Source organism: Beta vulgaris, chromosome 6 (assembly GCF_026745355.1).
Source record: "Beta vulgaris subsp. vulgaris cultivar EL10 chromosome 6, EL10.2, whole genome shotgun sequence".
NCBI classification, from domain to species: domain Eukaryota; kingdom Viridiplantae; phylum Streptophyta; class Magnoliopsida; order Caryophyllales; family Amaranthaceae; genus Beta; species Beta vulgaris.
The window spans coordinates 30,321,108-30,465,286 of NC_079207.1; the positions used below are offsets into that span (position 1 = coordinate 30,321,108).

The 144,179-nt window shown below is 37.4% G+C and overlaps 10 protein-coding genes across 10 annotated transcripts; 3 read left to right on the forward strand and 7 right to left on the reverse strand.

Moving 5' to 3' along the window:
- Positions 1-22,012: 22,012 nt before the first annotated feature.
- LOC104896682 (uncharacterized) lies at positions 22,013-23,404 on the reverse strand. The gene is made up of 2 exons (XM_057395727.1): positions 23,127-23,404; positions 22,013-23,021 (listed from the first exon to the last, which is right to left on the reverse strand). Exons 1-2 carry the CDS (start codon positions 23,402-23,404, stop codon positions 22,013-22,015), a joined length of 1,287 nt encoding a protein of 428 aa, XP_057251710.1.
- An 18,056-nt stretch (positions 23,405-41,460) lies between these two features.
- Positions 41,461-42,324, reverse strand: LOC125498751 (uncharacterized). Its single transcript, XM_048647019.1, has one exon. The coding sequence runs from the start codon at positions 42,322-42,324 to the stop codon at positions 41,461-41,463; it is 864 nt and encodes a 287-aa protein (XP_048502976.1).
- A 6,414-nt stretch (positions 42,325-48,738) lies between these two features.
- Positions 48,739-49,368, forward strand: LOC104896532 (peptidyl-prolyl cis-trans isomerase CYP59-like). Its single transcript, XM_010683289.2, has one exon. The coding sequence runs from the start codon at positions 48,739-48,741 to the stop codon at positions 49,366-49,368; it is 630 nt and encodes a 209-aa protein (XP_010681591.2).
- Positions 49,369-53,530: 4,162 nt separating this feature from the next.
- Positions 53,531-55,334, reverse strand: LOC125498750 (uncharacterized). Its single transcript, XM_048647018.2, has 2 exons — positions 54,552-55,334; positions 53,531-53,620 (listed from the first exon to the last, which is right to left on the reverse strand). The coding sequence occupies exons 1-2, from the start codon at positions 55,332-55,334 to the stop codon at positions 53,531-53,533; spliced, it is 873 nt and encodes a 290-aa protein (XP_048502975.2).
- Positions 55,335-58,439: 3,105 nt separating this feature from the next.
- Positions 58,440-66,177, reverse strand: LOC104896495 (protein FLX-like 3). The gene is made up of 4 exons (XM_010683242.4): positions 65,870-66,177; positions 61,273-61,800; positions 60,248-60,393; positions 58,440-58,869 (listed from the first exon to the last, which is right to left on the reverse strand). The coding sequence occupies exons 2-4, from the start codon at positions 61,797-61,799 to the stop codon at positions 58,748-58,750; spliced, it is 795 nt and encodes a 264-aa protein (XP_010681544.2). The 5' UTR covers position 61,800; positions 65,870-66,177; the 3' UTR covers positions 58,440-58,747.
- Positions 66,178-66,378: 201 nt separating this feature from the next.
- On the forward strand, positions 66,379-67,772 carry LOC130592024 (uncharacterized). The gene is made up of 5 exons (XM_057396060.1): positions 66,379-66,613; positions 66,695-66,815; positions 66,943-67,122; positions 67,268-67,330; positions 67,442-67,772. Exons 1-4 carry the CDS (start codon positions 66,462-66,464, stop codon positions 67,325-67,327), a joined length of 513 nt encoding a protein of 170 aa, XP_057252043.1. The 5' UTR covers positions 66,379-66,461; the 3' UTR covers positions 67,328-67,330; positions 67,442-67,772.
- An 8,389-nt stretch (positions 67,773-76,161) lies between these two features.
- LOC125498748 (uncharacterized) lies at positions 76,162-77,719 on the forward strand. Its single transcript, XM_048647016.2, has 3 exons — positions 76,162-76,620; positions 76,684-76,927; positions 77,094-77,719. The coding sequence occupies exons 1-3, from the start codon at positions 76,162-76,164 to the stop codon at positions 77,672-77,674; spliced, it is 1,284 nt and encodes a 427-aa protein (XP_048502973.2). The 3' UTR covers positions 77,675-77,719.
- A 2,645-nt stretch (positions 77,720-80,364) lies between these two features.
- On the reverse strand, positions 80,365-80,973 carry LOC125498747 (uncharacterized). The gene has a single exon (XM_048647015.1). It carries the CDS (start codon positions 80,971-80,973, stop codon positions 80,365-80,367), a length of 609 nt encoding a protein of 202 aa, XP_048502972.1.
- A 35,694-nt stretch (positions 80,974-116,667) lies between these two features.
- Positions 116,668-118,933, reverse strand: LOC104884672 (zinc finger protein CONSTANS-LIKE 16). The gene is made up of 2 exons (XM_010669358.4): positions 117,717-118,933; positions 116,668-117,089 (listed from the first exon to the last, which is right to left on the reverse strand). Exons 1-2 carry the CDS (start codon positions 118,746-118,748, stop codon positions 116,832-116,834), a joined length of 1,290 nt encoding a protein of 429 aa, XP_010667660.2. The 5' UTR covers positions 118,749-118,933; the 3' UTR covers positions 116,668-116,831.
- Positions 118,934-134,718: 15,785 nt separating this feature from the next.
- LOC125498745 (uncharacterized) lies at positions 134,719-135,147 on the reverse strand. Its single transcript, XM_048647013.1, has one exon. The coding sequence runs from the start codon at positions 135,145-135,147 to the stop codon at positions 134,719-134,721; it is 429 nt and encodes a 142-aa protein (XP_048502970.1).
- Between the last annotated feature and the right edge of the window lie 9,032 nt (positions 135,148-144,179).

Sequence of the window (144,179 nt, forward strand, 5' to 3'; positions counted from 1 at the left end):
TGCTTCAACGTCATGATGACTACTTATCCACTCTCCATCCGGCCATTGTAACATGTGAATGACGTTATGTTGATTCCTTGGCCGAGGTCGACGGAACAGTAACTTTGACGGCAAATCCGCACTTTGAAGATAGTGAGTTTTGTATCTTTGACACCAATAAGCATATGCAATAGAAGTCTCCTCACGCAAAGGACGATGTTGCTGCGTGAAAATAATACCATCCTGCAGCGTGATAATGTTACTAGCATAATTTGAAGTCTGTCGAGCAACTTTTTCCAATTTATTCCCCAAAATAATTTCCGGTCAAGGCACCAAGCCTTAAGACGATTCCGAAGCAACGCTAACCGCCTAGTCAAAACATATGCCGATGATCTAACAATAGTTAGACCCCAAATGCTATTCACCATACTTCAGACTTCCTGAAAACCTAAGCTCCAAGATTCAACTTGATACGGTCTTTTAGCCAAAGGCCTGTTAGTCGAAGTTTGAAGAAGAACCGGAGCATGGTCGGAGATGGTGATCGGCATGTTTTTGACAATATTGTGCGGATGGTCAGAAAGCCAATCCTGGGAGGCATAAGCTCTATCCAGACATTCCATAATCAGCTGATCATTATCTCTGTTGTTTATCCAAGTGAAACGGGGACCTGTGAAGGGAATGTCGAGCAGCTGCAAATTGATTTTCCATTGTACTATCTCTTCCCAACCTCGAATGAGGTCACTACCTCCTAGCTTATCAGAGTAAAGATCCGGTTGGTTGAGGTCCCCAATTATCAATAAATTTGTATAAGGTTGAAGCAGATTATATAACTCCCGCCATTATTGATTTGCACGTTGGTGATACTGAGAAGCTCCATACAAAAACAAATAGTGCCACTGCTTGCCATTCATAGCAGATATCTTACAAAGCAAAAAACTATCCGACTGTTCCACTATATCAACATCAAAAGGACCCCAACAAAAAAGAACCAAACCCCCCCGTGTTTCCCTAGCATATACCCCATAATAAGAAGTCGGATTAGTATGCCTAAACATCTTATGTACAAGAGAAACGCTACATTTTGTTTCTTGCAAAAATAAAAACGCAGGTTTAAACTGCGCTAACATCCAATGGATGTAGGGAATTGTCGGATCATCACCTGCATTTAATCCACGACAATCCCTGTTATATTGGTCAACTATTAGACTATAAATAGTGATTACATGGACACATAATTCTAACTATCCCTCATTTCATAAAAGATCTTTTGATTAGTTCAATTGCTTTCTAATACAAAAACTACTATAGGTTTTGTATGATATATTCTCTACTAGTAATTTGGGTAAACAAACCTAAAACTCACATTTTATGATAATGAATAATAAATTTGTTAAATCAATTAACTTAATTTTAGCAAAAATGGATCACTTTTAAGTTTAAATGAATCATTTTACAAGTGATAAGAGATAAATTTTATTAAAGTGTAACTTTCAATCTTAAATAGGTTACTTCTAGATTAATAAAATTTTTGTGTTTAACCCAATTGTATATGTTGGAGATATTTTTAAAAACCCTCTAGTGGCGTACGTTACGAGTGAATGTTATCGTGCACCCTTCCGGTAATATGGGACGGAAAAAGAAGACGACGACTTCGGTAACTGGTTCATTGGGACCAAGATCGTGTACTAGACCTCAATCATCTGTAAGAGTTGAGAATATTGAAGTTCTTGAAGTTTATACCAATGGAACAGTAAAAATTTCGATTCAAACAGAGAAGTTGCCTGAGTTAGAGAAAGAGGGAAGATCAAATCATATAGAAGATGCTCAGAAGAAATGGCAAGGTTTCACTGGACACAATTGTATCTCTGATAAAGGTATCAGGTTAATGTTTGTTGCCCCTACTATTATTGATGGACCTTTGACTGCAAACCTATACAAAAATGAAGTTGAAAATTGAATGAAACTTGGAAAGATGTTATAATCATGTATGTAGTGGGTCAAAATCCTACCATAATGGCCATATATATTTAGATTAAAGCTCAATGGGGTCTCATGAATGAAACATCATTGTTTAAGCATGATGAAGGTTATTTTGTTATTCAAATGAAGTGTAGAGAATATAGGGATTCAGTTTTATACTCTGGTCCTCATTTATTCTATGGCAATATCAAACAGTAGACTCCTAAGTTTGATTTTCATAAAGAAGTCCTTAAGGTTGTTCCTATTTGGGTGAAATTATCTAATCTACCTCTTAATTGTTGGAGTGATAACTCTCTAAGTAGAATTTATAGTGTGTTGTGAATACTGATCTATGCAAATGAGTGTACAACTAAGGTCATAAGAGTGTCTTTTGCCTGGATTCTTATTGAGATGGATGCATAGGCTATCCATCAGTAAATCCAAGTTGAAGACCTTAGTGGTAGAAAATTTGCTCAAAAAGTGGTATATGTCTGACTCCCACCATTTTGTAAATCCTGTCAAATGGTTGAGCATAATTGTGATGTTAAAAGGAAGGCTCTAGTTAAGGTTACTCATAAATTGGTTCCTAAGGTGACAGGGCCCTCAAATCAAGGGAAAAAGAATGATGCAGCAGTTGAATCTTTGGAATTAAAAATTGATAATGATGCCAAGGATCAAAAGGATGAGGCTAATATTATATCTGATGATGGTGTTCCTTCTAAGCTCTATTTGTGATCCTCCCTTGGTTAACACTTGTTAGCAAGCCTATACAACAAATTGCAAAGATTGAAGAAGCTTGGAAAATTTGTGACTAGGAAGTCTAAAGCAAAATAAGTTGCCTTCCAGGCGACTACGGTGGTCAATTATAACACTGGGTATGACTAAAGGAGACTTAGGAGTACTAGGGGACCAACTTCTTATTTATCATGATGAAACTTGTGTCTTGGAATGTTAGGGGTATTAATGACCCTATTAAAATAAAGGAAGCAGAGGATTTTCTACTGAAGCATAATACTTTTTGTTTTACTTTGTTTGAAACCAGAGTGAGAAGGACTAAAGCGAAAAAAATTTCGAAAAAATTTGGTGATCACTGGAGTTGGAGTAGTGACTATTACTTCTCTCGAAGAAAGAGAATTTGGTTTGGATGGTGGCTTGGAGAGGTTTAAACTATACTGTTGAGGACCACAGAGCAATACATGTTACAGTGGGGAACTATTTGCTCATTGGAGTTGCAGTTTATGGCCTACATACTATAGGTGACAGAAGAGAATTATTGAGTGATCAATTATTATTTTGGTCCTATAAACATCTTAGGTGATTTCAATGCAGTTAGTAGTTCTGCAGATAGAATAATTAGAGTCAATGTAAGTGAAGTAGAACCTCAGGATTTTGCTAACTTTCTGCTGGAGTCTCAGCTTATTGAAGCGGCAAGTAGTGGATTGTATTACTCTTAAAACAATAAAGGGTCTGGTAACAGGAGGATTTTAAGTAGGATTGACAAGGGGTTTATTAGTGAGGATATGCTACAACTTCACCCTTACATCATGATTAATTACCTTCTTGGAGGTAATTCTGATCACACACCACTTGTGGTAAGAATCTGCTAGCAGGAGCAACCTAAAATTAGGCCATTCAAGTTCCTTAATATCATTATTGCTGATGAAAGATTCATCCCAACAGTTCACGAAGCTTGGAGGTCTTGTAATGGGGGGGGGGGGATAGGATGAAGCAAGTGTGGGAGAATTTGAAGCAAGTTAAAAAGGCAGTTAAAAATCTTCACTCTCATCGATACTCTCAGGGTCACACGACTAATTGAAGAGTTTAGAGAACACTTAAAAGTGGTTGAATAAGATCCCAATATAAGTGCGTGATTGTGAAGAGGTTCAGTTGTAGGAAAAAGAACTTATTGATAAACAGAGATATTAGTCATATGCTGAAGAAAGTATTCTACATCGAAAATCCATAATAAATTGGCTTTCTTTGGGAGATTCTAACTCCAAATTATTCTTTACAACTGTAAAGATTCGAAAAGCTAAGAACAATATCAACTTGTTTCAAAATGACTAGGGAGATCTCATTACAACTCCTAATGAGATTCAACATGAGATGGCCTGGTGAGCTTTTATGAAAAGTTGCTTGGTACCTATGCCCTCAGCCTTCCTTCTATTGAATTAGCTACTGTCAGGGTTGATAGATTCTTAAGCATTGAGGCTAGAAGTTCTTTAATCCAAACAGTCTCTCTTGATGAAGTTGATAATGCTTTAGGGCATATTGATGATATTAAAGCCCCTGTGGTTGATGGGTTCAATGCTTTATTCTTTAAGAAGAATTGGAGTGTCATTATGCATGATGTATACCAAGAAGTGTTAGAATTCTTTCATAATGCTTTTATACATATGCCCATGAATATCACTCTCATTACGATGGTCCCTAAAGTGGACCAAGATTTACTTTCTAAGGACTTTAGACCCATAGCCTGTTGCACTATGTTATATAAAATTATGGCTAAGGTGATTCATGTAGTTAACCCTTACTAGGCAGGATTTATTCCAGATAGATTGATTGCAGATAACATTCTTCTTGCGACTCAAGGGCTCATGTTTATCCTAGATGTGTGATTAAAGTTGATATAAAGAAGGCTTATGGCTCAGTTGAGTGGTCCTTCCTTGAAGCTATGATGTTTGAACTGGGGTTTCCTAACCAATGGGCATATTGGATCATGGCTTGTGTTAGAAGTGTCTCTTATTTAGTTCAACTAGATGGTTTGCCTTCTAAACCATTTAAAGCTAAGAAATGTCTCAGACAAGGAGACCCTTTATCTCCTTTTCTCTTTGCATTAAGCATGGAATATTTGAGTAGATGTCTGGAGAATTGAAAGAAAATCCTGATTCCAACTTTCACCCAAAATGTGAGAGAATTTCCCTCACTCATCTCATGTTTGTTGATGATCTCTTGCTCTTTGCAAGTGCTGATCATAGCTCTGTGACTAAAATCATGGTTGCTTTCAACAGTTTACTTTGGCATCTTGTTTGGAAGTCATTATTGAAAAGAGTTATTGTTGTTGTTAGTCACTAGTAGAAAAACGACGATTTGCGTCGCCCGAAGTGCGTCAGATGTAAAGCAAAACGACGCAAAAGTGTTATTTGCGTCGCACATGAAGGAGAGTGCGACATACATCATGTGTAAATGAGCACCAGGATGAGCTATCTGCGTCGCATCGACCAAAGGTGCGTCGGACCACGTGGCCCATACGACGCAAATGAATTTCACTATCTGCGTCGCATTGTATTTTAGTACGTTGCAAAAGAGCAAATTGTGTCAGACCTCATGGCCCATCCAACGCGGATTTGCAGCCCAACCAACTCCAGCCCACCGCGCCTTTTAACATATCCCTTATCCTAAATTCTCGCCGCTTCACTCCTCTCAAATTCTCTTACTCTCTCTCACTCTATGCGCCGCTTTCACCTCTCAAATTCTTCACTCCTCCAACCTAAATTCTCCCTCCCTCAACCCTCCCTCACTTCTAAACTCCGTTTTCCGGTGAGTTTCAGCCAACGAACGACAGCGACGAAGAGCAGCGAACATTATTGAAACAAAATTTGCAAGTCTCTCAAATTCTCGCTGAGGTTCACTCTCAAATTCTCCTCTCTCACTCTTGCGAACGAGCGAATCAAATTCCTCCCCCTTTGCTGCTCATCGACAACGCAAATAATATCAAAGGAAGGCGAAAATTCGACGCGAACAAGATCAAAGTACAATCTTGTTTCCCAGGTCTGATTCAACGCGAATATTTGATTTTCTACTTTAGTTTTCAGATTTGAAAATTCGTTTTTCATTTTCAGATCTGAAAAAATAAAAACTTAGTTCATGAAGATGAAAAATAAAAACTTTAATCATTTCGTTTTTGTTTTTATTTTTCGTATCTAACTTTTTTTGTTTATATTTTGGCATTTTTATGTTATATTTTTAGATCTGGAATTTGTGGTTCTCGAAGTTGTCTCCCTCGAACACATCGAAAAACGTCGCCATTCAATGTTCCTTTATTATATTCAGTTTTAATTTTATATTTTTTTTACATATTTACAATGTAATTTGTTTTGTATATATTGTATATATTTTTTTATGTTTGTATCTAATATTTACATATTAATGCAAAGATTTGTTTGTATATAATATTTACATATCAACGCAAAAATATTCCGATTTTAAGTCATACTGTGGAATATTATTTGTTTTTGGAATCTTGTCCTGATTTACCTAGAATGGTGAATGAAAATATGCAATAAAGTTAAAATTAAAAAAAAATGCAAATTTCAGTAATTTGCGTCGCACCTATTGCCACCTGCGACAAAAAGTACTGCAATTAGAACGTGCTGTTGATTTGGGATATGTGCGTAACTTTGGCCTGATTAGCGTCGCACATTGCTGAAGATGCGACGCAGATGCCTGATTTGCGTCGCACCTAGTGCTATGTGCGGCGCAAATTCCCCTTCTATCTAGTGCTGGGGAGAGCCATCTGCGTTGCACCGTATTACAACGTGCGACGCAAATAGGTAAAAGATCTGTGTCGTTTTCGCATACGAAGCAGATCAATTTTAGGTCATCTGCGTCAATATCTGTGCCGTCGGACCCAAGTCCGACGCAAATAGGCGTCCCAGGTCCGACGCAAATCGGCATTTCTCTACTAGTGATTGTTGTTGTTGTGGTGTCTCTACTCAGGAGGCTAATGTTATTGCTGCTGTTATGTTACTCCAAGTGGAAAATTTGCCTTTCAAGTATCTTGGTGTGCCTCTGGCATCCATGAAGTTGAATTTCTCACAATGCAAGATTCTAGTTGACAAAATCATAGCTAGAGCTCAGTCTTGGATGGTTAAACCTCTCGGCTATATATGCTGGAAGACTTCAACTAATTAGAAGTATACTTAGCAGCATGCAAAACTACTAGGCTCATATCTTTCATATGTTTAAGGAGCTTATTAAGGTTGTTGAGATGGTCTGTAGAAAATTTTTATGGACAGGAAAAACTCTTGATTCTATAACAGCTCTTGTTTCTTGGCATACCTTCTTTAATCCAAGGTTCCAGGGGGGCTAGAATCTTACAAACATGGTTGTGTGGAATTAAGCTGCTATGCTTGAGCTTTTGTGGGCTATCTCTTTTATAAAAACAAATAAGCTCTAGGTTTAATGGATTAATGCCTACTATATAAGAAAGGCTAATATTAACAATGTTGTTATAAGTAACAACATTTCTTGGATCCTTAGGAACATTATTGTAAAATCTAGGGATTTGATTGATGATATTGGTGGTTGGGTGTCTGTCACTCAGCATGAGAAAATCAGCGTCAAAAAAGCCTATAGGCTCCTTCAAGGCAGGTTTGACCATGTTAACAGAAGAAGATTAATTTGTAATAATCATGCAAGTCCAAAAAGTAAGTTTATGCTATATGGTTGTGGCTTACCCTTCAAAATAGACTTGCTACTTGTGATAGAGTTATTAGATGGAATCTTGGTTGTGACCTGGTTTATTTTTTATGCTCTACTTGAGTTAAGCATGTGCAACACTTATTTTTCCAGTGTAGCTACTGCTCTAAAGTGTTGGATAAGGTGTTGTAGCAGATCAGAGTGAATCATACTCCTTCCTATTTTGATGATGAAATCAGAATTGTGATTGGCAAAGCAAAGGGGAAGAAGCTTGATGCTCAAGTGTTTATGATCCTTTTCACTGAGATTGTGTATACCATTTGGAAGCAAAGAAATTAGAAACTATTTAACAATGAAAATCTCCTTGTACAAACGCTTATAAGAGAGATCATTTTTAAAGCTGTTTGTAACTGTAATGAGCAGCAGAGAAGTCTCTTTATTCAGTAGCTAAGTTCTTGAGACTGCTTGTAGCTTATGCATGTTTCTTTTCTGTTTGATTTTTTGTTATTTTGGGCCATTTGTGGCCTCTAGTTTTGTTTGACTAGGTTGTATCTCAATCACCAATTTTTCTTGGTTTTCAATAACTTTGAATTGCAAAAAAAAAAAAAAACGATTGATGTATTTAAGGCAAAAAGTTACGCTTCTGACTATACTATATTGTATATCGGTGTCACTAAAAAATTAGTATAAAATAGTCGATCAATATTTTTTTAGTATATCTAATCAATTCAGAAGAAACATCCATGACATTAGCTACATCTTTGTATTTTGTATTATATATTTTGTACAAACAAATGTATCATTATTCATGACGTTATCGACATTTTTGTATTGTGGATTGTGTCTTTTGTACAAACAAATGTATCAAGCAATTTCCTCCAAAACCTTATTTTTTCTCCTCTTGAGGTATCTTCACTTGCCCTGACAACAACAAGATCTTGTTCTGTAAAAAATACTTGAAATATAATGGGTTATTTAAATTAAAAAGTGAACCATACGAAAAGAGAAAGAAGAAAAAGTAGATAGACCATATTACTATAAATAGAAAAAGAAACATTATGTAAATTAAAAACAAACAATCACAAATAGAAACGTTTATAATTTGATAGGGAACTGACATGGTACAGATCTAATTCTTCTCTACTGCTGCTACCCACATGACCTGAGGAACCTTCTGACCTAAGCTTCTAACTTGAGCTTCCAACAAAACTCCAAAGTTGGTACACCAACTTTAAGCTACTCTCTTTAGTTTTTGATTTGCTTCAGCAGCTTCAAGGTGTAAGCCTTTCTCAAACAATTCAACATATTGAACAAAAGTCATACATATATAATTAAAAATCATCTAACTAAATACACATACCTTCAAATTAGTGATTTTATCACGCATCTTAATGTTCTCATCAAGAAACAAAGTGATCCATCTGCTTATCTCCTCAGCCTCAAGGGCCTACACAATCAACACAAGAATTTATTCAATGTGGATTCGTGGACTAATTGGCAACCCCTTGACAACCTCCACACTATGTGAGTGGTTCTATAGATACATATCAAATATAGTTTTTCTTATGGAGACTATTATAGAATCTAGGGAGATGGAGAAAATTGGGGAGAAGTGTGGTTGTGACTTGTGAGGGTGGCATGAGTTCGAGTAGAGTTGGTACGGCTAGTGGGATTGGGTTGTGGTGGCATGAAACCAAAGAAAAAGTGGTTCCTTACCCATAACATCATTTTTTCGTGGAAGTGTTGGATAATGATGATACTATATGGGGTACTGTAGGAATTTATGGGTAGGCTGATAGTGCTCAAAATTCCGAACTTGGGGTAGAATAAAGGAACTTTGTGCCGGTTCATCTCTCCCTCTTGTCCTTTTTGGTGATTTTAAAGAGATCCTCGGAGATCATGAAAAAGAGGGGGTTGTGTTACGTGGGGAGAGACAAATGGCAGAGTTTAGAGAGATAATTGATGGTTGTTTACTTTGGGACTTGGGGTTTACAGGATCTTGTTTTACTTGGCAATGGGGAAAATTGTATACTACCCTCATTCATAAAAGACTAGATAGATTTCTAGCTACGGATACTTGGTGTGAAATGTTCTCAGCTGCTATTGTTTGAAATTTGCCAATTCACCAGCCTGACCATGGCCCAATTCTACTGTCTTCTAACACCGAAGTTCATGACACATGTAGGGGAAAAAATGTTTAGCTTTGAGACTTGGTGGGCCTCTAATGAGGAGAGTGAAAAAATTTTCTGAAAAATTTATGCAATTAATATAATGAGCTACAGGATAAGGAGTACCTGAGGAAGACAAAGGAGACGAAGCAAGGAGAGATGGACTTTCAATAACCATAGAATGTGTAGCAAAATCCATTAACAGCAAAGATGGAATTTTCCCACGTTTACCCCGACCCAAATTAGAACAGGAAGGGGAATTTTAATCCAACACAAGAGGAAAGGAGCTGCGTGTGGGCTGGTGGTCCAAAGAAATATGCAAGGAACGAGTAGCCGGGCCTTATACGGGGCCCATGTGAGGAGAGGGAGAGGATTGTTAGGCATGAGTCAGAGAAGACATGGGGCCTGTTGGGAGAAAATAAGGCTAGGCGAGGGAAATGGAGAGACTAGGCCAAATTGAGGTGACGCGAGACCAGGAGAAGAAGTTGGAGAGAATGGGCCAGGCGAGGGAGAAGTATTAGGCTAGGCGAGGGATTTAGTAGTTGTGCTGTTTAGTGTGTGCTAGGGAGATTCAATTTGTGGAGATGGAAAATTATCAAAATCAGGACGAGCAGGAAAGGTATTAGGAGGAACTAAGGTAAGAAGGTCAATATTGGCATCTTGGGGCGATTCAAAAGGAAACATTTCCTCAAAGAACTTAACATCGCAAGACACACACAATTCCTTGGTATCTAATCAAATAATTTCCAGCTCTTTTACCAAATGGATAGCCCACAAATATGCATTTTCTACTCCTGCTGCAATATGATCCCCATGAGTTTTATTATCATGAGCAAAACAAAGACAACCAAAGGTTTTAATAGCCTCACAAGAAGGAGCAAAGCCATAAAGAACTTCCAAGGGAGATTTGTTATTTAAGAAAATAGAGGGAGTACGATTAATGAGATGGGCAGCTGTAAGAACACTCTCCCCTCAAAAATAAATAGGCAAATGAGCTTGAAAACCAAGAGCGTTGCCCACATCAAGAATATGTTTGTGTTTATGCTAAACCCTCCCATTTTGTTGGGGGTGTGGCAACACAAGAAGTTTGAAAAATAATACTAGTGGCAGTGAAATAGTCAAGAAGAGAATTAAATTATGTGCCATTGTCACTTTGAACTATTTTACTAGTTTGGGAGAATTGACGATCAACCATTGCAACAAAGGCCATAAACATACGAAATACCTCAATTTATCTTCCAATAAATAAATCCACACATCACGAGAATAATCAGCAACAATAGTAAAAAAAATAACGTGCACCATAAGAAGAAACATGTCTATAAGCACCCCATAAATCACAATGTATTTTCTTAAAATCCTACTAGCTCTATTATCACTTAAAGAAAACTTGTCTCTAGGATGTTGAGAACGAAAACAAATTTCACACCCTTTATGTCAACTACCCTTATGGCCACAAAGAGAAGGAAGTAACTTAACCACACATTCTGAAGGGTGCCCCATACGCCTATGCCAAAGGTCAAAAATCTGAAGTAACAACATGAAGAGAAGCAAGAGTCACAGGAGCATCCTTGTAGAAGTAATAAAGTACATTATGTCTAAGTCCCGTTCCAATCAGCTCCCTCACGTGTTCCTATATAACACACATAGATGAGTTAAATTGCATAGTACATTGTAAGTCAGTAGATAACTAAGAGGCGGACAATTAGTTACAACTGAACTCAAGCACAAAAAGAACATTAATGAGAATAAGATGTGTCGAAAGTCGAACGGAACCCTTATGAGTAGCAGTAACAGAAGAGCCATTAGGGAGGCCAAGAGGACAATCATGAACTTGCTCAACATCAATTAACCATAACTTTTCACTAGTAACATGTTGAGTACCCCCTATATCAATAATCCATTCAATAGGAGAAAACATACCATTGAGGCGATCATAAGAAATTTTTGCAGTACCAATAACACATGTTAAGGGCTTCCATTGTTCAGCCGAAAAGAGATGAAGAGCCAAAGAGGAAGTAGACGAAGGGGTGGACGAGCACGAAGCAATAGCGTTGTTGGCCTCAGCCGAACCTCGACCACGACCCGAACCATGACCCGCACTTTCACGTGAAGAAGAATCTGGATACCTAATGAATTCATAACAAAAATCGGATGAAAGACCAGGCTTGTCACAATGAACACAAGGATGAAGAGACCAACAAGAAGAGGCCTCATGACCTTCTTTGTTACAGTGAGAACAAGTAGGGGGCACGACTACCACCACGACCCACGCCCGTGGACTGTGCAGGGAACCCGAGAACAGCAGTCAAGGGAAGAGGCTCGTACGTAAGACTTGCCGAACAAACTCGTTCATCTTGTAAAATAAGATGATATGCACGATCTAGCGTAGGTAAAGGATCGCTAGATAAAATTGATGAACGTAAAGGGGTATAATCCAGGTGTAATCCCATTCAAAATAATGCAATTTTTGAGTATCATAACGAGAGGCATGACGTGATCCCGCATCACAAGATGAGTAACAATTACAAGAGATTAAAGGTTCATGCTTGTATAGTTCTTCCCATAAACTGTTTAATTTTCCATAATATATCGAAACAGACATAAATTTTAATTCCTCACACTTTTCAATTTTTATTTAATGAATTATAGGGTCATTTTCCAATGCAAAGCAAGTAAGCAAGTGATCCTAGAAGTGCTGAGCATCATGAAATTTAGAAAGTGTAGATTTTATGTCAGGATCAATAGTGTTAGTGAGCCAAGAAACAATCATGGCGTTGACTATTACATGATCCTCTTGCATGTAGGGTGGGGCGGCGGTAGTAACGGAGTCGTCAAGAAAACCAATTCATGTAATTTATAAAAAGTAGTTTATCATATGTTTAGCTACAGGAATTTGTGAAACTATCCTAGTAAATCATCCTTTTCTCCTTTCATATCTGAAAATTGGATTTTATAAAATTAAAAATTACATAGCGAAAATTGCGTACTGAAAAATGTAAGGCCCAAGGACTGGCCAACATCTTACAAACAAAAGGTCTGTAAATTTGATTGTTAGAACCTTAATAATTTTCAATACTAGCATTCAAACGTATCTATAAAGAACCCCTTATATAAGCATTACGCTCCCCAAAACACAAACCCTAGGAAAAAACCCTAAGTACCCACCGCTCTAATAGGCTCGCAGGTGGCGGGCGTTTCATGCGGTCGCCGGCGAGCCTACCCCACTGGCCTTGTCCTCTTTCTTCGCCAGCCCCCTTTTCGTTCCCCCGTGTTGAGTCCACCCCCTCTGCTTTCCCCCTTATCAAGTCCTCCCCCTCCTCGTTCCTTATTGTCAAGTCCTCCTCCTCCCTGTTCATAGCTTCGTCATCCCCCCTCCCCGTTCCCCCATATCGAGTCTTCTGGTTTCTCCTGCGCCAGCACCTTCCGTGTTTGTCGGCGAGACAGTAGATTTAGGTGCATTATTTTGTGTTATCGTTGCTGGCAAGTTCTTCCTTTCCCATCCCTGTCGCGTTTGTCATGCTTCCACCCCCCCGGTCTCGTTCGTCAGCTTCCCTTCCCTCTCCCCTGTTCATTTGTCGATCTTCCCTTCCCTTTCCCCCGTTGCGCTACTCGATCAGATGGTGGTCTTAGTGTTTGTGTCTTACACGTCCCCTCCCCGCTTATGTTACGAATATAGTGATGGTTTTTTTGTTTGTTTAATGTTTGTTTCTTCCAGATCCAATTGCCCTTGCTTTTTTGTGTATGGTTAAAACTTTGATTCTAAAACTTTATAAAATGTTCACTTTTCATTAAAATATCTGACCAAACCTTTAGGGTGTTACCGCCGCATCTATTGTTCAAAATAAATGCAAGCTAATATTAGAAATAAAAATTTTACTCACAAACCAAAGTATCAAAATAAACCAAACTAAGTTGTCTACTTTATCACAAACTAAACAATCTCAAATGGCAGTATTGTAGTGTTTATCAAACTAGGTGAACTTAAAAACTATAAATTCACTCATTCCTGCAACGTAGTCCCTTTCACCAACCTGCACAATATAAATAGGAAAAAAGCAAAGAAAAACAAAAACACAAAAATTAGCGAAAGCTAAGTAATTACAACTCCATCCCGTAAAATAATAGTAATAATAGTTATATTTTAAAAATAATTTTTATAACATACATACAAATATAATACAATGCAGACAAGTATAACATAATACAGACAAGTATATATAATATGATTAACCATTTCAATTATTCAAGTTTATATGAGTCATACACAACAATTTTATTTATTAGAAGGGAATCGAACGTCAGGTAGGCGGGACTAATCCCAGTAACCACCTACTTCAACATGGGTCGTCACCCAGATAATTAAGAGTAATGGCCAATATCGTTTTGCAGAACGTCCTAGTGTGCACACCCTCACTAATCTAATGGGTACCCGCAATGCACACCAAAGTATTAGGAGGAAGACAATAAAGAGTTGTAACATAATAAAATCAAGTACTGTTCATCACCTATGGAGGATCCAAATCACAGGATAATTCCTCAATTTCCACTTTACGTGATTAATAGATTTTTAAAAGTTGTGACACATCAAACATCACATTAACATTAGCAGGAACATCTTTAGTTCAAATAATATTTTTCACAACTTAGCCACTTAATAAAAATTATACTAATCAACGTCCATAATTCGTAGTAACCAATATATCCATCATTAGAGCCTCATAGAGTTACAATATATGTCAACTTATAATACCTTCCTACATCATTAACACACTAGTTATACCCATTAAGTACATTGTCAATATTAGCATAATTTTAATACGATGGTATAATTAGGTACATTATAAATCCAAATTCATAACAACAATACCAGTAGATGCATATATATTATACGCAGGGATAATAGTACTATAGTAATAATAATAATAATAATTTTAGTCATAGAAAGTACTATACGATTCCTGTCACATAATATACATCTAACATAAACATAGAATCACATAACCACATGCATTAACATAGCACATACAATTCTAACGGGATTCTAGTTGTTGATGGACATTGTGAATTACCTCAAACGCGTCCCAAGTATAGCAATATCAACTAAAAATCGCCTTCTATGAAGTTTCCGTCTACAACAAATAATATTACTAATGTTAGTCACTTAATATAATATTCCGAAGAAAAATTAATCAAAGCTTACAAGGTTAATACTTAATAGTTGACAAAGTTAAATAACCAAGGTTGAAAAGAAAAAAAAATTAAAAAGCTTTACTTGAAAAAAAACTGAAGCATCGTCACAGATTGAAAGGAAATTTTTTCTTGAAATTTTTTTTCAACTTTCATGTTACAGTAAGTCTAATCTCTCGTGGACTTTAATGCACATGTAATTCCTTTTTCTTTTTTTTCCTTTTTTTTATTTTAAAAACATCAAATCTTGGAGCTGTTTATGCCAAATTCTGATCAGGCAGAACTTAGCTGAGGATCTACAGCTAATGGAGATGCAGCTATAACAACAAAAGATGCTAGCTACGGAATTAAAAGAGAATGCAAAGAAAAGGCAAAGACACCAAGAAATGGTGACGCGGAAAACCCCAGGAAAAGGGTAAAAACCGCGGGTGGAATTGAGTCCACCAATCCACTATTTGAGAAGATTACAACTTATAGCTAGCAGCTAGCAGCTTAGAGCTTGTACTAAATACACTTGAGAATATTGTAAATGTAGAAGAGAGAAAGAATGTAAGTAAGAGCAATGTAAGACTTGTTTGTACAGAGTGTTATTCCCTTCTATTTATACTAATACAATGTGTAACGTTACTCCTTATTTGAACGTTGCATAACTAACTTCCCTACGAAAGTGCCACAACTCCTAGAATCTAGGGAGATCTCTTCTTCGCTGCGTAACCACTTCCTCCTATTTCTTTGGCTAACGCTACTTTTTTGACTTGGTCTTGATCAGTATCCAATGCTCTTTCAACTGAATTTATTCAACTCCCTTCGTCTCTGCTTGCTGTAGCTGCTACCTGATAATCCCTAGCTGGGACAGATGCATAACCTGCAGGTTCAGCTTAGGAAATTTTTAGGACATAACAATTGCCCCTAACTTGTGATGCCAACCTAGGCGTAGCTGAGTTAAAATCGCAAGTTACCAATCAAAAACAAACTGTTAGCAAAAGGACTTAAGATTTAAACAAACTTGTATTTCTCAAAATTTTATCTCTTAATCTGAGGAATTAAAACGTGTGAAGATAAAAACTTTTACTCTAGAAGATAAATTCCTTTAATCCGCTGAAAAGATAATTTTCTTGGGAAGAGAAAAAATTCATCAGATAATTGATTACTTATCAACAGCTAAAAGATAACTTTTCACGCATAATAAATTTTTATCCGTTAACCCAAACTACCGTTGAGCTACCAGTATTTAAAGGACTCCTCCTCTTTTCCTGAACTTCACTTTATTTTCTAGCGAATTCACCTTCTTCTCAGGTAACGCTTCTTTCTCTTTCTTTCTTCCTCAAGAACTCTGTAGATCTTTCTCCTTCTCTAATGGGTAGAGCTATAGATGACGTTGCTTCGTCTGTTACTGAGAGAGATATCGAGGTGCTTAAAATTCTGGGGGGTTTCCCTGAAAGTGCTCAGATTATCCTCCCTACTCCCACATGCAGGCCCGAAACCTGCCCTGAAGATTACATTTGCTACTACGAGCACCCTTTTTACTTAGGATACAACTACGCGTTCTCCCCCCTCACTAGATCTTTCATGGAAGTCTTGCACCTTTCCCCTGGTCAGCTGATGCCAGCTTTTTGGAAAACCTGCCTAACCTTAGAGGCCCTAACTAAGACATGGCATAATCCTTTCTCCCTAAATGAACTATTGACTGCCTATAGTGTTAGAAAATCGGGCAAGGGTTTTATTACTTTTAGGGCTAAGGCTCCCTTCCCCCCATTAATAGAAGGTACAATTGCATCAGACTCCATTTGGAAGACTAGGTATTTCTTTGTAGTGAAAGATTCGCTGGGCGAAGCTGGGGGCCCTCTAGTTGGGGGTTGGTCTACTAAAGGTACCTAACTGTTCAATTTGTGCTTTGTTTCTAAAAATGAATTAACTAGGTTCTTACCTTGTTTCCCTTGCAGGTCTTGGTCCTATTATCTCCCAGATTCCTGAACAAGCTGAGAGGTTATCGGACTTGCTTAATTTCCCTGTCGAGGAACGTACCTTCACACCTCCTGCTGAAGTTTTACCTCTGGATTCTAAGGCTTCTTCTCGTACTACCTCAATGTCGACAGGTAATTTCGATTTTTGGGTGAAGGTTTTACTTTGCTCATAATTCTTGGGTATTAGGCTAACTAGGTTTTCCTTATCCATGCAGCTCCAGCAAGGTCTAGCAATTTATCTGATGAAGATGCTATGGACAGGCTGAAGAATAGGAAGAGATCAGCAGCCTCTTCTGGGCAAACTCAGGTTGAGAGGGCTCCTCGCAAGCACCTACGCTCATCTGCCATCCCCGCCACCATTGATATCACGACTGACTCTCCTAGAGACGAAGTCCTTGTGAGTTTTCCTGCTGACTTTCTAGCTGAAGAAGGTCTAGAAGGAGGGATCTGGCCTGCAGCTGACAAGCTCGTATTCCCAGCTGCACAAAAGAGGTTAAAGGGACAAGACCCTGAGGTCATCCTGAACCATGCTGTCCAACTATCCCTACAGGTTAGTAACGTCTTTTGACCTACTTCAGATTAAGAAAATGATTAATGCTGCGTATGCTTATGATATTCACTGCTTCGCCAGCTTTCCCAGAGCTGTATAGCTGCCAGGGACAGCCTGCGGACTGTTGCTACCCTTCAGGATAAGGTGGCTCGTCTGCAAAAAGACAATTTGAGCCACCAAGCTAAGCTAGAGAGGGAGAAACAGTCCGGCTGGATGCGAGAGCAATTAGCTGCTGAGCAAAATTAATGGAGAAGAGAGGCAGGAAAAAGAGAAAAATAGCTGAGGGGAGAAAGAAAATGCCGCCTGAACACAATTGTTAGAGATGCTGAGGAGAGGGTTTTAGATGTTCAAGCTGAAGCAAAAATTATTGAAACTGCGAAGCTGGCATACCTGATAAGATTCAAGAAGCTGGATGACAAGGGTATCAACTTTTATATCGACAGGTTCCTCAAGCTGGACTCGATGGCTGCCTGGAGGCCCTAGCTCTGGTGGGAAGGCAGATGATTCAGAACAATCTACAGCTGGATCTCCTCCACTGCTTAACCAGCCAGAGGGTGCCGCTCCAGCTAGCAAGGACGAAACTGTTGGTGATGATGCCAGCGTAGCTTCTTAGTACTTTATCAGCTTTCTTTCTGGAACATTTTAGTTTTAATTAGCTCTGGTATATTTTACCATTGCCTACGGGGGCAATGCGTTTTTGTAGGAACATATTTCCTTTTAGTAATTTAATCGTTTGAACTTATGCTTTGGCTTTTTGATCTTTGCTATTGATACTTTGATAAATACTTAAGTTACATGCATGCTTTTTGATCTTAGATATCAGAACAACTTATTTACCTAGGGTAAGTGTCGTTCAACTTAGGTTGGGCCCGTTTTCTTGGTGCTACGACCATTCAGCTAAGTCTGGGTGAACTAACCCCTAGCTGCTGGTGCGCTACGACCTTGTAGCTGAATCTCGAAATTCCAGCTACCCACCTGGGTGCTGCAACCCCTTGCGTTTACCTGCGTATGAAGTGGACTTTAGATGGCTTGCTGCTACGAGCATAAAATACTTAAGCTGTTAGACGAATTAAATTGTTGTTTACCTGGTGGACCAATGCTTTCAAAGCAATGGTTGCCTTTAAAGATTCTGGCGTCTTTGGCCCGGTGTAACCTGGTTGATGCCCCAGGTCGAAATGATATAGCTTAAGTGAGAAGCGTTCCAGCTTCTAGGTACTGCTTTTCCATCTTAGTAGTTAAGCGATAAGCTCCTTTCCAACTACTTGATCGATTAGATAGGGGCCTTCCCAGCTGATTCCTAATTTACCCGCATTGACTTCTTGGGTATTCTGAAAAACTTTCCTTAGAACCCAATCTCCTACCTTGAATACTTTAGCTTTGACATTCTTGTTGAAGCTACGAGCCACTATTGTTGTTGTGCAGCCATTCGTATTAATGCACTATCTCTTAACTCTTCGATGGAATCTAGGTCGTAGCTAAGTCTTGTCGTTGGCTTCAGGAGTCATCAATCCTATCTAGCTGTAGGGACAGCTACTTCCGCAGGTAGCACCGCCTCGCATCCATACACAAGTGAAAAAGGAGTTCTTCCTGTGGCGCCTCTTGGTGTTGTTCTGTTTGCCCACAGCACCTTAGGTAGCTCTTCTACCCATCTTCCCTTCTTAGCTTTTAGGCGCCTCTTAATGCCATTGATAATTACTTTATTGCTGGACTCAGCTTGTCCGTTAGCTTGCGGATATCTAGGTGTGGAAGTTATCAAGCTGATGTTCCATTCGTGACAGAATTGCCTTGTCTTGTCACTTATGAATTGTGATCCGTTATCACAAATGATTTCGCTAGGTACCCCGAATCTGCAGATAATGTTAGTATGCAAAAAGGATATTACTTCTTTATCTCTCACCTGCTGGAATGCCCCAGCTTCGATCCATTTGGAGAAGTAGTCCGTGAGTGCTAGCATGAAAACTTTTTGCCCTGGAGCTACAGGTAGTTTCCCCACAATGTCCATGCCCCACCTCATGAAAGGCCAGGGTGTTAAGGTGGGGTGCAATATCTCAGCTGGCTGATGTGTCATGCCTGCGTGTTTCTGGCAGCTTTCGCATTTTTGCACATACTTCTTAGCATCAGCACGCATGGTTGGCCAATAATACCCGTATGCTAGGATTTTGTTTGATAAGCTTCTTCCAGCTGCATGAGACCCGCATTCACCTTCATGGAACTCCTTGAGTGTGGGCTCCCATTGGTCTTTCTCCAAGCATCTTTGTAATAGATCGTAGCTGGCGCAAGCTCTTTTGAATAGAGTGCCAGAAATAACATGATATCTTGTGGCTTTCATTCGCAGCTTCCTAGCTTCCAGCTTATCTTCTGGCAAGATGCCCCTCTCCAGAAAATCGATGATTGGCTGGGTCCAGCTAGTGCTTCCTGCCTGGCTGTCATCTGATTGCACCATGTTTACCTCTTTGCTGATAGCTGGCTCAGCTAGGTGGGCTATAGGTATTGATTTGAAATCGCATTTTCTGAGTGCTGATCCGAGGTTAGCTAGGGCGTCGGCCTTGGTATTCTGGTCCCTTGGGATCTGTTTTATGCTGAACTCTTCGAATAACTTGGCTTTGCCTTGGCTAGCTCCAGGTAAGAGGCCATTTTAGAATCTTTAGCTGCGTACTCTCCATTTACCTGGCTTACTATTAGCAACGAATCACTGAAGACACGCAAACTGTTAGCTTTTAAATCATGTGCTAGTATCATACCTGCGATTAAGGCCTCATATTCAGCTTCATTGTTGGTAGCTTTAAAATCGCAGCAGATAGCGCGTACTATCATGTCCCCTTGTGGCGACTTTAGCACTATACCTAGACCACCCCTCTGAAGTTTGAAGATCCATCCACATACAGCTGCCATGAGCCTGATTTACCTACTTTGTTAATGTGGCGCACTTCTTCCTCAGCGGTAGCTGCTAAGTCAGGGCTAAAGTCTGCCACAAAGTCAGCTAGGGCTTGCGATTTTATAGCTGTCCTGGGTAGATACCTAATGTCATGTGCACTCAGGGATATGGCCCATTTGGCCATTCTCCCTGAATGCTCAGGTTTTCGTAATACTGCTTTGATGGGGTAATTAGTCATAACATGAATGGGGTGAGACTCAAAATAGTGCCTCAACTTACGAGATGCCATATATAAAGCTAACACTAACTTTTCAAGTGATGTGTACCTGGTTTCAGCATCCAGCAAGGATTTGCTAACGTAATAAACTGGGAGTTGTTGATTTTCAGCTTCCCTGGCTAGTACCGCACTTACCGCTTTGCTGCTAACAGCTAGATACAGCTGGAGAGTCTCTCCTGTGATGGCTTTGATAATAGGGGAGGTTGAGCCAGGTAGGCCTTCAGATCCTGCAATGCAGCTTCATGCTCATCTGTCCAGTTGAATCCTTTATTCTTTTTTAGCACGTTGTAAAACAGTGGCACTTGTCGGATGATCTGGATATGAATCTGTTCAGGCGCAGCTACCCTTCCTGTCAGCTTCTGGACCTCTTTCAGGTTTCCGTGGAGACTGAATTTGATTAGTGCTTGCACTTGGCTGGGATTGGCTTCTATTCCTCGCTGGGTGACTATGTAGCCCAAAAACTTGCCTGCTGGGACACCGAAGGAACACTTGCTAGGATTAAGCTTCATCCCATACTTCTTTAAGACTTCAAAGGTTTCCTGCAGGTGGTCCACATGATCCTCTGCTTTCTTTGTTTTGACCAGCATGTCATCTATATAGACTTCCATCGTGTCCCCCAGCTGCTTCTCGAACATCTTGTTGACTAGCCGCTGGTAGGTGGCACCCGCATTTTTTAGCCCAAAGGGCATTACCTTGTAGCAATAGATGCCTCTTTCAGTCATGAAGGCGGTCTTTTCTTGGTCTGCAGGATCCATTAGTATCTGATTGTAACCTGAGTATGCATCTAGGAACGTTAGCCTTTCATGGCCAGCTGTAGCGTCCACCAATGCATCAATATGTGGCAGCGGGAATGGATCTTTGGGGCATGCCTTATTGAGATCTGTAAAATCGATGCACACCGCCATTTGCCATTTTTCTTTCCAACAACCACCACGTTAGCTAGCCAGTCGGGATATTTGACTTCTCGGATTTTGCCAGCTTTGAGTAGCTTGTCCACCTCCTCGTTGACTATCATATTTCTTTCTGGAGCAAACTTCCTTCTTTTCTGCTTCACGGGCTTTGAGTTGGATCGACGTTTAGCTTATGGGTGATGATGTCAGGCTCAATGCCTACCATATCTTCATGGCTCCACGCAAAACAGCTTACATTTTTCTTTAAGAATTCAATAATCCGCTGCTTTCCTCAGCTGGCAGGGATGCCCCAATCTGCACGGTCTGCTCTGGCTTTGCTGGGTCCAACGCCACTTCATCTACATCTTGATCTGTTGGCTTGGCTGGCGCTGGACCTTGCTGTAATTGCTAGATAGATTCCTTTTTTGCTTTTAGAGATATGCTATAGCATTCCCTAGCCAGCTTGCGATCGCCCCTGATTTCTTGTACTCCCCACTTGGTAGGGAACTTAATAGTCTGGTGATAGGTGAAGGTACAGCTCGCATTTTGTGGATCCATGGTGTCCCCATTATGATGTTGTATGCTGAGGGACAATCTACCACATTGAACCTGGTTTGGAGGTTGACTCCTTTTGCATAGTGGGCAATACGATCTCCCGACGTTGTAGCTGGCTCGCCATTGAACCCGAACAGAACGGTTGCTTTCCTGAGGATATCAGCTTCCTGCAGCCCCATGCTTTCTAGAGCATTTTGAAAATGATATTAGCTGAGCTGCCATTGTCTATCAAGACTCGCTTCATGAGGCAATTGCTGACGGTGAGAGATACGACGAGGCCGTCATGATTATCAGCTTCCTCATCTCCATCTTCTTCGTCGAAGCTGATGGTCATGCTTCTGAGCTTTTTCTCTTCAGCACTCCTCAGCGGGCTAGGTGCAGTTTTGGAACCTTCTCGAGCAAATCTCTTGGCTGCAGAGTATGTTAGTCCACATATTTCTGAACCTCCAGAGATAGAATTGATTACCTTATCGTGCAGGGGCTCAGGTGGCGGATGAGGCTGTTGCTGGCTGGGGCCAGCTTTATCTTCTTGCTGCCCCTTCTTCCCCATCAAGTGCTCGAGATAGCCCTTCTTGAGCAGCCATGCCACCTCCTTTTTGAGAGCATTGCATTCTTCTGTTCGATGGCCATGGTCGCCATGGTAGCTACACCACTTGGTGGTGTCCTTCTCGCTGTCTGGTCTGTCGCTTTTGCGAGGCCACCTAACTGTGGTTCCCAGCTTTTCTAGTGCGTTTACTACGCCTCCTGCATCCACGTTAAAACAGTAGGAAGCAATGGAAGGGTAATCGTTGTTAGATGATTTACCTGTGGCCTTGCTGGCTACGTTATTACTTTCGCGCTTCTGATATGGCTGATGGCGCCAATCAGTCTTCTTCTGGTTCTGGGATTTCCGATCGTAGCTAGGCTCGCTCACGTACCTGGACGCCTCGTCCTCCTCGACACGTATCTCAGCCATAGCTCTGGCCCTGACCTCTTCGAATGTGCCACATGGGTACCTGGTCAATTCATAATACAATCTAGATTTATAGGTTAGTCCTCTCCTGAATGCTTCGATAGCTGTGGGAACATCCAGGTTCTTGACAGAGATCATTTCCTTGTTGAATCGATCCAGGTACTGCCTCACAGCTTCATTGGCTTTCTGGGTGATGCGATACAAGTCGCCGTGTGCTTCTCTAGGACCTGCTGCTTGCAAACTGCATATAAAACTTGTTAATTAAAGCAGCAAAATTTTGGATGCTACCTGGCTTAAGACTTATCAGCCATTGTAAAGCAGGCCAGATAGGGTGGCCCCGAAGGACTTGCACATGGTGGCTTCTAGCAGATGCTCAGGAATGGACAGAGTCCACATCTTCTGTTTATATTGAGCCACATGGTCATAGGGATCCGCAGCTCCATCATACAGCTTGTGAGGCTGGGTCACGTTGATCTTTTTGGGAATCCTGGCTCTTGCGATTTCTTCCACGAAGGGGGATTGGGCGTAGCCATCAGGAGATTCTTCAGCCACAGGGGTAGGTGCTCCAGGTAGCTTCGTCAGCATGCGAAGTATTTTCCTGTTCTGAGATTCTAGGAGCGCCATTTTCTTAGCTGTGGATCAGCTTCATCTGCTTCATCGTCGGACTAGCTGCTCCATCTTCACCTTCGCTGGCCTCGGAATCTTCGAGATCAAGCACTTAGGAATTATGTTCCGGATACGTGTTTGGTTTTGTTACTTTTGACAGAATCCAATTCTTTCTGAGGCTGTCAATGGTCTGCTGGGCCTCAGATTGAGTGCGGTGAAGGTCCTCTTGAGCCTTCAGCAAAGCCGCTTTCATTGCTCAGCAGAATCGTCAGCCATTTCAAAGTTGGGTTGAAGTGTTTCTTTTTTGGGATTTTGATGAGAGTTTAGCTGTAGAGCCCCACGGTGGGCGCCAAACTGTTTATGCCAAATTCTGATCAGGCAGAACTTAGCTGAGGATCTACAGCTAATGGAGATGCAGCTATAACAACAAAAGATGCTAGCTACGGAATTAAAAGGGGATGCAAAGAAAAGGCAAAGACACCAAGAAATGGTGACGCGGAAAACCCCAGGAAGAGGGTAAAAACCGCGGGTGGAATTGAGTCCACCAATCCACTATTTGAGAAGATTACAACTTATAGCTAGCAGCTAGCAGCTTAGAGCTTGTACTAAATACACTTGAGATATTGTAAATGTAGAGGAGAAAGAATGTAAGTAAGAGCAATGTAAGACTTGTGTTGTACAGAGTGTTATTCCCTTCTATTTATACTAATACAATGTGTAACGTTACTCCTATTTGAACGTTGCATAACTAACTTCCCTACGAAAGTGCCACAACTCCTAGAATCTAGGGAGATCTCTTCTTCGCTGGTAACCACTTCCTCCTATTTCTTTGGCGTAACGCTACTGTTTTACTTGGTCTTGATCAGTATCCAATGCTCTTTCAACTGAATTTGTTCAACTCCCTTCGTCTCTGCTTGCTGTAGCTGCTACCTGATAATCCCTAGCTGGGACAGATGCATAACCTGCAGGTTCAGCTTAGGAAATTTTTAGGACATAACAGGAGCTACTGTGAAGCATCGCACGCAAAGCCAAATGAAATAAGAAAGAGGAAGGAAGAAATAGAAAGAAGAAAGAAGAAGGAAGAAGAAAGAAGAAAACAGAAGAAGAAGAGAAGAAGAAAACCGACGCCGGACTCCGGCCAAGTCATCGGATTTTAAAAGTTTTTTTTTTCTGTTGAAACCTTCAAACATAACAATGGTGATTTTAGATCTGAAATTTAAAACTTACCAAAAAGATGAAGAAAGTGTATTACGTGAGAATTTTTTTGGTGTTTTGGGGTATATATATATATGTAAATCTAGGGTTTCACTAAAAGATAAGTATTTACAAAAATCTAATCCTTTTCAAAACCAACTCAAATTATAATTTCAGAATTTTCTTTTCTCTCTATTTTTCGTTTTGGACGAAAAATCTGAAAAATCAAATTCCGATTTTTTTTTTTTTTTTCAAAAGATAAAAATCTGATTTAATTTCAAAATTTTGATTTCGAAATTTCTTTTAAAAAAAATCTGATTTAATACATAAAAACAGTTTCATAAAAATCTGATTTATTATGATTTTACTTTATTTTTCAGAATTTATATATATAAAATCTTATTATAACAAAATTAATTTTATAAAATAGTTATAAAAATTTGGGATATTACATCTACTCTCCCTTAAAAGAAAGTTCGTCCTCGAACTTTAACGTTATTGCTCGGTACTAATATGCAAACAAAAAGTTAGTATCACATTCTACCCCCTTAAAGAGTTTCGTCCCCGAAACTCAAGCGTACCTGCTGGAAAAGTTCGGGATATCGTTTTTCATATCATCTTCGGCTTCTCAAGTAGCCTCTTCAGAAGTCTGACTTGACCATAACACCTTGACTAGTTTTACCGCCTTGTTCCGGGTACTTCTCGTTTTGGTATCAAGAATCCTAACTGGGCGTTGCTCAAAGGATAAGGTTTCATCTAGTTCAATGGTTTCAGGTTGAATGATATGGGTAGGATCATGGACATATTTTCGAAGTTGAGACACATGAAAGACGTTATGGACATTAGCTAACTCCATTGGTAAGGCTAATCTATAGGCTACTTCCCAATTCGTTCCAAGATCTCATATGGTCCAATGTAACGTGGACTCAACTTTCCTTTCCTACCAAATCTCATGACCCCTTTGTTGGTGACACTTTTAGCAAAGCCTTCTCCCCAACCTCAAATTCCATCTCCCTTCTATTCTGATCTGCGTAAGCCTTTTGTCTATCTTGAGCTGCCCTCATGTGCTCCTGAATAAGCCTAACTTGTTTCGTTGTTTCTTCAATCATCTCAGGCCCTAAAGTCATCGTCTCACTTATGTCACTCCAACACAAAGGACTCCTACATTTTCGCCCATACAATGCTTCATACGGTGCCATCTTTATGCTTGAGTGATAACTGTTGTTATACGAAAACTCTATAGTTGGCAAATAATCATCCCAAGATCCTCCAAAGTCTATCACACATGCTCTCAACATATCCTCCAATGTTTGAATTGTTCTCTCTGTCTGTCCATCTGTTGCAGGGTGGAAAGCTGTACTAAATTTGAGCAATGTCCCAAAGGCTTGTTGTAACCTCTCCCAAAACTTGGACAAAAATCTCGAGTCTCTATCTGAAACGATATCCTTTGGTATTCCATGCAGTCTAACAACCTCTCACACATATGCACTAGCCAACTGTTGCATACTCCATGTATCCTTCATTGCTATAAATCTGGCCGACTTTGTCAATCGATCCACTATAACCCATATGGCATTCTTAGCTGACTTAGTAAGTGGTAATCCCATCACAAAATCCATTGAAATAGACTCCCATTTCCAACTCGGCACTTCTAAAGGTTGCATCATTCCACCAGGTCTCATATGCTGAATCTTCACTTTCTGACACGTCAAACACTTTGCAACAAACTCTGCCACTTCACGTTTCATGTTTTTCCACCAAAAATGCTGCTTCAAATCCTTATAAGTTTATCTCCTCCAGGATGCACAGAATATGGGTATTATGAGCTTCTTCCAAAATCTTTCTTTTTAACTCCTCATCCTTAGGAACACATCATCTTCCTTGTACTTCACAACACCATTTTCATCAATGTCAAACTCGATGACAACTCCATCTTCTTTCATTTTCTTTATCTTCACCATCCACTCATCACTACTTTGCTTCTCTCGAATCTCATCGAATAAGGTGGGTTGCACGCATAGTGCATTCAATTGAGCTTCCACTTGCCCTTGCTCCATGACTTCTAAACTCATGCTCCTGAAATCTTCACACAATCTCTCAGATAACACCATCATGTTCATCGAATGACTAGTCTTCCTACTCAATGCATCAGCAACTTTATTCGCTTTACCCTCATAATACAAAATCTCTAAATCATAATCCTTAATAAGTTCAAGCCATCTCCTCTGTCTCATGTTCAACTCCTTCTGAGTAAATATATATTTCAGACTTTTATGATCAGTGAAAATCTTACATGACACACCATACAAATAATGCCTCCAAATTTTCAATGCGAATACTACAGCAGCTAACTCTAAATCATGAGTAGGGTAATTCTGTTCATAAGGCTTAAGTTGTCTCGAAGCATATGCTACCACCTTACCATGTTGCATCAATACACATCCTAACCCATTCTTAGAAGCGTCACTATACACCTCAAAACCTTCTAATCCAGATGGTAATGTCAAAACTGGTGCTGAAGTAAGTCTTTGCTTCAATTCCTGAAAAGCTTTCTCACACCTCTCATCCCACTGAAATCGAGTTGTTTTCTTCATCAAATTTGTCAAAGGTTGAGCTACTTTTGAGAAATCTTGCACAAACCTCCTATAGTAGCCAGCAAGTCCTAAGAAACTTCTAATCTCAGTCACATTACTAGGTCTCACCCATTCTGTTACTGCTTGTATCTTTGATGGATCTACAGCAACACCTTCCTTCGAAATCACATGACCTAAAAATGCAACTTTCTCAAGCCAAAACTCACATTTTGATAACTTAGCATACAACCTTTTCTCTCGAAGTATCTCCAAAACTTTCCTTAAATGACCTTCATGCTCTTCTTATCCTTCGAATACACCAATATATCATCTATGAACACCACCACAAATCTATCTAAATACGGCTGAAATGTTCTATTCATAAGATCCATAAATGCTGCAGGTGCATTAGTAAGTCCAAATGGCATCACTGTGAACTCATAATGCCCATACCTCGTACGAAAAGCTGTTTTTTGTATATCTTCCTCCGAAATTCTCAATTGGTGATACCCAGACCTCAAATCAATCTTAGAGAAAATTCCAGCACCCTTAAGTTGATCAAATAAATCCTCAATCCTAGGCAATGGGTACTTATTCTTTATTGTGACATTATTCAACTCTCTGTAATCAATACACAACCTCAAGGTTCCATCCTTCTTTCGAACAAATAACACTGGTGCTCCCCAAGGTGAAACACTTGGCCTAATGTACCCTTTCTCCAATAATTCCTCCAATTGCACTTTCAACTCTTGCATCTCTGCAGGTGCCATCCTATATGGTGCCTTAGAAATAGCTCCAGTTCCAGGCACTAGGTCAATCTTAAAATCCATTTCTCTCACTGGCGGCATCCCTGGAATTTCTTCTGGAAAAACATCTTGGAACTCACTCACCACAGGTATTTGAGATATCTCTCCATCCTCCACACTCACATCCTTCACATGGCACAAATATATGGGTAGCCCTTCCTAATATAGGTTTTGAATGACATGGCTGACACAATACTGACTCCAGGTTTAGAAACAATTCCTTGATAGGATATTCTATTTCCCTTTGGCCCCTAAGAGACACCTTTTGAGTATGACACTCTATCCTAGCTCTATCTTAGCAAGCCAATCCATTCCCAATATTACATCAAAGTCGGGTAGGTCAAACTAAATAAGATCAACAGGCAAATCAGATCCTAATATGGTAATGGGTATGTCTTGGTATAAGGAACTACTTCTCCTGAAGGTATTGTAATGAAAGTTTGACACAAGATTGAGGGTTTTAGACCTAACTTTTCAACAAATGAACTAGCTATGAAAGAATGAGACGTCCCAGAATCAAAAAGCAAGTAAGCAGGGTTAGAGTTTACGAGGAAAGTACCCGTCACAACATTGGCGTTGGTGTCTGCTTCATTCTGGTTCATAACATAGATTCTTCCATTGTTGCCTCGAGCACCATTTCCATTGCCGTTCTGATTGTTGTTTCCTCCATTTGCTCGATTGTTATTCTGACCATTATGCTGAGTATTGTTCCCCCTTGAGCATTCGAAGTTTGACCTTGAGAGTTGTTGTTGTTGTAGGGACGGTTATTGTTATTCTGGTTCTGATTAGGCCCATGACCATTCCTATTTCCCCCATTGTTTCCATTTTGTCCATTATTCTGACGCTTGGGACACTGATTAGCCTTATGCCCTTTCTCTCCACAAGCATAACAAGTTATTGGGTCTCCTTGACAGGTAAATCCTGGGTGGCTTTTATTACACTTTCTACAAGTAGGGTTCTGGGTACGAGATTCTTGCTGGTTTGATCTCCCCTGACCTTGGTAGTTGCTACGATTCCCTTGATAATTACCACCACCATTAGTGTGATTATTCCCCCCATTATTATTGTTACCCCATATCGAGGTTTGTTGTCATTTCCATGGTCATTTTGGTTGCTAGGTGGGTCTTTTCTCTTATTCCTCCCATAACTTCCTCTTCACGCCTCAAAATCCTCTCAATATTAGAAGCCTTAGCATAAGCTTCCTGAAAAGTTGCAGAAGTTGCTTCCCCAAGTCTGGTCTGAATTCTAAATGCTAAACCATCCTCAAACTTTTGAGCCTTAGCTCTCTCATCTGGCACAACATTAGGGCAAAATCTAGCTAACTCATTGAACTTTTGGGCATACTCTTGCACAGACATAGTACCTCCCTGGTTAAATCTAGTGAACTCATTGTATTTCTGCCTCCTAATATGTTCAGGGAAAAATCTATCCTTAATAGCAACCTTAAAAGCATTCCAATTAAAGTTTTCCTGAGCTCTAACAATAGGTCCTTGACTCTCCCACCAAGTGTCTGCATCCTCCCTCAGATAAAAGGTAGCTTGGTCTACTTTTTGAGCTTCAGGTGTCCCAGTAGCAGTGAATAACTTATCAAAGTCTCTTAGCCAGTTCTCTAAGAGTAAGGGGTCTTCCTTTCCTACAAAGATTGGAGGTTTAAGGGTTGCTAACTTCTTTGCCATAGCAGCTTGTGGGTCCTCTCCACCATTATTCCTAATTGGTTTTGTAACACTAAACCCATACGTTGCGAAAGTTGTTCAAGAGATCTCAATCTCTCAAGTAGTTGTTCAGGGGTTTCAGCCATTTGTTCAAAAGTCCTCCTACGAGATCTAGTGTATACTTGATAGGTTTGCATACAATTCCTGCACATCAGCATTGGTATTACTACATCTATTCACCCATACATGGTCTTGCACATCGTTTTATTTACTCAATACAAACTTTCATCATAAGAAAATTTCATGACTCAACCAAACTATATTTCATCATAACATTTCAAGAAAACCTTTGCATGCTTCCACATAACATCAATTTGACAAGTAAGCAATAATTATAACAAGAACTTAAACTCTAATCAACTCAAATAGTCAAGTAATAAGATTCATAATTAAAACACATAAATAGGAACTTAGAGAATTTTCAATACTACTAAATAACTTCGTATACGGACCTTAATATAAATCTCTAAATCCTATGGTCGGTCATCCGAGCACAACATTTTCTTGTAGTTACAACATCTAAACATACAAGAACGAAAAGAAACAATTAATAAGCACCTGAAATAAGTGCTTTCACATTAAGGACATAAACCTTTTCGATCCCACTCTCACAATTTATTTTAATGTTTATTATTAATTTAATCTTAGACTCGTAATTATTTATCAAATTTTATTAACTCCTAATTTATATTTATTAATTATAACCTAAGCTCTGAATACCAATTTGTAACACCCCAAAACTTTGATTCTAAAACTTTATAAAATGTTCACTTTTCATTAAAATATCTGACCAAACCTTTAGGGTGTTACCGCCGCATCTATTGTTCAAAATAAATGCAAGGCTAATTATTAGAAATAAAAATTTTACTCACAAACCAAAGTATCAAAATAAACCAAACTAAGTTGTCTACTTTATACGAAAACAAAACTAAACAATCTCAAATGGCAGTACTGTAGTGTTTATCAAACTAGGTGAACTTAAAACTATAAATTCACTCATTCCGCAACGTAGTCCCTTTCACCAACCTGCACAATATAAATAGGAAAAAGCAAAGAAAAACAAAAACACAAAAATTAGCGAAAGCTAAGTAATTACAACTCCATCCCGTAAAATAATAGTAATAATAGTTATATTTTAAAAATAATTTTTATAACATACATACAAATATAATACAATGCAGACAAGTATAACATAATACAGACAAGTAATATAATATGATTAACCATTTCAATTATTCAAGTTTATATGAGTCATACACAACAATTTTATTTATTAGAAGGGAATCGAACGTCAGTAGGCCGGGACTAATCCCAGTAACCACCTACTTCAACATGGGTCGTCACCCAGATAATTAAGATAATGGCCAATATCGTTTTGCAGAACGTCCCTAGTGTGCACACCCTCACTAATCTAATGGGTATCCGAATGCGCACCAATAGTATTAGGAGGAAGACAATAAAGAGTTGTAACATAATAAAATCAAGTACTGTTCATCACCTATGGAGGATCCAAATCCACAGGATAATTCCCTCAATTTCCACTTTACGTGATTAATAGATTTTTAAAAGTTGTGACACATCAAACATCACATTAACATTAGCAGGAACATCTTAGTTCAAATAATTTTTTCACAACTTAGCCACTTAATACTAATCAACGTCCATAATTCGTAGTAACCAATATATCCATCATTAGAGCCTCATAGAGTTACAATATATGTCAACTTATAATACCGTTCGCTACATCATTAACACACTAGTTATACCCATTAAGTACATTGTCAATATTAGCATAATTTTAATACGATGGTATAATTAGGTACATTATAAATCCAAATTCATAACAACAATACCAGTAGATACATATATATTATACGCAGGGATAATAGTACTATAGTAATAATATAATAATAATAAATTTTAGTCATAGAAAGTACTATACGATTCCTGTCACATAATATACATCTAACATAAACATAGAATCACATAACCACATGCATTACACATAGCACATACAATTCCTAACGGGATTCTAGTTGTTGATGGACATTGTGAATTACCTCAAACGCGTCCCAAGTATAGCAATATCAACTAAAATCGCCTTCTACGAAGTTTCCGTCTACAACAAATAATATTACCTAATGTTAGTCACTAATATATATTCCGAAAGAAAAATTAATCAAAGCTTACAAGGTTAATACTTAATAGTTGACAAAGTTAAATAACCAAGGTTGAAAAGAAAAAAAAATTAAAAAGCTTTTACTTGAAAAAAAACGTGACAGCATCGTCACAGATTGAAAGGAAATTTTTTTCTTGAAAATTTTTTTCAACTTTCATGTTACAGTAAGTCTAATCTCTCGTGGACTTTAATGCACATGTAATTCCTTTTTTTTTTAAAAAAAAAAAAAACATCAAATCTTGGAGCTACTGTGAAGCATCGCACGCAAAGCCAAATGAAATAAGAAAGAGGAAGGAAGAAATAGAAAGAAGAAAGAAGAAGGAAGAAGAAAAGAAGAAAAAGAAGAAGAAGAGAAGAAGAAAACCGACGCCGGACTCCGGCCAAGTCATCGGATTTTAAAAGTTTTTTTTTTCTGTTGAAACCTTCAAACATAACAATGGTGATTTTAGATCTGAAATTTAAAACTTACCAAAAAGATGAAGAAAGTGTATTACGTGAGAATTTTTTTGGTGTTTTGGGGGTATATATATATATGTAAATCTAGGGTTTCACTAAAAGATAAGTATTTACAAAAATCTAATCCTTTTCCAAAACCAACTCAAATTATAATTTCAGAATTTTCTTTCTCTCTATTTTTCGTTTGGACGAAAAATCTGAAAATCAATTCCGATTTTTTTTTTTTTTTCTTCAAAAAGATAAAAATCTGATTTAATTTCAAAATTTTTGATTTAGAAATTTCTTTTAAAAAAAATATGATTTAATACATAAAACCAGTTTCATAAAAAATCTGATTTATTATGATTTTACTTTATTTTTCAGAATTTTATATATATAAAATCTTATTATAACAAAATTAATTTTATAAAATAGTTATAAAAATTTGGGATATTACATGGGGTGTTCGTTAATGGTGATCTGTGGGTAGTACAAGGTTCTTGGTTTGCTATGATAAAGGAAGATCTAGGCAACCTGGTGCATAGAGCTAATGATAATAGAGTTGAGCATGGGGCTTATGCCACTTTAGGAATTCGAGTGTTGGTCAAGATGAGAGGAAGTTTTTTTTCTGGTAAGTTACTAGATTTGTATTACCAAACTGAAACAGCAAAACGTTGTACAATGTGAAGCTACAAACTAGCACACACCACAAAAACAACAACATAGTTTAATTCCCAGCCACTCTTAACTGCCTTTAAGCACTTCCTACTGTATATACATTCAAAAAGGAGATGTTGTTCTTCTTTTCCATTTTCACACATCGGACATTTATCTTCTTCACAAACCCCAAATTTAACTAGCTTGTCCCTGGTCTGAAATCTATACATTCAGCATAACCAACCAAGAAATGAAGTTGTGTTTGGGATATTATGGTGATCTCACACATCATTACACCAATGTAATTTTTCCCTATTATTGTGTATTTGTTCATACATATCAGAGGTATGATATTGAGTTGTAGTTAGCTAATTACCTCAACAACAATTCATAATATCTTGTCTTCCTTTGCAAATGTACTTAGTTGCCCAACTTGCTGACTTTGGTGAGGAATACATTGAGCCCATTGTTGATTCTTGATGTACATTGCATGCATGAATCCACTTGACCCACACGTTATCATCATTCATGGCAGTACACCAAGCTTATTTTCCTATCAGAGCCTTGTTCAATTGTAGGAGAGATCTGAAGCTCAGCCGACCTTGACTTCTAGGATAGCATACCATGTCTCAACTCACATAACCTCGTTTGGAGTTGTTACAAGTACCAGTCCAAAGGAAAGAACGACAAATTGCCTTAGCTTGTTAAATCACCTTCTTTGGCAGCAGGAATATTTATGTCTAGTAAACACTAATACTTAGCAAGACAAAATTAACTATTTACTTTCGTCCTATAAAAAAAATGTTTCTTGTGCTCCAATTTCGAATTCTACATGTCATCTTTTTAATCAATTTCTCACAATCAGCTGCACTTAGTTTTTTAGCACTTATGGGTACCCCAAGGTACCTAACAGGAAGAGTGCCCACCTTAAAGTTAGAGCTATCTACTATCCTTTGAAGCTCTTGATTAGTCATGCCACAACCATAGATGTTGGACTTGGTTGGGCTTGCTTTCAAACCAGTAGTGGTTGTACACAAATTCAATCCCTCTATCATGTGAATAGATCTGTACTATAGTTTTAAACCTTAGATGGAAGGAGAATTGAGATTGTTTGCCCACATACACCATGATATGACTGAGGTACTCTATGCAAAGTACAAAGAGTAGAGGGGACATAGGATCCGCCTGGCCAAGTCCCCTCTTGGAGTTGATAAAGCCAGTTGGAACTCCATTCATATCAAAGTTAAAGTAGGGCTAGTGACACAAACCATTACTATTTCAACGAAATTGGCAGTGAAGTTCAAAGCCTTCATCATATCCTCCAAGAATTTCTAACAAATTATATTATATGCTTTTTGAATGTCCACCTTCATTAAGTAACATTTTTGTTTTTGGCTTCCCCTATACATGTTAACTATATATTGACAAAGCAGCACATTGTGTAAAATACTCCTCTCCGCTACAACGGCTCCCTAACTCTCAGGATCCACACCAGAAAGGCTCGGTCTGAGTTTTTCACATAAAAGTGTAGTGATACATTTATACACAACATAGCAGCAGAGGATAGGCCTTAAATCACTCACACTTGTGGGACTTTTAACCTTAGGAATCAGTGTAATGGAAGTGACATTAACTGATTTCAATAACTTGCTAGTGTTGAAAAAAATTAACAGAGCAGCAACCACATTATCCCATATCAACTCCCAACATTCCTGGAGCTTTGTCAGTTGGAATTGAGAACATGACTCTCTTAACATCAGTTATTGTGAACCTACAGTCCATTAAACTTTGTTGCTGAAGAAAAACCTATGGCCCTTGCTCAATAATCTATCTTTTGACCTCACATCTATCCTCCAGTTGCTGATTGAGCATACATTGATCGATATTGAGAAAAGCCTCTTGAACTTTTACACCATCATTCACCTAAACCCCATTTCCATCTTATATTGACTGGATTTTGTTTGAGTTTCTTGTGGAATAACCTAGTATTTTCGTCTCCCTAATCAATCCAATGTGCCTTGGATTTCTGTTTCGAGAAACTCAAATTTATGTCTTGGGCTCTTCTATAAACTATAGAAGTTTTCCTCTCTGCAGCTGTAAACTCCATGTTCCTTGGCTGCTCATGAACTAAATTATGCACTCTTATCAACTCTTGATAGAATTTAGTAGCATTAACTTGCACATCTGAAAACTCATCTTTATTTAGAGCTTTCAATTCCATTTTTAATCTTTTTAACTTATGCATCAACTTCTACCTTAAACACCCTTAAACATTCCTTTCCCAACTCTCCTTCATAACATCCATAAAAAAAGGGGGACTGAGCCCACATATTCAAAAACTTGAATGGCTTCCTCCCCTACACCTCTCTAGTATACACATTATACCCGGGCTATGATCAAACTCCCTTCAGAGAGATAAGTCACCTCAGCATTTTCAAATTTTTCAAGCCATCTCATATTTACCATAACTCTTATCTATTTTGGAAAAAACTCGATGCTCACCCTCCTGTTTATTTGTCCATGTAAACAGCCTACCTGAATTTTTATATCTACTAGCCGACAATAGGAAACACAATTTGTAAACGGCTAGACTTCATGCATTCTAATTGAAGAACTCATCCTCTCATCTAGATTCAAAACCGTGTTGAAATCCCCCATAATCATCCAAGCTTCATCTGTGCTTACACTTTTCAAATCTCTCCAGAGATTCTCCCTTTCACTTCTATCATTCGACCCATAGGACCCACATGATCCACCTTATAGTGAAACACCTCGGTAGTCACTAATAGAATTTCAAGAGTAAAAGACTCAGCTAGCCAACCAACAATAATTCTTCCTCTATCTATCACACAACTATTTATGGTAAAATACCAGCCAAGACATAAGGTACTGTAAAGATTATTCCCCATCTTAGGAATCTTTACTTTAGTTCCCATAAGGCAGAACAGTTTAATTTTATGAGATACAATAAGGTTTCTCACCTCAATGTGCTTGTGAACTCTGTTCAGTCCTCTAACGTTCCAGCTTAAGATCCTATCTATTATGGTCAGGGGACCTTAACCCCAGCCCCTCCTCTTCCTTGTGTTGATCAACACCATAAAACAACTCTTTAGTGATAGTTGTAACCAGCGCATCTAACTGATTCTTAGTGGGAGTCACAACCACCTCATGAGCTTGCCTATTCTTCGAAGCATGAGCCTTCTCCTACACTGCCACCCTTCCCTAAATTCTAACCTATTTAGACTAGGTGCTCCCTCCTACACATCCACATTTTCCTGCTCAGCCACCTTAACAATAGTAACATGTTCATCATTTTTCTTCTTCACAACCCACACTTTCTTTTGTTGATTCTTCTTTACACAAACTTCTTTAGTATACCCATACCCATTACACTTCAAGCACTTAACTGGTTTCCAAGCATAATACACCATCTGCTCCACAATAACCCCATTCTCATTCTGAAAATGAATCACATCAGGAAACTTCTGATCCATTTTAACTTCAATTAATATCCTAGCAAACATAAATCTATCTTTGTTTAATGTTGCTTGATCCATTTTCTGGAACTTGCCAACTGAACTTGCAATTTTTGTCAAGCTCTTCTCTCCCTGGCATGTCAAGTCTAAACTATGAAATTCGACCCATATCGGAATCTTCTCTACACTCTTATTTGTCCAATCCATTTCAGGGCTCCATGCTTGAACAATAAGAGGTTTGCCATCAAAGAAATGGAAACCACCTTTCAAGATTTCATCCCTAACTTCTGAACTCGTGAAGCGCACAATGAATAACCCATTTCCAATCGAAGCAATTCTATCAATCCCTTTTTTCCCTAAATACGTTTCAGGAAACCTTCAGCAACATTCAATGGAGGGTTTACCCCGAAACATTACAAACAATTGAAGATTCCCAAAAATTTACCTTTTCTTGAATATCATCCCAATCAATTTCCGTAATCAATTTAGTTTCCAAATTTTCTTTATTATGGATTCCAATTGGTTTATTAGCAATTCTAATTGATTCTGGATGTTCATTTTCATTAATTACATTCCCAAACCCATTTATGTTTTCAATATCTTCTTCCCAATTCACTCGTTTATCAGATTTAGACCCACTATATATCACAATTAACCATTGTGAAAAGAATTGTTTATCGGCAGATTGCTTTTGAAGTTCAAAGAATGAAGATTTAGGAGAGAGAACCTTCTTCATCGCTAGAATTATAACATTGCACTTCCAATCTACCAGCACCAATCAGTCTATCCATCGATTTGGTCTTGCGAGCATCCGATGCAGATGGACAATTCACCTTCTTTTTCCCCTTATTGCCACCTTTAGAACTCTTACTCCTTCGAGGTATGCCCATGGCACCCAACTTGCGCTAGAACCCGCGAGAGAAAAGTTCTAAAGTTTTTATTAGGCTAGGTAGGTATATTGCTGCCTATTTGTTGCGGGAAACCTATTTGTTGGTATAATATGAGAAAAGTTCAAAAGTTTTTAATTATGCTAGAGGAAGTTATCAATTAAGATCTGTATTGCGTCGTTCTTATAGGTTTGAGATTGTGAGGTAGGATATTTGGATCCGTGAATGGGGCGAAGTTCATCATTCTAACTCACCCTAAGTTCTCGTGATGGCTTCATGTGTCATCACAGCTAAAAAAAACGCATCTTGTGGGAGGCTTTCCAGCTTGATTTGGTGCACGTTAAGAGCTTCACGTCTTTCGAGTTTCAGGCTAGTGTGACTAAACTCTAGATACCATCGCAGTAGGGTCGAAGTCACCAAAGGACGTGATTTCATTGTTAAGTGAATCAGTAGAATTTCAGGAGGATGTTTTTCTTCTACGATCTTGGGATTTAGCGTCTAGTGGATATTTGGGCCTACTAGTTGTTGTAAGACAATCTCTTTATGAAGATTGGCAGGGTTTTGTATCTCAACATGTTTGATCTCATATCAAGTCTTTTTTTCAAGAAATATAACCTAACCTACCACAATCGCTCAAGACAAACTTTTTTCGGAGTGGATACGAAATAGTTAGTTTTTTCTGTATGAAATATGTACGAGCTAATGTAGTTCTTGTTGGTGTTAGTTATTTAAGTTTGGTTATTTTAGCATTAAGCTGTACTCTAGTTTTTAATTGATGCAAATTTTCTCGATGTCAAAAAAAAATGTATGTAAATATAGCATAATCTCTATATTTTGTCACACACAAAATAAATTGTTTAGACTCACATAACCTCATTAGTTTGAAAAAAAATACTTTTAGCCAATTTTTTCTAAAGAAAAATATGTAGTTACTAATGTCACATTATAACCATAAACACAGGCTTATTATTGACAATTTGAATCTTTTTTGGCTAACAAAGAGAAAAACAAACCAAAACTTAGGGTTACCTTTACGAATTTCCCTTAATTCATTAGAAAGAAAATTTCATTTTTAATCATAGACTAAGAACTACAAGAAAACATTTGGGCATTGGATTCAAACTATTGTTCAAAGTTTTGAATACGAAGCATGCTCAAGTTATTCAAGAAATGGTATGCTAAAAAATGTGGCATCAAATATCTCCCAATGACACAAACAACCCGGCCCTTTGTTCAGGACAAAAAATAAACCCTTAAAACATCTATCATACGAGTTTCTAAATTGTTCCAAAAAAAATTCAAAGGCACAATTAAATCCCTAAATAAGATATCACCGAAAACATGTTAAAAAATCTCAAACTCAACAAAATTAAGAAGACTCACATTCTCCAAACACACAAAACACAGATAGAAATCACTAATAATCTTGAATGAGATTATCCAAATTGAGAAAAAAAAAACCACATTCACATAGAGGAAACCCACATAAAAATTCACTAAAAATTCCAGATCCAACTTTATTCCTTTTTTAAATAAATTAAATTGACAGTGAGATTGAAGAGCTTACACCAGGGAAGACCAAGAGATGAGAAATCATATTCAAGTCCATACTACATCTAACCCGAATTCACACGTTTTCGTTATCGTCGTCGAAAATTGATGTTCGGTTGAAATTGGTGTTCGTCGGATTCTATGCAACCTCTCTTGCACTCATTCTCTCTATTAAAACAATAATATTTTTATTTTCACCGAGATTAGTGATGTGTTTTTTAGTAGCTTCATAAAACTAGTTCATAGTATAGCTTAGAGGGAGAGAGAGAGAGTTCAGAGGTTTATGGGAAAAAAATAAGGAGAGAGAGACAGAGTTCAGAGGTTTATGGGAAAAAAGTAAGGAGAGAGAGAAGTATAATACTTGAGTGAGTGTGATTTCTTTTTTTTTTAGGAACTGAGCGTGATTCAGTAAAGATAGAGAGAACAAAGAAGTACTGTAAGAGCATCTCCATTCATGGGGCACCCCATTTCTTCTCTCTCCTCACCTTATTTGTCCACTTCATTTTCCACTACCTCCCCATTTTACCTTACTCAAATTTGAAACACATACCTTCACTCATCTACCTCCCCATTTATCTTCTCTCTCTTATTTCCTATACCCCACCACCTTTTCTCTCTCCTATCATACCCCACCAATATTTTATCTATTGATTATATACTCCATATTTAACATGATTTCTTTGTAATTAAATAAAAAAATCATAATTATCTTCATTAATTTCATAATTAATCAATAAATAATTGACACACTAATTAAATTCGGTAGTTGCTAATTACGCTATGTAAATTGCTAATCACGCTATTAAAACGATAAATCGTTAATTTATGCTCATCTTTTAATTAAGCTACTTAATTGAGATTTCTTACAACAATGGTTGAACTTAATATTACAAACAATAATTCACTCATCATTGGTTGATTGGCGACAATTGTGCCAAATGTGTTGAGCCAAGTCCTTTTGTAAGGAGTTGTGAACATCTCTATCCCATGCTTCAGCTCTTCTTTACAAATATTGTTGCATCCCTATATCATTGTAGCGACCAGGTTGAACAGAATATGTTTCAAGCCTATGGCTAGATGAAGTACTAGCAATCAGAGCATTTTCTTGCTCGAAGTCTGATGCGTCTTGATAATTTAGATATGTATCCCGTTCATCCTCGACAATCATATTGTGAAGAATGATACACGCCAGCATTATTTCCCACATTAAGTGTTCATCCAAATGAGTGATGGCCTTTGTATTATTGCAAAGCGTGCTTGTAAAACCCCAAACGCACGTTCGACGTCTTTCCGAACTGATTCTTGACGTTTGGTGAACAACTCATCGACGGGAGATAGTGGGAGTCGAATTGCTGGCATGAACACTGCCCATTTAGGGTAGATCCCATCTTATAGGTAATATCCCCTATTATAGGTATTACCATTCACATTAAATGTGACCTCAGGAGCTCTTCCTTGATAAAGATCATCAAACACCGGAGAGCGTGCCAATACATTGATATCATTGCAAGTTCCCGGTGTTCCGAAAAATGCATGCCATATCCACAAGTCTCTGGAGGCCACGGCTTCTAGAATTACCGTTGCAGATTTGGACCTACCTTGATACAACCCTTTCCATGCTCGTGGGCAATTTTTTCATTGCCAATGCATGCAATCTATGCTGCCCATCATTCTAGGAAAACCCCGCCTTTCCCCGTCACGTAAGAGGCGTTGCAAGTCGGTTACTGTAGGCCTCCTTAAGTACTCGGTCGTAAAAGCTTTTCGAATTCCTTGCACAAAGTGTACAAGGCACTCCTTTGCTGTTGATTCAGCAATTTTGATGTACTCGTCGACTATGTCAGATGCTGATCCATATGCTAGACACCTCAATGCTGCTGTGCATTTTTGATGAGGGTACCTAGCTTCCCAGTTGCGTCTGGTCGTTGTTGAAAAAATTTGTCTTGCGCAGCGACTGCGTTCATAATTCGAAAGAAAAGAGGACGATGCATACAAAATATGCGTCGGAACATGTCTTCAGTATATAGAGGACGATCAACAAAGTAATCGTTCATTTGATTTGCATCAGCACGGTCTCTTGGAATAATATTATTTTTTTTGGGAGATCTTCTTTGAGTGGCTTCTATGATTGGAGCAATAATTGTTTGAACAGCTTGTTGAATTACGTAGTCTTCTTGTTCTTCAAGATACGCGTTGTATAAAATCATGTTATTGGCCATATCATCAAACTGGTCATCACTTGAACTTGAAGAATTGTAATCCAAGTTCATGTTTCCTTTTGTTGCAAGAAGAGAAGAAGAATGAAGTGGTTTGAAGGAAGAAGAATGATATTTTTTGTAGAAAGAAGGATGGTGTTATGGTGTGATGTTATCATTCAACCAATTCATCTTTTATAGACATTTGATGATAAGAGTGCAATCTCTAAAGATAAGAAAAGACTACACAATCCCAAAAAAAAAGATTTTCAAAAGATAAGATTGTAATCCACTTTTCAGAAGATAAGATTCTCAATAGATAAAAAATATAAAACAATACAAACTAGGATAGTAAATACTAGAATTACGAAAGAATTAAGGATACTAAATAAAACAACCTTATATAACTAAACTACTTCATAAACTCTTCTCTTAGCTTCTCATAGTATTCGAACTCAACCGCGTCAAGAGATGGTTTGGTCATCAACAATTGATACATCTTGAACCTCATTTTCTTTTCATCTCGGTGCTTTTGGTAATCCATCATTTCTTCTATATTTTTCCTTATTGTAATTCGTTCACCTTGCATTTCACTTAAAGTGTTGTTGAAATCATCTAAACTTGTAGCTACTCCTTTCATTTTTCTTTGTGCCTTAGCCTTCTTCACACCATCTGGGCGAACTGATACAACTTCATCACTTGACCTTTTTGAACTTGATTGACTCACAACAGTTGAATCGTATCCGGGTTGCCATATTGAAAGGTGTCTCATTCCCATCCAACAATGGTACAATTTGAAAGCTTTATTATTTTGTTTTTGTTGGTATAGTTCATGAGCTTTAGCCTCTACATCCGTAATAGCCATTCCACTTGATTTCATTCGCTCGGCTTCACCAAGTTGCGATACCCACAAAGTCACGAGTCGGTTGATGGTTCTCCAATGCGCTTTAATTGACTTCATGGTCCTTGGGTGGATGAGTGATGGTTTTTTTACCACTTCAACATCGTAAATGCGCTTGATTTCTTTCCAAAGCTTTGCCTTTGACTGATCTGTTCCCACTAATGGATCACCACCACAATTAAGGTATCCGGAGACCAATGCTATATCCTCATCATGTCCCCACCTTTCTTTTAGTATCTTATCTTTACCTTTTCCACCTTGGTCCGCTTCATCTTCATCATCATCGTCTCCGAGTTGTTGAGTTTGGTAATAATCTCCAATCGGTATTCGGTTATTGCTCCCGTCTCCCCCTGGAGCTGTAGGATTTTGATCCATATATTGAGAGATTGGAGATGAGAGATTCACCGGAGTATGGGGCGAGGTTTCGAAATTAGAAGGTTGTTGACTTTGGAGTACAAATGCTTGGAATAAGGCTTGGATTTGAGGGTTATTGAGCATATTTGGATCAAAAGCAATATTAGTATTTTGACGATTTGGGTTTTGTTCGAAATTTTGATGGAAATTTGGATTTTGTGGGGAATTAGAATTTTGTTGGAAATTTGGATTACGTTGGAAATTAGAATTAATTTTTTAAAAAAAAATTGGGGCCCCATTAAAATATGGGGCGTCACAATTCACTATGCATAATAACAATACCTATGCATTTAATAATATAATTATACTCCTATATTTTTATAGTTTCCTCATTTTGAATCTTCATACTATTTATAATTAGACATAATTATCTATATTCTTCTCAATATATAGGAAAAAATATGATCATGCGGGATATTGTTTGATTCGTCTCAATGAATACTTCATTAATATTCAATAATTATAATTTTTACTAATATGTAATGAAATATAATTAAGGTTCAAAATTATTTCGGTGCAATTAGCATGGGTCCAAAAAGAAGTAGAAAGTAATAGACTAGATTAGATTGTATTTCAGTCTATTCCCTAACAAGAGTAGACTTACTTTTTTTTAAGGTAAGATGAAGTCCCTTGCAAGGAAGGGGGGAAATTGGGGATCCCTCCTTACAAGGGGTGAGACTCGTCCCTTGACCTCTGGAATCGGAGATGATGCCAATACTACTAGGCTATCACCTACTACTCAACAAGAGTAGACTTACTTGTGCATCAAGGATTCTTGTCTAATTGTTGTATTAGTACTTGGTGGGAGGAGACATTTTTAAATAAAAATGAGAGCTAATAAAATAAAGGGAAGATGAAGAAAAGGCAAAAGATGGAACATAAATAAAACATAAGCTCTGATCCCCCCAAACAAAGAGCGAGAAAGAAAAGAAAAAGAAGACTATGAGCAAGGATTCTAACCGCGATCTTCATCACACAAAATCTACTCTTTTTTCTTTCTTTTTTTCACATCAGAAAAACTTGCATTGATAAGAAACAAAATACAACCTAAGGAGCAAACTAACCAAACATAAGGAAATCATCATGAACAAGATTAGTTACTAAAACAGGGGGGAGGGGGCATAACATTTCTTCCTACAAGGATAGCAGACGTCCTCAGTGAAGCAGGATGGACTTCTCTTGGATCCAATGTGCACCCTACAAAACAAAGTGTTGGAAAGGGAGGGACTTTGACGCTTTACCGTATTATGTTGTCTGTTGATACTGGAGTGGAAACGAGAGGAGATTTTCATCTTGCTGGTAGACTGATTGTTGACCCGTGAAGTAGACTTTGCCGGCGAATAAAAAGAGGTACTTGGAGGTACTAACAAAGAGACGTAAGACGACTTTTGGGAATCCATACTTGTAGCCACAACGTCGGGGCGGAAAAGTGGAGTTTGTTTACACTGCGCATCCTCTTCCGCGGGGGAGTGTCTCATCTCCATGGGTGTATGGGAATCTATAGTCGTACTGCAATCCATTCCTTGTGATGGATTCAAAGTTCGAATGTTGATCATTTGGTTTTGGGAAGAGCAATGGTAATGCAAAGTTCTCCCCGCTGACATCACCCTATACATTAAGGGGGTGATATGCAAATAGGTATCCTGTGCTTTCCGATTTGAAAATCGGAAATTGGACACTGTAGATTTCGTTTTTTCCCCAGAAGTAGACTCCAGGAATGAATTTGAAATGTTAATGTCGTGATCTGTTCCAACGACATTCATTTTCACCTTCTATGAGAAGGTTTGATTCTTCTCCACTGTGATAGTGGTGGTACCCCCGTAAGATTTCCTTTCTCCTACCTTTCTCCTTTTTTCCTCCTTTTCAAGGAGTGAAGATTGACCCAGTACTTCATCTTTACCGACAACTTGAGCAGAAATATCAACAAAATTTGAAGACAGTCCTAACACTGAAGATACTTCATTTAATTTTTGTTGAAATTCTCCATTATTTGGGTGGAGTTTAAGAGCTTGGATAAAATCTATTAATGCTATGTCGGGTTGGCTAAGTTCTAGAGCTGCAACATCTCGCCTAGAATAAGCTTTGGCATTGGTAGCATCATATATTAAAACAAGAGAGTATAACTCACCTACTTTCTGAAAATCTTTTTCCTTGATAAAACATGCAGCCAAATTCAGATTGATAGATAAAGCTAGGCTTAAAAACACAGACTTGTCCTCCTCATTAGTAACGCCCGCAAAAAACAAGAACTTGATGGCTTGACTATATTGCGCAATGGCTGAGTTAAAGTCATTGTTTCTGTAAAAGGTATTACCCTCAGCTTTCAAACTTCGAGCATACTCGAAGATACCAAAAGGATTGATAAGAAAATCAAGCCTCTGGACCCAACTAGTTGAAGAACAATCAAGCTCATGAAAGTGATAAAGGCACAGTTTCCCCTTTAACTCATCCATACTGTTCATGATTCTAAATAACAAGATAATGTTAAAAACTTAAACAAGAGAACCACTAGTAGATAAAGAGGCACCAACTCATCTGAAATCAACCTACACTAGGTGGTGAAAACTACGGCTAGGAAAAATGAAGCAACGAAATTAGTAAAGCTTAAGTGAAAACCTCACAGTAGTTGTCAAATCTGAGGCAGAAGAGCATGAGTACCAACATTAGGTGGTGGTGGTGAGTCACCGGCGCCCAGAAAAGAGAAGCCAAGGTTGTCCGTTGGCGTAGCGGTCGACTTCGAGGCTGTCTTCTTCACGACTCCAAAAAACCCACTGTGACGACACAGATCGTCTGCCTACTGTGGGGGAAAAGGTGGCTGGGCTCGCCGACGACCTTTGTAGAGTCGGAGATGCTCGAGCCGTCCACGAGCCAGCAGGGGGAGGGGGAATAACGCGGCGGATCGGAGGCGCTGATATTGTTCGCTAGGGTTTCGCTATTGAGTCGCCCGTGTTTTCGCTCTCTACCTGTTTACAACTTACTCTACATGTTATTTTAAATAATTAGCTAAATTTTTCCAAAATCTACTCATTTTACCGCTGAACCATTGTTCATTTACTATCTCTGTGAGATAATTCTGATTTGTCAAATATGTGTTTACTAAGGACATGTTTGACAAAACTAGCGGTTCTAGTAGTTGTTAACAGTTGCAGTAGCTGCTAGTTGTCTACTAGTAGCTGCTAGTTGTCTACTAGTAGCTGTTAGCGATCAACAATTAAATTAGTTGTTTAATTAGAAGTGTTTGGCAAAAGTAGCTATTGAAATTATAAAATACAATAAATGACATTTATTCTAATATAAAATGAACTATAATAATTTTATATGTTCGTTCAATAGTTAAATTTAAGATTTAATTTTTCAAAGAAATTATACAAAACGAAGTATACAACTTTTTAGCTGCTAAAATAAATGTTTAAATCTAAGAAAATATTCAACCCTCGAAAAATTTATATTACCAATTTTCACTAGGGGAAAAAAAGGAAGGGCTGCGGAGGAAGGGCTAGCGCAGCCCTACTAGTGAAGGGCTGCACTTTGTACAAAAGCGCAGCCGTACATAACAGAAGGGCTGCGCTTTTAAATAAAAGCGCAGCCCTTCACTTATTAGGGCTGCGCTTTTCCTAAAAGCGCAGCCCTACTAAATGAAGGGTTGCGCTTTTGACTAAGTAGGGCTGCGCTTTTGAAGAAAAGCGCAACCCTTCTTAAAAAAATTTGAAATAAAAAAATCGCGGGCTTTGAAATATTGAGCGGGCTTCAGATATATTATCCCTCATTCTCTCTCCTCTCTCACGTCCCTCATCCATTTTCCTCCTTCTCTCTCCTCTCTCACGACCCTCCTCCCTTTCCTCCTTCTCTCTCATCCTCTCTTCTCTCTCAAAACTCCCAGAAAATGCAACAAACGCGACAAAAAGCCTGAAATGATTTGCACGAATCATGCTGACGGAGTCCGATTGCCTATGATGATACCATTTCGGAAGCAGAACGAGCCAACGAGTCAAACTCATCGCTACGTCGTGATGTTTAGGCTTTTTAAGCCATCCGAATTCATTTAAGGCTCCAAATAGGCATTTTAAGTATTTCCGAATTTTTTTTCCTTAATTATGTATTAGGGTTTTGTTTTATGTATTTAAACATTATTAGGTTAGTGTTTGGAGTTCATTCTTGTATATTCAGATCTATAATTTCTTAATCGTTGTTTTGATTAATGTTCTTGTATACTTCTCTTTGTTTTGATTAATGGTCTTGTATACTTCTCTTTGTTTTGATTAATGTTCTTGTATACTTCTCTTTGTTTTGATTAATGTTCTTGTATACTTCTCTTTGTTTTGATTTAATGTTCTTGTATACTTCTCTTTGTTTTGATTAATGTTCTTGTATTTTCATCTTCGTTTTGATTAATGTTCTTGTATTTTCAGATCTATAATTTCTTCTCTTCAGTTATTAGTTTGTTCCTTTTTTTCATTTTCGTTTCGTTCTTTTTTTTGTTTTGGGTTTATTTTCGTTTCGTTTCTCTTCTCTTGTGTATAATTTCAGAAAATGTGAGATTATGAGTAAAAAATATTTAAAAAAATTTTTTTTTTTTTTGGTAGGAAGGGCTGTGATTTTCTAGCGCAGCCCTACTTAAAATGTGAAGGGCTGCTATTGAAAGGGCTGTTGTCAAAAAGCGCAGCTCTACAGGCCTTTTTCAGCGCAACCCTTCTTCATTTTTCCACTAGTGTTTACTAAAATTCTTGTAAAATATCTTATCTTTAAAATAAATATTTAAATTACATCTCTGTTATTGTCAAAAAAACATTAAATTATCATAAAATAAAACAATTTATAAACAATAAACGGAAATAAAAAACATTGATTAATAATTCTACCTTACGCTATTATTAGTGTTTGAGGTAGCGGTTAGCGGTTGGACAAGATTGAAACGCTACTTAAGAAAATTATGAGTGTTTAGTAAGGCAGTGGTGGTAGTAGCGGGTAGTAGTTGAAGTAGATTATAAGTAGCGGTTGTGTAATGTTACTACAAGCTAAGTAACATTTAAGATTTAGAGGTAGCTGTCTAACAAATACTCCCTCCGTTTCCTAAAGATCTTCCCTCTTTCCGTTTAAGTGCGTATACAAAAGATCTTCCCTCTTTTACTTTATTCCTTATTTGGAATTTTTTTTCCCTTTTTACCCTCTCATGTCCCTATCATATGGTCCACCATTACATTATTAATTCAATTTTACTCCCTTTCTCTCTCCTACTTTGACCCCTTTTTATTTGTTTATTTTTCTTAATTCTTTTCTCTCTCCTACTTTACCCACCCCACACCCCACATAAGTGGATCCTCATTGGTATCTGTAGGAACAGTAATAAGGAAGATCTTTAGGAAACGGAGGGAGTAAACACTATATAATAGCATAAGGTAGAATTATCAATCAATGTTTTTTATTTTTTTCCTTTTACTGTTTATTAACTGTTTTATTTTATGGCAATTTAATGTTTGTTTTACAATAGCAGAGATGTAATTTAAATATTTATATTTTAAAGATAATATATTTTACAAGTATTTTAGTTAAAACTGGTAATATAAATCTTTTTAGGGTTGAATATTTTCTTATATTTATACATTTCTTTGAGCAGCTAAAAAGTCGTATACTCCTTTTTGTGTAACTTCTTAGAAAAAATAAATATTGTATTTAACTATTGAACGAACATATGAAATTATTTTACTTCATTTCATATTACAATAAATGTCATTTATTGTCTTTTACAATTCAAACAGCTACTTTTGCCAAACATTTCTAATTAAACAACTACTTTAATCGTTGATCGCTGACAGCTATTAGTAAACATCTAGCAGCTACCCCCAACAGCTACAACTACTATAACCGTTAGTTTTGCCATGTAATTATCTTGTAGGAACGTTCCACAACTGCTACTCATAATCTACTCCAACTATTACCCGCTATTACAACCACTACCTTACTAAACACTCATAATTTTCTTAAGTAGTGATTTAATCTTGTCAAACCGCTACCTCGGATGCTAGTGCCAAACAAGGCCTAATTATCTTTACCAGTTTCTCAAAAAAAATTCCATGTTGGATCCGCCCATTGGGGGGGGGGGAGGGGAACTATATATTTATGTTATATAGTTGGTTTAGGTTAAGTTTTCATAGTTGGTTTAGGTTTATAAGTTTTCTAAACTCTTGTATACTTATATATTTTGTCTCTCATTACGTAATACACGAAGTCAATTTCTCCTAATAATATTTTCTTTCTAAAGTTTAACATATGCAACAATTGCCGAAATAAAGGCAAAGCGAGGATCATTGGTTGGGCAAGTATTTAGTGTTTCATTAATCAGATTCGCGATTAGATTGGTTGATGAAGATGTCTGTAATGGTAGAGACGGGTGTGGGTGATTTGATTAATGTTCCGAACAAAGCGGAGGTTGATAATGATGCGACTGCGAGGCTTGAAGATGACGAGGAAGTTATTCGTACCAAGGAAGCGCACTCGAGAGCTTCTGTTCTTGAAATTATTGGTGACATCCCAGATGCTGATTTAAAGCCTCCAGAGAATGTGTTGTTTGTACGTAATCTTAATTCTGTTACCGAGGACGAGGACTTGCATATAATATTTTCACGCTTTGGGACTGTGAAATCTGTTGATATTATCCGTGATTACGAAACTAATGATAGTCTGGGCTATGGTTTCATTGAGTTTGAGAGTAAAGATGCTTGCGAACGAGCTTACTTTGGTATGGATGGCACATTAATTGATGATAGAAGGATACAGGTTGATTTTAGTCAAAGTGTTTCTAAACAATGGCACCAATACAAGAGGCAGGGGACTCGAGTTAATGATTCTTCAACCGATCGCATGATCTTATTTCACAAAAGAACCAGCCGCTCAAGCACCCTTGGCCCAAAGAGAAATCATGAATCTTTTGCACGCAAGGCTAGAATCGGTGGGCAGAGAGTGAGTTCTAAGAGAAGAACAAAGAGGCGACCTGACGAATGTTTGTAATTTTTCATATCATTATATGTCATTTGCATTTCTTATCAATTTTAAAGTGGTAGTATTAGTATTTATAATTGCAATAGATAATATTTGCTCGCTGAATTGAAAAAATTATCTTGGACATAAAAGTTAAGCTGGAAGTATTTCTCGATAACGTGTTTTCATTTTTCTAAAATAAAATCCATTTAATTAAGCGAAATTAGTACATACAAAGAAAATAACAAAGCCAGGGTTATGGATAGTATGGTGAGAAATATAACACTTTATCTTTCTTAACTGACTACTGGATATGCCACATGTTATGGTTCGTGAAAATAGAAAATGCTGGAAACAACAAGTATGTTGAACGTTTGGCGCTAGTGTTTTGAGTATCTTTGTGATACTGTTGAAGGGGGCTAAGTTGGTGGAATCATACATAAGTAATTGAAACATACATAAGTAATTGAAACATACATGGGTAATTGTTCAACTGCACAAATAATGTATTGGTTTTAATCATACATTGGTAATTGAATGATGCTCCATCTTTTAGACAACAATCTATATTGCTATAAAGTTTTTTTATATACGGCCACGCTTCAAGGTGGAAGTTACCGCTTCTTCTTCTGTATGATTCTTCTATAAATTACATACCAAACTCTCATCTCTCATGATTGAAGCCGACGACGACATTACTTTTCTTGGACCTCTTCAAGACTCTTTAACATTTTTTCTCTCCTCAATTCATTTCTTCTATTTTCTCTCTCCTCCATTGGAGGAAGCTTCACTCGTTCTCTCTCTTCTTCTTCTCTTTTTTTTCAATCTCTGAAAAACTCTTGCATTTGATATTTATCTTGTATTTTCTCTCTCCTCTTTCTAAATTGTTACCTTTGAGGGAAAAAGAGTTTGAAGGTTGAATTGGAAAAGTTAATTTGGGGATTTTAAACGAAAGTTAGTTTAACGTTTGCTTCATTTTGGGAATTTCATCTGAGTAACCTCCTTTGTTCATATCAGTAACCTTATTTATTCATACCATATAATACAAGTAATCTCATTTGTTTATATGAGTAGCCTTAAAATATTATATGAGTGAGTAACCTTATATAATCTTATAAGTAACCTCGTTTAATCAAAGTAGTATATGTTATGTAGTGCTTCGACTTGTAAGTAATTACTACTATCCCCAACAGTAGGTTCTAGAATAGGAGACTTGTGCAACAATGCCTGGATTCAAAACTCGAACATGAGCTTCGCCTCGAAACCTGCAAAAAGGGACCCATCCTGGAGGTTTGGGTGGTATTTTTCCCTTCGAAGCTTAAGTCAGGTATCAAGAGTATGAAGGAACTTTTAGAGAGAGAGTATTTATGACAGAATAACAGTACTATGCTCTGAAAAACGTACCTTTTCCCTGATTTTAAGGACTATTTATAGTGTCTGATATGACTGCTGTACTTTGATGTCACCATAATTTGAGAGCATCTGATTGGCTAAACAATAATGTTGTGACACGTGGCGACTACTGATTGGAGAGTACACATCACCCTTTTACATAGAAATGCTCTTTGCTTTTACTGGGCCTAAGTACAATTTGGGTCATAAGAAAGGTTTTAGTAGACCTTTCTTCAGAAAAGTGTACTCTAGTCCATACAAGCTTATGAACCATGTACTTTACCACAGTAGAAAAGCGCCACTTGTAGGACTGTGATGGGGCCGCGTGTCACATTTATAGCAGTTGATTTTTAGGCTACAATATTTGCCACTTAAAAGAGGAGTTTACCATTTGGGCGCCAAAATGGTTGGTATCCTCTTTTAACTGACGAGAACTGCCCTTACCCTTTTCAAGATGAAAAGGGCGCCATTTAGCCGGTCTCATCAGGGTAACCATCAAAGGTTTTAGCATGCAACGGTTACTTTCACCGCGAGAGGAGGTCATTTTCACCCTCTATAAATATGCCACTTTGTCGTTTCTGAAATCACTTTTACATCCTTGAGAGATTTTCTAGAGAGAGACTCTGCCCCATTTTTACTGAACTTTAGAGAGAGAAAGAGTCTTCGTCCAAAATCTTGCTAAGTGCTTCCAACTCCTCTAAGGTTTCGTCCAGCTCGTCCTTTCCGTTCGTCCGAGCACTTTCAACAGGTATCCTTTTCCTCTGTTTACTTCTTATCTTGAACTTTCACATTTTTTAAGAATAAAATGGATTCGTATTCTTCATCGAACATTCCCGGCCGCTCAAGGGTTAGTCTTGACCCTAGAACAAAGACGCTTTCTTCTTCGGCACATTCTAGAGTTGGGCCTATCTCGGCCGGACATGCATTTTATTATTTTGGACATGGACGGAAAAGTCAGACGACCCAGTCTTTACCTGTGGAGGGTAATCTGGCGCGCGTCAAGCAAACAGCTCGCATTAGACGAGGGGTGAATCGTCCGGCCTCCAGCTCAGAAATGGAGGTATCAACCGGACGAATTCCTGTTGACGGGGAACGCGAAGTTCAAAGCGCCGGCCAGCGAACCAAATTACTTCTCCTATAATCGTCCAGAAGGAAAGTTACATTGAAAGGTCTTCAGAACCCAGTCCGTCCGGACAAGATATGGCGACGGACGAAGCCAATGAGGTGGAGGTCTCATGTAACTCGTCTAGCGACTCAGAGGAACCATCCACTACTTCTTCTGAAATTAGACGCCGCCTAGGACCTTTGTCTGACCCTAGGTTCATCATAACCGACAATAGTTGGCTTGGACGAGTAGGTCCAGACCTTAAACATTTTTCTTCGGCTATGCCTATGCCGGGATACCGCTTCGTTCTTCCTGGCCGGGAAGACACTATACTTAGTGCTCCTTCCGGCCATTTTGCTGTCGATACTCTTTGCCTTCACCTCCCAAAACACAGTTCTCGGCACATCTCCTTCGGTCCAACTGGCTAATTTTGAGAGAGCATCGGTTTGATGATTCTCCGACCTTGGAACTTGGTCGAGCACAAATCGCTTTAATGTATTTATTTCTTCCTGAATCAGCTTCATGTATTTACCCATGGACGCCTCCTTGCATTCAAAATCCCTATTGACTTGACTAACCACCAGCAGGGAATCCATCTTTGCTTTAATTTCCATTTGCACATTTTAATGCCAGTTAGAAGGGCCTCATATCCTGCTTCATTGTTTGAAGCCTGGAACTGAAATCTGATTGCATATTCAAATTTGTCCCCCTTTGGTGATTGAAAGATGATCCCAGCTCCACAGCCGTTGGCGGTGGATGATCCATCCACCATAAGGGTCCAATGCCGCTTTCCTTCTGCTGGATCTTGGACGATCTGTGTTGCAGGCCGAGTAAGCTCCATAATGAAATCAACTAAGGCTTGTCCCTTGATCGCTTTTCTAGGCTCAAATGCTAAGTCAAACATGTTGAGCTCCACAGCCCACTTTAACATTCGTCTAGAGGCATCCATCTTGTGCAAGACTTGCTTTAGAGCTTGGTCAATATAGACAGGGATACTATGGGCTAGAAAGTATGGTCGTAGCTTCCGGTTGGCCATAAGTAGTGCCAGGACAAACTTCTCTACCATTGAATACCTGCCTTCAACATCCTTTCGCACATGGCTAACAAAGTAGACCGGGATTTGCACTGAGCCTCTTTCAGCCACGAGAACAGCGCTAACCGCATGCGGCGATACGGCCAGGTATACAAATAGCTTTTCTCCTTCAGCCGGATTGATTAATCGAGGCAACTGCCGGAGGTGCTCTTTTACCTGCTGAAGAGCTTTCTCTACTTCCTCCGTCCACTCAAATTTTGCATTATTTTTATTGTTCCGAAGAAATGATGACACTTATCTCCAGATTTAGAAAGAAAACGTCCTAGGGCTACCAAACACCCTGTCAAACGTTGAACTTCCTTGATTTTGGACGGAGAAGTCATGTCCAGAATCGCCTGAATCTTGTCAGGGTTCGCCTCAATTCCTCGTTGGTCGACTAGGAATCCCAAAAACTTTCCGGCCAGCACACCAAATACACACTTCTGCGGATTTAAATTTAACTTGTATTTCCTAAGAGTCAAGAATGTCTCTCGTAGGTCCTGCATATGATCCATCCCTTTGCGGCTTTTTACGATCATGTCGTCGATGTAAGCCTCCATATTTCTTCCCAACTGCGGCTGGAATACTGCGTTTATGAGCCTCTGAAAGGTAGCTGGTGCATTTCAGAGGTCGAAAGGCATCCTCAGCCAGCCATAGAGATCTTTTTCAGTGACAAACGAGGTCTTGTCTTGATCCTCTGGCCATATAGGAATCTGGTGAAAACCCGAATAAGTGTCCACAAAGCTAAGTAGTGCATGCCTCGCCGTGGAGTCAACTAGCCGATCTATTTTAGGCAGAGGGAAACTACCCTTTGGACAAGCCTTGTTTAGATCGGTGTAATCCACACACATCCTCCAAGTTCCGTTTGGCTTGGGGACCATGACTACGTTGGTAATCCAATCCGGATAATAAGTCTCCCAGATGAATTTTGATTTTAACAGCTTTTGGACTTCCTGATCGACGGTTTGATTCCTGGCCAGACCCAAGTGCCTCTTTGTCTGCCGAATTGGCTTTTGCCTTGGATCTATGTTCAGTTTATGAACAACAACTTAGGGATCAATCCCCGGCATCTCCTCTACTATATATGCAAAAACATTCTCAAATTCTTTCAACAACATGATCAATTCATCTTTGGTCTTTGGACCGAGAACTGATCCAATTTTTAGCGTCCTTTCTGGACGTCCTTCATCCAAACAAATCTCGACCGGTCTCTCCACCGGTTATGGACGTTCTAGCCCAACACCCGTGGCGGCCATCACTTCTTCAGACAAAGCTTTTTCTTCCTTGATGGCCAGACATTTCCTTTTCTTGCTCGGCAAGAGTATGGACGGCTTTCTTTCTTGAGGGGACTTCATCTGAGTACTTTCTACTTCATTCTTTAACTCACTTATCTGGCCTTTCAACTTCTCGGTCGTTCCTTCCTCTATAGCCTTTGGTCGCTCTGACTTTTCTCCTTTCCATGATGAAGGTTTTTAGAGTGGTGAGGTAGCATTCCCTTGCTGCTTGTTGATCTCCATATAGGAATCCAATTTTCCCTCCATCGCACTCAAACTTCATTAGCATTAGATGGCTTACTATAACAGCTTTGATGTAGTTCAAGCTGGGTCGTCCGAGAATGACATTATAAGCTGTCAAATCTCGTACCACCAAGAACTTAACAAAGAGCGTCCTGGAGGCCTCCTTGTCCCCTACCCTGACGGGTAAGGTGACAGTTCCCATTGGGTAATTGATTCCTCCTCCAAATCCAATGATGGGATGGTTGACTAGAACCAGGTTATTTTCGTTAAACTTCAACCTTGACAGAGAATCCGTACTGATGATATCGGTAGAACTGCCTATATCAATCAAAATCCGTCTCACCTTGAGATTTGCTATTTTCATCTCTACCACCAACGGGTCGTCATGGGGAGTTCTTATCTTCCCGCGATCCAGCTCGCTGACAACAATCTTAGGAAAAGGGTCAAATTCTGCCTGATTAGTAAGCATTATCAGGCTGAGTTCCCGTAAGTAGTTTTTATGGCCGCGATTGGTAGGACCCCCTGTTGCGAAGCCTCCAGATATCTTTTGCACTACATCTTCGTCAGTGCTTTCATCTTCCTTTCTTCGGCCTTGACGATTATCCTTGATCTTCTGGAATTTTCTACTCGCTTGAGGTAGATAGGAATTCATCTTACCCTTGTGAGCCAAGTCTTGTAAAGCTCTTTTCAGATGCTTGCATTCGTTTGTCTCGTGACCACAATCCTTGTGGAAATGACAGTACTTGCTTTTATCCCTGTTTCTGTAGGGCGCTTTCATTTCAGCTGGCGCCTTTAGTTCGTATTGATCTTTGATCTCCATGAGAATGGAGTACTGATCCTTGTTGAACTCTATGGGCTCAGCTGATGTTGTTGGTTCAGCTCTTTTGCTTCGCTTGGATGAAGTTGTCATCGAAGTCACCGCCCAAGTTTCAGCTTTCTTGGGGATGCCCTTCTTTGGCTGAATCGTTTCTTCAATCTTTTTCGTCTCCGGATGCTTTGCTTACGCACAAACTTCCGTAGCATGGATAAATGCCTCTGCTTCTTGAAGAGCTTTGGTCAGGGTGGAGATCTTCTTCTTTACCAACTCAAACTTAAAGCTTCTTGGCCTTAGACCACTGATGAAGGCGTCAAAAGCCACTCCTGCATTCAGATCCTGGATCTGCAATGCTTCTAAGTTAAATCTCTTCACATAGCTTCTCAAGGCTTCTTTAGGCCCTTGAATGACCTTGCTCAAATGCATGTTGGTCTTCTACTCCTGCCGGTTTGCTACGAAGTGGCTAGTAAACAAGATACTAAGCTCATTGAAATTATTCACCGAGTTAGGGGAAGATTATTGAACCACTTTTGAGCCACTCCTTTCAGCGTGGCTGGAAAGTTCTTACACCAGGTAGCATCGTCAGCCGCTTGAACATACATTTGATGCTTGTATGAAGATAAATGATCATTTGGATCCATAGTGCCGTCGAAAGGCTCTATCGTCGGAAGCTTAACCTTTGGGAATGGGGGGGAGACTCCATGATTCTGGCCGAGAATGAAGTCGGCGAGTTAATCTTGAGTGCCGCAGCATATCCCTCAGTGGGTATGTGCTCCCGGCGATATTCTTTTAGCACTGGATTGGAGTAGGTGTTAGCTAAGGCTTGACGCGTATACATCATAGGTTGTAAACCCATCTTTCTTGCTTTGGCTAAATAGCCGAAGGTCTTTGACTTCTTCCTTTAGTTCTTGATGGAATCCTCAATGGGGGATCTTTCATGTAAATAGTAGACCCGGAGGCAGAACGCTGAAGAGCAGCTGCCTTCTTGGCTTCCAAGTACTCCCTTGCATCCGTCTCCATCATATGACCACTAGGAGGAATGTTATCTCCTGGACGGACCACCAACTTCCAGTCCATCTTTCTTCTTGGTTCACTGACCGTTGGCTGCTTCCCTTTTGATAGTGGCTTTGTCATTTCTCGCCTAGGAGGACGGCTTGTCCCTGGACGACCTTCCTGAGACTACCCCCTAAGTGGCACCACAACGGTCTGATCTGGGTTAACCTCAAAAAACAGCATGTTGTTTTTGATTTGTCCCTCCATGACAGCGGCCATCCTAGCCTGGAAGTAGTTCAAGACAGTTTCCAGATGGCCAGCTGTCACTGGACACTCAGGATTTTCTTGAATGACAGGGTCCCTGCTTCATCTAGAGAGACGAACAGCATTAGAGGGCCTGTCTCTTCCTCTAGGTGGCCTCTCATCGCCCACCGTATCTTCGACTTGTATCTCAAAACTTCTATTCTTGGCAACATTGGATGAGTGACAATCAGTCATTGTTGCGTCTCCCCACAGACGACGCCAAATGTTACGTAGTGCTTCGTCTCGTAAGTAATTACTACTATCCCCAACAGTAGGTTCTAGAATAGGAGACTTGTGCAACAACGCTTGGACTCAAAACCCGAACCTGAGATCCGCCTCGAAACATGCAAAAAGGGACCCACCCTCGAGGTTTGGGTGGTATTTCCCCCTCCAAAGCTTAAGTCAGGTATCAGGAGTATGAAGGAACTTTTACAGAGAGAAAGTAGAGAGAGAGAGTATTTATGACAGAATAACAGTACTATGCTCTGAAAAACGTACATTTCCCTTGATTTTAAGGACTATTTATAGTGTTTGATGCTGTACTTTGATGTCATCTTAATTTAGGAGCATCTGATTGGCTAAACAATAATGATGTGACACGTGGCGACTACTGATTGGAGAGTACACATCACCCTTTTACACAGAAATGCTCTTTGCTTTTACTGGGCCTAAGTACAATTTGGGCCATAAGAAGGGTTTTAGTACACCTTTCTTCAGAAAAGTGTACTTTAGTCCATACAAGCTTATGACCCATGTATTTTACTACAGTAGAAAAGCACCACTTGTAGGGCTGTGATGGGGCCACGTGTCACATTTATAGCCGTTGATTTTTAGGCTACAACAGTATCCACATTTATTTATACGAGTATCCTCATTTAATCATACAAGTAACTCCAAGTGTTCACACAAGTAACCCCCTATTTATGAATACGAGCTAGTAACCTCATTCGTTTATTAAGAGTAACCCTACTTATTCATACCAATGATCCCATTTAATCATATAAGTAACCTCATTTTGTTCACATAAGTAACCCCATTTTATTCGCATCAGTAAATCGAATTGTTCATACAAGTAACCCCCACTTATTAATAAGAGTAACCTCATTCGTACAACATGAGTAAGCCATTTTATTCATACTAGTAACCTCTTTAGTCATATGAGTAACCTCATTTTGTTCACATAAGTAACCCCATTTTATTCGTATCAGTAACCCCAATTGTTTATACAAGTAACCCCAACTTATTAATAAGAGAAACATCATTCGTTCATAAGGAGTAATCCAATTTATTCATACTAGTAAACTCATTTAATCATATGAATAACCTTATTTGTTCACATAGGTAACACCTGTAATTGCGCGCGTGGCCAACCACACACAAAATGCGCTATTACGAATAATGATAGAATGTTCTTCAAGTAAGCTTGGCTAATGGAAGACATGGCTTGTGTAAGATTTATTCTAAAGCTAAAATAGTGTCATTTCTTCCCATCCTAATTTTTGGCTCTGTTTCTTAGTTATGTTTAATTGAATTCTCGGATACCTTTCATTTCGCAAGTTGTTGAAAGCAGAAGCTGAATGACTGACTCGAAAAAGAAAGTTCCAATAAGCATAAGCCTTTCTTGTTGCAAGCATGAGTGTACAAGCTAGTTTTTGCTCATTTGGAATTATATCTATTGTACAAATTTTACATATTTGGAGATTTTAAAGCAGCAAAACAATAATCTTGGACATACTATACTCATAATATACCCATGTGTGATAAAGTTGTATGACAAAGAACAACCAATATATAATCTACAAAGACAAAAGAATTATATTCCATGTCCTGTCTAAAACTAAGCATGTCAAAAAATTGCTGATCAGCCAAAAAAAAAAAAAAAAAAAAGCAAAGATAGCCGCAGGGTGAGTACGTTTTAACACTTTCGTGCACTTTCCAATTTCCACACTACTCAAGTATACAAAAGACGAATAAATAGAATTAAGCAACTGCACAATCATGAAGCAGAGAAACAGGCATAGGCTAATGTAGTAATGTGTATCCCTTTCTTTGCTAAAAGGCCGATCTTACTGCTTCAACCATTGTCAGGATACGAGGCTTAAATTAGTTGATTACACCCGTATTAAGTAAAGGTACATCCAGTCCTGGCATACTCCCCCCCCCCCCCTTCCTTTTTCCCTTCTACTGAAACTGTAGCACATCTTCATTGGAGTTCAACGTCTGGGGCGCTTAGCGTAAGGGAGCCAAGCTCCACCAAACCCATCAGCAGAAGGCCCCCCACCTGGATACCTCATATCTGGGACTCCATTGTACATTGTGTAGCCACTCCCACTACCTAAGAAAATCAGAGGAAGAGTCAGAAAAGAAAATTAATAGGTCTTATGGAGAATACCGTACAAATCGAAACATAAGAGTACGAAAGTGAGCACTCCATGTTGCCAAATACAAACAGATTAAGCAAGATGCTGAAGTCTGGCTACGTTATTGAGGTCAACATTGTCAATAGGAAATAAGAGGTAGAGCAGGGGGAGAAACACATAAAACGAAAAGAGTAAAATCTCTTTATCAATGTATGGTGTCTGCTAGCAGAAACAGGAAAAAATTTAACCCCCCCCCCCCCACCCCCCCCCCCAAAAAAAAAAAAAAACATTAATTGCTCTATCTAGAAGTGCGAACCCCCCCCCCCCCCTCTGTCTCTCTCTCTCATATATATATACCCCCTTTCCCCTTTTCTATCTCCCTTCACCCTTAACCAAGTGCTCACAGCCTCCATTTGCCATTCAAAGTCCCATGAACGCTGCTCCTACCTCCACAACCCAATAATGCTCCTCTCATGGATGTAATCTAACAGGAGGAAAACTAGAAGGTTTTAACTCTATGGTACGAATTAGGTACTCCTTCCATAATATTTCAATCTATAGATCAAAATCCAATCTGGTGAAATTACTTTTTAAACAAAAAAAGAGACAAACAAACCAATAAAATCATTACTTGGAAACATAAATCTAACTGATTGCTGTTTGTATCTTTTTTCTTTCACAAACTGATCATTCTCTTCGATGCAGCATTTATTGGACTTTGGACTCTAAAAGGTTAAGTCCGAGTCCAGCCATAAATATAGTTTGGACATGGAAGTTTGAGTCCATAAGCATTTAAAAGTTATAGAAATATTATTCATTATTCTAAAATTCAGCCCAGTACAGTCTGACAAGTCTTGAATTGGACTGTGCTGAACCTTTCTAGTCCCCTTACACCCCTAGAGATGACTACTAATAACATATCTTGGTTATGTATGGAAGGGAATTCAAGAACTTACAGGTAAGGGGAATGGCTGGAAAACAATTTTGAGAACTCCATTGCTCTACCTTAGTTAATGAGAATTCGTGATAAAAAGAGCAAGACACAAATAATGACATCAAATATATGAGCAGTTCATTTGCCAAACATGAGCAGAAACACCAAATAATAATTATCTATTTCCTATACTGAACAAGGAACGAACAGCAAGCATCAAGTTGAATCAATGTACAGTCGGATTTTATAGTGCACTCTTATTAACCAAAACATGAAACAAATTTTTGTTTCATGCTACATTGCCACAGAGGGAACAATCTAGCTAAATGAACTTCACAACAATTTCAGCTATCAACAAAAGATGCAATCACTGACACTAATAATTGTAGGAATACTACTCAAGATGTTTAGCTCGTTACCAAGTCCATGACCTCTCCTATCCATGCTCAGCTTTTCTGCTCGTAGCCTTTCAACCTCACGAGCCATTGACATCACATTCTTCTCCATAGCATCCTTCTGCTCAACCTGCTCCTCATTTGATTTTTTCTCATATTCCAAAGCTCTCCTAGATAGAGCAAAAGGATGAACACAGCAAACAGAGCACTTCATAAGACCCCTTATCGACCAAGAGAATCAACCATATGATATATGAAAACAAATAATTACACATAGAAAGCATATTGCCAGCTTGCCAAGACGGTCGTGTCCTCAGCAGAAATGTATGCTGACGACATGCTTAAAGGGCCCATCCCCACAGTTGAGAAAATACGGTTTCAGAAATCTTAACATCACAAAAAGAAAAAAAGGGGGGAAATTTTGAGATTTCTTGGCTAAATACGTGGGAAGTTGAGCCAATCATTAACTACATATTCAGTCCACAGCCCAGACGTCTAGACAAGAGAGCCAAGACTTGTGCACTATTTGGTATTTGTTCAGTTGACAGCTTTTATCCCAGACACCATTACCTAATTGTTCTGAATCAAATACCTAATTGCTATCAACCCCAATCGAAGCCATCTGTACTAAGCTATCCAAACCAGAGCCAAACTAGAGAAAAGAACGTTAAATAAAACTAATGATTCCCCCCAACTCAATGTATCAGCTTTCTTATACAGTTGTACCTCAAAACTGGCATATTGGGATATTCAAATGAGATACTCCTAACAAACATAGTTCTTTTGGCTTATGACAAAAGTTGTGAACCAATAGTAGCCACCAATTACTAAGAACTATGTCAATACGTCATACTAAGTGGTGTCCTTTATCATGCAGAACTTCAACAAAAATGGGTACGCATCCTCTCACAACTACCGGAAGTAACATATTAGTATACAACATCACTCCGTCAGAGAAGCCTAGTAATTTCCTAGGTGGCTAGGTCTGTGTTAAACCAAGTTCAGCTTGTATGCAAAAGGAAAAGAAGAACGACGAGATAAATTTCGACCTGGCTTCAGTTAGTTGATTGCGGAATCCATCTACATCCGCTCTTAAAGCACTCAATTGCTTATTCTCAGAGCGCGATCGAGCTATGTCTTGACTGAGACCTTGAATTTGACCAGTCAAATCTTGTCTCATAACATTCAATTTCTGAGTTTCAGCTCTTAGACGCAGCACTTCTTCTCTATTAGATTCAGCGGCTCGTAAATCAGCTTCCAGCTTTAAACCCCTCTCAATCAATTCCCTAAAATTAACATCATTGTCAGCACGAAGTTTTCTTATGAACTCATCCAATCTGTGAATTTCGTCTTTAGCAGCTACCAGGTCTCTTTCAAGATTCACATTATCATGAAGCATATGCCGATTTTCAGCAGCAATCCTCTGGTTTTCTTCGTGTTGAATTTCAACTTCTTCCTCTAGAGCCACAGGATAAACAGGAACAGGTCCTGATCCTCTGTTTAAAAATGGCATAGGGCCATCTCTTAATTCATGAAAATCAGCAGGATGGCGAGGTATACGGTTTCTCCCTGCCATGCTAAACATAATGCAGAACCAAAAGCGAGATACTCAGATCAGAGCACATTGTAAGAGAAAAAGTACAGCTACGCAGTGACTACAGATGAAGACAGAAGCAGCAATAACAACACATCTCAAATCCTATCACTCAATGACCAAATTCTAGTCATCTCATCAGAGATCATTAATCAAGAATGAGACTAGATCGCAATGCCTAATGCAACCGCTAAAAACACCAGCACCTCTGCTGCACCGAAGAACTTATGCCATAAAGTCTTATAGTCTCTTCATTATTCAAGATATTTCCTAATCAAGTTTGTCATGATAACAGCCCAACAAACTTTGTAATGAGACCAATAAGTTGGAGGTAAGGCTCCAATTGTTCCCAAATGGTTGATGCATATTTCAGTTACCAAGATTCTCATTATCAAACCCCTAAGACCATTCTTCCAGTCTTTCACAACTTAGTGATCCTCTTCAAAACACAATTCTATCCCAGACTGGTCCATATCCCCTTTTGACTCTTTCAACTCACTGAAATTGTAAGAGACTTTCAAAATATAAAGAGGTAACCCCCATGGCCTCATCTACCTTATATAGTTCACAGGTGAGGACATCAAAGAAAAACTGAAAACACAATAAACTCCTATTTAAAAACCCTAATATTAATCTTTTAAGAAACCCCTCAAAGAGGGTTCAAGCCATTCAACATACCTCGCATATCAGTGTAGATAGATTACACTTTTTTGATGACAGATCTCAACAAATCCTATGCCCACTATCAACTATCTAGAACATTCCTGCTTATGAGCTATCTGCTTCACCTCACAATGGACTATGCATTCCCACCATCCTACTTTATGGGGCCAAACAAATGGATTTTCTCCCCATAAATTGCACTGATCTCCACAGTTACATGAAACTCACATCTATTGAACTTGTGAGCATATTAAGGCTGTATATAGACGACAAAGAAGACAAGTGAAATATAAACTAACTAAATATAGAGAGGGAACCCAATGCTTTCTTGGCTTCCTTGCCTCTAATCTATACAGGGTCTAGGATAATACAACTAAATCCTACATTAACACGACACACACACAGATGAGTGAGTGAGAGCGATACTTCAGCATGTTCCACAATCATCTTATATTAACATAGAAGGGAGACCAGAGTAAGTTTTCCACTTCTTGAAATCAGAAATTGAACCCCATAGATCAATCTAATTACATAAAGCACCAAGCAACGATAGGTACAATTCTGCCTATATACAATGTGTCATTCCCTGTATTTTGTAAAGTGAAAATTAAACCATGAAAAATGCAGTCATAAAAGACATAGAGAATCTGATATAAATACAAGTTATAGCAGTTGAACTAAAAAATAAATGATTATATTACACACACTATAATATTCATTAAGGACATTCTATAAAGCATAATTCTACAGAAACTAAAACCCTTCAAAAAGTTAATACTAAACACATTTTGGACATTATCTTTTTACAATAGCTATCTTTTGTAATATACTTTTTATGCCCAAACATTACAAGTGAACTCCATCTATCCCCATGTAAGATTGCTAATCAACTTTAGTACAGACTTTTGAGTAGTTGTAGATGTAGATATGTAATAATTAAGAACTCTTAGTGCTATATGGACAGCGAGAAAAAAATTTACGAGATTACTATGGTATGGAGAGTAAGAAAGATGTGATTTAAATAAGAAATTATATAATAACGTCAGTAAATTTTACTACTCTATTCATATTCTTAACTTCCTATTTGATTTATTGGAATCTGCACATAGATTTGGGATAGTGAGTGATATAATGTGCAAAATGGTGGGGACTCTGCCAAAATGGACTGTGAGAAGTGTGCAGCAAGTAAGCAAGGTTTGAAGGAAGTGTGCAATATGGTGGTGTAATGGGAGAAAAGTGGTAAAAAATGCTAGCCAAAAGGCAAAGATTCCATCTAGGTGGGTGACAAAATACAGACGGATAAGGAACCAGCAATGTAGTATTGCTGAATTGTTAAGGACTAGGTAATACTTAGCCATGCTTGATAATAATACATGTATATGAAAACATCGTGCATTTATAATCATACTCTAATTTCACATGTAGCTATTCATATAATTGGTTTTGATTAACTAGAATCCAATTCATGATGCAAACATATAATACTTCCTGTAATCTGATTTAGTTGCAAATGTGGAGGCGGCAAATCAGTTAAGGTGAGGAGAGAGATAAGAGAAAAAGAATGGGGACCCACTAACTTTCCATGTAATTATTCATATAATTGGTAAATTAACTATAATCTTATTTTTCCCGTCAAAAAACTATAATCTTATTTTTAATGCAAAATAAAGTATGTCCACTATTCTGATTTAGTTGCAAAATTGGAGGAGGTAAATCAATTAAGGTAAGGAGAGAGATATAAGAGAAAAATATGGGGACCCACTAACTTCCCATGTAATTATTCATATAATTGGTACAATTAAATATAATCTAACTTCTAGTGCAAATATAAAATGTGTCCACTGTTCTAATTTAGTTGCAAAATTGGAGATAAATCAATTAAGTGAGGAGATATATATCATATAACAGAGAAAAAAATGGAAACCCAATAACTTTCCATGTAATTATTCACATATATGGTACGATTAACTATAATCTAAATTTTTAATGCAAAAATAAAATAAGTCCACTGTTCTGATTTAGTTGCAAGATATGGGGAGGCAAATCAATGAAGTTGAGAAAAAAAATAAGAGAGAAAATAACAAGGACCCATGTGATGAGGAGAAAAATAGAGAGATAAGCACATCAACTTTGTAAAAAGTCATGTGAAAACCAAGCCATCCAACAAAAAACAATTGTCCTGAACTTGCGTTGCAAAATTTTGGTCAAATTCTTTCTTATAATGTAAGTTAAAAATTTCCTTCCTTATACTTATATTGCAGCATGGGAGAGAGAGATAAACAGAGCGACCCACATATTAGAGAAAGAAGATAAGATAAATCATAAGCAAAACTGGTGATGTTGCCATTATTTTGACACTTTTAAAACATGATAGTGTTGCAATCAAAAGAGAACACAGGAGATTATATTTCTATTGGTGCATCAATGTGGTAAGCAAACTTATGGGAAAATGAGAGTATTATCAATACTAAGCCGAGTAAAAGGAGAATGAGGAGCCTATTTTCCCTTTGTATAGATGTGGAATGGAGAAATGGGAACGGAGTTACATCATCCATTTTCCTTCCCCTTCAAATAAATTAAATTCATCCATCATACAAAAATATAGAAAATATAAACGCATGTTTAGTCCTTTTTCCTTCCCCTTCCCTCTCCATCCCTTCCCACTATGAATGCTACCCAAACAAAATAAATTTCTTAAGTGGTTCCAAGTAAAATTTCTCTCAACCAAAAAAAAAAAAAAAAGATATAACAGATGCCACATTAGGCACCAACCAGTCAAATATTCCAAATTTCCAACTAGACTTCTCCGTCAAGGCCGAAGAAAGTTGATCAAACCTGCCAATTGCAAAATAAACCCACAAGGCAAACAACAGTGGTTCATCTAGAATTTGAAATATGATCATAACTAGTTTTCACTAAGCCGACTGAAAACAAACAAGTATGCATAATAAACCCTTGAAATCGCCCGATATTAAACCAAACAAATAATCTCAACTTCCACTAAATTCATTAATCTATTCTACCTAAATTTGCATTGCTTTTGTATTTGGCACTAAAGGAGACGTATATAATCAAAATAACAGTGATATGAAACTATAAAATAAAATTTAAACAAAATTGATCGTGATATCTGCAGTAGATGGTTTAAAATGTAAGCAAAATTGCAAGTTCCAATTGCTCCCGTAAGTTCAACTATTCGAAACCAAACCTAATTAGAAAATTTCAAGCACTCAAATCAAAAATATTGGAGATAACCCCATATGAAAAGATTCAAAATTTTAGCATGGTAAATCGCCGATCATCTAATCTCATGTTAAAAATTTACTTGGATAACAACGAAACCAATTATAGAATTAAAGAATCAAAAAGAGGAAGGATTTACAACTTACAAAGAGAAGAGAAGCACAGAATCCGCAAAGTTTTTAGGTTTTCAACCTGAGCACTATAATTAGGAGAGACGAAGGGAGAAAGTAAAACGGGCAGGAAAAAAAAAGAAGAATGTTGTTTTTCTTCCAGGTTTTACCCAAATTTGATTGAATAGAGAGACTATAGAGTATGATCAACGCCTCAACGTGGCTTGGTATCAGATGCGGCTGCGGGCTCTGGCGTCACGACAGGTATGGATCGCGTAAAAACACGTTGAAGGAGGAAAGAAAATATTTTGTTTGGCCCCCTCTATGAAACTCAATGGGAAGAAGAATGAAGTCCCAACTCAATGGCACAAGATATACTCACCAACAGGCCCAACAAGCACCCCAAACATCCTCTCCTCATATTAAGGTTATGTTTTTTTAGGTTGAATTAATGAAAGTTCAGTTTAATTCAAACAAATTTAATGTAATTCAGTCCAATTCAGTTAATGTCTGAAGGGGTATGGAAAAAACATATTTTAATTAACAAGTCCAGAAAATACAATTATGCGAAATACACGTGATTTTTTGTTCTTATCTTCTAATCTCATTTATCTACCTATAGCCTGTGATGTGTGTTTGTCTTGGTACTATTGAAGACGTTGACACTGAATTCAATTGGTATTATGAGGCGTCTAAAAAATGTTGTAGTGCTATCAAAAAAGAAGGTGACATTGTCAAGTGCAAGAAGGAAAATAAAGTCCTTAAGTCAATCGTGCCAAGGTAAATATTTATAAATCTATTCTCATACACATTGATATAGACATTGTACATGATGTATAATGTACTTTTTTCATATTATAGGTTTAGGTTGAAAATAATCGTGTATGATAACACGGATGATGCTACCTTCGTGCTTTTTGAAAAAGAAGTTCAAAAAATGTTGAATAAATCTGCTTCCGAACTATTAGATATTCAAGAGATGGTATTGATTTTATTTTTCTAAGTAAAACATAAATATTGTTTTTTTTCATTAGTATACATGATCCACTAGAAGTTTCATATTTAGTTAATATTGATCTCATTTCAAATTCTACTGTTTAATTTTATAGAAAGGGGATAGGTACGGATTTCTTGAAGCGTTTACACAGCTCCTTGGCAAAAAGTTACTATTCAAAGTTGATATCCCATCCAAGCATACATCCGGTACTAATAGAAACTTCACTGTTATAAATTCTATGGATGATCAAAAATTAATTGACAAATGGATGGGGCTCTACATGAAAATAGAGGTTTGTGATATTTTTATATACTGTAGAGTTACTATTTGGTCTTCTTATTTTTTTTGCGTTTATTTATGTACTAATATCTTAAATTAATAAAACAAATATTTACTCACTACGCACTAATATTGACTTATTTTTACCATTAATGAAGTCTGAAAGATATAAGCAAGAGCAAATTGAATATGAGAGCGTAAAGGATGTTGAAGGATAAAATGTATGTTTTCTATTTATATTTAGATATTTTAGTTCTTAATAAATTTATTTGAGATTCATTTGATTTTTATGTGGTAAAATGTATTCTTATTTGGGTAATTCATTTACGTAGGATACCAAATCAATTGATAATGAAAGTTCGCCAAGTTCCATCACACCTCAAAAAAGAGTCCATGTTGATAATGAAGGATCATTAGCAAATTCTCCATTGGATGCACAACTCTCTACTAACAAGAAGCAGATTATTGCAAAAGAATGAGAAGGATTTAAAGAAGTAGATACAATGCAATGACACCATATTCGCATGATGAAGTTTTTTGAGATACTTTAAATTTAAGGGCTTATGCTTTTTGTTCAGTATGCTTAAGTACCTTTGTTCGATTTTGTGTTTTTCAATAACAATTGTTAAGTTGGTTTTTGAAGTTTGTTTACAACAACTACTAAGTTGGATTAATAAATTTTTGGCCGTTAAGTTTATGTCACTTAAAAAAGTACTACTTATTGCTTAATTGTCCACAAAACTCATATAGGCCATATTGAGGTTTCTTACTTTCTTTGACTATCTTATTTAAAACATGATATCCACTAAGCAATTGATTAATAATCTATTTTAAAACATGTTAGATATGGGCCAATATCCATCTTTGTAGAGAAAACATTATCATCCACTATGTATTATTCCTTTTATTTTCCTAAAAAAAGTATTATTCCTTTTAAAAAATTGGTCAACATTAATGATTTTTAACATTCCAAAGGATGGATATCGACTCCCCTATATGTGCAACATATCTGACTTACTACAACTTTTTAGGTTACTACATCTTTGTAGTGATAATGCACGTTTCTTTCAATACATAATACTTATGCAAATCACTATATATAATATGATATTTCACATATAACAACATATAATAACATATAAATAATTCACATCAACCAAATGGTCAAAATTGGACAAAAATTATAATGTTTAGGCTTTATTGTACTGAAGTTGATTCCAATTTTTTCACTAAAAGTTGAAAGTAATCATATGTCATATATCTAACTCCCAAACTATTAGCACGGTGTAGGATTTAAAAATGTATGAAATTTTCATGTGAAGTGTAATCATTTCAATTTTAGTTAGTAGGATACATAAATGTGAAGTCTATATTGTAATATATTCTCTGTATATCAACAAATATGTTATTTAAGGGAACTAAAATCAATATCATGAGATACATAATCAATGCCAATTATAATTCCTACTTTGTCGCACATATATGATAAAGTCAACCATATATTATTACAACAACCAATCCTCTAATCATAAAACACTAAAATAATCAACTCAAAATAGTGTGAAAACACAATCATATTCAAGAGTTTCAAAGGTATATAGTTAGTGCTTCAACAATGGATGAGCAACGAGTGGGGAACGCACGTGAAAGAAGAAAAAAATTGTTATCAGAAAAACGGTGTAAATCCATTAAACAAATACAAGGTAATAAATTCTTTTCATTGACAATTATAATTGAACATGAAAATTACCAAATTATTCGTATGAAATTATTGTGTCACTCACATACACACATATAAAAATCATCCTAATTTCAATCTTAATTCTAAATTCCTAATTGACGGTTATACTACAAATATATCGAATTAATTTTCACTAACGGTTAGAACTGCACCGGATATTGATTTTTTCAATAGACTTCTCACATGAAAGAAAAGGTATCATAAAGGATATAAAAATTGCCAATGAAAAGGGTGATGTATCAACGCAGTTTGATAAATAACTAAAGAAAGCACTTTGTTTTAAACTTTTCATACCCAAAAAAGAAGAAAAAAAATGTTTATACATGCTAAAAAACTACATGCATTTTTTACCCTTATCTCAAAGCAGTTACCAATCCTTTCGCATAAAAAGACGAATTTTTGCCCAAAATCATATTTTTAGCAGTTTATAAAAAAATTCAGAACATTTTATTGTATAAATTTTGTATATGATATTGTTTTGGAAAAAAAATCAGTATAAATGACCCTAAATTAAGAATAATTCCGTTTTTAGTATTATTCAATGTATATATACCTAATGAGAAGCAGTTGACCTGGCACAATTCATAGCTCACATTCATTTAATACGATACCATCTTTTACGAGAAATTCATCATAAAAACATCCTATTAGTCCTATTACTATTGTTAGAAATGTATGCGGTTTAGATATAAATTAATTTTAGCATTATAAACAATCAATGTCTTACTCTTTATGTATGCATATGAAATACTTCATAAAATATGATTTTACGTATTCTCCTACAGTAGTTTTTTGGGTATCAAAAGTTTTTGGGTATGAAAACTACATAGCATGTAGTGTTTCACTTTGGTTGGCAAACGAGTTTTTTGGGTATCAAATATGCTAAAACTACATGCAAACATAAAATCACATCAATTTCATCATAATTAGTCAAAAATCAGATTTTTTTTAAAAGAACTTACCAAATAATTTCAACCTATATTGACCCATTTAGAAAATTTCTTCAAACTCCATATCAATCCAACTCGATATATTTGCGATTTTGCATGCGGTCTTTAAACCCTCTTCATTTTGTAGATCGAATGATTCTACACCTTGGTTGTATCAAGGAATTATAGTAACCATGCTTCAAATGCAAAGAACATGAAAGATCAAAAACTTAAGTTCTTCGTAAAACCCACATGCATGAGTTTTATATTTGTTATTGATGCAAAAATTGATGACTTGGAGTATAATTTTGATGGATAATTTGTGGCTTTAAAGTATAAAAAAAAAGTAGATAAGAGAGATTTTCGAAAAAAACGTATGTAGAGAAGGTAATAAGATAGGTTTGGGTTGTAGAGAAGGTATTTAAGTTGTATGCAAGAGAAGGTAATAAGATAAGTTTGGGTTGTAATAAGTTTTAGAATCATCTAGGTGTGGGTTGTAATAAGATATAGATTATATGTAGAGAGAGATTTTTATGGAGAAGATGATGTATGTATGTAGTTGTAATCATCTTATATGTATGTAATAAGATATGTATGTATGTAGATTTTTGTGGGTTGTAATAAGATTATTTTATGGAGATTTTTGGAAAAAACGTATGATGTATGTATGTAGTTGTAATAAGTAGATTGTATAATATTTTTTTATTAAGTTAGAAAACATAGTGGATTTGGAGCATTATTTTATAACCAAGGCCCAAATTATTTGAAGCATCATTATAGTAAAGTGGTATGCTCATTTATGGAGTGTCTTTGGAGCAAATTTTGATAAAAAGTTTATGGGTTGAACAAGAAATGTGAAAGTTAGCGAGGAAAAATTTGAGCCATTGTGTCCAAATATAAGAAAATATAACTTTTACGATTAAAGTTAATCTTTAAATAAACACTATTTTACTAACATTATATGGACTTGGTCCACACTAAAATCGTACGGATCTATGCTAATTGATGTTATTTATAAAAAAAAAGTCACTAAAAAAAATAGATATAATATGAGAGTAAATATAGATTGTAAAGTTTGATGATGTGTAAAAAAGAAGAAGCTACAACATCACAACAGTACGTAAAGGTCATTTTTGTTCTCTTGATAAGATGTTCATAAGCGGTAAAAGTTATTCAAATCAATTGCGTTGTCTAACTGATTGTGTCCAATGTAATGCGCATATCATTGCTATTGTTAAAGAAATTGTTGCTCATATGTTTACAATTCTGACTATCGATTTTTTTAATTCATTGAAGTTTGCACGCCAACAAGCATACAAGCAACAAGCGGTATGAATTAATGTACAAGTGTTGTGATCTAATATAATGTCTTTCTTTTTGGTTCATGTCATGTGTTTATGTGTCTTTGTCTAGGTGAAAAAAATAATCCAGGCCAAGAAAATCAATTACATACACCTACAAATGTTTTTCGTAGAGATCTAACACCGCTAAGCAACATTACTAATGGTGAGTGTGGGAACAAAATATGATTTGTTGTGTGATTATGTTGAAAGTTTTTCTCAATCAATTTAGCTATACAATTCTCAAGCATTCTTCGTTAAAAATAGGGCTTATGAATATCAGTTCGGCACATAGCGAGTCTGCAAAGATTGCAAGACAAAAAAGGAAGATCATATTGAAAGAACGGCGTGATGGCCGAGTTCGTTCTCCGGAAAACACAATGAGAAACGACAAAAGTTCTATTACTCAAATTAGTTGTCTTACAAATAGCCTCCATTGTAATGCGCATATCATTAGTGTTGTTACCAAAAATAATTGTTGTATAGCTAATTCTATTTCTAACTATATTTCCAATTTTCCTGAATATAAGTTTGCACACCAACAAGCTTAGAAGCAAGAAGCGATTTCTGTATCCATACAAGACAAATCACAAATAGTAATGGTTTCTTATAAATCCATATCACCATGAAATAATATAATAATATTAATGATTGTTTGATTATAATATATATGTCATTCTTCGTACAGGTGGAAGTTATTTTTCAGACAAAGAAAATCAATTACATCCAACTGCCAACATGCTCAATATTGATGTACCATCCGTCGGCAACATTTCCACTGGTGAGTATATAATAAGACAAAATGAAAATTGTTATTTGAGATCAACGTTATACTTAAAACAAATAGGAGTTTTTGTGCTATAAAAAATAATATTTTAGTTTTTGATATTATCATTAATGAAGGAGACTACCAAACTACAAAGGTTAACAAGCACAAACGAATGGCATTAATGAATGTGAAGCATTCCACAAGTAAGTACTTAAATATAAAATATTAACGTGAGTTGTATTTCATTACGAAAATCAAATATACTATGTTAATTTAAATTATGTTGTTTACTAACTTGGATGGTGTTTTCTCAACTATTCATAAAGATATTGAAGAACCGTGCATTTATCCAACCATAACAAGTGAAAAGAGTTTCCCTCAAAAAGGTGCCCCGCAGAATGGTATGATTTATATTATCCTTGTGCCATTTAATGTGTTGAATAAAAATTAAATACATAGATTGTTCAAGAATTTGTGAGTTATTAAGTGTCTTTCCCTTGCAACACACTTATAGTTGTTTTCATGTTATTTTACTTAACAACAAATTTTTTTTGTCATAAAGCTAAACAATATATATCGAAGATTATTGCAAGGCAAAAAAGAAGGCTCATATTAAATGAAAAACGGAATTTCGGTATGTTTTATTATACAATAGATGTTATTTTTTTTTTTGTTTATTTATATACATATCAATGTTCCACATTAGTTTATAATTAGTCACAAACTAATGTTATAGTTTTCAAAGAAAAACAAAAAATCACATTAAGTGGTGTTGTTTTATTGAAGCAAATGAAGTGCGCAAGATAAATCTGTTTCAATAAGGCGAAACAAGTTTAGCATTCAGATCCGGAAAAAATGTAATTCAGAGCAAGAACGTCCTCAAACAAATTACAAGAAGGATTGATTTAGGTATTTTAATTATACATTTTGCCTATGTTATCTTATAACAATTTTTTAATTATGTGTGCAGTTTGAATATATAGATTTCAATAGTTTTCTTCATAAAGTATTAACACCATCTAATATGTACAGAAAATAATAACGAGGTACATAACACAGACCATGCAAACGATGTATCAGGTATGTATATATATGTGATTCATTTACATGTGTATATGAAGTTGATTTTTTATCATAAATTGATGAGTAGTTTATATTACGTGGTTTATTTTACTTTTGCACCTAACTCAATTAATAATTATTTACGTTTAGCTTATTGGGATATTGGGGATCCAATATGGGAGTGTGAGCATTGTGGAGCGATGGATGTGGTTTGAAGAAAGAACAAATAAACGAGGCAAAACAAACAAGCCAAAGTTTTCCCTTTGTTGTATGCAAGGGAAAGTTCAACTCCCTTTATTGCGTCGTCCTCCACAACTCTTGATAAATCTGCTAGAAGGAAACCATCCACGAACACTTCATTGAGAATATCATACCATATAATATGATGCATTCATTTACGTCGATGGGTGGGAAAATCCAAGCACCACCTGAGCAGGGACGTGGACCATATAATTTCAAAATAGGTGGGCAGAATCACCATTTAATTAGAAGTTTGTTGCCAACTCAGGGTGGGCGTCCAAAGTTTTCTCAGTTATACATATATGATACGGAACATGAAATTGACAATATGAAATTGACAATAGAAAAACTGTTGTAAGGTATAACATAATCTATTCGTTTTTTGTCGTAATTCATATATATCTACCATGCATTTCATTCTGGACTATAATGTATGTAATTGTTTTTTCATAGTGGACGCTCTGGTAATCCTGATAATTTTGAAGACCAACTAATTGCGGAAATACGAAATATGATCGATGAACACAATCCTCTCGCAAAAAACTTTAGGAGGGCACGGGATCGCTTCAAGACTGATGTGTGTGATAATGTTAAGCTGAAGCTAATTGGAAAGAGGGCATCTGATGGAAGGACATACAATCTGCCGACAACATCAGAAGTGGTTGCCTTGATAGTTGGAGATGTTGATACCGCAGATAAAAGAGATATTATTGTTGAATATCAAAATGGCAAATTAAGACAAATATCCGAACTTCATCCTGCCTATTTGCCTCTACAATATCCTCTTCTATTTCCATATGGTGAGGATGGATATCGAGTTGATATTTCACATCGAGATAAGGCTCTACCTAGCGGTGATTCAAAAAAAAGGGATAGACTTACTATGAGAGAGTTCTTTGCATATCGCATGCAAGATCGTCAAAATGAAGCACCAACTATACTGCTCTCTCGAAGATTATGTCAACAATTTTGTGTTGATGGTTATACAATGATGGAGGCAGAAAGGTTGTCGTTTGTGAAAAATAATCAGAAGAGTTTCAGGGCTGATAATGTGAAGAATTTACAAGGTGCAGCAGATCGAGGAGATACGGAAGGTTCATCAACCGGTAGTCGTATAGTCATACCCGCTTCATTCACTGGAGGACATAGTTACATGAGGGAAAACTATCAAGATGCAATAGCCATTTGTAGATGGTATGGTTACCCAGATTTGTTTATAACGTTCACATGTAATCCAAAGTGGCCAGAAATCAATCGATTTGTGTCAAAGAGGGGGTTAAGACCGGAAGATTGGCCTGACGTAATATGTCGAGTCTTTAAGATGAAACTCGATCAGTTGGTTAAGGATTTGAAGGACCACAATATATTTGGCAGAGTTAGAGCTGGTAATGAGATATTGAACTACAAACTTCTTATGATTACTTTATACTGTCTATGACTTTTTTTACTAATTTGTAGACATATGTGTTACTAATTTGTTGAACATATCATATTATTTTGCTTTGTAGTTGTTTATACAGTGGAATTTCAAAAACGTGGTCCGCCACACGCACATATACTTCTTTTCTTGCATCGTGACGATAAGTTTCCTGATGCCGAAGCAATAAACAAAATTATATGTGCTGAACTTCCGGACAAGGATGAAAATCCATAACTATACGATGTTGTCTCTGAGTTTATGATGCACGGTCCTTGCGGTGCTTTGAATCACAATGCTCCATGCACGACATATAAGAAGTGCACGAAGCATTTTCCAAAGAAATTCACTGAACAAACAACAATTGATGAAGACGACTATCCTGTGTACAGGAGAAGAGATATTGGAGTCAATGTTGAAAAAAATGGTGTTATGCTTGACAATGGATATGTTGTCCCTCATAATCGTGAATTACTTTGTAAGTATCGTGCACATATAAATGTCGAGTGGTGCAACCAATCTAGGTCCATCAAGTATTTGTTCAAGTATATAAATAAGGGGTTGATAGAGTAACAGCAGCAGCATATCAAAACCGGCAAAACTCTGATGATCCCGAACAAATTGATGAAATTAAAATGTATTATGATTGTCGTTACATATCCCCATGTGAAGCCATGTGGAGGTTATTCGGGTTCCCGATTCATTACAGAACTCCAGCTGTCGAACGTCTAAGTTTTCATCTACCTAACGAGCAGACTGTTGTTTTCACTGATGAAGATCATTTAGGAGATGTCCTTGAAAGACCTGGCATTGAGCGAACGAAATTTCTGGCGTGGATGGAGTGCAACAAAAAATATGTTGAGGCTCGAGAATTAAGCTACGTTGAATTCCCTACGAAATTTGTCTGGCAGCAAAAGGAACGTGAGTGGACACCTAGAAAACAAGGCTTTTCCAAAGGAAGAACCTATCATGTAAACCCTGGAGCAGGTGAAAAATTCTACTTAAGGACATTGTTGAATTTTGTGAAAGGTGCAACATGTTACGAAGACATACACGTTGTTGATGGGGTACTAAATCCAACGTTTAAAGAAGCATGTTATGTCAGGGGTTTGTTAGATGATGACAAAGAGTATGTTGATGCCATAATAGAAGCAAGCTTCAGAGAATCGGGACAACATTTACGTAATCTTTTTTGCATGCTCCTATTATCGTGTAGTCTGACAAAGCCTAATCTTATCTGGGAAAAGACATGGCACCTTCTTTCTGATGATATCCTTCACAGGCAACGCAGACTCCTACAAGACAAAGGTATTCAAATATTACTCACTATTGTTTGTAAAAATATTAATGTATTTGTATTTTATAATATTTTAACCCTTTTCAATTACGAATGAAAATGGTTATCAGATTTGCGCCTAAGTGATGAACAACTGCAAAACTTTGCGCTAGCAGACATTGAAGCTAAGCTACAAAGTAATGGCAGCACATTACATAAATTCAGCGAAATGCCATATCCTAATGATCTGATCATAGAAGACGGTCAAAAAAATGATAATGGACGAGCTTTCCTATGACCGAGGGAAGTTAGAAGAGGAGTTCCAGCGACTGTTTCAAGGATTAACAACTGAGCAACGTGGAATTTACAATGAAATTATGTCAGCTGTATCACGAGGAAAAGGAGGGGTGTTCTTTGTATATGGATACGGAGGAACAGGTAAGACGTATCTTTGGAGATTGTTGTGTGCCTCATTAAGGCGTAAAGGAGATATCGTTTTGCCAGTTGCATCAAGCGGAATAGCTTCTTTATTGCTTCCGCGAGGAAGAACTGCTCATTCCAGGTTTGGACTTCCGTTAAATGTTGCTGAGAACTCAACATGTGTTGGCATTAAGCCAGGCTCGGACTTAACCGAACTCCTTATGAAGACAAAGTTAATCATATGGGATGAAGCTCCGATGATGCATAAATACTGCTTTGAAGCTCTAGATAGGAGTTTAAAGGATGTTATGCAGTCTGTGAATCCTGCAAATCAAGATATCCATTTGGTGGCAAGGTTGTAGTTTTTGTGGTGATTTAAGACAAATATTCCCGTGGTGCCTAAAGGAAGCAGACAAGACATTGTCTTCTCGGCAATAAATAGTTCTTACTTATGGGACTTTTGCCGAGTACTTAGGCTGACAAAGAACATGCGCCTCACAACAGGTTCAAGTAATTCAAATGTTGATGAAATTAGAGAATTTTCAGAATGGATACTCAATGTTGGAGATGGCAAAGTCGGAGATCCAAATGATGGTGAGGCCGATATTAAAAACCCCATGAAATGTTGGTAGAGGGGGAGATGACCCTATTACGGCAATAGTAGAAAGCACATATCCTGACATAGAGGATCACATTTGGGAACCAAGTTATTTTCAAGAAAGAGCTATTCTTGCTCCAACCAATGAAATTGCTGAGACGGTTAACGATCACGTGTTATCTCAATTGCCAGGTGAAGAAAGAGCTTACTTGAGTTCAGATGCAATTTCAGTGGAGGAAGGAAATTTTGGAATTCATGAGATGTATTCAACAGAGTTCCTAAATACAATAAAATGCGGAGGATTACCAAACCATAGTATACGACTGAAGGTTGGAGCACCAGTGATGCTCCTAAGGAATATTGATCAAAGTTCTGGGCTATGTAATGGCACAAGATTGGTCGTTAAGCACTTAGGCGATCGTATTATAGAGGCTATTGTGGTATCTGGTAGTAATTTGGGCAATAAGGTCTTCATTCCACGAATGACGCTTACTCCGTCAGACTCAACAAAATTTCCCATCAAGTTCCAACGGAGACAATTCCCTTTGGTTGTGTGCTTTGCAATGACAATCAATAAAAGTCAAGGACAATCACTTTCGCATGTTGGCCTATATCTTCATCGGTCTGTTTTCAGCCACAGACAATTTTATGTGGCCGTATCAAGAGTTACTAGCAAGAAGGGTTTGAAAATTTTAATAGTTGATAAAGAACGTGGAACATCAAATGTTACCACGAACGTAGTGTACAAAGAAGTATTTCAGAATGTTGGTTAAATACTCTTATTATTAATGTTACTCAATAATTAATTTTTATTTTCATCCACTTTGTTGACATATATTTTTTTTACCTTCGATTTTCATGATTTATATTGCATGCGAACTTTAAGTGCTTCAAAATATCTTGCAAAATATTTACAGATATAACATTTGATGTACACAATTATCTCAAAAAATAAACTTCCCGTGCATTTTTGCACGGGTCCAGAAACTAGTGTTATTATAAACCAAATTCTTTATATTTCCTCACATAAGTTAAACACTTATCTCTTTCATGTGAGAGTTATTTTTAGAGAAGTATTTTACTTATATTCCAGAACAGATGAAGTATGTATTTATTTATCTTTCTAAGACTCTAAAATTTTATAAAAAAGTTTTTGAAAGAAGACATAACATCCTAGATGGCGTGACAAATAATGTTAAATTAGGACGCCAACTATTGGAACCTAACAAGGCTTCTGGATTCTTGTTTACTAACATTATACAATAGAAGTCTCACTTCGATAGATCGGACAAAACTATATAGCTAGCAAATCAAACATATATTGAGTGTTTGTTTGGTTGAATATAAGGAATGTAAATTCCTTAAAACTTTATTTTTGTATGTAATTGCATTTCCTAGGAATTGCTAAATTTTATTTGGTTATTGATGGAAAATGAAAATTCCTATGGAAATTTCTACTTACCTAGGTCCCCTTCGGCAAGTAATTTCCTCCATTTTGTGGGAAGTGAAACTTCCTAGGAATTTCTATTTCTCATGAATTTGTCAACCAAACAAAATCTAGAAATTTTAACTTCCTATGCTAAACAATGTCAACCAAGCACTGAGTCTCTAAGATTGAGCATCATCTACCTTTACCACTACATCTCTATACAATGTAGCAAAAATCCATGTAATAAGAACATTTTTTATCAATCTTTAACCAATGATAATAGTCCAAATTAGCCACTTCATGATGCGTAGAGTCATAAACATAAAGGGGAGGCATATCAATGGACACATCAGTCATGCCTAAAGGACCACGGAACACAAATATTAATACTTCTTTCGTTTTATTTCCATGTTACACTTTGACATTTACACTATTCACAAATTTTACTTTGACCATCGTTTGTAATTTATACGTGAATAAAAGTATACGCATGTGGGATCTTGTTAGATTCGTCTTAATACGTATTTTTTTACTATGTGTTTTCTATAATTTTTATAAATACAAAATTAGAGATATATGTCCTTAAAATTCTGCATTGGCATGCGTGAAAAGTAAAAGTGTAAAATGTCAAATAAAGCTGGAGGAAGTATTTATTTGATTCGACTATTAGTTAGGAGACTTTTTTTTTATAATTAATCTTGTAGTTTTATTAATCAGAAAAAAGGGGAATAAGAACCTCTAGGAATCAAGTCCGGTATTCCACCTCAAGGGTGGAAACTTTCATAGTGCATTGCACACCCAAAATAAGGAGGACTCATTCACCTTTTAGATTACAAGGTACAAATTAGCAAACGAACTGAAAAATAAAACATACAAGAGGCTCATACTTTTTCCTGACATTACAAATAAAAACCTATATTCCAACAAATGAAAGAAACTTCAGCCTAGCTATGCAATAGACATCCAACATGATTCATGAGGAGATGGTACCCTAGATGTCTGACGCCATGGCAGCTTATAGCCACCCAATGGATTGCGCTTGCTTTGCAAGCGAGTCCGTTACAAAATTTGCATTGCGCTTTTCGTGAGTGATTGAAAGTTTGAGGTTTTTTTTTGCACACATTCCTGATGAAGTTGAGGTGATAATTCATCATATTCCATGGACCACCTTCATCTTGGTTACACCATTAGGCCGCATTTTCCGAATTCGATTCTATGATGATATTTTTATTCTTTCTGCATTCGTATGAGGTTGAGACCATGATGGCTCTATAAATGCCAAGAATTTTCGCTCAATTAATTTCCATGATGGAATTGGCGAAGAAAATACGCAAGTCAAATTTCCCTTGTTGTTGTGCAAGACACCGCCTATAGCCGAGGAAGATGAAGAGGGGTTGACTGGGGCGTCAACATTTCATTTCAATTAGTTCGCATCAGCGGGGTTCCAGACTATAGGAATGGACTGAGACTTCATGGGATGCTGGACCACAATAAAACTGTTCCACAACAGACATGAATGGGATCGTTGAACATCAATAGGCGAGAATGGAAAATCCTCACTCCAACCTTTGATCCACCATCCAAGGCGAAGTAGCACCAAGTCTTGAATGTCTTTGGTTGAGCTGCTTGACTTTTCAAATATTCGAGAATTCCTTTCCTTCCACACAGACTATACAATGATGAAAATAGTGGCATGCCAGGCTTTTTTGAAAAAATCACATCTTGACAAGGTTTGCCATTGATCAAAAGCTGCTTTTAGGCTATGAGGGAAGACCCATTTTATGTTCCAGAGTGAAAGCCTCAAATGCCATATTGTTTGATCAAATTAGCAGTGAAGCAATAGGTGATTGCTAAACTCAAAGGGGAAAGAGCATATGATGCATATATCTTGTTCATCTAGTATGATTCCCATCTTTGCAAGTTTGTATTTTGTGTTTATTTTCTCGAGGAGCACAGTCCATACGAAGATCTCAATGTGATGAGGAACAAGCACCTGCCACATTCCTTTAATTGCATCATGGTGCGGACGGGTACTTAATTATCGAACTCAAGGGAGAAAGATTTTAAGGAAAATTTACCTGATGAATTGAAAGTCCATATCAGATTGTCTTTGCTTTCATAAGCGACGTGAGCCTGCTGAAGCATAATGTCCATTTGGGCCTTGTCTACTAGATCTTGAGGCCTAAGAACTCTGTTCCAAGCAAAGCTCCAAATCCAAGCAATCCCTTTCCAAAAGCCATATGATGCCACCGTGCCATTAGGGAAGATAGAAATTGCGTACAGTCCAGGAAAAATTGATTTCAAAGCAGCATCTCCAATCCATACATCGTGCCAAAAGAGAGAATCTTGGCCATTTTTGTCATTTTTCTTAACGCCCTTAATGGCAATGCTTTTGGCTCCTTGATTTCGAAGGATGGAAGGACATACTAGTCTCCATGGCCCTCCTGAGCAAGAAATTTTTAAGTCAGATATTGTGAGTGTGGGCGAATATTTGTATTTTGTTCGGATGACTTGGCACCACAATTTGGATGGCTCGTCAAAGAATCTCCATAACCACTTGAATAGTAGTGCAAGATTTTTGTGCTTGATAATGTTTCCAATACTAAGACCCCCAATATTTTCGGAAGTTGAAGCACGTTCCATACTATAACCGGGAGAGCTTTTTTTTTATATAAATTTTCGGCCCATAGAAACTGTCTTGTAATTCTTACAATTTTTTTAACCACTTCCATCAGAACAGGATATAGTGACATGAAATATAATGGAAGACTTGTCAATGATGATTTTATCAAGGTGATTCTACCTCCAATTGAGAGCATCCTACTTTTCCATGTTGCAAGTCTCTTGGAAAGCTTTGATATGATTGGGTCCCATGGATGAATTCTCGAAGCTTTCCCACCAATAGGCAACCCTAGACAGGTGAAGGGGGTTTCGCCTAACTTTGCATAATAGTGTGTTTGCTGTCGATTGTAGCCACATGCTAGAGGTATTAAGACCTATCAATGAGCTTTTGAAGAACTTAATTTGAAGACCCGATGCCAATTGAAATAAGATGAGGGCTTTTTTGATGTCCTTGAGTGATTCAATGTTTGCATCACAAAAGATAAGAGTGTCGTTTGCGTATTGGAGGTGGGTGATCTTTAGATCACCATGCCGTATTCTGATTGATATCCACATGCTCAAGGATGTTGCTTTCGTGATGATTTGATTGAGAGTCTCGTCAATAAGAATAAATAAGAAGGGTGAAAGCGGGTCACCTTGCCTTAGTCCACGTCGGAGTTTGAAGGGAGAACATGGTGACCCGTTGATTAATATAGATACAGATGCAGTTGATATGCAAGTGATGATCCAATCACACCAAAGATCACGGAAATTTATCTGCTTGAGTACCCATTCAAGAAAGCACCATGATAGGGAGTCATAGGCTTTATGAAAATCCAATTTGAAAAGTGCAGCTTTACTGGATTTTTTTTACAAGAGTCAATTATTTCACTGGCGATCAACACCCCATCCAGAATATTCATTCCTTCAATGTATGAAAATTGAAGAGGTGCAATAAGAGAATTCATCACCTTTTGAAGCCTTTGAGCCATCAGTTTTGTAATGATTTTGTATATGCACCCAACAATACTAATTAGGCGATAATTTTAAAATTTTTTGGCTTGTCAATTTTCGGTATAAGTGTTATGTATGTTGTGTTGCAGCCTTGAGGAAGATAAGATGAAGCATGAAATTCATGTACAATCTCATAGATATCCGATTTAACCCTTTCCCAGGCACTCTTTATGAATCTGAAATTAAATCCGTCTGGTCCTGGCGCCTTGTCTGCGTCACATGATGAAACTACCTCATCAATTTCCTCGTTTGAGAAAGGCATTATAAGTGAGGATGCTTGATCGCATGATAACTGTTTGAAGTTGAGACCTTCAAAGGTAGGTCTGTTATGATTGTCCTCTTTGAAATTTTCTTGAAGAAAGATGTTGCTTCTCTTTTAATTACATTAGGGTCATCAAATTCCTTGCCATTCACTTCAATGGATGCAATAGAATTCTTTCTTCTTTTGTTTGTTGCAACTGTGTGAAAAAATCTCGTGTTTCGGTCTCCATCTTTGAGCCACGAGATTCTGGAATTTTGCACCCAATATAATTCTCTACGTTTCATCCACTTTCATAATTCTGATTGTGCTGCTCTTTTGTCATTTAATTCGTTGGAATCGAGATTTCGGTGATTGGATATTTCATCAAGGCGCTGGATTGAATTTTTCAACTTTGAGATCTTGTTATCAATGTTGCCGAATTCTTCTTGATTCCAGATTATAAGTCTTTTCCTTAGCGCCTTCAATTTTTCATTTGTTGGAATGCCGTTAGATGAGAGCCATGATTCTTTCACTATTTTTAAGCAGTTGGGGTCAGTCACCCAGTAATTTTGAAACCTAAAAGGTTTCAGACCCCAAACTTTTTGCTCATTGTGAACATGTAAAGGGCAATGATCTGGCAGTCCGCACTTTAATAGAGTCACTCTTAGACCTGGAAATAATGTTAGCCACTCAGGGTTAATAAAAAGTCTGTCAAGAAGGCTTTTGGAGTTACCTCTAAACCACGTGAATCCACCTGTTGAGGATGGAATTTCTAATAGATGTGTAAGTCTTGCACAAATTTTCTGAACTTGTTAATTTCTGATTGGGATGCAGCCAGACTCCTTCTTTCTGATGTCTTCGGGACATCATTAAATTCTCCAATGATGAGACTTGGAAGCGAGTATTCGATCCATAAATCTTTTATTTCAGCCCACACTCCTGCTCTGGAAGAGTCTAAGCATGAATTATATATATTGATTAGGATGCATTCGAAATTGGACAAAACGAATGATCCTTTGATTGCTATCCAGTGCCTTTTTATTGTGCTTGATTCTTTCACAAAGATAGATAAATTCCAGAGAGATAAAATTCCACTAGAATTTCCATGTGATGGGCTAAAAATCCAATCGATATCGTCTGCTTTCCATATTGATCGGATTGTTTTCATATAAATTCCTCCATCTTGGTTTCTTGTTTTAATACAAAGGATAGATTAGTTGTAGCAATATGTTTTCTCAAAGAGCTTCTTTTGGCCTTGCTCCCTAGGCCTCTTATGTTCCATGGGATGACAGACATGATATATATATTTCATTGTGACGAAGATAACTGATTTAAGGTTGATGTGAAACCCAACTTTGTTTTTGATTTGCAAGAATGGCATCAATTCGATCATTCTTTAAGCTCTAATATAGGCCCATCATATGAAAGGCCCAGTATATTTGCCATTTTATGACATCATCTGCTTGAATGGAATTAATGAAATGCTGATGGGAATTGGAAAGTTGAGTGAGTTGGATGTAAGAAGAAGATAGTTTCAGTTTTTTTCTTTTCCATCTTTTTCTTCCATTTTTGTTCTTGGGCCAATTTTGTGTGATTGGCGATGCGGTCTTCAAGTCCTGGTGGAAAAAGAGGCCATGTGCAGGACGATGAGCCTAGAGTGGATGAGGAGGATTTGGGCTTAAAATGGCATAGCAGCGACCCATACTTGTTGTGGGTTGTGATGGGTGATAATAAAGTTTGGATTTTGGGGATAGAAAGTGTCTAGATGTTTGCCTTTTTTAGGCTTGGCTGGGAATTTGATGTTTGGTGGGCTGTTTTTTTTTTTTGAGAAAGGGTAAAACAAGAGGTGGGCTGTTTTGTAATTTCTTTCTTTGTTTTTTACTTTGAGGCGTGGTTTGATATGGGCTATGCATGTGAAAAGGTGAGTGGGGTGTTATCTGATATGTTTGACTTTTGAAGGTGTTGTGATTGGTGGTTTCTTGGTTTTGGGAATTGGTGTGGCACTTCTCATGTGCTTTTGCTGGGGAACCTGAAGAGTGGAAAAAAGAAAAAGAACTTCTAGTAACCTAAATTAGATATGATTAATCCGGTTTTCCATCCGTTTTAACCAGATATCCTACTGTTCAGAACATATCGAAAACGAAGCATGACCTTTTGATATGTTTTATAAGATTAGATCGGATTTTCATTTTGTTCGGTCCGACTTTTGAGTCTTTCACCAATTCTATTTTGTTGGTTTATTTTGACTTGCGAAGCCGTTAATAATTGTTTTACAGTTGGTTTACCATGATGAGATAGAAAATACATGATTTAATTTCATTTGTTGCACAAATGATCGGGAAACCTAACATCAGAAGATGTCGATATAATTCATGTCGTCATCAAATGGAATCTTGTGAGGTGAACACCAAATTGATTGGATCAAAGGCTTTTCAGTATCCTTACAAATTAAATTCGATAGTGTTTGTCCTTATACTTGGGAGCAAATAAAGAGATCAAAGTTTTTTGTTCTTTTGAAGGGAAAGGATATCAAATTTAATATAGAATAACTAAACAAGAGTAGTGTAACACCAATATTCATCAGTCAAGTAAGACAGATATGACCCAGAAATGTTCGGATAAACTTCATCATCTATCATCCCAGAAAACATCCCGATGTTCACCTCGTAGACCATAAGCCACTAAATCAAAGGAAAATATAAGGATAAAAGTTAGTCCAATAAATTAGGAGGATTGGATAAAATGACAAAAGAGATAGTACCTCCGAACTAATTAAATCCTTTCAATAGTGTAGATATCAGACATAATAGATTGAAATGCCTTAGAAGATTAAATTTATATTAATTCTCTCTTTGGGGATTGACAAAGAGGTAGAGTAGGAGATTGTAGACACGTAATCGTGTCTGCCCATTTAGTACCTTATGAGTTATGACCAATACCTTGTTCCAATTGGTCTGGGTCGAGGAAATATTAAAAAACGAGTCTAAAATAAAATGTTTTAAGCCAATATTCAAAAACCCTTTTTGTTAACTCATTTCTCAAAACTTTTTGTATAACTAGTTTTAGTAAGCCTATTTCTAAAACATTTTGAAAATAACCTTTTAAAGGCCCATTTCCAAAAACCTTTTAATATAGTTTTTATGAAAGCCCAATTTATGAAACCTTTTTCTAGTTCAATTTAATTGATAGAATTAATTAATTTTATCACAAAGTCTTAAAAAAGACGGTCTCACGTTTGTCTTAACGTGAGACCTGACCGGCCCAAGAGATATATATTTTTAGGAAACAGACCGCGTCTCACAAAATCTCACGATCATATTTTGGCGAATTAGTTAAGTATTTTAGCACAATAGTTTTGAGCTGGTAATCTTTATGTAGACTTCTTGGAGTGCCTTTCTTGCATCTTCATTATCTTGACTTTTGAGAATGAGATTGTCGAACTAATTTTCTCGCGGTTTCATATCGCCATGGGGTTACATTGATTTATTTATTCATTTCTCTTTTCCACACTTTCCTCTTTACATATCTAATCCACCTTTTGCACATATACTTATGTAGTATTTTTGTGCTTGAATGCATGTGCATGATTCTCAAGGCATGAAAATACAATCATAACAGCATAACTATTACTTTATATTATTTAACTATTAAGAATAAATTAATAACTAATAACATTTAGGTATTAGTTATGTTTTTCAAATAAAAAGTTAAACTTTCAAATGCAAAAGTTATGTTTTCGGTACCAAGAGTGATTTGATCTGTTTCTTCAAAGTTTTTGCAAGTGCAAGTTATCAACTAATAATGGGCTATATATATTACCCTTTGTGGTGAATATGTGTCAAACTCTTCTTTCACTTCAAACATGATAAACATGTGAAAAAATAAAGTAAGTGTTTGTGGACATTGTCTTTGCAAACTTGTGCTCAAATATTTTACTTACATCCAAATTAAACATCCAATGCAGGTTGTATACATAAAATGAATGAGGAAAACAATACAGGTTTTAGGGCATCTCGATGGATTAGAGAAGAAAGATAGAATGTTTATGTGTGATACTGAAGTTAGGGTCAATAAATTGCATTATAATCTGTAATATATGATATAACTAATATACTCTAGCACTTAACTAATAGGGGTGAGCAGAAATTTCGGGTACCCAGATCCAGACCCGGTCCCGGTGTGGACCCGCCGGGTCCGGACCCGGGCCAACTGGGTCCGGGTCTAGGTCCAAAAAATTGGACCCAGTTGCATCTGGTTCCAATTCTGGGTAGAATTTTTTCGGACCCAGTACCTGGTGGGTACCCAGTTTGACCGGTTCCAGCTCTGGGTACCCGGTTGGAGCGGGTCTAGGACCGGGTACCCGGTACTTAGAATTGGTTTTTTTCATGTACTCGTATAGAGTTGGTAATAGGATAATAGCGGGTCTAGGACCGTGAGAACGTCTCTCCAACAACGGACTCTAATTTTATTGATAAAAATATCTTTTACAAAGATAATCTTTTCCCAAACTGTTTTTAAATATCTTTTATATAACTATTTTGATAAAAATCTTTTATAATAAAATCTTTTAGAAACCTACTAACTATTTTCTAATATCTTTTAGAGACTTATTATCTTTCCAAAACCTATTGCAACTCAACTACCTACACTATATAATACCCTCCTAACAATTATCATCGACTCACTAACTAAAAAAAATACACAGCATAAAAATCCCTCGATAAATTCCCTAATTCCCTCATACTCTCTCACAGCACAATCACACAACCATCTCTCATCTCACGCTTAAAACATACTTCCTCCGTTGTTTTATACATGCTACATAGAGAAAGTGGAGGATTTTTAAAAAAGGTAAAGAGAGAAAGTAGGGGACCACCACTTTTTGAATAAAAAAAACATTTGTTAAGGAAAAAGTATGAGTATTTTAAAAGAGAAGGTGGAGGACCACCAACTTTATAATAGTATTTTAAGATTTTTATGGTGAAAAGAAATCCATTTATGGTATGTAGCATCTATCCTAACATTTTCATTTATAGTGTGTTTGGTTCATTTTTAGTAAAGGAAAGAAAGCGAAGAGAAAGGAAGGGAAGAGAAAAGAAAAGAATGGAAGAGAAAGGAAAAAACCTTAATTTCTCATGTTTGGTATAAATTTTTTCTTTTCTTCCGAATTCCCCCGCTTTTGGGAGGAAAGGAAAGTGAAATTTTATTAAAGAGTCTTTCCTTCCAATTCCTCCCATTTCCTTCCAATTAATTTTTTTTAATGAACCAAACATTGAAAAGTAATAAATTTCCTTCTACTTCCTTTCTTTTCCTTCCACATTCCTTTAACCAAACAAACTCTTAAAGAATAGAAGAACGGAGGAAGTAATACTTACCCAACTATTTCGATCCTTATACATAATCTCTCCACACGCCCAACTAAAATCTCACGTCAAGATTACAACACAAGGACACCACCGCCTGCATCTGCTACGTACATCTCCTAAGTGTTAAACACCACTTTGTTTTTTGATCTTACCAATATAATCACATCATATATGTACCAACGTCTAACACCTACAATACATCTATTAGTAAATTTTCAAAACCCACCAGTAAAGACACAAACGCAATATTGTTTTAAAGACTCATACAAGTACAACTATTCAATTTTCCAAGATCTGTACAAATCAACGATTTTGGATGATTGTATAATTTCTAAGGTCAACTAAATTAACCACCTTTATTCTGTTTCTTTATGTATCTTTGTTATTTTATTGAAGTTGTTAACATTCAATTCATGATGTAGATTGTTAACTTGTCTCTGTGACTGTAAGTATTGTATATATTATACTAATTACCTGCAATATTTTATTTTCTTATTTTTATTTCTTTTTCATGAACATAATATTTTTTATGCCTAGTTGTAATATTTATCACTTTGTATTTATTGCTAAACAAGACCTAAATAATTGTTCTAACTAAATCAGATAATATGGACAACCTGCTAAGAATCCAGTAATCTGATTGCATAATAACTTGTCACTAAAAAATTAGTCTTTTTATGTGTTTCCTGAACCAACCTAGACTAAATATTTTTAGGGTGAATTAAAACGTTATATGATTATTCTTTAGGATAAAATCTATTATGAATCGATATTTAGTAGAGGCCAACAATGGGCAATATAGTTCATGACTATTTTTTACCCTCACCCTCGAACTCAATTTTTGGTTCCTGACTATCTATAGGAGTCATGACGGGAAAATCTACATTGGATAAGTCCCTAAGATGTACCTTCTGTCTCAATATCCAATTACGTTTATGATTCTTCCTTTAAAGGATTGTTGGCAACTTAAAAACATATCTTTAATAAAACCTTAACATTTGGGTAGTCAAATAAACGCGTTCACACGCGTGTAGGCATTAAAGGAATTGAAAAATACACGCCTACAATTTGGTGACATCATTGCGGAGGATTTTTAAAAAATTAATTTTTTAAAATGAGTGGGTGAAACTTGAAAAATACGATTCATTCTTATTTTTATGCTTTAGAATTATATATTGTTTTGCATGTGCATGGCTATTGTTCAGCCGCCATAAGGACAATCTACATCGCCTCATTAGCAAATATTCTATGTGTGAGGTTACCCCGGGTGTTTGCGCTTTATTTGTCCTTCCAAAAAGCTTCCCGAGCGATAGTGTTGGATCTTAGTCATAAGCAAACCTATCCAGCCATGACATTTTTCTCTTGTTCCTAAATTGAGACTGGAGTGCGTCTTACACGTGGCCACCTCTTTAAACAAGGGTACGAAGCGTAGGATCAATTTCATAGTCATGAACCCTTTCATCCTTGACCTAAACCTGACCAAAAGTTGAATGTAGAATTTGACTTTAGATTCGAACTTTGCATATAATTATACAACTTGTGCATATTTTTGTTTGCGTGCCATTAATTGTTTCGTATTATTGATCTTCGAGATAAAACTATTCAACGAAATCACGCAAAGAGAGATTTCCACCTGCTTCCTTGTACATCACCCCACACTTCAAACATGCGCTCCGCGCAGCTATGTTGCGTCACACGCTTCTACCCCGAGCCCATGGTAGAGCGTCGTGCCTGACGTGATGTCATCCATGCGTTGCGTGCAACATCCCCATGTCCCACACTATTGTCGTACGTCCAACACAACTATTTGCGTCTCACAAAATTCCTCGCCCAGATCTTATTTGTGCACTCCTTTTCCTTAAGTGCTTTAAATCTTTAGTTTATTTTCTTCATCTACTTTTGGCGCCTCATTGTTACTCGTTGGTAATACTCGTTTGTGCAATGTTATATTTTTGCTAATTGTAGGATAATTCATTAACCTTCATCCCATTTTTTTATTCAACAATCTATCTTCAAAAAAAATATATCTCCATCTTTTTTTATTTTTTTAAGAAAGAAAATTCATCTCAAAAGAAAAAAATAATTTCAATCTATAACCTCCTATCTATTTCGAAAATATTATCCCCATCCTTTACCAAAAAATCTTTCCCACTATTTTAAAATAATCTCCCATCTTTTATAAAAATTTATCCCCATCTCTTTTTTTTCTTCAAAAATTATTCTCCTATCTTTCTCAAAATTCCATCCCATCTTCGATCTCCTATCAGCTTCAAAAATTCTATCTCCACCTTTTTTTTTCCAAAAAAAAATCTCCATCTTTTTTCCTATCAGATATCCTTTTTTCTTCTAAAAATCCATCATATATCCTATCTTTTCATGTATATCATCCATCCTTTATGTGCACATCATTTAGGATTCATTTTAGTGTTCATCTTGTTGTAAAAGTCTCATCCATTTAGGAATTCTAACTCCATGAGAAGTCCATCTAGCTCATATGTCTAGGTTGATCCAGTTTCACCACATTTATAATTCTTAACCCTGTCTAGGTTCACCCATCTAAGAAGTCTAGGGTCGTTAGAATTCTTGCCATCTTAGAAGTCTATAATCCATAGAAAATCCATGCATAGGAGTATAACACCATTAGAATTCCATCCATCATTAGGAGTCTAAATCCATTAGAATTCTGTCCATCATTAGGACTCTAAACCCCATTAGAGTTCCATTCATCTTATGACTCTAGATCTATTAGAATTCCATCCATTTTAGGGGTCTAGGCCCACTAGAGTTTCATTCAATTTAGGAGTCTAGGTCCACTAGAGTTTCATGCACATCATTAGGAGTCTAGCATCTTTGAAAGTTCGTCAAATTTAGAATTCTAACGTCATTAGAAGTCTATCAAGTCTAGGATTATGAAGTCATTAGAGTTTCATGCCAATTAGGATTGCATTCATATAGGAATCCCTTTGCATTGCATAATCCATCATTCATACACTTCATGCATTACTAGAGTTATTAAGCATTTAGGAGTCTCATTGCATTCATACACTTCATTTCATCTGATGCATTCCGCATTTAGTAGTCTTGAACTACAAGCGATTTGATTCCCTCTTTTGGGATATGTAGGCAGCCTTTACGGGTTCGAACATATTGATTGAGTCATGCATACATACGTTAGGTCTAGGTGTATCTAAAAAACAAACAAAAATCATCATGCATGTAGGATATTCAAATTTGTTCCTAAAAGCTCAATTTTAAAGCAAGCATACATTCTGCATCCTATTCCTTTCTCCATTTTTAATCCCGATGGATGATCCATTACAGAAAACATACAATATGACAAACACATTTCAATCACAAGTCAGTGAGTTGAAGGGTATGCTAGTGGATCTTATAGCACGTGTTGGCAGACTAGAGGCAAACTACATTGTTCTTCAAGGGAATTGTAGTGCAGGTTATGAGACAACAAATAGCGTCGATACCATGGTAGATGACCCACAAAGGATCAATGAACTTAACAACGTCACACCACATAGCTCAATTCTCAGGCCTTCGATCAAGTCCGACTTCATTGTTACTCCTATTAGAAAAACATCTAAGCACCTTCATGTCACTGCCTCACATGGACCTAAACATAATGCCATCAAGCCTAAAAAGAAACCGCAAAGGAAGTATACCTCGTTAGATATGAGTTATGAGGTCGCCTTTGACCGCCTTCATGCTAAAGGTGTAATTTCTCTTATTGGGCCCACTCTAGACCCTCATAAAAATAGAAAACAACCAGCATGGGATAAGGATGCCTATGGCAAATACCATAGAGGCAATGGACATAAGATTGCTTACTGCAAAAAGTCAAAAGAGGTTGTCCAAGATGTGATAGACAAGGGGAGGCTTACACTCCCTACTGCTGAAAAATGCAGAAGATAGTTACCTTAATGCCATAGAAGTAGACACATCTCTAAGCCCAATCGCTCATTAAAGTGTTTAGACTCATTTAGGTTCAATCAACACACAACAAATACACTTCTTATCTTTTCATTTAGAAGGGGAACTCATGAAGATTGAAGCAACGAAGTTGTCTCGTCACATGACGTAGAAGTCTAATATAGGATTTTACCTCTTATTGCATCATAATTTTCAATTAATAAATGTGTATTTATTTTCTAACCTTGCAATAATGAGTATAAATGAAAATCACGATTGCCGCCTTAAAAGAAATGAATTTCTAATCATCATGACTATTAATGAAGGCAATGAACAACTGGCAAATATAAAAGAGGCATTCCTCCCTTCACTACAACCATTCCAGCATACATAACACCCCTCTCCCTTTAACCTACCTCGTGGAAGGTATATTTGACATCAATTAAATATAAAGGGTAAAAAAAAAGAGCAACAAGAGAAATCAAAGCAAAAAAAAAGAAACAAAAAAGATACAAAGAGCGCAAAACATAGAAAAAAGAAGAAGTGTTTCAAATAAGCCCATCAATAGTTTTGTTAAATGCACATTCTTTTTAGAACCTTCAACCGTCGATCATTAACCTCCCATTTCATCAAAGGCCTTGACCTTCACAACCAAAGACCATTACAAGCCAAATCAAACATCTAATAAACCTTCTCGTAAACAAACGACAACCATCCATATCGCATCCCAATAAGACATAAAAGACAAACCAAAGCCGGCTAGGTTGAAAACCCATAAGGGCAACCTAGGAAAAAGTCAAGGCACCTTATCATTCATCAGCCTGAACTACGAATAATCTGATTCTGCTAAAGATATATAAGAAACCTCACCCCGAGGTCTGACCGCTTTAAAGCAAACCTGTAATAGCCCATATTTTTAAGCAGGTTTTAGTAAAAGATAATTATGTTTTATTACCTTAATTGTATGTTAAACCTATAGTAAAGCATCTTAGAAAAGGTGAATTTTAATATCTAAATATAATTTGAGTTTAAGTTATATTTTCGAAAAGAAAAAGAAAAAATAAAATCTATTCACTCTTTTATCTCTCGTGGCAATAGGAAAATAGGCCACATTGTTGCTTTGTTGTCAATCTTTCATCTCCCTTCAATTAGAATAAAAGAAATAGGGAGACATTCAGTAAAGAGGAAACCCAAAAAAAAACCTCAAAACTCATTCTTCATGCGCCTCTTCTTCTTCCTCTAGTTTCAATCCAATTTTCTGCTGTTTTTCGTTCGGCGTTGCGCGCTCCGCCGCTGCAGCTCGTATCTGTTCTTTTCTCTCTCCTCTTTGTGGCTGTTGGATGTTCGATTTGTTGATGCTACAACCGTGTTGCTGCTGTCGTCGGTGTTCGACCAAAGTTCCGGCACCGTCAATGATGCTGTGGTTATATTTGCCGGCGAGTTGTCGTCGTTGTGTTGTAGCTTCGTCAGATTCGTTGCCGCTCCATTCATTCTCAAATTTCTATTGATGTTGTCCATCTTATTTCTTTAGAAAGGTATAATTTTGAGTGTTTTAATTCTTATTCATCAATAGTAATCTGATTTATATATTTATAATAGTTTTGATTTTCACAAGTATAATTGAATTTGTTATTGAGTTAGAAAAATCAGATTATGAGATTTAAATTGGTATTATTTGGGTTGTTGTTATTAAAGATTGAATCTTTTGCTTTTATTAAAGGTATAAACAGAGTTCCTTCTCTCTTTTCAATTAATGTAATTCGGCCAATTTGGTTGGTGGATTTTTGGTAAAATATCTGGTAAGTCGTTGTGGTTATAGAATGATAATTATGGTTTTCATAATTATTTCTTTTCAACCTCTTATATTGTTATTAAGAGAGGAAATTACTTTTTGTAAAGAACTTGGTTTTGATTATAAAGTTCAGGAATTGTTTTTGTGTCAATTCGTTCGATATATCTGTATTGAAATCCATGATTGTGAGTCTGCCAAGTTAGTTGACTAGTGGTTATTGGGAAAATTCAGCTAGTTGAAGATAATAAGACTAAGGAATCAAGATTATAGTCACAAGCTAATTACTCTCAAATATATAAGATTCTATTATGTTTATCATGATGCGAGCAATATTAGTAATGGGTTGTGAGCCATAAATTGGTCATTGGGTTATAGGATTCCAGTTAATTAAGCAAAGGAATTTATGTTTGCAAGTTTAATTTGAGTGTATGCTCTACTTGAGAATAGTTACTAATGATAATTATTGTTTTATGGTAAATCGTTTGGAGTTCATATATCGATTGGTATACAAAGAAGATGTACTAATGGAGCTATATGCGAAGTTAGGTAAAGGTACACATATGTCCTTCCACTTTCAAAATATTATTTGTTTCGATTGATCATATAAACTATATAAGTTGATCTTGATATGTTTCATAAGTTAAACTTATGTTATATTAGAAATGTGATTTGTGTACTATATGGTTTCTGAAATACATGTTTATGAGTTTTAAGACAAAGGTAGAACTAAATCGCAGATTAAGTTTTATTGGCTACAAGTTATGTTTTATGTTTTATGTATTCACTAAAGTAGTCGTATGAGTTATTTCAGGCACATGTAAGTTATAATTGGATTTGATTCTAGAGTGAGATGTCAAGTATAATCGATATATCTATTAGACAAATTATAAACTTAGATTATGTAAGTAAATTATTGATAGATGTTTGTGATGCGACTCATTATGACTATAATATAAGTCTTCAAAGAAAGGAGTTTTCCAATATAAATTTTGAGGAATTTGTCCTTCGGCTGTGGGAAATAAGAGTTTTTAAGTTCATAAACTAAATATTGTGTTATATGTTTGTGAGGAATAGAAATCCAGATTATGATTAAATTATATTCTTTAAAAGCACCTTTAGGTATTCTCTGGAAGAACAACTTTGGTTATACGCTGAGAATTTATAATACTATTGGAGCCAGCAACATATCAATTGGGATATTAGATTTAGAGTGCATCTAAAAAGTTATAAGTAAGCTGTATGAATGTGTTTTGGGAAGAAAGAGAACTTCGACTAAAAGATATATCACATTATTCAGGGGTAGTCCTTGGAGAATTCCGAATCCTTGGAAATAGATTTGTAAAGATAGGAAATCTACGTTGGGATGTTTGTGAGTTGATGGATTGCCAAATAAGATGAATGGAAAGGTTATTCTTCGTAAAGAGCATTTGTGTATTGAACAAAAGTTTATATAAAATAGAAACTCTAATTTGGAGACATGACTTTTGGTAAGCAATGTTTTGTTTTGGAGAATCCTTACGAAAATGAAGTATAGTTTCTGTAAAGTCGGTATCGAAAGAGATTTAGCCAAAGAATTTTTATAAAGGATGATTTATACCAAGTTACTAAAGTATTATGTAAGCAATTTAATTTGGGTATATCTAATACCCGAAAGTGATTCTATTATGATAATTTGAAATTTATGAATCTGAATCTTCGAAAATATGAATTTCTGATTCTGTTTTATGAGGGGAAGAAGCTGCTAAAGCAGTGACGAACAACATTTGTGGAGCAGGTTTGCTCATTATGTGTGAGCGGGTATTGCTCCGGAGCGGAATTGCTCCGTTATGTGGGGTCATGACCTAAAAGTCTTGCAAGCAGTACAAAATGGAAGAGGGAGACGTCCCTTGTATAAAGCTTAGAGAATTCGCCTGAAAGGCAACTCTATTCGTGTTCTCTTCCCCAGTATAATATGATTTCTGAAAGAAAATAGAATTTGTATTTAAGTATTCGAGTGGTTTCGTGGAGAGTTATTTCAAACTTTAATTTTTGAAATGATGTTTCGTGCACCCAAGTTATGGAATTTATGCGTCAATTATGGAATGATTTACTAAGAATTTTATTAGGAATATATGCAAGAATTAACTAGGATATACGTATGGATTAAATATTTTTGGTATATGATCCATAGAAGTGAGAGAGATTTATTGACGTAAAGTATGTTAGAGTTGACTTCGAAAGATTGTATTAGTTCTACGGAAGTAGCATTTCAAACTATGTTCAAGTATTTGTTATATACTTCTTTATGACTTCGATGTATCTAAATTGCAAATGTCTTGTAACATCTTGATTACGATGGTTTCATAAGATAAGTTTAAATCTGTACATACATTTTTAAGCCACTGAAAATATTTTATGGTTGGACAGTGTGTACTCAGTTTCGCTGATTTTGTTCTTGGAACCTGTCCTGGTGGGGGCAGAGTTCATTGTTAGTGACCTTGCAGGTTCGTGTGTGGAAAGCTCAGAATGGATGAAAGGAAGAATTTGGATATCAAGGTTATAATTAGATTTAATAGTCCAAAGGTTGTATTTGGAAGTATTCCAGTTCTTAGTGAAAGATTTAATATTCTATTATTTTGGGAATAAAGTAAATTGTAATCTGTTATTGGTTGTGAAGTTATATTGTTGTGGGCCCATGACCCACAGGTCCAGGATCGTTCTATAGGTTATGTTTCCGCTGCAAGTGAATATAATTCGAGGTTATTAAACATTAATTGTAATTAGCGTATCTTAAGTGTGTTTAGCTAGCAGCTCGGAAGTGCGGGCTGTTACAGGTGGTATCACAGCATGGTTGTTTCGGAGTTGTTGTGATCTTCATATCATGACATATGAGCTCAAGTAAGATAATTAGGATTACATGAAATTGATTTGAGTTATTAGTTAGTTGAAAATTGAGAAATTAAAGGTTGAGTGTTTTGAATCGAAGTTGAGAAGGTGCATAATCCTTTTGGGATTTTAGCTTGTCATGCGAGTGATGATGTGAGAAAATTATGTTATAATCGTAAGGAGGAATTTTGATTGAGGCTTAGTGATTATATTGAGGTTATAGACTAAGTTATGAGTATATCTGCTTCGAGTTTTGTCTAAAATGTTTTATGTGATCTATTCATTTTGAAATACTCGAAAGTTTTTGTGTTTTCAAATTTCGAGGACGAAATTTCTTGTAAGGGTGGTAGTATGTAATAGCCCATATTTTTAAGCAGGTTTTAGTAAAAAATTATGTTTTATTACCTTAATTGTATGTTAAACCTATACTAAAGCATCTTAGAAAAGGTGAATTTTAATATCTAAATATAATTTGAGTTTAAGTTATATTTTCGAAAAGAAAAAGAAAAAATAAAATCTATTCACTCTTTTATCTCTCGTGGCAATAGGAAAATAGGCCACATTGTTGCTTTGTTGTCAATCTTTCATCTCCCTTCAATTAGAATAAAAGAAATAGGGAGACATTCAGTAAAGAGGAAACCCAAAAAAAAACCTCAAAACTCATTCTTCATGCGCCTCTTCTTCTTCCTCTAGTTTCAATCCAATTTTCTGCTATTTTTCGTTCGGCGTTGCGCGCTCCGCCGCTGCAGCTCGTATCTGTTCTTTTCTCTCTCCTCTTTGTGGCTGTTGGATGTTCGATTTGTTGATGCTACAACCGTGTTGCTGCTGTCGTCGGTGTTCGACCAAAGTTCCGGCACCGTCCAATGATGCTGTGGTTATATTTGCCGGCGAGTTGTCGTCGTTGTGTTGTAGCTTCGTCAGATTCGTTGCCGCTCCATTCATTCTCAAATTTCTATTGATGTTGTCCATCTTATTTCTTTAGAAAGGTATAATTTTGAGTGTTTTAATTCTTATTCATCAATAGTAATCTGATTTATATATTTATAATAGTTTTGATTTTCACAAGTATAATTGAATTTGTTATTGAGTTAGAAAAATCAGATTATGAGATTTAAATTGGTATTATTTGGGTTGTTGTTATTAAAGATTGAATCTTTTGCTTTTATTAAAGGTATAACAGAGTTCCTTCTCTCTTTTCAATTAATGTAATTCGGCCAATTTGGTTGGTGGATTTTTGGTAAAATATCTGGTAAGTCGTTGTGGTTATAGAATGATAATTATGGTTTTCATAATTATTTCTTTTCAACCTCTTATATTGTTATTAAGAGAGGAAATTACTTTTTGTAAAGAACTTGGTTTTGATTATAAAGTTCAGGAATTGTTTTTGTGTCAATTCGTTCGATATATCTGTATTGAAATCCATGATTGTGAGTCTGCCAAGTTAGTTGACTAGTGGTTATTGGGAAAATTCAGCTAGTTGAAGATAATAAGACTAAGGAATCAAGATTATAGTCACAAGCTAATTACTCTAAAATATATAAGATTCTATTATGTTTATCATGATGCGAGCAATATTAGTAATGGGTTGTGAGCCATAAATTGGTCATTGGGTTATAGGATTCCAGTTAATTAAGCAAAGGAATTTATGTTTGCAAGTTTAATTTGAGTGTATGCTCTACTTGAGAATAGTTACTAATGATAATTATTGTTTTATGGTAAATCGTTTGGAGTTCATATATCGATTGGTATACAAAGAAGATGTACTAATGGAGCTATATGCGAAGTTGGGTAAAGGTACACATATGTCCTTCCACTTTCAAAATATATTATTGATGTTTCGATTGATCATATAAACTATATAAGTTGATCTTGATATGTTTCATAAGTTAAACTTATGTTATATTAGAAATGTGATTTGTGTACTATATGGTTTCTGAAATACATGTTTATGAGTTTTAAGACAAAGGTAGAACTAAATCGCAGATTAAGTTTTATTGGCTACAAGTTATGTTTTATGTTTTATGTATTCACTAAAGTAGTCGTATGAGTTATTTCAGGCACATGTAAGTTATAATTGGATTTGATTCTAGAGTGAGATGTCAAGTATAATCGATATATCTATTAGACAAATTATAACTTAGATTATGTAAGTAAATTATTGATAGATGTTTGTGATGCGACTCATTATGACTATAATATAAGTCTTCAAAGAAAGGAGTTTTCCAATATAAATTTTGAGGAATTTGTCCTTCGGCTGTGGGAAATAAGAGTTTTTAAGTTCATAAACTAAATATTGTGTTATATGTTTGTGAGGAATAGAAATCCAGATTATGATTAAATTATATTCTTTAAAAGCACCTTTAGGTATTCTCTGGAAGAACAACTTTGGTTATACGCTGAGAATTTATAATACTATTGGAGCCAGCAACATATCAATTGGGATATTAGATTTAGAGTGCATCTAAAAAGTTATAAGTAAGCTGTATGAATGTTTTTGGGAAGAAAGAGAACTTCGACTAAAAGATATATCACATTATTCAGGGGTAGTCCTTGGAGAATTCCGAATCCTTGGAAATAGATTTGTAAAGATAGGAAATCTACGTTGGGGATGTTTGTGAGTTGATGGATTGCCAAATAAGAGTGAATGGAAAGGTTATTCTTCGTAAAGAGCATTTGTGTATTGAACACAAAGTTTATATAAAATAGAAACTCTAATTTGGAGACATGACCTTTTGGTAAGCAATGTTTTGTTTTGGAGAATCCTTACGAAAATGAAGTATAGTTTCTGTAAAGTCGGTATCGAAAGAGATTTAGCCAAAGAATTTTTATAAAGGATGATTTATACCAAGTTACTAAAGTATTATGTAAGCAATTTAATTTGTTATATCTAATACCCGAAAGTGATTCTATTATGATAATTGAATTTATGAATCTAAATCTTTCGAAATTATGAATTTCTGATTCTGTTTTATGAGGGGAAGAAGCTGCTAAAGCAGTGACGAACAACATTTGTGGAGCAGGTTTGCTCATTATGTGCTAGAGCGGGTATTGCTCCGGAGCGGAAATTGCTCCGTTATGTGGGGTCATGACCTAAAAGTCTTGCAAGCAGTACAAAATGGAAGAGGGAGACGTCCCTTGTATAAAGCTTAGAGAATTCGCCTGAAAGGCAACTCTATTCGTGTTCTCTTCCCCAGTATAATATGATTTCTGAAAGAAAATAGAATTTGTATTTAAGTATTCGAGTGGTTTCGTGGAGAGTTATTTCAAACTTTAATTTTTGAAATGATGTTTCGTGCACCCAAGTTATGGAATTTATGCGTCAATTATGGAATGATTTACTAAGAATTTTATTAGGAATATATGCAAGAATTAACTAGGATATACGTATGGATTAAATATTTTTGGTATATGATCCATAGAAGTGAGAGAGATTTATTGACGTAAAGTATGTTAGAGTTGACTTCGAAAGATTGTATTAGTTCTACGGAAGTAGCATTTCAAACTATGTTCAAGTATTTGTTATATACTTCTTTATGACTTCGATGTATCTAAATTGCAAATGTCTTGTAACATCTTGATTACGATGGTTTCATAAGATAAGTTTAAATCTGTACATACATTTTTAAGCCACTGAAAATATTTTATGGTTGGACAGTGTGTACTCAGTTTCGCTGATTTTGTTCTTGGAACCTGTCCTGGTGGGGGCAGAGTTCATTGTTAGTGACCTTGCAGGTTCGTGTGTGGAAAGCTCAGAATGGATGAAAGGAAGAATTTGGATATCAAGGTTATAATTAGATTTAATAGTCCAAAGGTTGTATTTGGAAGTATTCCAGTTCTTAGTGAAAGATTTAATATTCTATTATTTTGGGAATAAAGTAAATTGTAATCTGTTATTGGTTGTGAAGTTATATTGTTGTGGGCCCATGACCCACAGGAGATCGTTCTATAGGTTATGTTTCCGCTGCAAGTGAATATAATTCGAGGTTATTAAACGTTAATTGTAATTAGCGTATCTTAAGTGTGTTTAGCTAGCAGCTCGAAAGTGCGGGCTGTTACAAAACCAAACCTACATCACTATCCAACCTTGCCAAAGACCTCTTCCAAATTAATGCTTAATTCATTGCAAATAGCTCCAAAGCAAAATGCTCGACCACCATCAAAATGCTAAGACCTACGACTGACATGATTCCATCATGGATACGTAGGCAACATATTTAGAGGCCCGACCATTTTAATTTAAAACATACGTCTAAGGCCCACCTAAGCCCATGAGGAAAGCGCGATCTTCAAAATCAAGAATTTTAAATGCTCATCAAGCACTAGTAGACAAAGGTCGATTTGCGTCGGACCTCGGACCCTTATTTGCGTCGGACTTGGGTCCAACGGCACATGTCTCAACGCAAATGACCTATAACTGATCTGCGTCGTATGCGAAAACGACGTAGATCTTTTAGCTATTTGCGTCGCACATTGTATACGGTGCCCCACACAAATTGCTCTCCCCAGTCCCACAAATTACAAACTACAACCTGGATATAAGGGGAATTTGCATCGCACATAGCATAGGGTGAGAAGCAAATCACACTACTACATAAAAGAGCAGAGGCGACGCCTCAATCCGTTGCCTTAGGTCCTTTTTGCCGTTGCATCAGACCTAAGGCAACGGCTTGATACCATCGCATTTGCTGGCGTTGCCTTAGGTCTAAGACGATGGTAAAAAAGGCCTAATGCAACGGCTGCATGTTATCTACCAAAGCCGTTGCATTAGACATATAGCAAATCCAACGGCTATATAATGATGACAAATATAAACCTAAGGCAACGGCTAATATATGTGTACACAAACATATATATATATATGTACATAATGCAAATAAAAAATAATAGACATATAATATATGACAATAGAATCTCATTGAGATTTGAGGTTATAAAACTTGAAAGTCTATTCCATAGCCTTGGGATTGTTTACAAAAAGAAGTATAAAACTAATAAACTAAATCAAATCATGTTAACCATACGTACGTACAATGTAACAATAGATATAATAATAACTAGCTTCCATGCACCATATTCCTTTGTTAAAAATATTGAGTACTACATACAAAAACTAATCGGTTATAGAAATTTCTTAGGATAACTAATCCTCCACCATATCCCTTTTGTTAAAACTGATCCTCCACCATACGTCATTGAATGTAGGATATCTACGATCGGTCTTCTAAATTTGCATCATTATTCACCTACATCATATATTCGAAAAATAAAATTATATGTTAGTACAAAAATTTTATTGTCTAAACACGAGAATATACACAAGAAATAGGTGCATAAATTGGAAACAGAATAGCTATACAGAAAACAATCTCACTAACAAGACTAGATGAAAATTACATCCTCCAACCTACTGATACTTAATTATACTACTTCATATTTCACCACTCTTCAACCTACTGATACTTAAATATACTACTTGATATTTCACCACTCTTCAACTATAATGAGATACTTCTATTAGCAAATAGGAGTTAGCGTATTAATTTTAGACTAGATGAAAATTTAACTCTACCTACTGAATCTAAACATCGGCTAATTATATCGGAAAGGCATAAAATCTGAAAGTGGTCTATTCAATAAGTTTAGGCTAGATCAAAACAAGACATGATTGTAACTCTTGTAAGCCTAATCTCTCATGCTGTCATGCAGGTTGAAATCCTAAGTTGCATAAGACATCCCAACATGGTGCTCCTCTTAGGTGCATGCCCTGAGTATGGCTGCTATTTGCTAATAGAAGTATCTCATTATAGCAGGATGATAGCATGGTTACTGATACCGAGGTTAGTATCTTTAGTTTTACACAATCAATTTAGTATATCCAAAGTCATAACTCATAATCAACTCCATTTTCTTCTAATTTTCAATGGGATATTTGCTTGTTATTACCATCAATTGTGGACTACTGTTTGAGTTTTTTAAGGGTTTCAAATTGATACTGTGGTGTTTTTCTGTATCAGGATACAAAATATGCAAACACAGATTCTTGTTTTACACTATCTACACAATATAGGGAAGATGTGAAGCCTCTTACATGCCTGGCAGGAGAGTCTCAGGCTCAGAATTAAACTAGAATATTCGAACACATAGCAATCAGCAATGTAGTCAATGTTCTACAGGAACTGTGTACAAAAGTAAAGCATCTCTAATGATTTCACCTGTCAACATTTTCCTGAGGTGTGCAGACGATACAAGATGACCATTGTCAAAGAACAATCAATTAGAACATAATATCTGAAGGAAAGAATTATATTAATCTCATATAACAGTCTTCATCAAAAACAATAGACAAAATAAACACACATCAGGCTACTTGTAATCACCATCCTCCTCCAGCTAAGCTATCTGCAAACAACAATTATACCACATACCCTACTAGGGATGACATCTAATTCCTTGGATGAATCATCAGTTGTTCATCATCTAAGTTGTAGGTAGATACGTATGCAAATTAAACTCATTTCTTTCCACTATTTTAGACCAGGTCAATGGCATCAATCTTCTACCCTGAGGACTCAAATTAGCAAAGCATAGACCACATGCACTGCAGTTCATCTTAATTATTAGCATATCTCAATAAAAAAAATATTGATGAATGTCAAGACAAAGCAATTCGCATATTCCATATAATACTATTCAGCTAAGAACTTTCTTACAGAAAGCACATGAAGACACAGTGGTAGTTAATACATAATAAGATTTGACTCAGAAGAGTTGCATATTGGGTATTTATGACTTTTTTTTATTTAGAAAATATTATTTGTGCTTTTATTGATTTAATCATGTCATATTTTAGGTGTTAAAATGGATGAGGTTTAATATGGACAACAATGAAATCCAGTGAAAGTTTAATTCTTTCCCCTGTAAGCTGTTGAAATAAGAGCTAACTGCCTATATAAAAACTTAAATTAGCTTAAAAGGCAGTGAGTGAGGTGGGGAAACAACTCACAAAAAATTTGTTCTAGAATGTGGTATTACCTGATGTAAAGAGTGTGTCCAATAGATGATTGGCCATTTGGTTCATTGGTATTATTTGGAGCACTAGATTCATCCTTGGTGCTGGCGTGATCTGAAAATTCGGAATGACAATATTTAATTCTGGATTACTTCTCGAATCTGAGATAGAATCATTGATGCCACGCTCGGTGCAATCTCCTCCGCCAATTGTGTCCGCATACTTTGTATGAATTCCTGAGGAAATATGAATCCCGCGTTTGTGTTTTTTTCTTTAAACTATTCTTCGTCACACCTTTCCCATAAAGGTGTAATCGACTATTGCGCTTGGGATTCTTTATCACTTCAAAATAAGGATCCTTAGAGTTGCCTTCTTCATTTTGGATGGACTCTAGAGCATCCATCTTGGCCTATCAAAGTAAAGTTAATTCGTTTTATTATTACCAAGTTATGGAACATATGCATAAAGATATTAAACTTAGTAATCACAATATTTTGTAGTTTCCTCATAGCTAGTGGAATATGTTTTTCCGGGAATTCTTCTCCTTGATTCTCTGTATACCTTACATGAGAAGGTTCTTGCTTATTACTATCCTCTTGTTGCTATTAAAGACACATTGAAAGAGAGAATCTTTGTTATCTCTTCATAGTATAGATTTATTGTTTATTCTGAAGAATACAAATCATTAACAAAAAGGAAGTTGAAATAAAAGAGAATTTACCAGCTTATGACGTAATGATGCATACGACTTAGGACCCATGGTGTGCATATCATTTAGCAATCCACGATTGTCTTTGTTGATGTTGCTTTCTTCCTATATAAACAAAACAACCAAGCTTTTAATCATATTAGTTTCTGGACAAAGGTTAAGCGCACCAAAAAATGCATATACTACCTCAACTAGAACAATCCCAATAGTCCAACAGATCTCTAAATTGCGATTCTGAAATTGTTTTTGGGCGATGTTCCCATCTTAAAGCATCAGTCTTATATGCATAGTAGTGATTCTTCTTTACTCTACATTTATAACCACGCCAACTCGCATTGATGGTTTCCATTACCCATTTTCTTCCTTCATCAGGAACCAAGTACTTTCCTAAACAATAAATTGAAATGAAAATTGAAATTGGTACAAGTAGGTTATCTAAAACTTAAAAATAAAGATAAATGTGGGAAGACAAACCAAGATATAATCCCACATTTTGTCACGTGTGGGTAGACTAGGGAAGTGACGGTAATTTAGTGGCGCAAGCTCAGGATCCCTAGCCACCGTTCCTAAGAAGAGGCTAAACTCGTCGACAATCTCTTGTGTAGGTCCTACTGGTTGGCCAGCTGAGTTTAATATAATAACTTTGCGCTCTTCAGTTGTACGCGCATGAACCTTTGGTAACTTTGTTGGGCCTCTATGCTTCTTGTTTCTAGGAGCTATTCAACATGAGTTTGCCATATAGTGTGTTAGTAGATTTATAAATATTCAAGGGATTAAAAGAAGAATGAAGCAATTTAAACGAAAAGGTGATTGAATTAGTATGTACCTTCAGCATCTTCCTGTACTTCATGTGCATTTTCATCTTCCGTTATCTCCAAGTCATTTGCATTTTCATCCTCATTGACTCTTGATAGTGTAGAAGGATTAGTCATGACCATAGCACTTTCATTGACCATAGAAGCTTCTAAATCATTGTTTTGCTCCTTGTTGCTAATTGCTTCTTCCTAAATTCACGATATGCAGACATGGAGCCTGGTTTACAAAATGCCTCTGCTTTTGCTTTTTCTGTGACATGGGGGCATGGTGCTCTTTTGCCAATATTGGAAGCTTTTGAGATGCTGTAGTAGCATTCCGTTGCAAAATCTGCTCAGCTTTTTCACGGGCATTTCTCAAGGAGCTACTTGTCTTACGATTTTCAAGATGTTGCACTATGTCTCGTTGTTGCTTTTTACCATTTTTCTGCACAAAATCAGCCATGGATACTACTTGGGATGACGGGGAATTCCCTACTTCACCTTTCGTGCAATCCAACTTCTTTCAATCAAAAAATAGACCCATTAGGGGGTGGGGCACATTAGGGGGTCTGCAGGGGGTGGGGCACATCAGGGGGTCTGTAGGGGGTGGGGCAGCAGGGGGGCTGCAGGGGTGGGGCACAACGGGGGGTCTGTAGGGGGTGGGGCAACAGGGGGTCTGCAGGGGGTCTGTAGGGGGTGGGGCAGCAGGGGGTCTGCAGGAGGGGTGTAGGGGGTGGGGTAGCAGGGGGTCCAAATAGAAGCTGAAAGCAAAAAGAAAATGCAAATAGCTAAAAGATTCAACTAAATCAACACATATGGAACACTAATTCATAGAATTTTTACATGTATCAACATATAAAAACATGTCACACTATAAAGTGCTGCCTGATCAGAATCAGCATGGAGACACCTATCTGAAAAGCTAGCAGGAAAACAAAAGCAAAATCAGATGGAAGTCCAAATAAATTTGACGCAGTGATTGCCAGTGAGCAACAGGAGGCGAGGAAGTATAAACTCATAACTCATATCAGACTTACAGATATAATCTGATCTAAGCAATAATAAGTGTTATCATAATAAGTGTTACATGACCTGTAGCTGAGATTATCAGTGATTGCCAGTGAGCAACAGGAAAGAAGGGTCCAGAAGCATCCACAGGAGAGGGGACAGTTTACTAGCTGAGATTATCATAATAAGTGTTACATGACCTGTAGTTCTGGTGTGGAACCTAGTGCCTGGGTAAAATTATGTAACCTCTTTTTAATTCTTTTTTAATTGAATATAAAGTCATGAATTTTATGATACTTTTCTTGTATGATATGGCATTTTGATGCATTAGTTCAGTAACTTCCATAGATTATTTTTGTTAGCTGTGGGTCTTTGTAAAATATATATGTATGAATGATGAATTGATAATCCTAGGAGTGTGTGCCTTGTTGAAGTTCTGATAGTTTTGTGTTATATTGTGTTTTAGAGTTCATGTACATGCCCTTCATCTTTATGGGTTAAAATACTTTTTGTTTACTTCTTTAGCATGAAGGTGCACGTAAAGCTTTTGAGGATGCACAAAAGCAGTTGGAAGACATAAGTGAAGAGATAAGATCTAAAACTGCTGTCACCACAAGCACTAAAAGTGATATGGATAAAAAGAAGTTGAGGCCTCTAGCGCTCGTACAATGGAGCAAGTAAGTAGCATATTGGTTGGGCTTTCCCACATCACAAACAAGATTAAGCAGGTCAACTGTTATTTTTGTAGTTTATCCAATAGATTTAGTCCAAATCCATCAACCATCGTTCAATTTATACATATTTTACCGATTCCATAATGAAAAAAAACCTCAATTCAGACCGATACATCCAACTGCTATGTGAAGTAGGATGAATAAATAACAGCAATGTGGAGGGGGTTAGCAAGGTCGGGCAGTGCATGGGGGCAGCAGAGTGTTGGGGGGGGCATGCCATTTTTTTATAATAATTGACATAAAGAAGTGAGTTGGGTATCAAACCTTCGAGTTACTTTTGAACTACTCTTTCCACAGTGTCAGTTACATCCTCAGTATCATCACTCTCAGATTCATGTGTGAACTCGTCCTCATCTTAGAATAATTCCTCATTAGGCCATGTACTTACAACAGCTTCATACTTGTTCTGGAGTATTTTATTTGCGATGCTTTCTAAACCGAGCCTTCATTCTTTCAGCATTCATTTCAATTTTTGTAGTCGTTGTCTTTCATACTCCGGATCTGATTTTTGTAATGGTACATTTAGTCTTCGTCCCTTTCATTGTAAATAAAGACAAAATGCAAAAGCATATAAGTGATGAATATAAGATAAAAATCTTAATAATATGAGAATATGCATTTCAAGATAATTTATAGAAGATTATGTAAAATACCATCAGATAGTTCTGTAGGTATGTTTTGAACAGCAAAATCCAACCGCCTTAGTTAGATCTTCTACATAAAACACTTGATGTGCTTGAGATGCCAAAATATATGGTTCTCCTTCACAAATAATCTTGTTTTTATTAACCAAAGTAAGCCCATAATGGTCTTTTTGTGAATGAAACCACACACATCGAAATAAGACAACACTAAAATGACCATGATAAGATATCTCAATGATTTCTTCTAATGAACCATGATAGATGACATCTCCCTCTATTGGATTTTGATCTTTAGTACTAGCAAAGCTAGGTGTCAAGCTGTTAAATGACTCCGCTATTTTGAGTTACAGATTTGCATCGCGCTTCATGGTATGAAACCTATAACCATTAACGGAGTATCCACTATACTTTTTAGCAACATAAGATGGCCCCTTTGCTAACCATTTGACATGGTCTGAAACAGATTCACATTGTTCAATTTTGGAATCAACCTTCCTTAAACAATTCACAAAATCCTTGTTGTGGTTTTTGAGCAGTTTCCCATTTCCTTTTCCTTTGGCGCTTACAGACAACTTGTGCTCACTGTAATTAAAAGTGTATCTTAATACCACAAAAAGTCATACAAAAGGAAAAAAAAAGTTAAAGACCATAATATATTCAAATATTTTACCTGATGTAGCCCTCAACTTCGTCACAATCACAATTAAATAAGACATATCGATGAGCTTGGCCATGTGGTGCGATCAATCATAAACCTAATTGCTTCTTTTTTGTGGTCCTTCCCTTTCCTCTTACGGGGTCCAACCTTAGGAAGAAACTGTAGTGAAGGACTAAGATTCAAACCATTATTTGAAGGAGATTTCGGCCGATTTAAGTACCTAGCGCAGAATCTAGAGGCTTCTTTGGCTAGTAACCTTCGGCCATTAGCCCTCGGGACGACCTTGTTCCGAACATCAGATTTCAACTCGAAGATACCTCTCAATTGCATACATGCACCTTACTGCAATAGGTCCACCAAGCTTGATTTCTTCACCAAGTGAATAGGAAGATGTACCATTATGTCAAAAAAAGTAGGTGGAAAAATCCCTTCAAATTGACAAAGAATTTCAAACTATCTCAGACTGGATAATGTCAAGATTTGAGGGTTAATGCTTTTTTCCATATACCCTTAAAGAAGTTAGACAATCGTATTAAGGGAGTTGCAACATCTTCGGTAGTGTTGTCTTCACGCAAGTGGAAGCAAATAATGCATTTAAAAATGAGGCGTCATGGCTCTTGTATCCAGATTTTCTCCTTTCTCCAACTTGTACACATCGAGAAATATTTGACGCATAGCCTTGCGGTAGTTTTGCATTTTTTTTATCATTTGGAAAAACAAACGCTTTTGTTCTACTGTATCCAAAAGCGTGATCGTGGCATTGTTTCGCTACCATCTTCGAGTTCTATAAGTTGAAGCTCTGGCATCATGTTAAGTTCTTTCAAATCCTTACGAACATTTTTATGATCCTTGCTCTTCCCCGGTATGTCTAACAATGTCGCAATGACGTTATCACATACGTTTTTTTCTATATGCATCGCATCAAGATTATGAGGAATTGAACAATGCTTCCAGTAAGGCAAGTTAAAAAGTATAGACAGCTTTTTCCATGGATTTGTATCATTAGGGTTCTTCTCCTTCTTCTGCTTCTTTCCAAAATTAATTGGAAAATCACGAAGTAGCTCAACAATTTCTGTCCCTTTCAAACGAACAGGTGCATTTCTTTCCTCAATTTGCCCATTAAAATTCCTCTTGTCATAACGCCAAGGATGTGATGAATCCAAAAATCTACGGTAACCCCCAATGTAGCAATGCTTGTGACTGTGATTGAAAAATTTAGCTTCTGTTTCATAATGACAACACGGACATGCAAGTTTTCCTTTTGTACTCCATCCCGACAACATTGCATATGCCGGAAAGTCACTAATAGTGGACATCAAGGCTACATGCATGTCAAACCTTTGATTACTAGAAGCGTCGTACGTTTCTATCCCGAAATCCCAGAGATCCTTAAGATCTTTGATTAGTGGTTGTAGATATACATCGATATCATTACCAGGGGTAAAGGGCCGGGAATAAGTAATGATAGCATCAAAAACTCGGGCTTCATTAGCATCCATGGGGGCAAATTATAATTGATCAAGATTACCGGCCATGTACTATGTACAATACTCATCGAGTTGAAAGGATTAAATCCATCACTGGCTAATCCAAGCCTCACATTGCGAGTTTCTTTCGCAAAATTTGGAAACAACTTGTCAAAGTTTTTCCAAGCTTGACCATCCACTGGATGTCGTAAAAGATATCTTTTTCAGCCCATTTGCATGCCAAGTCATGAGCTTTGCAGTTTCCGGACACATGAATAACCTCTGGAACCTCTTCTTGATTGGAAAGTACCTTAGAATCTTTAAGGGAATTCTATGGGTCTTCCCATTTGGTTTCTCCTTATCATTTGATTTCCACCTAGGAGTCTCACAAACATGGCAACTTGTTGCATTTGCATGCTCCTCCCAATACAACATGCAATCATTGGGACATGCATCTATCTTAGTATAATCCAAACCTAAAACTTTCAGCACATTCTTCGCTTCGTTAAAAGATGAAGGCAATTTCGCATCGGGTAGCACATCCCTAAAAAATCTAACAACTCTCAATTGCTGTATTACTTAACTTGTGGTCACACTTGAATATAAATAGTCGAATTGTGAAAGAAAGTTTAGAAAATCCTTTGCATCCTGGATAAAGTTCTTGTCACCTTCTTCAACTAACTTTAAAAATTTTTTGCCTCATCATTTGGTCCCTCTCTCAAAGTATCATGTAACAACCCTCTATATCATCGTTCATGTTTGGTGACTCGTCGTGATCAAACACCGCCCTTTCTCCTTCAATGTCCATCCCTAAATCTAACAACTTGTCTCTTCTGGAACAAAACCGTTGCAAATTATATGATCTTTCACGACATCCTTATATTGCCAATATCTAAAATGACAAGAACTACATGGGCAACAAATTTCATTTCCTTGTGACTTGCTAGCAAAAGCCATTTCAATATACTCATCAGCTCCTTGTTCATATTCATCACTCCATCTAGGAAACGTCACCACTGCTTATTTCTTTTATCCATTAGACTAGTGTATCCGAAAAATAGAAATCCAAGTGAGTGAATTGATTTTCTCTGTATACAAATTTCAAGTAGCATTATTTGTTTGTAGATTTTCATGTCACATTATCCAATCTAATCTTTCAAACATTACTGTATAATTCAAACTTTAGAGCACCTATATGTTACATACTTCATCATGCTTCTAATATAATCATAAGAACCAACGTCACTGATTCAATTAGTTATAACAGGATGATCCAACTGCTTGATTATTTTGCCTCTAACACAACATATTTGACATAACAGAAAGTATAGGTGTTGGGAAACTTGATAAAATGACTTTGTAGAATATTCCTACTTTTAAGTTAAAAATAAGAAGAGTTAAAAACAGGTAATTTCCTTAATCTGATGTACCTTTTGCACTTTAGAATATAGATTGATCTACATTATTCTACAAAAACGATAATAAGGACAACTAAGGTTTAGATTATAAAAGTGTCGTCCAATAGGAATTTACTAAATTGATTTTTTTAAATACTATGTCGTATCGTATTCCATATCATAATCTATTGCTAGAAGTGTAAAGAGAAAGCCACAAAGTTATATTTTTTTCTCTCTATCTCTATAATTAGTCATTAATTATATCGTATACCATACCATAATCCATTGCTAGAAGTGTAAGGAGAAAACCACAAATTATTTTTTTCTCTCTATCTCTATAAGTAGTCATTAATTAAATCGTTAATAAACCATACCACAATCTATTGCTAGAAGTGTATGGAGAAAGCCACAAATTAATCTTTTTTCTCTCTATCTCTATAATTATTTAATATCGTTTATAAGGTATATTATATTAATACCATTCAACAATTGAAGCTAGACATGTCCTTAATCTATATGGTCTTTTTTTTACCACAAGTCCACAACAAAAGAAATTTATGTATACCATAAGCTACACATAGCTTTAATTTACTTATGTGCATGAGATTATATTAAGAAAACTTCACTTAATCTAGCTAAAACTCATTTGCATGACCTTAGGGCCTTTATATCATGTGCCACGATATAATATGCAATTTCTTTCTCTTCGCATCATTTTAGATATAATAACGTTCCCTACTTGCAGTCTTGCACCTTTTCCTTGATTTCCTTAAATTTTTTTTTGATCCATTTAATTTCCTTAATTATGTATGCAATAATATTCTAATATATGAAGAACATTTATTATTTTTGAGAGGCAAATTTCTATTAGCATTACTCAAAACTCTAATTTGCAATTTGTAATAAAAAAATCAATTCTGAAAATCTGGAAAAATAAATAAACTTTAAAAAAAAAAATGGAAGATACCGTGTTTAAAATCGCAAATCTGGGTTGAAGAATTTCGCTCGCCTCTTTTCTGGGTTGAAAATCGCAACCTTGCTCCCCTCAATCTCAAAAATCGCAGTAACAATCTCGACTCAATCACAACCCGAACAATCTAGATCTTGCTCGCAATCCTTGCTCGCAATCCTTGCTCGCAATCCTTGCTCGCCTCAATCTCAAAAATCGCACACCCTTGCTCCCCTCAATTGCAAACCCTAACAATTGCATTTAGGATTGAAAATTTCGCCTATTTCGCAGACCATAACAGTTGATTGAGTGAAGTACATACGAAAATTGGTATAATTTGGGGGAAAATATTGAGGTTCGAATTTTTGGAGCACTGTACATCAGTAGAAACGATGAATATGGGAGATATGGGAGGTTAGAGTTTTCTTTCCTTAATTTTTTGGCAAAATAAAATTGAGGGAAAGCTAAGAATTTGGGAGATAAAACTTTTGAAATTTGGTGAAAAAATATTGAGGGAAAGCCAAATTATTGCGCCAAGTTCGAGTACTATACTAAATAAATGACTATAGCCGTTGCCATAACTATGTCTATTGCAACGGCAACGGCAGAGCCGTTGCAGTAGCCCAATCTACACAACTAGTTTCACAAAAACCGTTGCATTAGATACTCCTACTGCAACGGTATATAATAATGCGTTGCACTAGCATATTTTAGCCATTGCCTTTGATTAAAAATGTAGTAGTGTCAGGCATCTGCGTCGCACCTTGTGAAATGTGCGACGCAAATGACGTTATGTGAAAAATAAAAAAAACACAGTACCAAAGCATGAATGCTTTAGTACTGCATTCGAGGAAAAGAATCGAGACAAATATCAAAAAAACGAGATCTAATAAGTGAACCTAACATCTGTCTTACGTCGGTTAAGAAACGAATGATAATAATAAAAAGAACGAGATCTAACAAATATTAAGAAACAAGTGATAATAATTAAAAAAAGAGACAAGTGAACCTTAAAAAAAATTTGTCTTGCGTTGATTAAGAAACGAAAAAAAACTGAATAAATATCAAAAATTAAATATCCAGACAAAAAACGAAATTAAAAAACTAAACCTACAATAAAAACATATCTAACAGGCAAGAATGAAATTGCCCTAAATATATTAAAAAAAAACACAAATCGCCAAAAACCAGATCAAACTTTGTTGTCGTTCTTCTTCAAATCTCGTTCGTGTTTTCTGATGGTATGTAGAAATGGTAAATAAATGATAGAAATAAGTTAAGAAAAATGTAGAGGATGAAGAGCGAAGACGAGGCAGGAAAAGAGGTTTAGTTTTGTAGATTTCAAAAATAAACATAAATATGGCAAAACAAAGAAATTCAGAATAAAATGTGAATTAAAAATACTTGAAAATCGAGAAATCTGAGCACGAAATTTAGAGCCCGTCGTTTAAGTTCATTTCTCTCTCCTCTTTTTGGTCTTGCTCGTCGAAATTGAAGAAGATTCTGGATCTGAGAATGAATTCGCAGGAGAAAATAGCAAGTCTAAGGTTTAAGTTCTTGCTTTCCAAATCACATATCTGAGAATGAAATCACAGGAGAAAATCGCAGGAGACATCGAAGATTCCAGATCTGAGGTTTAAGTTCGTGCTTTCCAAATCGCAGGAGAGAGAGAGAGAAGAGTTGGAGAAAGAGAGAGAGAGAGGAAACCTTGGAGAGAGAGAGAGGAAATGCGCGCGGCTAATGAGAGAATAAGAGATGGTATGTAGATATTACTCGCTTTTTGGCGAATGAACTTTTAGTAAGTTATATTGCTCACCTTCCACAGTAGTAAATCGAACTATAAAAATGCCCTTTCCCATGAATGCAATTTTATCAAGACCCAGTTTACCCCATATTCGTTTAAAATAGCCTTCCATTACCGACAATGGCGGATTTGCTCCTAACACATAACAAACGACCGCCGACATCTAGTATTCAACTTCCTCTTGTATATCCTCAGATTCAATCGTAACTAAATGGGGAGATGTTACTTGAGCCACACTAAGGGGGTTTGTTTGTTCAGCCTCCTCCACTCTCTACGCCCCTAGGATAACCTTGGAGCACTTGCTGGTTTCTCTGCACTTTTCATTACATTTAGCCAATCTGATAGCACCGCCCTCTCAATCGATTTTTGAATTGAATCCTCCTATGATACTGTGGGAGTCACCATCGTGTTCTCCTCAATCTCACTGTCCAGACTTTCACGTTCGTGGATTGGGCTAGGAATCCTTATTGCGTCAACCGCAGTAACTTCATCCATCGTTTTAGTTTCTCTCACTGGAGAAGATGACGGTCCTGTTTTTTCCCCTTACCTTTATGAGCACTTTTATTTGCTTCACGCCCTCTTGCCATGGCGTCAGCAATCGCCTCGTCTATCGCCTAAGCATTCGCTGAGAGGGAGAGAGAGAGAGAAAAAAAAAAGTACAACAACAAATAATTTAATTTAATGGCAATATTCAGATATGATTTTGGACAATCAAATTATTGGATTAGGCACCTCTAATCAATTTAAATAATTACTTGGCCTAATTTTTAGTCTATATTGATTTATAATATACCTCTAATTCTTAATATTGGAATTTCAATTATGTGGTTTTATCATTGAAATCATGCACTTTTACAAGAACACTAGATAGAGGTCGTCTAAGCGGGCTTTGTATGCTATACTCAACGATGCAGAAATATGAATGTTAGATCTGCTCATATGCGATCCTTTTATGTTCTTTACGACAAAGTTCGATCCAGTGCTTTATATTCGCCCTAGTTGAAGGGATATGAGGTTTACAGGCTATATAACCTTGTTGAAAGGATATGAGGTCGAAAAGCTTTTTAATGGAGGTAAGATTTGAAGACTCACTAGTAGATGCAGATTGATATTTTGTGGTGCAGAAATATAAAGGGGTATATATCATCCATGTACCGGAGGAAGAATATTCATCACTAAAAAATATCTAGCTAGTAGACACTGAAGTCATGTGGTAGAAAAAAGAAAGGATGAATTTTGGTGGAAGAGAGTTATTTTGCGTGTCAAGTGTTACTTGATTAAAATTTTAATGTGAGATTGTGAACAAGGAGGATCATAGATTGTGAACAAGGAGGATCATGATTATTGGACAAATGGTGTGTCCCAGTGAGGTGAAAGATTGAAATATTATTCGTGAATCGTGAGGTTCGTGAGAAATGGTATTCTACATGTATATTTCATAACTTTGGGTTTATATGGAGGTGGATAATGTGATTTTCTTGAAAATGGTAAATGTTTAAAGTCTAATAATTGAGTCTGTTCTTATTTTTTTTTACTCTCTAATATGTACCGCCAAGGATTCTTATTACATTAAAAAAATTATGCAACGGGTCAAGGGAAGAAAAATATAGTAGGGAAAATTAGGTGAAGTGGGTTGTGAAAAGTCCAATTCACTTTAGTTCAAACTAGTTAGATTGGAATCGATTGAAATTCTTTTGGACTGGACTCAGACGCAAATTTTCGAGTTCAAATATCTTCGGGCTGGATTTGAACTCAATCCTTTGGAATCTAATTGGTCCAATCCAATCCTAGTATATATATATAATTTCTTTGATATTATTTTTGAAGTTAGACTTTTCAACATTTTCGCTCTAACTTTTTTTAATTTGCGCCAATTTTCACTTACCCTCCAAAATTTGAAAGTGAAAAGTGAAAAGCTTAAAATTTTAAGAGGCTTTTTTATTATTATTTTGGTTTGAGTCTTGTATTTTGCAATTTGCATTTTATTAGACTTTAAAGATGCATGTAAGTTACTTTGTGGAGGGGATGTAATGAGTTCATTTTTTCAAATTTCAATCATGAGAAAATATTGTGAACCTAAATAAGGAAAAAAAAATTATATAATAATCGATCTGGACTGGATTCAAACTTAAGAAAAAAGTTTTGGACTGGACTGAACTGGGCTAAAAAGACATTCAATAGGATCTGGACCCAATTTCTCGAGTCCAACAAAAACTTCGAAGTGAATTTAGATCTGGAAAAGTCCAATCTAATCCAATCCACTTAAACCCATAGGAAAAATATCTCGTTATTATGTTTTATCTAGCCACTCTAATACAACGATAAGAATAAGGAGGAACCACTCTTGTGGAGTAGAACAAAAAATTGATAAGAAAAATATCCAACCATTATAATCTTAATAAGAATCCTATGTAGTGGGTTCAGGAAAGACAAAAGAGAAAAAAATTACATGAATTGATTAATACTCGCTCGGTCCTTAAATAGAGTTTATATTTCTTTTGGACATAAGTATTAAGGCTAAATACTATTTTAATTGGTGGACTCATACCAAATAAGGAAATGTGAAATCTATTTGAGACAGACATAAAAAGAAAAATGAAAGTCTATTTAGAGACATATTGAGTATGAATAGAGGTAGAATTTAAAAAGAATGGATGAAAAAGAAGTGGGTGTAAATCAAGAGAACGAAGGGAATATATATTTACTTTTCATATATATATATAAAAAGTTGAACTTACTACTTTTGCACGTCACATGGAACCCTCCATTTTTCAAAGACCTTCTTACTTTACAAAAATTATGTTTACATTTGTTTCTAGAAGATCTTATTACTTTTACTTTTACTTTATTCTCTAGTTGGTAAATATTTGCTCTCTTTGCACACTATTTTACTCAACTTGTTGGACCCACATAATTATTCAGTGTCTTAAAAATACATTATTTTTACTATCTAGATAAACAAAAGGATCTATTCCACACTCTTCTTTTTGTCTTGGTTTGTGTTGCTACAGTAATTAAGAAGATCTTTAGAGAAACAAAGGGGGTAAAATTGCTTTATTTTGATGTATTAGGATGGATTTCCTTTGGGATGAAACCTACAAGGTTGAGTATAAAGATTGAAAGTTACTATAAAAAGTGTTTCCGGTTACTGTAAATCGAGCAAGAGGTAGCCATTATAGATGTGAACTTCAATTAATTTTCAATTTTCTTTTTCGTATCTTGTAGCTTGTTAAATTGCAATGGTACTATACTTCTCATGTATCGCTTGTTTGCATCGTTAAAAATTGGGGTTTTACTTTTACCCTTACAACTCGAACACTAGCATATAATGGAACAATCTACATTGATACTACAAAGCTTTAATCTCAGGCCTAAATTTAAATTCAGTTACTATATAATAAGATTCTCTTTTAATACAAAGAGAATCTCTCATACTTAATTACAAGACCTTAATGATGATATGGTACAAAAAAAATGACCAAAAGATTCAGTTAACCAAAACTACAAGTCCCTCAAAATCAAGCAAATTCTATTTGGAAAAGGCAGTGGTAGCTGCTGCAAAGGAAGATCTCTTTACAAATCTTCCTTTCATTCGTGGCCTCTTCTCTGCATTCAATTTTCTAACTTCGTACCTTATTTTTTTAGAGAATAATCTTGTCCTTCTCTTCTCTCTGTATCTTGATACCCTTGCTTCTCTCCCTCCATCTCCAATTCCTCTATTCCCTCCCATTCCTCCCATTTGATGATCTCCATATATTGGATGACGTCCTTCTAGCCCACATGTTGCCTGTGATTATCAAAGTTAATAAAAACACACACTTAAGTTCACTTTCTTAATGAAAGATTTAAATGTAAGGTACTACTTATAAATTGGATATCAAGTAGGTCATGGTTGTGACTGTTATCTGATGATTACATTAGAAGAATGTCACATCTAAATAGTTAAAATGTCACTCATCTACTGTAGGAAAAGTAATTATTCACACGATATCACGTCAAACCTAGACTAGTTAGTTGTTGCTAGAGAAAAAAAACTTTGGGCTACCCATTGTATAGATTACTTGAGATAGATGTTCTACCAAATGGGTTAATATAGCCAATCGGCATGTGGTGTGACTATTCTCAAATCTCAATGACATGCCTAATATTATAACTTACAAGTCTATAAAAAATTAAAGTATGTCATCTCGATTATAGCAAGCCACCAATTAAACAAATAAGGCCAACCCAAAACTAACTGCTCATTCCCAAATCCCAATTAACATGCTTAATACTGGCAAATGGTCTACCCATGGGATATATTATGGAAGTTCACTAGAGATAGATGTAGCGATAGACGGAATTCAATAACAATCATTAAATTCTAATGCTAATTAGAGTGTGGGAAAATTAAATATTAGGAATGAAGAATTACCATGCAATGAGGCCAGCAATCGTCAGAATTAATTTGAGGACGTTGTCCATTAATCCAAGGTGAACCATGACTAGCCCATGCGTCACTTATTGCCTCATAATCCAACCTTAATAAAATCTTTCTTCTTTTATTCTCTGTTTCATCATCTCTTTCTATTTTACTTAATTCATTTCCCATTGATTGCTCAATCATTATAACTTTTTTTTGATCTTCTACATCATCTTCACACATAGTCCCAAAATAATGATCATCATAGTCGAAACTAAACTCAAATGGCTCTTTAATCACTAAACTATTGCTGTCAGCTTCAATTTCACACCTTCTGATCATTTCTCCTTCATCACCCAATTCACCTTCTTCCTTTATAATTTTCTCAATATCATGAATCTCGTTGTTATTAATACTACAACCCAATAATCCAAGCTCTTCAATCCCATACGATTCATCATCAAGACCTTTGCCCAATAAGGTCTCAACATCAGCTGCGAATTCCTCAAGATCTATATCAGAAGGCAGATATCCATCAGGGGATGACTTGGAGTTGTTAAACATGCACTTTGCAGTGTCTAATCCTCCCTCTAGCTCCATCGGTCGAATATCGTCGGCTATGAACGGGTCGTAAATGGGGACCCGGTAAAGGAGGTGCTCCTCCTCTGTTTCACCATCTTGGGAGGAGCTTGAATCCTCCATCCCAAGCTCTGGAACAATGACATGAAGTGGATTTCGCTCTTCGGTTTTTGACTGATGCTTCCCGTGGCGTGGTGTTCGTGGTTTGCGAGTTAAGCCACGGTGCCATGAGGGTATGTCGGTCCGTTGATGATCATCGGACCGCCTTAGCGAGGCCGTCTTTAAACGGACTCGTTCGTGTCTACGAGCCAACTGGTTGGCGGAGTGTACTGAGCTATCACATGTTTGGCATAGGAAGGCGTCATCGGCTGGGCAGTACCATCGAGCTCGCTTTCGTATGCAGCAATCGCACGCCCTCGCTGTTTTGCCACTAACCGCGTTAGCGATCTTTTTATCAGATATCATCTTATCTTAATCGTAATCGTAACTGTAACCGTAACCGTAACAGTATCCACGACCGTAATCGTTGTTGTGTTTTGGGAGTTGTGAGATGCAAAAATTGATTGTGAAGAGGTGGGAGTAAGAGGAATATTAGGAATATCGTGAGTAAAGAGCGGGGTGTAGAAGTGTTGTGTGCAATAATTGCAAAACTTTTGGGGGGGTTTAAGAAGTTTTTTCTGGAGTGGGGACCAAATAGTATGCGCTTTTACAGTTTGAAAGTAGCGCAATTGTTAAAATACAAAAAATGGTGAGGTGGCGGGTGTATGTGAGAGAAATTGCACTTTTGGGGACCAAACCAAAACGCCTTATCTAGTACCTCATTGGCTAGAATTATAAACTTGATCCTAAAATAAGGCTCCTCATTGGTTACATTTCAATTAAGGCGATTTCTTGTGGGTCCCAATGTGCATCTTTATTTTTTCTGATCAATATGATCATAGACTTGGAGATTTTAAGATTTTGGATCCAAAATCTCACTTTCAATTTCCTGTCTAAAAGTGGGCATATAATACATGTTTGTGATAAATGTATGAGAAAGACTGTTTTGTTGGTTTGGTCTCTTTCCAAGTATACCTGTTTTTGTAGCATGGAGTCCCTCACTTTTGCGGTCCCGTTGTTCCTGCTTCTATCCAGTGTTTCCCTCCACTGTTTTTCCCCACATCACATTGGTATGATTGATTAGGTTTTCAATGTTTGGAAAGATGTATAGTATGATTGGCCAATAAAGTCATCAAGGCCTTATGGCTTATTGCACTTATATGCATAGTATGGTCAAGTTGAGCTATCTCATTTTTTTCTGAATTATTCGAATTGCTTCTCAGTAAGATCTTAGGATCTTGTTTCTACACGGTGCAAAACAAATCAAATATGGCAACTTGTTTGACGGCAAACTAGAAAACAAATAAAAAAAAACTTGTATGAATCCGATGCATACTAATTAGTGTGCACCTAATAGATGTTATGTAGGTTGTAGTGATTACAACTTCTACTATTTTGTCTTTTCCTTCCTCATATTTCCTTGCCTTTTCAGTTTCTCTCTCATAACTGCTTCATTTTCTCTCTCTTCAAATTCTTATCTGTTTTTCAGTCTTTGTGATGATATTGTTGATTGTACAATTGAATGTTATTGAAGATTAGGATTATACTATCAGTTTTGATATAGCGTGTTCGTGTGTGGTATAGTATGTTTGAGTGTGGTATAGTATGTTTATTTGTGCTATAGTGTGTTTGTGTTATAGTGTGTTTGTGATATAGTGTATTTTCTTTTTGATGCAGTGTATCTGTTTGTGATATAGTGTGTTTCTTTGTAATATAGTTTATTGTATAAGTGAATCTGTTACACAAGATTAGGATAATATTGTCAATTTTGATAGTGTGTTTGTATGTGCTAAAATGTGTTTCTTTATGCTATAGTGTTTTTTTTACAAGAACTATGATGTTTATTTGTGATAGTTTTTCTTTGTGTTATAGTGTATTTGTTTGTGATATAGTGTATTCCTCTTTAATATAGTGTATCGATTTATGATATAATGAGTTTTTGTGCAATGTAGTAGTGTGTGTCCCGATTCACGTACTTGAGCTGGTGCACACTAATTTTAGTGTGAACCAGGTCCACACAAGTCAAATTGAAAAACAAAACATCATGCATAATTATCTTGTTTACTAAAGAGACGAGTACGGCTAGTAGAGTTAATTTAATTTTTGGGGAATGCAATAGTTGAGGCTTTCAATTAAAAGGATAAGTTTGGACTTAATGAGTTTCACTCCATCATTAAATATATCTTAGAAGTCTGAATCCAGTTTGAAACTAGAACACTATAGATTTTTTAGACCATGTTATTTGATTAAGGTAAAATTGCGTACCTAAGAAGTGGAACTAATCCACATTATCAGCATAATACTCTCTACTTGAGATAGAAGATATTGTATGAAAAACCCATAGCTAAACCCAGTTAACCTTAAAAAAATATTAACAAAATAATCTTTACAAACAAAATCATTAGTACAAGAAAAATGTCCTCGCCTTGAATAAAAAACACACTAACAGATATCCAAACATATATCAAATTTTGACAACTTGATAGTTACTTTAGCTTGAATTATTTTGAATCCAACCTACAACAACTAAATCATTGTTGTTTCGGTATTGAACAAGAGGGTACCTGATATTACGAGGTCGTCATGTATAATAGTCCTTGAACCTCGTCGGTAAGATGTGCATGCAAGATGAACTCCAAACATGGGGTGAGGTCTCCATGGCGGAGCCTCCGACGCTCAAGTCAGTATCCAAAAATGGATAAATATAAGGGAGAAAGTAGGGTAATTTGTAGAGAGTGTCGAGAGATATCCCTTTACCTTAACCGTTCGTCCCCTATTTATAATTGTGACTTATTAGGTTAAATAGAGTAAATGAGCCTCTTAGGGCCTACGGGCCATATAACGAGTTATTACCAATAAAGGACCGAGCATACTCGTACTAGGCCTATATGTTATTATTAAGGTAATCGGGAATATAGACCACTTTAGGTGGCGTCATTATTATTCCCATATAACTAGCCCCCCATATCTAAGTTCGATTGAAGATGGAACTTGAGCTGGATGTTTTACAATTTAGCTATGGAATGTCCCTTGAGGCTTTATAATCTATTACCATCTTTGCAGTTAACGTTACAAAGATAATATCGAGTTTGTACTGTATCGTTGCACTTGGTTCCTTTTCGAGCCACAAGTTGCTAATCGGTTAATTGACAGTACATGGTGTCGAGCTTGTACCGTTGCATTTGCTACTTTTCGAATCACAAGTTGCTAATCAGTCAGCTAACAATACATGGATCCTTATCGGAAGTTGATAGGTTCCTTTTAGCTTGAATGAAAAGAATGTAGTTTAGCAATTAACAATAGAGTCACTTTGTTAACTTTACATTTATGTGATCATTTTGAGCAATTAATACTCAAATGGTTTTATGATAATTTTTACTCATTAGTCCCAACTCTTGAGTTGTGTCAGCTTAAGAGCGACATAAAAAAAACAAAATTTCATTAGGTAACATTTGTATGAGTTTATATGACTTTATCCAGCTATTACGATATACTTACTATCCCCCAACTCTTAAGTTGAGTTTGAGTCGGCTTAAGAGTAGTATAGTCGAATATTTACAACGTATGCTATGAATATGAGTATGTACGCTCCTTTATTTGCGCCATAAAAATATGCTATGGCGTAGTCATTACTCTTCCACAACAAGAATTAACGCTTTTAGCGTCTGATTTTACCGTCCGACACAATCAGACGCAAATTAGCGTCCGTTTTTGGAGCGAACGCTAATTAGCGTCCGTTTTTCGAAAATTAGCCTTCGTTTCTGGAACGGACGCTAATTAGCACCCGCTATCTAAAATTTAACGTCTGTCGAACGGACGATGAAAACGGATTTTGCTCGTCGTTTAATATGATTAGACGACCATTTAACCATTCAGTAACTCTAAAATCATTCCTTACTAATTCTCTTTCTTTTTGCCCGCCTCCCACCACTTATTGTCTCTCCTCTCTTCTCTATTCTACATTTTCTCTCTCTTTCTCTCATCTTTAACCTCTAAATCCAATTTTCATCCTCTCTATCTTTATTTTGGTTTTTTTTTTCTTCTTCTTCGTTTTTTTCCTTCTTCATTTTTTCTGTTTGATTTTAGAGGTATTGGGTGGTTTTCTGGTGGGAATTTTGGTTGTTCAAGGTACAATTTTGGGTTGGATTTTGGGGGTTTTGGGTCTATTTACAGGTGGGGTGGGTTGCGGGTTTTTGGGAGCTTCGGGGTTTGGTGTTGCGGGGTGGTTGTGGGCCAGCATTTTTGGGGGTGGTTGTGGACTAAGGTATTCAGGGGTGGTTGTGGGCTCAGGTTTTTGGGGGTGGTTTGTGGGTCAGGTGGGTTTTCCGGGGGTGGTATGTGGGTCAGGTGGGTTTTCGGGGGGTGATTAGTTGGTCAGGTGGGTTTTGGATGGGTGGGTTTCGGCAGGGGTGGGTGCGCGGGTGCATTTCGGCAGGGGTTGGTGAGGTTTTCGAGTGTGTTTCGGATGGGTGGGTTTCGGCAGGGGTGGGTCGGTGGGTTTCGTTTCAGGTGGGTGAGGTTTTTGGGTTGGTTGGGGGACGCTAACTGAAGAATTAGCGACTAGGAGTTTTGCATCAGCCTTTTAGCGTCCGTTGACGGACGCTAATCTCTTTAGCGTCCGATCCCACGTTTTTAGCTTCCGATTTTTGGCGTACGGAAAAGGGTGATATTCTTGCTGTGTTCACATAAGCATAGTTGAAGCAAAGCTAATAAACACTTGTTGTGAGGTGGACTTAGTCACACTCTTGTGTTATGTTCTTGCAAGTGACCATATCATGTTTATTGAGTAGTTTGTGTCAGTTCAAACATCTACTTATACTCAATTCAAATTTGGCCACTTTAATGTAGAGAACATTACTGTATAGGACACATATTGAGAAATGTATGCAATTTCACAATGAGACATAATTTACGCTCACAAAGATGATATAGGAAGATATACTTGGCTCTGCTCCTCTAATGGGAGAAGTTGAGTCTGTGATCTGCCTTATTGAAATACATAGATCATACTAAGCTCAAATAAAGAGCATAACTTCAAGAAAGTATGAGCTTGATAATATCTTCTGTTGTGCATTTGGAGGTCTGCATGTGTAGAAGACAAGTGTGCTGTGCTAAGGTTGCATGCACCATCCTCTGTGAATGTCTGTGGAATTTCAGGAGCAATAATTGCATATTATGCTTCTCACTCAACGACGGATTAATATATCACTGACCGCTAGGTTTTGCTTCTCCTTAACAGCAGATCCACTAAGGTCGTAGACTGTTAACAAAGATAGTCAATTTGAGGTTTGCTTTTGTTTTAGCGGCAGATCCACTTAGGTCGTAGACCACTAATAAAGATGATAATATTAAAGTTTGCTTCTCTTTTAGCGGCAGATCCACTTAGGTCATAGACCGCTAATGGAGATAATCAATTTGAGGTTTGCTTCTCTTTTAGAAGCAGATCCACTTAGGTCGTAGACCGCTAATAAAGATAGTTGATTTTGAAGTTTGCTTCTCTTTTAGCGGCAGATCCACTTAGGTCGTAGACCGCTAATGAAAATAGTTAATTTGGGGCATGCTTCTCTCTAACGACAGATCCACTTATGTCATAGACCGATAAGAGAGATAGTCATGGTTGTTGTGTTACTTCTCGCTTCTCCCTGACGGTTAGTCGTTAATGCACATACTGTTAGCAGAGATGAACCAAAAACACACTAATAAGAATTTGTGAAATAATAGAAGAAATTCATATTATTAAAAGAAGTGGCTCTTCCCGACGGTGCCAGACTTCTTTTAAACATTTTATTTGAGCATTTAGAGTGCGCTGTCAGTGGCAGCTTATTTTTCATTTGATAGAGTAGGAAAATCCGATCTGGTCCCCTGTGACCTTGATTGAAGAGATCTACTTATTCACGAAATATGCATGTTTGCCTTTCTTACGTAAATTTGTAGATATAGCTCAAACGATGATGATCGCTCGATGATTTATACCTCTGCTCAAATAAACAGCTTCATGAGTGCGCAAATGAAAGTTTCTAAGTTCAACTTTGTTGGTGACTAACTCTTGATCTTGCAACTTCAACTTTGTTGATGGATGTCCCAAATATACTCACTTTTATCATGATTTGCCCAAATAAAGAGCATTATAGCATGTGAGCTAGAATTTATACACCAATAGTGAGGCTTGCTCATATTTGATGAGAGTGTTGTGAATAACTTATTTTTCATCTGATGGAGTGAAAAAATCCCAGTGCACTATGACCTTGACGTAAGAGATCTCCAGGTTTACGGAATATCCATGTCTGCCTTTTTTATGTAAATGTGCAGATATACTCAAACGATGATGATCATTCAATGATATGTACATCTGCTCAAATAAAGAGCTTCACAAGTGTGCAAATGGAAGCTTCTGAGTTCACCCTTGTGTGGTGACTAGCTCTTGCTCTTGCAACTCTATGCGACTTTAATGCATCTCATTCTTTTTAGTAGAAGAAGTCGAGTGTGCCAACTGCAGTCTTCTCATGAGTTTACTGATACATAGTCTAGCACATGGGATATGTGAGGTGTTGTCTGCAGCAAGGTTTGTATTAAAATGAGTGAGTCGGCTACAAGCTGCCAAAGAGTTTCTGCAGGTCTTTTCCTCATCTTTCATTATGCTATATTAAATTGAGTAACTTCCAAGTAGATGGAACTTGTAGCACACATGATCCAAATATAAACCGAGTAAAAGAATGAAACTTCCCTAGCATGCTGGCCCTTAATACTAGACTAACTTCACAGATTTCTCAGCGCATTTGCTCCTGGAGACACATGGTTGCTTAGATAGTGCACTAATCATGGGTGCCTAAATAGCAAATGAATTTCTCCTAAGCAGTTTGTCGAATGATTAGTGTGCAAACAGATAATACTACCATGTCCAAATAAATGCTTAATTGATCCCATCAAATAATAAGGATATTTAAAAAAATTAATGTCATATTGTAATTCAATATGCCGTGATTGGAATTTCTAGAGACCAAGAAGACTTGGTTTAGTGATTATTATTCAATAGAATAGTAGGTGAACTCAAGTCATCCTATCACATTAATACCATATTGATTTTGATAAATGAATGGTGCTACATAGGCACACATAACACTAGCTTGATGTTCTTACTAGCCAGAAAAGAAAAAAGAATGCAGATATTGGACAATGAAAACCTTATTTTGGGTACAAAAGCATAATGAAATACTTGAAGCAAAATGTTGGAGATGCGGGGGATTTCATTGAAGCATATTATCAAACGCTTCATGTGCGTTATCGTTATGTGCTTCCCTTCATAACATTCATTGATTAATCGAACCCCATGGAATAAGTGGTAGGGTGTGAACCGGTATGTCCTTCGTATGTAAGCCGGTTTGGTTTCCTGCAAAAGAGAACACGTAAGCTACAATGGGGGGTTGATCCGAGAAACGCCCCTCTGATGCCTAAGTCGGTAATGGGTAAACCGGTAGCTCTCAAGTAGAGTCTGATTGTGTTTGTGAATGTACCTTATGACTCAGATCAACAGGGTATTTATAGGAACCGGTAAGAGTCATTGTTCAAGTAGGACTCTGCTTCTATTGGTTGGACGTAGGTATATTCCTTTGGGATATACTTTTATCCTCTATTGATGTTTATCTTTAGGCCCGTAGGCACATTTAGATAGAAACTAGATCAAGCCCAGGCCCATAGATAATGGCCCGGGGGGAATACCGTCTTGGTATTTTAATGGAACTGATATGACGAAGTCAACGGTTCTGTAGTGAGTGTATTGACCATGACGATACATATCGGTCTAGGTGGACCGGTACGGAACTTAGTAAGCCCCCATACAACTAGCCCCCAAGCTGGTATGTCTGGCGAAGACGTATCCTGCTTAGTAAATGTTAAACCGTTATGGGACCGACTGACATGAAATAGCGTGGGAAGGTTAACCGTTGCCTGGGAATTCCAATCGTCGCCTCGATGCGCTTGACTGCTGTCAGAGCTCATCATGAGAAGTTGCTTCACAGTTGTTTCTGTGCTTTATAACACGTGGCGTGATCAAGGACGGGAAGACGAAGAGTCCCTTAATCCAAACCGTGAGTTTTTCTATAAATACACTTTGAGTGACCTCCGCTTTTCATTTCTCATCATCCTTCATTCGCTCTGATTCTCATACCGGACTTTCTCTCTCTAAGCTGATCCTCTACATCCTTGACGGTTTTGTTCGGATCTTTTCTTTCCGCTTTCTCGTACTTGTGGATACTGGTTCTTCCTTCTTCCAGGTATTTCCACAAAATCTTTCCCTGTCCTTCATACCGTCTTATTTATCATGTCTTCAAATTCGGATTCACAAAATATATCTAGAAGTTCTTCTGTTATGACCGATAGCGATATTAATTTTGATAGTACATCCTCTAGCTTTGTTGGACTTGTTAATTCACCGATAGTAGACACTGTGAGGGAACTTAGGACAAAAAGCCAAAATGACTGTAGTACCTCCGGTAGCCCTGATGATGAATCGGCCTTGCGCGCCTCTCCCTTAGGAGCTGTAGTGACGCTCGGCAACGCATTAGGTGTGCCAGTCTACGGCCAATATGGGAATATGGTAGGCATTGTTGAACGCTCCCCAGATCTCTTTCCCCCTATTGGGCCTTCTTCTTCGAGACCGGTAGGAATAATAGAAAAGGGTGAGACTTCGGTTAGGCCGCCACCTGTTCAAGTAGAAGTGTCGTTTGTGGATTCGGACAAAGTCGAGAGTGTACTCCGAGCCTTGGAGTCTGATGGGGAATCGACTACCATTGAGGCTGAGGAGGATGAGGATCCTGCCGAAATTATCCCGGAAGAAGAGGACGAGGAGGAGCTGGCCCAACCATATATGCCACCCTGGGAGGCCGGTAGCGCTGTCTTCATAAAAGTAGATAGTAGCTGGGCCGACATACATCTGTCGTGAGAATAAATTTCTTGTTAAGGGGCCGGTATATTTTGCTTTTCCTGATGAATACCAGTTAGTAATGCCGGTTGTAGGGGATAAAGAAACGGATTGCCCTCGAGGGCACATGGCAATTTATGTGCACATGCTGGATTTCGGCCTTCGTTTCCCACTAGACCCTTTCATTGTCAAGATATTTCGGGCTTGGAACATATGCTTGGCATAGTTGACGCCGTTAGGGTGGCACAACTTAATTGTCTATGCCTGGGTTGTACGGTATAAGGGGTTCCCGGAGACCCTTAACTTATTTCGCAAGCTTCACTGGATAAAGGAGAATGGCCCCGCTAAGGAAAAGGGTGCGAGAAAGAAGAAACGATCCCTTAACGACGAAGATCAGGGTCAGGGAGGCTATATGTCTCTATATACTCGGGCCGATAAACTTACTGTCTATCCCAAACTCACCTCCTTAAAGCATTGGAGGGAGAGATTCTTTTGGGTGGGAGTACCAACTGATTTCCCCTTTCGTCGCCAGTGGACTAAATCCCGCTCCCGGATGGCGCACATCCCTGATAGGAGGCTGAGTGGCCGGGAGAGGGAGGCTTTTGACTTTTTTGCTGCCAGTACTGTTCCGGTGCTGAGGGGGAAGAAGAGGGTGCCGCTACGACGTCATTGGTTGCCCCATGTTGACTATATATTGGGTTCGGCCCTTTCCGCCCTTGGTTTCTGTAATGCTGAGCCCCATGGTGGGTTTTATCTGCCTCTTTCCGACATATTTTTAGACATTGTCGTTGTTGTTTTTATTTCTAATTCGCCCTTTATCATTTTGTGCAGGTCAGGAGCACCTTATCCGAGAGGCATTGCACTTGAATTCCGACTACGAGCCCGTTAGCAACATGCAGCTTAAAGCAACACGCTGGTTTACTTATATTCCTACCAGCGTAGGCGGTCGTGGCGGTAGGCAAGGCCGTGGAGCCATCAGAGGAGAGGACGAGAAGGATGCCATGCTCCTTTCCCAGCGCAAGGCATCTCTCCTTCATGCGAAAAAGAAGGTTGAGGATGCGGCCGACAAGGGGTCGAAGGAGGCAAAGAAGCCCAAAACGGCCTTGGCCAAAATTCTCTCTTCTCCTGGGTGAGCCAGACCCTAAAGGCCTCATAAAAGGCCGGGTGGAGGAGGTCGGCACCTCCTCGTTTCACCCAAAGATTTATAAGCAGCTCGCCCTGCCCGACATGGTGCCGGGGTTAGAGCCTTTTTCTAAGCCACGCAAAGTCGGCTTTTTGGAACGGTCCTGAAAGTATTGAAGAAGCGCTGGTTCCGGTCTCCGATAAGAGACGGTGAAGTCTTTCAGCCCAAGCTAAATATCTTGGATGACGAGTCATTGCTGCTTGATTGTCCTTTGGAGGGCGGAACCTGGGGTATCGTATTTTTAAAGCTATGCAGCTGAAATACGATATGCTGGTGGACGAGGTCCAGGCGCTTGCTGCTGTGCACGCGCACAACATGGCTGTGGTAAGTAACACTTTTTCTTCTTGATGTTACAAGTGTATTGCTGGTCGTTTTTGTTGTAACCCTCTTCCGGGATTGTCTTTTTCAGTCAGCTCAGTCCGGCAAGGAATTGTGTGACCTCTACCAGTACTTCCAAACTACCTACTTCAAGGAGGTAGAGGATCACAAGAAGCTGAAGGGCCAAATGGCCGTAAAAGGGCGGGAGTTGAAGGCGGCGCAAGATGAGGTGAAGGCTGCCCAAGAAGCTGAGAAGAAGGCTGATGATGCCTTCACGAAGGCCGTAACTGACCATTCCCTGGCCTTGGCTAACAAGGATGACGATATCCGTCTCCTCCGGGAGAAAATTGCGGAGGCCAAGACCCAGGAGAACGAGGCCGTGAAGGAATACCGGAAGTCCGTGGACTTTGTTTCTCGGCTGGCCAACCGGTACAACGGTGGTTGGGCAGCGGCTATGAGGTGCGCTAGGCACGCTCTTCCCGACTTAGATTAGTCCCAAGTGGAAGAGGCTCATGGTCGCCGAGACTTTGAGCTCCTGGTCGAGAGCGAGGTTCTTAACGACGGGGTCACGGAGGCCGATATAGCCAACACGGACCCCTGGTTTGAATTTGAAAAGGTTCAGGTTCAGGAGGTTGACAACATCGTTAACGTTACTGAAGATCCGGTAACGGTGGTGGATGATCCTGAAACCAGGTGCCTAAGGAATAGGCTTTTAGCTCTTCTTCTCTTTTTCTTTTACGGTCTTGCCACTTGTGGCGAACCATTTGGTTGTTTAGGGCTGTAATCATTTATGATATCAATGAATATACCCCCTTTTTTCCAACTTTCGTGTCGTCTCAATGTTATGCTTATATTGGTGCTATCGTTTGTTTGCATATTGACACCTGTTAGAGTAGTTGCTTAATCCGGCATATCTGTATTGATCCTTGGCCGGTTAACTACTTGTTATACATCTTAGTAAACTCAACATACAAGTTAGTTTAGATGCTCACCCTTAATCCGGCAGATCCAGCGAGATCATTGACCGGTTAATAATAGTTTTGTTTAATGAGTTGATCCAGCAGATCCACTAGGGTCATTGACCGGCTAATGTTAATGCTTATTCGCTTAATCCGGTAGATCCATGAAGGTCATTGACCGGTTAGGATTATGTTATTAAAAGAATTAGTCTGGAAGATCCACGAAGGTCATTGACGGTTAACCCCTAATGACTCTTTGCTTAATCCGGCAGATCCACGAAGGTCATTCACCGGTTAGGCACTTTAATTAACTCAGCAGATCCACGAAGGTCATTGATTGGTTAATTTTTAATACTTATTCGTTTTATCCGGCAGATTCGCGGAGGTCATTGACCAGCTAGGCACTTTAGTTAACTCAGCAGATCCACTAAGGTCATTGACTGATTAATTTTTAAAGCTTATTAAGTTTTGCCCGACAAATCCAATGAGGTCATTGACCGATAAGTTTAGAAAGTTTAAAGAACTTGATCTATGTAGAAGATGCTCATTTTATTAGATAAAACGACTCTTCCCGGCTTTTCCGAATTTATTGCCTATAACATTGTAAGAATGCGCCTATCGGCTACAATGCCCTTTGCTAAGAATAAGTAAATCCTACTGGCAACAATGCCTTATAACTATCTAGGTTTACCTACACATAGTACTTCTTGAGGACGCTGCATTCAAGCTATTTTTGAGCAACTGGCCCGACATGTCTTCAAGCCGATATGATATGGGGACGATCTCTTCTTTGCCCAAGTAGGATCCCTCCCAATTGGCCGTGAGCTTCCCATCCACGTGCGCTTTTCCGGTAGCTGTCGTTCGTCTGAGTACTAAGTCTCCTCTTGTAATTGGTCGGCCTCATACTCGCTTGTTATAGGCTTTGCTGATCCGATCTTTATATGTTGCTGACTTGAGTTCGGCGGCAAGCCTAACTTCTGGCAGGAGGTCCAGATCTTCCTTTTGCAGTTTCTCGTTCAGCTTTGGATCATAGTTCAGGATCCGCCAGTTGGGCTGACCTACTTCGACCAGTAACACCGCTTCTGCTCCAAAAGCCAGTTTGAATTCAGTTTCACCGGAACCATGTCTACCCACGCGCCTTTCAACTCATCCATCCTCTTTTTCTAGGCGTTCAGGATTTGTTTATCGGCGGCCTTTACATGTCCATTGCTCTGCGGGTGGCACACCGACGAGTAAGCGAACATGATGCCGTACGGGCTCAGGGAGGTTCTTGTTGGGGCCACAATCGAATTGGGCGTCGTGGTCCATGACAATCCCATAGGAGCCCCAAACCTGGTGATGATGTTTCGCCAGATGAACTTCTTTACCTGGTTGGCCGTTATCTTTGCAATTGGCTCTGCCTCAATCCATTTTGTGAAGTAATCAATACCCACAATTACGAACTTTTTACCCACCGATGCCGGTGTAAAAGGTCCTATAATGTCCATCCCCCACTGAGCAAAAGGGATTGGGTTGAGGATTGGCTGCAGATCGTTTTCTAGTTGATTAATTACCGGTGCGAGCCTTTGACACTTGTCGCAATTTTTGACGTAGACATGTGCGTCCGCTAGCATGGTTGGCTCGTAGAGACCTGCTCTTAGCGTCTTCATCGCCAACGTTTTTCCACCGATATGGTTCCCACACACTCCCTCGTGGATTTCATGCATTATTTTTGTGGCCTCGTGGGCAGTTACACACCTTAGGAGCGGAAGTGAGAAACCTTTTTTAAACAACTTACCTTGGAAGATGCGGTACCAAGGCAAGTCTTCTTGAGCTTTTTGGCCGCCATCTTATCTTCTGGGAGGAAGTCTTTCAGTTTGTACGCTAAGATACCGTCGTACCATTCCGCGCCTTGACGGACGGTGTTTACGGTTGCTGGGAGGTGTCCACACTCCTTTCCTTCAGCGTTTTTGTCATAATGGTCCGCTTTTTGTCGCTGCTACTAGAGCTGGCCAACTTGGACAGGGCGTCAGCCACCATGTTCTCAGTTCTCGGTACTAGATTTACCTCAAAGCTCAGCAGTCCGGTCGCCATGACCTTGACTTTACTCAGGTACTTTTGCATGACTGGCTCTCTTGCTTCGTATGTGCCTTTTATCTGACTTGATACCAACTGGAAGTCGGTTATCATCAGAATCCTTTTGGCACCAGCTGCAATGCTCAGACTTATTCCAGCCACGGCTGCTTCATACTCTGTCTCGTTATTCGAGGCTTTGAAACCGAATCGGACGGCATATTCGCAGGTCTCCCCCTCTGGAGACGTCATCACAACTTTGGCACCTGCCCCTGTTTGCGCGGTTGAACCGTCAACTGCTCTTGCTAGACACCAGTAGGTTCCGTCGTTTCCGCGTATGTCGTTTCGACTATGAGTTCTGTCAGTGCTTGGGCTTTGATAGTCGTGCAAGGTCGGTATTCTATGTCGAATTCTGAGAGCTCTATTTCCCACTTGAGTAGCCTGCCGGTCGTATCGAGCTTGTGGAGAGCCTTCTCCAGGGGTTTGTTGTTGAGTACCTGGATGGTGTGCGAGTCAAAGTATGGCCTCAGTTTCCTTACCGCAATGAGCACGGTGTATGACATCTTCTCTAGTAGCTCATACCTCTGCTATACTCCAGCCAGGACACGGCTTATGAAATATATGGGGCTTTACTGCCCCTCTCTTTCTACCAATAGTACTACCGCTATCGTCTTTTCAGATACAGAGACGTATAGTTGCAGTTTGTCTCCAAGCTTCGGCCGAGTTATTGTTGGTAGTTCCTTGAAGTGCTCTTTGACCTTCTCGAAAGCTTGTCGTTGCTCGTCCCCCATTCAAACTTCTTATTTCCCCTCAGGACTTTGAAGAATGATAGGGCCTTTTCTGCCGACTTTGAGACGAACCTGGTTAGTGTCGTCATTCTCCCTGTTAGCCTTTGGATATCCTAGATGCTCTATGGCTCCGGGAGGTCACTAATGGCGCTAATCTTGTCAGGGTTGGCATCAATCCCCCTCTCGCTTACCATGAAGCCTTGGAACTTGCCGAAACTTACCTCAAGTACGCACTTCTTGGGATTCAGCTTCATTTGGTGTTGTCGGAGAGCGGCAAATGTTTCCCCTAGATCGACGACATGACCCTCCTCCGTGAGGCTCTTCACGATGCTATCATTGACGTACACCTCCACATTCCGGCCTTTTTGGTGCTTGAAGATCTTGTCCACCAGCTTCTGATAGGTAGCGCCGGTATTCTTTAGACCGAAAGGCATAACTTTGTAAGTGTATACCCCTGCATCTGTGATGAAGGCCGCTTTGCTTCTGTCAGACTCTAGAAGGCTGATCTGATAGTAACCGGAGAAGGCATCCACGAAGCTCAGCAGAGCAGGGCTGCTAGTGGAGTCTACGAATTGGTCGATCCGAGGTAAGGGGTAACAGTCCTTGGGACAGGCTTTATTGAGGTCGGTGAAGTTTACGCACATCCGCCATGACCCATTGGCCTTCTTGACCATTACCACGTTAGCCAATCATTCCGGATAAGCACAGGGTTCGATGAAATCTGCCGCGAGCAGTTTATCAACTTCTTCCTTGATGGCTGCATTCTTTTCAAAAGAGAAATTCCTCTTCTTTTGTTTTACTGGTCTGACTCGTTGACATTCAACATGTGGACCATAAATGCTGGGTCAATCCCTGGCATCTCATCTGCAGAGAAGGCAAATATGTCGGCATGGCCTCGAAAGAGGCTTATCAGGTTGATCTTGACCTCAACCGCTAGGTCTGCCCCTATCTTCACTGTTCTTTGCGTCCTTTCTAGCTCAAGGCTTACTTCTTCTGTCTCACCTTCCAGGCAAGGTCGCAGCTAGTCTGCCAGCCTTCCCTTGAAGTTCTCCATTGACAGATCTCTCTTGGCTTTGTTTTCTGTCCTACGTCGTTTTCGTGTCGATGGTGGCATCTATGCCGGTCGCTTGTGATCAGAGTGCTTGAGGGCCGTTAGGTAACAGGCCCTGACGGACTCTTGATTCCCCTTGATTTTCTCCGGCTTACCTTCGTTTGACGTGTAAATCATTGTAAAATGGTAGGTAGAGACTACTGCTTGGGCATCATGAATTAGTGGTGGTCCAATGATGGCGTTGTAGGCAGCCGGGACGTCGACGACTAAAAACTCCACCATCATGTATCTGGAATGGGATCCTTCACCTATATTCACCGGCAGCTTGATGGTTCCTTCCGGGACGACCGATGGCCCGGTGAATCCTATCACCGGATAAGAGACCGGCTTCAAACATGATGCCTCGAGGCCCATTTTTCCAAACGTCTCTTTGCATGGTATGTTGGCGGAACTTCCACCATCCACCAGTATGCGATGGACCATTGTTATAGAAATTTGTAGAGATATACTACCAGGGGGTCATTGTTGGGGTAGATGATTCTCTTGGCGTCCTCTGACGTATAACACTATAAACGACATGCGTGGGGGTGCCGGCCACTGTGAGGTGTTATGATAGTTAACTTGGTGCCTAACCTCCTTCAGGATAGCTTTGGCACCATGTGTGCTTCCTCCCCGTCTTGGCCCTCCTGAGATGAGATGGATCTTAGTTATCCGTTCCTTCACCGACTTCCTATTGTCGTTTTCATCCTCTCTGGACGGAGATTTCCGATCCACTTTCGCGAGGTACTTCGTGAAGTATCCTCTTGTTATCAGAACTTCAATGCCGTCTTTCAGGTCCTTATAGTCATCGGTGATATGACCATAATCCTTGTGGAACTTGCACCACTTTGATTTATCCCGGCCCATATAGTGCACCTTTCTGGGCTGCTGCCACTTGTCGTCCTTCTTATGAAGCTCATATATCTCAGCTCGAGACAATGTCAGAGGTGTATAATTCCGATATCGGTCAGTTCACCCTTCTTGACCCTTCTTTACCGAATTACTTTCCTTCCTTCTTCCGGAGCTTTCCTACTTTTTATCTTTTCGATACTTGTCTTCCCTGCGATCCTTCTCCATTTCCTTCTCGTCCCTTGACGCCCTTTTAGCAGCTGCTTCCTTGTCGAACTCCTTTCCCCGGATGAAGTCATTCGCCTTTCCTAAGACTTCCGTTAGGCTGGTCAGCTTTTTGCGACCGAGGTAGCTTCTGAAGGCAGTCCCTTCTTTCAGACCCGTCCACAAGGCCAAGACTGCTACCTCCTGTTGCAGGCTGGGGATGGTGACGACTTCCGCATTGAATCGCCCCACATAGTCCCTCAAGCTTTTAGAGTCTCCCTGCTTGATGGAAATCAACTCGCCGGTAGTCTTTTCCCTGCGCTTGTTACTGACAAAGTGGGTAACAAACATGGACGTGAGCTGGCGGAAGTAAAGACAGTTGTCGGTGGTATACTCTTGAACCATGTTTGGCGAAGCCCAATTAGTGTAGAAGGGAACACCTTACACCATACGGAGTCGGTATTAGTGTATAGCTGCATGTGTCCCTCATAAGTAGATATGTAGTCCTCCGGATCAGTATTGCCGTCATATTTGCATGTCAGCATTTTGATCTTCTCCATGGGCTTCTGAAGGATGGCCATGGAGAAAGGAGAATTTCTCAGAGATATAGGTGCCCTACGCCCATATTCGCCTCCTTTTCTAGGCTGGTTTGAGTATCGGATCTCCGTTCTTGCATCGCTTCTTCCTCCTCCTCCTCAAACTGCTCGGTAGGTGTCTTGGAGTCGGCCACTTGATCCTGGTCATTCTGTCCTTGTTCACCCTGGCGGCCCATCCCCTATGATCGTATCTTTCTCACTGGGCTGTGGGCTATGCTTAGAGGAAATTGGCGGACGGACAGGTCGATGGTGTCTTGCTAGCCATGGCCTAGAAGACCTCTGCAGCACTCCTAAGTTATTCTGGAGTGAACATGTGTTGGAGTGTCTCGAAGATGTTCGGTTGAGGGGTCTCAGCAGCCTTCTTCCCCTTATCAATTGGTGGTTTGGGCAATCCTGCTGCCGGCACCGGGGTTGAGAAAGCTGGAAGTGCATGCCCTCCCTATGGGGATGTTGTTTTCATCAGTTTCCGGCATTTCAAAATTCTGATTAGGATCATGATAGTGGATTTGCTTGAAAAACTGTGGATTTGGTGGTGGTTTAGGGAAAAAGAAAGAAAAGCTTAGATTGGTTGAAAATATGTATCAAAAAAATTAAAATTTGAAGTGGTAGACGCTTGTCTTACAGTGGGAGATTACAACTAGTTGATGATGTCCTTATGTCCATATGTGTTTACATGTGTCAAATTTTCATCCTTCCGAAGTTTATATTACTTAATGTTGTAAGTAAGCATTACTTATGGCATGGTATATGGGATAGTTCAAAAGCATAATATGTTGATGTTTGCGATGAGGTGTCCCATACAAGATCTTTAGGAGGTCTTGAGATCAGGAATTTTATTTTGTGGAATCAGGTTGTTGTTTGAAGACATGTTTGGGCTATATCCCACAAGAAAGACAACCTATGAGTAAAGTGGGTACATTCAGTTTGTATTAAATAACAACAGCGGAGCAGTTACAAATTCCCTTATGGGGCTAGTTAGGTATGGAAAAGTATATGCAAGGCAAAAGAGTGCATTCTACCTCTCATTCATAACTATGTTGCTAGTTTCTATAGTATAAAGCAGATATATACGACTCCTTGTCCAGAAATTCCAACTTGGTTGTGGAGTAAAGGAGTGTGGAAAAGGCTTTCTATTCCCAAGCATAAATTCATCCTATGGCTGAGTATGAAGCAAAGACTCCCTATGAGAAGTAGTTTGTCTAAATGGGGAGTGTTTACCACCAATGAGTGTTGTATTTGTGGGGTATGGAGGAAACTAACACTCATCTTTTCTTTGATTGCTCTACTGGTGCTGATTGTATTTTGAAGATTACCATATGGCTAGGCATGCATCCAAAGACTTGTACATAATGTATATAGATTGATAAAATGGATTAAAAGGGATCGCAAGCATAACATTTTCAGAGGAAAGTTTATTTTGCTACTATAGCTGCCACTTGCTAGTTGCTACTACATATGGAAAAGTAGGAATGAAACACTTTGTTAGGGAGAAAATACTAGATGTTGACATAACGGTGACTCATATACAATATATAGTTATAAATAGGATTGTACGAATTCATGGAATCACTAGTAGAATAATTGCTAATTGTTGCGGTTTTACCTATACACAACAATATATCACGTAAAAAGGAAAGGAAAAATGTAAAATAACCATATTGTTGCGATTTTGGCCGAAAACCGCAGTAATATGATTTTAGCGGAAAATTTTTGACTATTTGACCTAACATATTGCTGCGGTTTCTGACAAAAACCGCAGCAATATATTAAAATAATATTTAAAAAAATATTATTTTTAATTTATTGTTGCGGTCCTTCTAAAACCGCAGCAATAGGGTCATTAGGGTTTAATAAAATGGGCGCCGTTTCCTTCCTCCTCATTTCTCACTTTCACTTTCACTTTAACACTCCTCACCCTCACGTCTATCTCTCCTTCCTCCTCTATCTCTCCTCACCATCTCTTCACCTAACAACAACCTCCCTCCACCATACCATCAGCTTTCCTCTATCTCTCCTCACCATCTCTTCACCGGCGGCATTCGTTCTTATCAACAGTCGTTCGTTTTTCGTCGCCATCAACAAATCCACCGGCGGTGTTTGTTCTTATCAACAGTCATTTGTTCCTCGTTGCCATCAACAAATCCACAGACCATCAACACTCGTTCGTTCTTCTTCGCTATCAACAAATCCACCGGCCTCCTCGTCGTTCACCGTAACGGCGCCATCAGCAAGAAACGGATTTTCACTTCGAATTCGGTTCGTTCGTCGAAATCTAGTAGTAAAATTGTTCCTCGTTTTCTTCGATTCCCCTCGTTTTCTTCTTCAGTTAGCGAGGATAAATCGTTCAGATCTGGTGGAGTGGCGGTTGATGCGAGCGACTGATGCGAACGGACTGATGACCGGAGATATGTTTTTCGTTTTCTTTTATTTTCGTTTTTTTGATATGTTTGTAGATTTTTGTTTTAGGATTTTTTTTATTTATTTTCAGTTTCTTATTTTCTGTAATATATTTTTGTTTTTTATACATTGTGTTGTTTTAGTTTTGTTCATCTTGAAGTCAGTTTTTGTTTATGGTGTATATTTGGTAGACATTGTGTTGCTTTAGTTGTGTTCATCTTGAAGTTATTGTTACGTTCTTTTATCTTCTTGAATGATTGAGTGATGTTTGCATTTCTTTACATAAGATATTGGTGTTTGAAACTGGTATTGCAATTATTTGAGAAATTTGTTGTGTTTTATTTTTTTTCAGCATTTTATTTTTCAAATTTGATGACAAAATGCAAAAAAAAAAAAAAAAATTTTTTACCTATACTAGTACCTATTGCTGCGGTTTTCGCTAAGAACTGCATCAATATGCCTACTTTTTATTATTAACTACATCATATTGATGCGGTTTTCCCCTGAAACCGCAACAATATGCTTTATAAATTGCGGTTTTACCCAGAAACCGGTAAAACCGCAGCAATATATAAATTACCTATTGCTGCCCCCTAATTGTTGCGCAGTCAAAACCGCCACAATAAGCCACTTTATGACCGCAATAATAATATTTATTCTACTAGTTAATGAAAGTAAAGGCTACTAACCTTGACTAGGTGTATGTTTTATAGTTTGTGTAGTTGGTTTTTTTTAGGCTAGCCTGTTAGCCTATGCTGTTGATGAGCTGCGGGATGAATGGAGGCCATCCTAGAAGGGTTGTTCTTTTCTAGTTTGAGGCTCTAGGTTGTAACTTTTTCCAGTGCAATATATCTTTCCTTACTTCAAAAAAATAGTTAGTGATTGGTTACTTAATGAGTCAATTAGCTTTCCAAATTATAGTAAGTTATTTGTCAAATAAACACGTGCTTCTTTTATTTTATTTTATTTTAGTGGTATGTTAGGTGGAGTAATTAATTATCTCCACTTTCTTGGTTGTTTCGTTACCAGTTTAAGGAAGTTTAGCATTGGTATTTATAGCCTATGTAATGGGCAAGATTAATGTTTTTTGTTTACATCTGAAGAATACAATGAAGAAATGAATCAGTTAAATATCTTAATTTGTACTGCTCTACTCTCCATTTTTGGTAATTAAGGAGTAAAATAAAACCAAAACACAATACACCTATCTGGATGTGTGAAAACCACACAACCACACCCCTAAGCTGAGTCCTAACTTCTTTCAATATCAATTCCTCAAATCATCTACTATCATTAGCCTTTACTTTAGAGCTCATAATTTGAACTATATTATGCTTAATCATGTATTTAATTTCTTTTAACGTATGCGCTATATTATTAGCTACATTATCCTAATAGGCCGAGTTTCGTTCCCCTAAACTATATACACAATTGCAACCAAGGTAGCCAAAGCCACTTGCCTTTTAAACCTGGTACCAGTGTAAATCTACATCTTAACCATCTACACATTTGGAAAACAAGTCTTTTATTCCATCTGATTCCAAGCCATTCCATCAAAGCCTACATACATATTTTACTAAAAGTACACTCAATAAAATAGGTAGGAGCTGTTTTCAGTGTGTTGTTGGCATATTATACATCCATCAGTATCACACAATAAGTTCAAGAGCATGAGTTTTGCTCAAATTTACTACATGTCATGCACAGCTAGCCATAAAATGAATCTATGTGTAGGCATGTTGTATCTGTTCCAGGCACAAGTACCCCATTGCTTGTGTTGAGGAACCTCCAATAGACTATTGTAGCGCTTTTCTTAAGTTGAACGTGTTATAACTCAACCATTAATCACCCTGCAGTTTAGCATTCAGTTCATTCTTTGTGGCACACACATATTTCCAAGCCCAACTAGCACGACTAGGAGCTTCATAGTTACTCCACTTCTTTCATGTAAATGCAATTCACCCTTTTCACCCAGAGGTTATCTTTCTTTTAAGCAACACGCCAAGTTAATTTACTAATGGTTGTTATATTCCATTTCAAGATGTCTCTAAAGCCAAGACCCCCATGCTCTTAGATTTGCAAATATCTTCCCAAGCAATATCATGAGGCTTATTGTAATAAAGAACCTGTCCACAGGAAACATCTACAAATGCTAATAACTTCTTTTAATACAGTCTTAGGAAGGATGAAAAGCTGGCCCCAATAAACATATATGCTCATGAGAACACTTGACTTATTGTCCTCTAGTAGCAAAAGATAAATTTCTTGAGCTCTAACTTTGATTCTGCTAACCATCTTATTGATAAGCATTTGACAATCCCTCTTCTTCAGCTTTGTTGTGGATATAGACATACTAAGATACTTGAAAGGAAGGCTCCACATAGAAAAGCCACACACATATGTGACTCTTTGGATCTCACTTTCAGACTCACCAGCATAGTAAACCTCATATTTGTGTTTGTTCACCTCCAAACCAGTGGCATTGGAAAACATTTGGAACCCTTGAAGCATAAAATAGATAGATCCAAAATCTCCATTGCAGAACATAACAGATCATCAGAAAAGAAAAGGTGTATGAGCTTGAGTTCCTTGCATTTTACATGGAACTTGAATCGTTCTTGCACACTAAAAAAGCATAGAATCATCTATATGTAATCCATACACAAAGCAAATAAAAAAGGGGCATTGGGTCTCCCTGCCTCATGCCTCTTTGAGCTCCAAAAAAGCCAGTGAGAGAGCCATTTAACAACAAAGAGAATTTTGGTGTTGTTACACAAGTCATAATCATCTCAACAAAAAAGCTAGGAAAACATATGCCCTCCAACATTTGTCTCACAAAACTCCAGTCTCATAAACTTTTTTTATAACTTCATCATATAACTTGATCTGGTTGTTTTCCTTTTATACATCTTTACTAAGTCTTGGCAGATAAGTAAATTGTGAAGTATACTTAGTGATACATTTGTGGGGGATGTTATAGCAAGCAATAGACAGGAATTCACAAACATTTCCAGGGCATTTAAATGTAGGAACAAAGGCTAAAGGTGTGACGCTAATTGTAACATCACGGTGTTTTGCTCATAATTTCTTCGAGTTATTTTCCACGAATTATTTTTTTCATTAAAATTAGAATATTTTCTTTCTTAAAGATATTATAGTGTATAGATTTTTTTGAACTTTTCAAAACTTTATAATTATATAATTAATGTTAAATATGACTTGAAATCTTGTGAATGGCATAAGGCTAACTTTGAATGCACATATCTCTCAATCTATAAATGATTTTGATGTGATTCAAATTGGAGGTGATAGCTTGTTCAAAGGGCTTTCCAACGATAGGTCATATGCCCAATTTCGATGAGAAACGAGAAAGTTATGACTGTTTTACGAAAAACTGACGAAGCTGTTTCGTCTCGGGCCCGACCGGGCGGATTTCGCCCGACCGGTCGGGCGTGCGCAGTTTTGAACGCTGAACGCGTTTTTCGATATTTTTTTTCTGTTTTAAGTTATCTTTTAGGGTTTGTACGGTTCCTTATGATTATAAAAGGGCTCTTAGTGTTCATTATTATTAACACAACTTATGAAACACTTTTAGCCTCTAGATTTAGGACTCTTGTATTATTCTCTCTGATTTTCTCCATTATAGTGAAGAAGCTCTAATCCCCCACCTGTGGATGTAGTCAAATTTGACTGAACCACGTAAATCCTTGTGTTCTTTGTTTGTTCATCTTTATTATTTTCTCACCTTCATTATTTCATTGATTTTCCGTTCCGCATTAATCAAACTACAACACATACGTTGTAACAAACTGGTATCAGAGCTTGGTTGTTTTAAGATCTTAAGTGTTTATAGAAAAAGTTTGATTTTTTCATTATGTCAATGAAATACAATATTGAGAAATTTGATAGGCAAGTAAATTTTGGCCTATGGCAATTAAAGATGAAGCCATCCTGGTTCAAAGTGGTTGTTACAAGGCTTTGGTAGGTGCATCCAAAAAGCCTTCGGATATGACGGATGATCAGTGGGAGGATATGGATTTGAAGGCACTCTCAGCAATTCATTTAAGTCTATCTAATGAAGTTTTGAGAGAGGTTGCCAAAGAGACGACTGCTGCGAGTTTGTGGTTGAAGTTGGAGTCACTTTATATGACAAAATCTGTGACCAACCGTCTACTACTAAAATCTAGACTTCATGATCTCAGTCTAGAAGAAGGTAAACCGCTTGAGTCTCATTTAGATGAATTCTTCTCTATAATTATGGATTTGCAAAATATCGATGTTGAGATCGATGATGAGGATATGGCTATTAGGTTGTTGTGTTCTTTACCACCTTCGTATAAGCACTTTCGAGATACCTTATTATATGGTAAAGATGATTTGAGTTTGCAGGATGTTAAGGAGGCCTTAACTCAGAGAGATTTATTGACAATAAATTAGTTAATAAATCTAATAATTCTGCTTACACAAATGCTTTTGCTGCTCATGGTGGAAAGAATTCTGGAAAAATCTGTAACTATTGTCATGTGAAGGGTCATATTAAATCTGAGTGTTGGAAATTAAAGAAGAAAAATGGAGAAAGGTCTAATGAGGGTCAATCTGCAAATATTGCCGACGCTGATTTTGATGATGATCTTGCACTTTAGGGTTACAAGATTTGGGGCTGCGGTTTCTACGATCTCTTTATGTTTGGTGCCCTTTTGAGATCTCTTGGTAAAACGAGAAACCGTGTGGATTTTGCTATGGAGTCTATGATAGATTGTTTTGGAGTTTATAATAAATTAGCAATCTTGGTTATGCATTAGATTTTGTTCTAATTATGCTATTTCTTATCTCAAATTTGGTACTTTTGTGATTATTAAGTACTATTGCAATTTAGAAATTATCGTTGTCATTCAGTTTCAAGAATTGCTTTTGAGTTTGTTGTTGAGATGAAGAAGTGTTTGAAGAGAGTTTGGTCAATTTGATGAAGCATGCTAGCGTTGGTGACTTTATACTCTCGATCTAGGCCATGTGATGGTTTTGTATACGGATTTTGTGTTCGAAGACGCATCGGTACACAATTATAGAAGATGTCCGTTTTCTGGATTGCCTACAATGGGTAGGTTTATGGAGTTTTGCTTAAGGTGGAGGTTCTATGGTGTTTTTTTTTGGTTGAGCATCATTTTTTTGGTTTAAGGTGGAGTTACCTTGTTTGATCGGTTTCAAGTCAAGGTGGAGATTTGTTAAATATGACTTGAAATCTTGTGAATGGCATAAGGCTAACTTTGAATGCACATATCTCTCAATCTATAAATGATTTTGATGTGATTCAAATTGGAGGTGATAGCTTGTTCAAAGAGCTTTCCAACGATAGGTCATATGCCCAATTTCGATGAGAAACGAGAAAGTTATGACTGTTTTACGAAAAACTGACGAAGCTGTTTCGTCTCGGGCCGACCGGGCGGATTTCGCCCGACCGGTCGGGCGTGCGCAGTTTTGAACGCTGAACGCGTTTTTCGATATATTTTTGTTTTAAGTTATCTTTTAGGGTTTGTACGGGTTCCTTATGATTATAAAAGGGCTCTTAGTGTTCATTATTATTAAACAACTTATGAAACACTTTTAGCCTCTAGATTTAGGACTCTTGTATTATTCTCTCTGATTTTCTCCATTATAGTGAAGAAGCTCTAATCCCCCACCTGTGGATGTAGGTCAAATTTGACTGAACCACGTAAATCCTTGTGTTCTTTGTTTGTTCATCTTTATTATTTTCTCACCTTCATTATTTCATTGATTTTCCGTTCCGCATTAATCAAACTACAACACATCCGTTGTAACAATTAATTTAATTAGAAATTATACATTTTCTAGTATTTAATTTGTGCATTAGAGCTAGTAGTTTCATTTGATCATTGTTTAGCATTTTGTAAACATTTTTTGCAATAAAAGTGGTACGTTTACTTATGTAGGCGTGTTTGTATTTTGCCTACGCGGGATCAACGCGTATTAGATTTGACTACCCCATTGAAATTTTTTTGTATTGAAAACGTTTTGAAGTCGCCAACAAGTCTTTGAAGGAAGACTCATAAACTTAATTGGATATGAAAAAATCGTAGGTACAAATTAGAGACTTATCCAATGTAGATTTTCTCGTCTCCGTAAATGGTCAAAATGAACCAAAGATTGAGTTCAGGGGGTAAGGGTACAAACACAGCCAACAATCGTGTTGCCCATTGTTAGCCTCTACTAAATATTGATTCATGTCAATGTTTGTGCAATAGAATAACCGAACAATGTTTTAAGCACCCTAAAAATAAATTTGTATAGATTGGTTCAGGAAACACATAAAAACACTATTTTTTTAGCGATATATTATTATGCAATCAATTTTCAGGAAACCTAGCTGGTTGCCAAATTAATCTAATTAGTGTTAGAATAGTTCTTTAGCTATTGATTAATAAAAAT

Bases quoted from the DNA above. Each gene is read 5' to 3' on its own strand.
- LOC104896682 (XM_057395727.1), bottom strand. From the start codon at position 23,404: ATGGCGCTCCTAGAATCTCAGAACAGGAAAATACTTCGCATGCTGACG. The intron at 23,022-23,126 runs GTCCTTCGGGGC...TTTTATATGCAG, and splicing joins CTAGAAGCCACCATGTGCAA to TTTGCAAGCAGCAGGTCCTA.
- LOC125498751 (XM_048647019.1), bottom strand. From the start codon at position 42,324: ATGGATCAAAATCCTACAGCTCCAGGGGGAGACGGGAGCAATAACCGA.
- LOC104896532 (XM_010683289.2), top strand. From the start codon at position 48,739: ATGGTAGAGACGGGTGTGGGTGATTTGATTAATGTTCCGAACAAAGCG.
- LOC125498750 (XM_048647018.2), bottom strand. From the start codon at position 55,334: ATGACAACTTCATCCAAGCGAAGCAAAAGAGCTGAACCAACAACATCA. The intron at 53,621-54,551 runs GTACGAGATTTG...GGTTTTCACCAG, and splicing joins TCTTTGTTAAGTTCTTGGTG to ATTCCTATATGGCCAGAGGA.
- LOC104896495 (XM_010683242.4), bottom strand. From the start codon at position 61,799: ATGGCAGGGAGAAACCGTATACCTCGCCATCCTGCTGATTTTCATGAA. The intron at 60,394-61,272 runs GTCGAAATTTAT...TGCTCTATCTAG, and splicing joins AATCAACTAACTGAAGCCAG to GAGAGCTTTGGAATATGAGA. The intron at 58,870-60,247 runs GTAACGAGCTAA...TGATTTTCTTAG, and splicing joins TAGGAGAGGTCATGGACTTG to GTAGTGGGAGTGGCTACACA.
- LOC130592024 (XM_057396060.1), top strand. From the start codon at position 66,462: ATGTGTGTTTGTCTTGGTACTATTGAAGACGTTGACACTGAATTCAAT. The intron at 66,614-66,694 runs GTAAATATTTAT...TTCATATTATAG, and splicing joins CTTAAGTCAATCGTGCCAAG to GTTTAGGTTGAAAATAATCG. The intron at 66,816-66,942 runs GTATTGATTTTA...TTAATTTTATAG, and splicing joins TATTAGATATTCAAGAGATG to AAAGGGGATAGGTACGGATT.
- LOC125498748 (XM_048647016.2), top strand. From the start codon at position 76,162: ATGGACGAGCTTTCCTATGACCGAGGGAAGTTAGAAGAGGAGTTCCAG. The intron at 76,621-76,683 runs GTGAATCCTGCA...TGGTGATTTAAG, and splicing joins TAAAGGATGTTATGCAGTCT to ACAAATATTCCCGTGGTGCC. The intron at 76,928-77,093 runs GTTGGTAGAGGG...CTCAATTGCCAG, and splicing joins TATTAAAAACCCCATGAAAT to GTGAAGAAAGAGCTTACTTG.
- LOC125498747 (XM_048647015.1), bottom strand. From the start codon at position 80,973: ATGGAACGTGCTTCAACTTCCGAAAATATTGGGGGTCTTAGTATTGGA.
- LOC104884672 (XM_010669358.4), bottom strand. From the start codon at position 118,748: ATGATATCTGATAAAAAGATCGCTAACGCGGTTAGTGGCAAAACAGCG. The intron at 117,090-117,716 runs GTAATTCTTCAT...TGATAATCACAG, and splicing joins ATTGCTGGCCTCATTGCATG to GCAACATGTGGGCTAGAAGG.
- LOC125498745 (XM_048647013.1), bottom strand. From the start codon at position 135,147: ATGGTTCAAGAGTATACCACCGACAACTGTCTTTACTTCCGCCAGCTC.